The sequence below is a fragment of the Polypterus senegalus genome, chromosome 14 (genome assembly GCF_016835505.1).
Source record: "Polypterus senegalus isolate Bchr_013 chromosome 14, ASM1683550v1, whole genome shotgun sequence".
NCBI classification, from domain to species: domain Eukaryota; kingdom Metazoa; phylum Chordata; class Cladistia; order Polypteriformes; family Polypteridae; genus Polypterus; species Polypterus senegalus.
The window spans coordinates 28,229,512-28,373,690 of NC_053167.1; the positions used below are offsets into that span (position 1 = coordinate 28,229,512).

Consider the following 144,179-nt stretch of genomic DNA (forward strand, 5'->3'; position numbering starts at 1 on the left):
AGGCAAATCAGTGGATTGCATAACACCAAAGAATTACTCTGAAACAAAGGGTCCTTACGGAGTTTAAAAAATATTATATAAATACTGTATATCTCATAACAAGAAGGGCAAGTATCAACTTCAGTTAATAACTGTGCAACACAATACCCTGCTCTGTAAATTCTGTCATTTTTAGTATACAGTAGTCCCTTTTAATGATTAATTAATTTTTAAGATGTGTCTGTTTTAAGTAAACAGCTTCCAGGTGCATAATATTCAGTAAAAAATTTGGAAAAGGAAAAGAATCAGCTAGAAAACAATGGCATTTGCTGTCTAAAAATCACTTGGATATTCCTGTGAAGTACTCAGATTATAGTGGTATTATAATGAGCAGACTATATGCACATAAAATAATGAACTAGATTTATTTAGTTTATATTCGGTTTTCTTCATTCAAATTGTATCTGGTATGTTGCTTAATTTTTAGATTTTGAAGAGAAATTAGCAGGCTCCAGTTTTATAATATTATGATCCCCAATGCACATTTCATAACTTATTTTCTGTGAGCAGTTCTGATACACTTTTGAAAATTGATGTAAACAATATTATTTTGTATCTTTTATTACAAAATCTGCATGTCAGAATTTTAAATTGAATCTAATAACAAAGTGAAGCAAGGTGTTTGTATTAATTTCCTTCAAGTCAGAGAATACAATTTTTGAACTGCAAATATCCTTTTCCCAATGCCGGTCTCCTGGTTTTTATTCTGTTTCACTTGTTAGTTCAAAGTAAAACAAGCGAACTACTGGAATGCTTTTTAAAGTGTCTCATGTACAAAACTGAGAATATTTGCTGTACTTTTAAATAATAAAAATGGACTTTTGTTTTGTGACTTGTGTAAATGATGTTTTTATTCATCACTTTATAGGGTGCACAATTTATAGAAAGGGTTATGCCATTTTTTAATAGCAGAGTACGGTAAAATAAATTTTGCAATGAGTCTTTAGTACTGCACACTAACGGTCATCATTATTGGATTGGTTAGCATCGCTGTTTCATTGGACTACGGGTCTGCTTTAGCTCCATAGTATGTTCTCACTTTCTGTGTGGACATCCATTCAGGTTTCTGCCAGCATCTCAAAGACATTTACCTGTTTAGGTATGTGTAATCATTCCTGTATATGCCCAGAAATGAACTGGTGACACATTAAGTATGGATTCAGTCCTATCTTGTGTAAGAGACTGCTGGGATATGCTCTGGCTAACTGTGGCCCTGCCGTGGAAAAAAAATAGCAGAGTGGACAGGTCAAAATTTCTTAAAGCTAGCTGTAAGTATGATAAATGTATTTAAATCATATACTATTTATTGCTTTCTGATAACATATGTTAATTTTAATATTTAAACTCTGATTATGGTTTCTGTATTAAAAAGTTAGAAACTACAGCTCCTGGGTATTAGCACAACATTAAAACTTTAAAATCTGTACAGGTATACAGTTAGGTCCATACATTTTTGGACAGAGACAACTTTTTTCTACTTTTGGTTCTGTACATTACCACAATGAATTTTAAATGAAACAACTCAGATGCAGTTGAAGTGCAGACTTTCAGCTTTAATTCAGTGGGTTGAACAAAACGATTGCATAAAAATGTGAGGCAACTAAAGCATTTTTTAACACAATCCCTTTATTTCAGGGGCTCAAAAGTAATTGGACAAATTAAATAACTGGAAATAAAATGTTCATTTCTAATACTTGGTTGAAAACCCTTTGCTGGCAATGACAGCCTGAAGTCTTGAACTCATGGACATCACCAGATGCTGGGTTTCCTCCTTTTTAATGCTCTGCCAGGCCTTTACTGCAGCGGCTTTCAGTTGCTGTTTATTTGTGGGCCTTTTTGTCTGAAGTTTAGTCTTCAACAAGTGAAATGCATGCTCAATTGGGTTAAGATCAGGTGACTGACTTGGCCATTCAAGAATTTTCCACTTCTTTGCTTTAATAAACTCCTGGGTTGCTTTGGCTGTATGTTTTGGGTCATCGTCCATCTGTATTATGAAACGCTGCCCAATCAGTTTGACTGCATTTAGCTGGATTTGAGCAGACAGTATGTCTCTGAACACCTCAGAATTCATTCGGCTGCTTCTGTCCTGTGTCACATCATCAATAAACACTAGTGTCCCAGTGCCACTGGCAGCCATGCACGCCCAAGCCATCACACTGCCTCCACCGTGTTTTACAGATGATGTGGTATGCTTTGGATAATGAGCTATTCCACATCTTCTCCATACTTTTTTCTTGCCATCATTCTAGTAGAGGTTGATCTTGGTTTCAGCTGTCCAAAGAATGTTTTTCCAGAACTGTGCTGGCTTTTTTAGATGTTCTTTAGCAAAGTGCAATCTAGCCTTTCTGTTCTTGAGTCTTATGAGTGGCTTACACCTTGCAGTGCACCTTCTGTATTTACTTTCATGCAGTCTTCTCTTTATGGTAGACTTGAATATCGATAACGACCCCTGGAGAGTGTTGTTCACTTGGTTGGCTGTTGTGAAGGGTTTCTCTTCACCATGGAAATGATTCTGCGATCATCCACCACTGTTGTCTTCCGTGGACGCCCAGGTCTTTTGCGTTGCTGAGTTCACCAGTGCTTGCTTTCTTTCTCAGGATGTACCAAACTGTAGATTTTGCCACTTGTAATATTGTAGCAATTTCTCGGATGGGTTTTTCTGTTTTTGCAGCTTAAGGATGGCTTCTTTCACCTGCATGGAGAGCTCCTTTGACCGCATGTTGTCTGTTCACAGCAAAATCTTCCACATACAAGCACCACACCTCAAATCAACTCCAGGGGCCTCATGTATAAACGGTGCGTACGCACAGAAATGTTGCGTAAGAACTTTTCCACGTTCAAATCGCGATGTATAAAACCTACACTTGGCGTAAAGCCATGCACTTTTCCACGGTACCTCATGCCTTGTCGATGCGCAAGTTCTCCGCTCGGTTTTGCAGACTGGCGGCACCCAGCGTCAAAGCAATGGTACTGTTCTTGTGTGATTACTCATTATTTTCATTACGCGGCTTTATAAATACACAGAAACTAACCGCATATTGTTTATTAGTGTAATGCATCTGATTGTAATTAACTCGTAACAATATAATGGTCCAGGGAACAGCCATAGTATTCCAAATACCATAACTGCTTTAGCGTTGTTACTCTCACTTCTATTTCTTCTTCTTCTTTCAGCTCCTCCCGTTAGGAGTTGCCACAGCGGATCATCTTTTTCCATATTTCTCTCACTGCACGACTCGGAGTATTTATATCACTGTATCTGAGTGTGAATCACAGCAGCAGCTGATCGGAAAGAGAATTATCGGTATACAGCATTAAGCACACGCTGTCTCAGCCACTGCAAAATGTTTTAAAGCCTTTCCTGTACGGACCTCGGTTCAGAAACAGTTTAATCCCAAGAACTTTAAATGCACTCAATCAATTGCTCCTTGTAGAACGGTTTGTACTTATAAGTACAATCACCCCACTGTAAACTTGCACTACAGTTATAATATCTCACAACCTGGGCCACTTTATAAAGCATATTTACATATGATGACGATATCATTTTTAAGGTGAAATGCAGCAAAATATGTTTGTTAAATTATACACATAAAACTTTAACTTCATTTAAATAATCTATATTCTTCACTGGGAGTGTCGTGAAGGATAGAATAATTAAACATGTACTACGAAGATATTTCAATGTTCTTTAAACGTTTTGAAGAATCGGCGCTAAGCTTACAGATGGCTTAACGTCTATTACAGAGCTGATTGTATGGCGATCGGTTACTTGGGGAAAGAAAAGCAAGGACTCTTGGGACGGCTACACCAATATATATTGAATATAAAACAGAAAGAGAAAATAACAACACAGCTAAAAACGCAGCGACAAATTTCGACAAAAGATAATGCTTGTCATGAGCACAGGCTCATGAAACACATGTTTAATAATGTGCTTTAGCTCCTATCATCATGAAAATGACATCACGTATACATCTCAGTATTTTAGTTATTCAGAGAGCTGTAATATCACAAATGTAATGGACTCTGTGTCCAGTTGGAGGAAGAGAGCCAGTTTAAGAAGCAAGTAGTGATTCACACACATAGATCACATACGAGTAGAAGATCAAATACAAAACAAAGCATTTAACGTGCTACTTTAATTACGATGTGATTTTGAGAAACTGGTTAATTAAACGATTTTAAGATGAAGTTTATAATGTTCTACTAAATGACAAAATAAACTACGTGATTAAAGTGGAAAATTCGAGATTAAAGTTGACATTTCGTGCTTTTTCCCCACCGTGTGCCTTTTTTCTCTGTACCCTAATAAACTTTCATATAACACTCAGACAGTGGGCTTACAACTCTTCTTTTCACGGCAACTTTGATATGTGACTTCTTTTTTATTTCTGGCACTGTGCGATTTTGTGAATGTGAGCTTTCAAGTTTCTCCAACACGCTATGTCACTCGATCAACTTCATTTTGTTGATTATACCACGGTTTATTTGAACAAATAGTATGTTTTTCCTTTGCCTCCACTTGGTATTCGCTGAAATTCTTATATTTTCGCCGTGCTTTTCCCATTGTCTTTTCACAGAAGGCTGCGCTTAAGGGCGATTTATATTGATTTGCATATTCAAATAGGCGTAATTCTGGGAGGATTTGGGGCGTTACAAAATGCGCGTGCACGAGCGTTAGTTTTCACGCTGATCGGGATTTATGTAACGAAAGAACGTGGAAGTTGGAGTACGCACAGATTCCTGCATCTGATTTTTCTGTGCGTAAGCACATTTCGGCTTTTGTGCTTACGCCATGTTATAGTGCGAGTTCTACGCACGGCGTTATACATGAGGCCCCAGGTCTTTTTGCGTTGCTGAGTCCACCAGTGCTTGCTTTCTTTCTTTCTCAGGATGTACCAAACTGTAGATTTTGCCACTCGTAATATTGTAGTAATTTCTTGGGATGGGTTTTTTCTGTTTTCGCAGCCTAAGGATGGCTTCTTTCACCTGCATTGGGAAGCGCCTTTGACCACATGTTGTCTGTTCACAGCAAAATCTTCCACATGCAAGCACCACACCTCAAATCAACTCCAGGCCTTTTATCTGCTGAATTGATAAGACATAACGACGGACTTGCCAACACCTGCCCATGAAATAGCCTTTGAGTCAATTGTCCAATTACTTTTGAGCCCCTGAAATGAAGGGATTGTGTTAAAAAAATACTTTAGTTGCCTCACATTTTTATGCAATCGTTTTGTTCAACCCACTGAATTAAAGCTGAAAATCTGCACTTTAACTGCATTTGAGTTGTTTCATTTAAAATTCATTGTGGTGATGTACAGAACCAAAATTAGAAAAAAGTTGTCTCTGTCCAAATATTTATGGACCTAACTGTATGTTTTCTTTCCATTTCAGTTGCTGCTGTATTTGCCATTAATTCTGCATTGAGTAAATCATTGATTTAGCCCCTCTCTGTGATAACACATTCAACTATAAATTTGCTGTACTTATTGATTAGTCTCTCACAACACAATGTCGAAATGCTGGCCCACTAGTTTTTCAGAAGAGCTTCGGCTCAAAGAAAATGGTGGGTTTATGAACATGAGCTCTTCACCTCATGTATTGACGACAACAGCTCAGTGAGTTTTAAGCCTTACCTAGACCTTTCTGAAAAAGATATTTTATTTATTTTCTTCAACCATTTTGCTTTACTTTGATTTGTGTTCTTTGGATCTTTGTGCTGTGGTTGAGTAACCCGCCACGATTTACCTCGAACTCACCAATGGATGTGACATGCTTCAGTAGAATCCTCTAAACAAAAACAAAACAAAAAAGAATTCATGATTACCAAGTTTTTTCTGGTGGATGAATCATGGCCATGGTCATTGCAAGTTGTGAAGGAGATCTGTGAGTCATGAAATATTCTTTGTGATGCCATTCAAATTTATATTGCCTACTCAACGAATTGATACTTCTTGGAAGACTACCTTCTATTCTTTTTTTTAAGTTTCTATAAATAGTCTTTTTATTTTACATGGTATGGTGCAAAAATGTGCATTCTCGTGGTTTAAATTACTCATAATTGTATTGGGCATGACTGGCCTAAATGCCAAAACACTATTTTAATTTCTGAATTCATACAAAAAAAATCTGGAAACAGTCTGCTTAATTAATGTAGGAGTCCAATAGAAAGGGGAAAGAACTTCAAAACAAATGCTAACCCACAAAATGATGTCACTATATCCATCCATCCATCCATTGTCCAACCCGCTATAACCTAACTACAGGGTCACAGGGGTCTGCTGGAGCCAATCCCAGCCAACACAGAGTGCAAGGCAGGAAACAAACCCTTGGCCAGGGTGCCAGCCCACTGCAGGTGACACTATATTCACTGTTAAAAATATCCAGCAGCATATTAAATTACACTAAAGCAGTATTATCCAGGTCACTGTGTGTGTACGAGTGTATATTCAGTACTGTATATCACATGCAAAGACAATTTCCCCTCAGGGTTTAATGCAGTATACCAAACACCAAAAAAAATAATAATGAGTATATGAAACTGAATGTGTACAGTGAAATGATTAACACTTTTCAACATTTTTCTATTCTGCTGCCTAGTATATACAATTGGAATATGTTAATGACAGACTATATTTCACTCATTGCATATACCTTTGAAATCTTTGACACATCCAGCAAAAATGACTTCACATACCACAAATGGCCTTAGTAATGCAAATAATGAGGTAATCTTTATCTAGAATTATGAATACACCAAAGTGAAGAATCCAGCTATTTTTATTGTGAATCTAAAGCTGTTGAAAGAATGATCAGATAATAAAGGGAAGGCTATAAGTAAACATTGGAATCTTTACATGTGTCTTGGTCCACTAGCAGGTCCATTATGATGAAGGTTAAATGAGATGGTATGTTTCAAGAAAATGAATAAAGAAAACCATTCACAATCTCAGATTGTTGAGAAAGATAATTCTAATTTAAGCATAGTTTTGAAGTAAGACTTCACTTCATAATATTACAACTAAATGTTGTGGGCAATACTTATTGACTTAACTTTTAAACTAAAGGCATGATATGTCCCCTTGAGTAGGCTTTATGAATGTTTTAGTCTGGATGCAAAAAATAGCAATCAATGAGCCAAATAAAAATCGCCACTATGCTGAAGGGTAATGGTGCCAGCATTACGCATTTTTAGAAGCCTTTGAGCCCAGAGGATGGAGAAAATATAGCAAGACTACAGTCCACAGACATCCAACATATGCATACGCACACATACCCCATGCAGGAGAACATACAACTGCCTCACTGAGCAACCCTCAAGCAGGTCTTGACTGACTGAAGAGCATGAAGCCAGTTTTTGATGGTAGTACAGCTGGAAGAGGTGTTGATGGAAGATATGGAAACCTCAAGAAGGGTTAAATTTTGAAGTCAGATTTCCAGACTGCAGGAGATGCAAGGCCAAGAGATTTCCAGCTGAAATCTACAGTAAAAGCATCTTAGTTGCAACAGTAGTAGTCATTAAAAACCTCCGCTGTGAGAAAGAAAGTGAAAATGAGGAAAGAGAGGAAAAGTCCTGGAGAGGGGAATTAGAGAAGGAACAGAGGAACAGCGAAAGAAAGAATCTCAGAGAGGGATTCAGCCACATAGCAACAGAAAGCCGCAGCTGGAGGACATTTGCAGGAAGGTTCCTGTAACGTTAAGGTGGCAAAGATGACACAGGGGATCTTTTTGTAATCCCATGAGATATTCAGTTTGGGGGTGTAGGGTAGAATCCATGGACAAGTTTAAATTGTGTGTGGCGATGATTTGGATGTTTTTAGCAATGTGTGATATTTTGACAGATAGTTTGCCAGCACAACACAGAGGATGGGTAAAGGTCCATCAGCCAATGTGATATGATCAGGAGAGTTTTGAAGAAAGCTTTATGGAGGAGGGAGTACAGACCAGACACAGGTTTGGACTTAGGAAAGAGAGTTGAAACAAATGAGTCTGGGGATGAATTAGAAGAGCGTAAGAGAGCGGAACACTACATTAAAACAGAAAAAGTAGGAAGTGAAAGGGACAGAATGCCTAGACCTCACTGAGAAGAATGTTTTGAGCCATGTTTTATTAAATATACACCTCAGTACAGATACCAGACTGTCACCAAGGAGGAAACTGGACCGCCAGGTGCCAACACATCCCTACATCTTAAGGGAATAAGACACAATGGATTCAACAATAGGAAAAAGGGGCTTTAATTTATGAGAAAGAACAGGGAATGCAGCTGAGCAAGGAGATAAAAAATATTGTGTCTATGAGAAACCAGGAAAGGGGGTGCTGAAGAAGACTGACCTTGGAGTAAAGGTAAGGCGGTAGAAGTCAAAAACAGAGGAGAAGAAATCAACCCCATTCAAATTGTTGCAGCTCAGCATGAAGTGTTTAATAGGTGGCTTCTTCAAGACACCACAGACTTGACAGAGCATCAGTACTTATGATAGGGAGAATGAAAGAGCATACATCTAATAAAGTTAATTCTAGTGGTCATATTCATTTTAATAATTACCAGACTGAAACAGAATGAGACAGGAAGGTTGGACTGTGAGGAAATGATGTCTCTGACACCTTTCAAATTGTGATAAAAGCTGGCAACGGTAAACTCCAGAACTGTGGCACAAATGTCTGATTCTAGGTATCTGAAGGTACCTGCCTGAAGAATGAATGAGGGGAATTAAGAAAGATGACAAAAAGAGAAAACTTAGCCCAGTTAATCTTTCAGTCATATAGGGCTTTATAAAAGATAAACAAACTGAGAACATTGTGGGGATCAGCAGGAGCATTACCAAGGTACAGCAGAACATCGACATACAGTACAAGGAATCTTTTTGGGGTATATCATTAATAAATATCGGACTGATATTGTCTGAGTTGTGGAGAGCTACTGCCAGAGGCTCTAATGAGAGAATAAAGAGAAGTGAAGAAAGAGGATAACCCTGTCTGGCTCCTTGACATACATGGAACGTGGAAGAAAAGTTAGTAATAGTATTAGTGTGTAGCAATGCTACTTATAGTTAGAACTGCATCTCCCAGCAGTCCTTGCAGGGGCTGTTGGGGTCAAAGGTGGCCAGAGGGGTTTAAAAGGAGGGCAGGTGTCAAAGAGAAAAAAGTTTTTTGTTTTGTTTTGTTTGTTTGGTGCGTTATGTATATCTGCTGGACTGCTTGCCGTTAATTCTGCCATTTAGCATCATTTATCATCATTGTGTCCTGGATTGTATTGGTTGTTGGGGTCTGGAACGTCTATCTACCTGTCTACTGTCTACTGAGGAGTGTGTGGATTCATTGGCCTTCCCAGAAGAAAGAGCGCTCCTGAACCATCCATCCGTCGTCATACTTACGGCAACTACCGGTAGGACTGTGTTTTCCATTCCCTTTCATCATACAGGTCACTGGACTTAACTTCACCACTTCTCATTTGAACCGGTTTGGGTTTCCATGGACTTTGCTGTGTGTTTATTGTGTTTATATGTTAAGTGTAAAATTGCTGAAGGGATCAGGGGTGGTATTATTGTTTTCATTTACATAATTTAATTTCATTATACTTTTTATCGTTTAAACCCCCAGCGTGTTCTTTTTTTTTTTGTCTCTGTAGTGTGTGTGTGTGTCATTCCAAGGCTGGGGTTGTCCCTGGTAATCCTCCAGTAAAATAAATAAATCACTGACTCATCGACGGTGTGAATCTTAGCGGCTCTCGACCGCTACGGATTTTGGCTCACTTGACCGCTACAAGTGAGAAGGATTGAAAATGGAGAGAAATAAAAGGTAGGAACCATGTTAATAAAGGCAGTGCCAAAGCCAGCAAGGACCTTCCACAAAAAGGAACAATTCATCCTGACAAATGACTTTTCTGCATCTAGGGAAAAGATAGCAGCTGGCAGGGAAAGGGTAGTAGCAATATGCAGGACATTGTTAGCTACATGATGGAACTTGATAAAAAGCCAGTTTAGTCTGAATAAACCATGTGCATCTGAAAAGCAAGCACCATTCCCAGCAGCTTGACATCAGAATTCATCAGTAATAGTGGATGATAACTAGAGCAGTCAGTTGGGTCCTTATCTTAGTTAAGTAATAGGCTAATCAGAGCCAAACTCAATGATAGGTTGAGCTGGGAGGCAAAACGATAGAATTAAGCATCTAAGCAGTGCTGCTAAAAGCTACTTCCAAAAGTTAGGTAAGACTTTGGGGGGCAAACCATCAGGCCCTGGAGATTTCCCAGAAATCATAGAGTCCAGCACCTCTTTTAGTTGATTATGTGAAAGGGGACCATACAGAGCAGAGGCCTTTGACTCTAACAGTTCCAGAAAAAACAGGCAGTTTAGAAACAAGTCCACATCCACAGGATCAGAGTGGGAGGATGAAGAGAACAGATCAAACTAGAGTTAAGCTCAACTGCATTTTGAATGTGTCAGTAATTTTCCTTTTATGTTGGAATCAGTGTTTGTCTTGTAGATCACATGAAACGATCATTTGATACATAGTTGATATGATTTTAAGAGAACATCACATTATGGGCCTCACGAGTGGGCCACAGCAACAAAAATGATAAGCCAGCAAACCCTAAAGTGTATACAAGCTTTGCCTCGACCAGCGGACTCCCTGCCTTAAACAAGTCTGGAACTGATCTCTGCCGACCTTCAATGGTGCCATACATCCGGGTCTTTGGCTCTGAAGCCTGTTGTCTGTAGAATACAGGTAAAGTTTAAACACACGTTATCGGCAATACACTAATAACCCAATTGTGCTCCACTCACTTAGAATCTGGAACCAATGTAGAAAGCATTTTAAGACGGAGAAGCTTCTTTCTGTGGCACCCCTGCAAGAGAACCACCTCTTTCAACCTTCACAAACATATGCAGTTTTTAATATCTGGAAAAAATTTGGAATTAACTTGCTTAGAGATCTTTATATAGACAACGTCTTTGCATCCTATGAACAATTACATTCCAAATTTAACATTCCAGCTACAAATTTCTTTCACTATCTTCAAATCAGGAACTTTGTTAAACAGAACCTTCCAGATTTTCCTCATCTTGCACCCTCATCCACGCTGGAAAAAATATTGCTCAATTTTGAGGAATTAGACTCCATCTCTACAATATATAAAATCATTTTACAATCCCTTCCTTTCAAAGATCCAAGAGGACACTGGGAAAATGACCTCTCAATTAATATATCAGAAAAGGAGTGGAAAGTAGCAATGCAGAGAATTCACTCGTGCTCCATATGCGCAAAGCATACAATTATACAACTCAAAATTATATATCGAGCACATCTGTCTCGACTAAAACTCTCCAAAATGCGTCCAGGGCGTGATCCAAACTGCGAACGTTGCAACCAAGTCCCAGCCTCACTGGGTCACATGTTCTGGGCCTGCACCAAATTAACATTATTCTGGACAAAAATTTTTAATTACCTCTCAGACAGCCTTGGACTCACAATCCCTCCTAACCCATTAACAGCTGTGTTTGGGGTTCTTCCAGAGGGTCTTAAAGTGGAGAAGGACAAACAAATTGTGATTGCATTCACTACACTGTTGGCACAGACTTATTCTGATAAACTGGAAGAACCCAAACTCTCCTCTTTTAAGTCAGTGGGAAACCGATGTGTTATATTATTTGAAATTGGAAAAAATCAAATACTCAGTTAGAGGATCCGTACAGACTTTTTTCAAAACATGGTAGGATCTAATCAGTAATATTTTAAAATAAGTTTATAAAGCACAGAGAATTTATTAATTTAAGTATTTTTACAAGCCTTAAATTTTACACCGTTTGGCTTGCTCTCTCTCTCAGGGGTGGGGATCGATCTGTTCTTAACATAATTCTTTTTGTAAAAACTTGATTGCTATGTATTGATTGTAATAAAATTAATAAATAAAAAAAAAAAAAGAATACAGGTAAAGTTGAGCAGCAATGAAGCTTTCAGTCCGTCGTCCAAGTTGCATCTTTTTATTTACATTCAATAAAGTCATTATAACACTGCATATATTTCAGTTTTTCCCCACTTTTGATTTAACAGCATGAATATATATTAGAATTACATTTCCTATCCTATGTTCACATTCTCAGGTTTGTCCTCAATAACATTTCACCAAGAGCTACAACAGACAGGATCACATAAATATAACCATGTACCAAAGTAATCCCTAGCCGCTTGGGTGATATAAGAAACGTTTACAGAATACTGTACTTAAAGCAAGCTGTGTTTAGCTGTCTGACAAAACTCTGGTCTGAGACACAACTAGTTTCTTCATTGTAGAACTCTCTTTTTTCCCAAATAACATTCCTGTAGATATGAAACAACAGTATTAACCATCAACCAAAATCCCTCAATGTTGCTCCATCACGTTTCATATACTTTAATAAACTAACCATTTCATATTCATACATGTATAAAATAATACAGCAGTAATCGCTAATCACAAATATCTTAGTCACTCTATAACTTGTTAACACTTAATACAGTTTACAAAATACCTGTTTAATAAATATACCAAGTGTTTAGGAGCTGTGCGAATATTTACAAACTTGCAATCTTGCCTGGGGAGAATTAGTCACTTTACAGTTGCCTATATGACGCGAAACGGCGGTCCTTGTAACTGGACTGCTTGCCGCCCGCATTTAGCGAATTTTAAACTTCGCGTTTCCATAGCAATACTCGTCGTCATACGACACTATCTTTCCGAAATTCACACTGGAGTATAACTTAAGTTAAAATCTTTCAGTTTATCGCATACTAAACTTGAGCGGTAATAAACCCAGCCTGCTCTGAGTGAGCTCGTCGTCCAAATTTCGTCTGAGCCTGGGGCGAGCGAAAGTCTGCCCCGACAGCGCAACTCCGACTGAACCGATTACTGCGCCATTCTACAGTCCGTTTTCAAGGTCCACTGCACAAACAGGAACCGATTGTTTCTCATATGAAAACGTTTTTTTTATTGTGACCACATATTTTCTCAACGTTTGAGTGCAAGAATGGACAGTGATGTTTTATGGCATGAAAACTGTGGTTGGGCCACACCAAGATGTTTCTGTACCTGTGCAGAATGTAAACGTGAACTTACTCGAGTAATAATGACTGTCACTCTTTTGATAGTGACTAGTGAAACTTGCAAGTCTACGCACTTTTCACCCCACTAAACATCAAACAATAAGGTGCTGATGCTTGGTCTGTCTCAGCAGGCACCGGCCCAGTGGCGTAGGTAGGGCGGGCGGAGGGGGCGGTCCCCGGGGCTGCATTATTGGCCGAAAGGATCAGTACAATTCGTGTGTAAACAGCAGGATTCGGAAAAATATCACTCATGAATAAAAAAAGTAAAATTCTCTGATTTTTATCCACAAATGCTTCAAAAATATTTTTCTGACTGTCCTTCTGTGACGGCATCAGATACAGCAGTTGAAATGTATGAGGCAATAACAAAAATGAACATAACACCGATCATTTCTAGGAAGATAAACAACAATTATAAACAATTTATAATTTCGTTTTGGTATTAATCCGAATGCATTCTTGCTCTGCGCACAAAACATCTTTACCCATTACTTGTACACTACACTGGTTCTGGTTTACCCAGCGTCGTCTTTTTCTTTCGGCTGCTCCCGTTAGGGGTTACCACAGCGGATCATCCTCTTAGATATCTTTCTGTCCTCTGCATCTTGTTCTGTTACACCCATCACCTGCATGTCCTCTCTCACCACATCCATAAACCTTCGCTTAGTCTTTCCTCATTTCCTCTTCCCTGGCTGCTCTATGCTTTGCATCCTTCTCCCAATATACCCAGCATCTCTCCTCTGCACATGTCCAAAACCAACGCAATCTCGCCTCTCTGACTTTGTCTCCCAACCGTTCAACTTGAGCTGACCCTCTAAAGTATTCATTTCTAATTCTGTCCATCCTCATCACACCCAGTGCAAATCTTAGCATCTTTAACTCTGCTACCTCCAGCTCTGTCTCCTGCTTTCTGGTCAGTGCCACCGTCTCTAACCCATATAACATAGCTGGTCCCACTACCATCCTGTAGACCTTCCCTTTCACTCTTGCTGATACCCATCTGTCACAAATTACTCCTGACACTCTTCTCCACCCAGTCCACCCTGCCTACACTCTCTTTTTCACCTCTCTTCCACAATACCCATTACACTGTACTGTACTACTCCTTGCATCCTCACCATTGCACTGACCTCCCTCTCATTTACACACATGTATTCTGTCTTGTTCCTATTGACCTTCATTCCTCTCCTTTCTAGAGCATATCTCCACCTCTCCAGGGTCTCCTCAACCTGCTCCCTACTATCACTACAGATCACAATGTCATTAGCAAACATCATAGTCCATGGGGACTCCTGTCTAATCCAGTCTGTCAATCTGTCCATCACCAGTGCAAATAAGAAAGGGTTCAAAGCTGATCCCTGATGTAATCTCACCTTCACGTTGAATGCATCAGTCACTCCAAGGCAGACCTCACCACTGTCACACTTCCCTCGTACATATCCTGTATCACTTTTATGTACTTCTCTGCCACGCTCGACTTCCTCATACAATACCACAGCTCCTCTTGAGGTACCCTGTCATATGCTTTCTCCAGGTCGACAAAGACACAATGCAACTCTTTCTGGCCTTCTCTAAACTTCTCCATCAACATCTTCAGAGCAAACATTGCATCAGTGGTGCGCTTTCTTGGCATGAAACCATACTGCTGCTCACTAATCATCACCTCACTTCTTAACCTAGCTTCCACTACTCTTTCCCATAACTTCATGCTGTGGCTCATCAATTTTATTCCCCTGTAGTTACTACAGTCCTGCACATCCCCCTTATTCTTAAATATCAGCACCAGTATACTTCTTCTCCGCTCCTCAGGCATCCTCTCACTTTCCAAGATTCCATTAAACAATCTGGTTAAAACTCCACTGCCATCTCTCTTAAACACCTCGATGCTTCCATAGGTATGTCATCTGGACCAACGGCCTTTCCATTTTCATCCTCTTCATAGCTGTCCTTACTTCCTCCTTGCTAATCCATTGTACTTCCTGATTCAGTATCTCCACATCATCCAACCTCTTCTCTCTCTCTTTCTCTTCATTCATTGGCCTCTCAAAGTACTTTTTCCATTTTCTCAACACACTCTCCTCTCTTTTGAGTATGTTTCCACCTTTATCCGTTATCACCCTAACCTGCTGCACATCTTTCCCAGCTCGGTCCCTCTGTCCAGCCAATCAGTACAGTTCCTTTTCTCCCTCCTTAGTGTCCAACCTCTCATACAACTCATCATACGCCTTTTCTTTAGCCTTTGCCACCTCTCTCTTCACCTTGCCTTATCTCCTTGTACTCTTGTCTACTTTCTGCATCTCTCTGACTATCCCACTTCTTCTTTGCCATCCTCTTCCTCTGTATACTCTCCTGTATTTCCTCATTCCACCACCAGGTTTCCTTTTCCTCCTTCCTCTGTCCAGATGTCACACCAAGCACCCTTCTTGCTGTCACCCTTACTACATCTGCTGTAGTTTCCCAGCTGTCTGGTAACTCTTCACTGCCACCCAGTGCCTGTCTCACCTCCTCCCTAAACTCAACCTTGCAGTCTTCCTTTTTCAACTTCCACCATTTGATCCTTGGCTCTGCCCTCACTCTCTTCCTCTTCTTGATCTCCCACGTCATCCTACAGATCACCATCCTATGCTGCTTAACTACACTTTCCCTGCCACCAGTTTGCAGTCTTCAATCTCCTTCAGATCAACTCTTCTGCATAGGATATAATCTACCTGTGTTCATCTTCCTCCACTCTTGTACATCACCCTATGTTCCTCCCTCTTCTTAAAGTACGTATTTACCACAGCCATGTCCATCCTTTTGGCAAAATCCACTATCCTCTGACCTTCTTCATTCCTCTCCTTGACACCATACCTACCCATCACCTCCTCGTCTCCACTGTTCTCTTCACCAACATGCCCATTGAAATCCGTTCCAATCACCACTTTCTGTCCCTTGGGTACACTGTTCATCACTTCATCCAACTCTCTCCAAAATCTTCTTTCTCACCCATTGCACACCCAACTTGTGGTGCATATGCACTAACAACATTCATCATCACACCTCCAATTTCCAGCTTCATAATCATTACTCTGCCTGACACTCTTTTCACCTCCAAAACACTCTTGACATCCTGTTCCTTCAGAATAACCCCTACTCCATTTGTCCTCCTATCCACACCATGATAGAACAATTTGAATCCACCTCCAATCCACCTGGCATTACTCCCCTTCCATTTAGTCTCTTGCATGCACAATATATCAACCTTCCTTCTCTCTATCATATCTGTTAACTCTCTCCCCTTACCAGTCATACTGCCAACATTCAAAGTTCCTACCCTCATTTCCACTCTCTTTACTTTTCTCCTCTCCTCCTGCCTCCGGACACATCATCTCCCCCCCTCTTCTTCTCCTTTTTCTTCTTCGGCCAACAGTAGCCCAATTTCCGCCAGCACCCTGTTGGCTAACAGTACTGGTTGGCGGTCATTGTTAACCTGGGGCTCGACCGATCCGATATGAAAATTTGTATTGTTGTCTGCATATTGATTTGGCAAACTTTTACACCAGATGCCATTCCTGACGTAACCCTCCCCATTTATCTGGGCTTGGGATCAACACAAAGAAACAAACTGGTTTGTGAATCCCCTGTGGCTGGGTTTCCCAGCATAATTATATTAAAATAATAATTAGAACATGGCTTATCAGTGCATCTACTGTATAGTACATTCTTGTCTAGCTTATGCTTATAAAAATTATATGTGAAATATTATTGCTGTTTCTCGATATATATATACTGTATATATATATATGAATAAATCTGGGCAAAATCTATCTTAATTTTTCTTTATACATCATTTTAATTTTCTATTTAAATAGGTTAACATATTCAGATATGTTGGAGGGAGGCAAATTGAAGCACCATTCCACCCCAAGCGGCACCAACTCCAGCTACGCCATTGGCACCAAATCATTGAGATGCCCTCTGAAATCATCATCATGATCTGAAAACTGTGGCCATATAGATTTAATAGCAAAATAAAAGAGATCACAGCCACTTTGCTGCATAGAAAAACCTATGTACTATGAACTGCCTACTTTGAAACACCAACATTTTAAGTTTGGAACTGAATGGCTTAAAGATGAAAAAGACAAGTTGCAATAATATGAAAATAATGTGCAGACTACATACAGTGCTTGAATAGAATTACACACTGCATATCTGACAGCAGTACCAACGCCCTGAAGGTCCGGTGTTTGCTGGTCAGAACAAGGCCAGTAAACAACTGAAAAACACATCTGTTCTTTCTGCACAGAATCCTGGTGCTGCTGGTTTCTTTTCCACAAAGTGTAAGGATCAGATGTTGGCTTCTTTTGTGGTGTCTTCAGAATGTAGTGCAGTCCTCATCAGTGCTGAGTTAAGAACAAATTACAGCACAATGTCTTCAGAAAGATCCATTACTGATATTCATCTCCTTCCTTTTTTTAAATTACTGTGGATACCTTTAAGGCAGCAAGTGGTAGTGAAGTTATTGTACTTTTTGTATTGAAAAATTATATTTGTGGACTAATGTGCTTTCAGTAATTAGCTTTGGAATTATTAAAATGTAGGCTTAAATTTTCAAGTAGCTTAAAAGCCATCATTTATTTTAGCATAAGGCTGCTGGATTTATGCTTGCAAGTGGCCCGTCTTTCTTTTTTGCTGCTAAGTTTAAAACTTTGTAAGATAATGACAAGTCAGGGACACTTTGTACTTTGAGAAATGCAGCTACTGAAATTTCAACCTTGAGAGAGTGTTAAATAGGCCACTAGTTATATATATATATATATATATATATATATATATATATATATATATATATATATACAGTTTATATATATGTGTGTGTGTGTGTATGTGTAAGCCCATGCTGTAAAAAAGCCTGGGATCCTAGAAACTATTGAATTCATCAGAAAAAAAAATTGAAATGTAGAGATGGATGAGGATGAGACTTGTCTGACCGAATCCATGCTGCCTTTCGTAATACTTGCTTGTTAAACAGGTCAGTGGGATTACACTTTTGAAACCTTATTATTTTTCACTCCATTTTACAATTTGATTCATTCTATTTTTGTTTCTAAAATTTCTGAGGGAAACTCATTACTTTTCTTTTTGCACATCCGTTTAAGCCATGGATGTCGAACTTCAGGCCTGGAGGTCTGCAGTGGCTGCAGGTTTTCATTCTGACCCTCTTCGTAATCAGTGACCTGTTTTCACTGATAATTAACTTATTTTCCCTAAATTTGCCTGGCTTTTAAGGATTTTGTCCTCTGAATTGATTCTTTTCATCATTAAATGGTAGCCAAATAGAAATGAGACATGGTGAGCTGACAAATGACCAGCTAAATTGGGGCTTCAGACTCCAACCAATCTCCTAATGAGAAGCCGATTCTTGCTGTTAATTAAATTCATTATTTAATTCCATGGCATGTTGCTGCTCTCATTCTGCCACAGCATACAATTCCAAATCTGTTGATTTTTCTGTTTATTCTAAGCGCAAAATGTTTTGGTGACCCGAGAGATCAGCCTTACTGAGACCTCCACCCTTCTTTATTTCCACATATTGTGTGATGGGCACAGGTGAACTGGTCATGTTTTGTGTCTCATTATTGTTTTTCTGCTAATTAAGGAAAAAGAAACAACTAAGGGGCCAGAGTCAAGTTAATTAAAACTAAGGCAAAGAAGTTAATTAGCTGCCAAAACTGGTCACTAATGAAGAAGACGGTTAAGAATGAAAACCCGCAGCCACTGTTCGACACCCTTGGTTTAAGCAGTCAGAAACGCCAATGAGAATGACCTTAAAAATCACAATGGGGTCGAGGTTCATCTTCTATTTGAGTTCTTTTATCGTCCCAGTAGATGGCAGCATTACATCTTTTCTGGTGACGCTAAAGACGATCGGTTGTTTTTGGCCGAGTAACGAAGATCGGTCTTCGGAACAGAAAGCAGTCGGGTGTGTGTTACCACACGGAGCCAGAACGCCACTACAGTCATGGTGGACCAACAAACGGTGTTGCAGTTTTTAGCTGAAGTGGAGGAAGTGGCGGAAGAAGTATTGGCTGATAAACAGCAGGTATATCTACTGTAGATATCATAATGGTAGCGATAATAATAATTCTAATTTAAGGAGTTTTTTTTTTAAATTCGCCGTAGATGATCGATTTGGATAAAAAGAGGAATCGCAACAGAGAGGCACTAAGAGTCCTGCAGAATGACGGAGAATCCAGTAAGTCCAAGATTAGCTCCTCTCATGTTTTACGACAAGCGGCATCGCTTAGGATATGTCTAATGTAGAAGGCGTAGCACTGTGTATAGAGACTGCCAGCAGTTCAGTTTCCGAAAAGCCGCTAAATAGCAGTCAAGATGCTAAAATACAAACTTCAGGGACATTCAGATATTTAGTGGGGTGTTCCAGTTGTCGCATATCGGTTTTTGTCAGGTCAATTTATTTTATTTTTTTCCCCTGAATGTTTATCCAAGTTTAGAATTTGTCTCAATTAAAAAATGGATTGGTTTAATGTAGCTCGAGGTTCACCAAGTGCTCGTGTCAGTGGGAGTGCACCTTAAGCACAAGCAGGCAGACACAGACAGTGCCTATTTGATTTTACGTTATTTTTTTTCCCCCAATACAAATAAATGGCAAATTCATATGAAATAAATATTCGTAAAAATCCACTATTTGTGCTTCTCTGAATACCGTATTCAGATTCTGCTCCACCCCTAAATTACAGGGTAAGGAAAAACGTTTAATCAGGACCTAAACCAGATCCAGAATGTCACATAAAACTGAAATAGCTCACGTTCAAGTTCTTCACTTGCAAATACAGGTATGTTACCTTAAGTTCACTGCTCTTAGAAAAATGAGCTTGTTAAATGAACGCGCTCTTTTGAGTTCATTCATATACAACACTGGTATTATTACTTAACAGTTCATTTATTACTGCACTTTCCCCAATTTACATACAGTGCTGGAATCTCACTGACAGATTTGATCACATGCTTTCATTAAAATATTTTACACATTTATATTCTTTGTATTTTTTTGTACATTTTTGGCTGTCTCCTTTAAAGGCACCTTACAACATTTGTGATACAGTTGGTTACATTTTTTTGGTTTTCCTTTTGGAGCACAGCATAGTCAAGTGACTTGCTCAGGTGTCAGTAGTGGGATTTCAACCCACAACCAGGGTCTGATGTCCAATGCCTTAACCACTAAGCTACACTGTCATTCTTGACATATGGTGTACGCCTGAAAATATATATTAACATTTTTTCTATACATAATGTAGTAGTAGTAGTAGTAGTGCTACTATCCTTGCATATGCAGAGCATGGTGAAATTCACAGTTGCATGTCTAATCAACGACAACACATCACCAATATAGTGCCAAATAGTCACAGGTACAATTAGTTGGTCAGTTATGTATTGTAACTTTCACTTATTTCACTCTAATTTTGTTTATTTGTGAAACCTAAAAGTAGCAGCAATTACTTTTATATTTTGGGAATATCTCTCAATTCTGTAAAAAAAATCCTGCGACAAGATGAGACTTTTTTGGAGAGAATTTTTTCAAGTCCCACGAGACTTTGGCCATGAGATTTTTTTTTCCAAGTCACACCCTCCTTTCAACCATATTCAGCCATGCACATGGTACTCTCATTCGTGTGAATTCTTTTGTGAGACACAGTTCTCGCTCTCTCAGCTCCTAAATTTTAATGTTTTCCTTACTTTTAAGTTCCCAATTAAAGACACATGTCCAAATCTTATTGAAAAATTTCATGAAAAGTTATCAACAGTAAAAATGAGTACACAGGCAATCCTAGCAATGAGAAACAATGAAGTCAAACAAATTAATGCCAAAAATGTTGATTGGTTACATGGCAAATTGGTTAAATGCGTATCAATAGACTATGCTGAAACAGTTGGCAGTGATGGTGTGGAAGATGAAAACATCAACTTACAATATCCAGAAGAATACAGTCGACCCTTGACATACGACCGTCCTGACGTGCGAACAACTTGATTTACGACCAAAATTTGTTTTGATTTATGACCAACATCTTGCGTTATGACCTGAATGCGGTCACGTGTATCTGCTTGTGCGATAATAAACAAACCACAGAGAGCGTTCATAAGCGTCAGTCGGAGCCCAGATGTGTTTGTGGACATAATTTCGGTAAGTGCAGTGATTTTTTTATATATATAATTCACTAAGACCATGGCAAGCAAGACGCATAATTGCTAAGGAAGGAAGAGAAGGTAACGAAGGTAAAGAAAGCGATTGTTAAGGGATGTTAGCTAGCGGGCTGGCGCGGCACATAATGATGTCATCAGGCTGAGTCAGCACCGGCTTGCTTTGGAGTGTATTATTACAGCAGTTCACAACACGACCAGCTTTGAACTGAGTGCTTGACTACTGTCATTATTAACTTGAGAAACCGCGATCACAATCGAAACGAAGAAGGAAATTGTGTGGAAATATGAGAGTGCTGTTCGTGTGACCGATCTCATAATATGTACAGCATGTCGAAATCCACCATCTCGACAATTTTACAAGGAAAAGATTTGCATAAGGAGGCTCCTTCTAAACAATAACCACCTTCCGTTTCATTCTCCTCCTCCTCCCTTCCTGCAGCCCAAAGATGTCAAATTAAATGGCGAGTACAGTATGAAATTGTTGTTTCTGGAAGGCTAGGCACTTTTTATAACTTTTTGGTTAGTACATTAGAAAAATTTATTGGTGTTTTGGTAAATTATGCGCAATATACAACCCTTTTTAATTATGAAAAGGTTAAGCAAGTGTTGCTGTGGGAGGTTTGGAGCGCATTATGGGTATTTCCATTATTATGGGAAAAATAGTCTTGACTTACAACCAACTTGAGTTACAACGTGCCCTCACGAACGAATTGAGATCGTAAGTCAAGGGTCCACTGTATCTACAACCGTAAACACCATCCGGTCTTCCACCGCATGAATTACTGTAGAAAGAAGGATGTATCCAAGAAAGGTAGTGTAGTAAAGCTTCTGCGGATAAAATGAGACCACAATGGAGATCTTGATATGCCATTCGTATTAAAACATTAACGGTTTCCCGTTTAGAATACTTTGCTAACAAATCTGAGCAAAATATTCAAAAAAGTTGTTTTATTTAATCAAGAGAGAGAAACAAAATTCAATCTTGAGCAGTTACAGTGGTGCTTGAAAGTTTGTGAACCCTTTAGAATTTTCTATATTTCTGCATAAATATGACCTAAAATATCATCAGATTTTCACTCAAGTCCTAAAAGTAGATAAAGAGAAACCAGTTAAACAAATAGACAAAAATATTATACTTGGTCATTTATTAAGGAAAATGATTGAGTATTACATATTTGTGAGTGGCAAAAGTATGTGAACCTTTGCTTTCAGTATCTGGTGTGACCCCCCCTTTGCAGCAATAACTGCAACTAAACATTTCCGCTAAATTTTGATCATTCCTGCACATCGGCTTGGAGGAATTTTAGCCCATTCTCTGTACAGAACAACTTCAACTCTGGGATGTTGGTGGGTTTCCTCACATTAACTGCTCGCTTCAGGTCCTTCCACAACATTTCAATTGGATTAAGGTCAGGACTTTGACTTGGCCATTCCAAAACATTAACTTTATTCTTCTTTAACCATTTTTTGGTAGAATGACTTGTTTGCTTAGGGTCGTTGACTTGCTGCGTGACCCACCTTCTCTTTAGATTCAGTTCATGGACAGATGTTCTGACATTTTCCTTTAGAATTCTCTGATATAATTCAGAATTCATTGTTCCATCAATGAAGGCAAACCGTCCTGGCCCAGATGAAGCAAAACAGGCGCAAAACAGGCCCAAACCATGATACCACCACCACCATGTTTCACAGATGGAATAAGGTTCTTATGCTGGAATGCAGTGTTCTCCTTTTTCCAAATATAACATTTAAACCAAAAAGTTCTCTTTTGGTCTCATCCGTCCACAAAACATTCCAATAGCCTTCTGGGTTGTCCACGTGATCTTTAGCAAACTGCAGACGAGCAGCAATGTTGTGTGTTGTGTTTTTTTTTTGGGGAGAGCAGTGGCTTTCTCCTTGCAACCCTGCCATGCACACCATTGTTGTTCAGTGTTCTCCAAATGGTGGACTCATGAACATGAACATTAGCCAATGTGAGAGAGGCCTTCAGTTGCTTAGAAGTTACCCTGGGGTCCTTGTGACCTCGCCGACTATTACACGCCTTGCTCTTGGAGTGATCTTTGTTGGTCGACAACTCCTGGGGAGGGTAACAATGGTCATGAATTTCCTACATTTGTACACAATCTGTCTGACTGTGGATTGGTGAAGTCTAACATCTTTAGAGATGTTTTTGTAACCTTTTCCAGCCTGATGAGTATCTACAACTCTTTTTCTGAGTCCTCAGAAATCTCCTTTGTTCGTGCCATGATACACTTCCACAAACCTGTGTTGTGAAGAGCAGACTTTGATAGATCCCTGTTCTTTAAATAACACAGGGTGCCCACTCACACCTGATTGTGATCCCATTGATTGAAAACACCTGACTCGAATTTCACCTTCAAACTAACTGCTAATCCTAGAGGTTCTCATACTTTTGCCACTCACAAATATGTAATATTTGATCATTTTCCTTAATAAATGACCAAGTATATTTTTGTCTCATTTGTTTAACTGGTTTCTCTTCATCTACTTTTATGACTTGAGTGAAAATCTGATGTTTCTATTTATGCAGAAATATAGAAAATTTTAAAGAGTTTACAAACTTTCAAGCACCACTTTATATGTTGCATTGTCACGATGAAAGTCCAAACACCGAATCAAAATTCAGTGTGATATTGACAAATTTAATTAATTAAATAAATTGTTTTTACTGAAGTTTTACAGTAAAAAGTGTCAATTTAAAAATATTTGCGTTTATAATTTCAAAGCCAAACAGAGCAAAATCATATTACTCAACAAATAACTAATGAAACAATTTACTTTCAAATTATTACATTTTACTATTTTTTAATTGCTCTCTGTAATTTATAATAGTTCTATTATGCATATGTAACAATTCACATGAAAATAGAAATATGTTTAAATTGTACATCTGCATCGCCATACATGATGGGCAGAACCGCAAAGGGGCTAGTGTGTGGCACAGGCACGGGGGTAGGCAAGCGAAGCAAGCAGGGACCAGAGCCCCCTAGTTTAAGAACAGAATAATTGAATGATATAGACTAGACAGAAAGCCATGCCTCTTGTAAGTGCAAATGACCAGTATCCATATAACCGCAGTGCTTATAACATTTTAACACCTTTCAAAAAAGTGGTGAGGACATACTATAATGTAAATTTATATCTTCCCTACATGAAACATTTAGAATATTTTCAAAAAGTGATGAGGACATATTATAATATAACTTGTATCTATCCCACATGACAGTTTTCATTTGAGAGTGGCACTAGCTGGCTAACTATTTACATGCTACAGGATGTAAAATTGTATAGAATAAAAGCCCACCACCTTGTTTGGTTATAGACTTAACACATAGTATTATGTCAAAGGCTAGGACCATTTACTCTCATTGTGGATGTTGCCATGTCTCCTATTATAATTTTTTCACTTTGTACAGTAGCGGACCCATATGTTCCATCTCACTCACTTTTGTTTTTCCAAATCTGTGCTGTTAACCATCCCATTGTGCAGATTGTGTGCTTTGGGAATAGAGCTTTTAGTGTATTGGGTTCAATGTTATGGTTTGCCCCGCTTTTGGAGCATTGAACTTGTACTTGAGTTTTAACCTTAGGTTTAAAATCCATAACTTTTTAATATTGCTTTTTCCAATTTTGCTAACAAATGTATGTATGTTGTTTATTGATGTGTTTTTAATATTTTGCACTGATGCACAGTGTCCTTTGGTATCGTGAAATGTGTTTTTAAATAAAACATATATGTTGCCAGTGACATTTTCAGAAAATGTTTAAACCAAAATTATTCTTGTCATTTTGTTAATTTTTTGAAAGGAAAAAATTCTAAATTTGCGAGAGAAAATTTTTAATTTGAAATGTGTATATATTCAAAGGTTTTTTTGTATTGGAAGTCGCCAGTCTTTTATTCAAAGAAGTGCTGTGCTTAAGTTGTATCTGAATGTTTGCTGGAATCATAGACTACTAAAATGTTTTGTGTTCTAATAATTTTTTTTAACCATTTTTTCACACTAAATCTAGGCATGTGAATGTTTGATTAGTTAAGTCCTTAATTGGTTGATGTGGTAATCATGACTACAAATTGTTATGCATCCAGACTGCTAACAAAAGCAGACTGAATTCTTTGACATGTTTGGCAGCACAAACCACCTTGCTGCCTCTGCCATTTGTTTATGTGTATTGGTGACATCAGTGACCACTGCATTAATAACAAAATCACCTACTATAATGTGCTGTACATTTTATTTTATTTTTTTTACATTTTGGAAGGCCACACAAATAACTGTTTCTGAAAACAGACCTGTGATCATGTCTCTGTTGTGAAAATTGATGAAACTAGATGGAATGGGAGCATTTACGGTAACAAAACATTAAAAAAAATGTGAAATACTGCTATGTCATTTGCTTGGATATAAAGATAACAGATCAAGAAGAAAGAGGGTTGTCTTTACACATTTTATAAAAGAGAAAAGCAGAATTAAAAGTAAACTTTATATTGCAGGAACACTGCATTAAACATCATTTTACAACTTAACATTTCCCACTTAATTTTGTGTTTTGCAATGAAATACAGTATTATTGGATGATTTATAGACTGTTATCGATGGATGTACAGTCCTATTAAAAGTTTGTGAACCTACAGTACAGGCCAAAAGTTTGGACACACCTCCTCATTCAATGTGTTTTCTTCATTTTCATGACAATTTACATTGGTAGATTCTCAGTGAAGGCATCAAAACTATGAATGAACACATGTGAAGTTATGTACTTAACAAAAAAAGGTGAAATAACTGAAAACATGTTTTATATTCTAGTTTCTTCAAAATAGCCACCCTTTGCTCTGATTACTGCTTTGCACACTCTTGGCATTCTCTCGATGAGCTTCAGCAGGTAGTCACCTGAAATAAAACCATTTCAACTTTGTGACTGATGCTTCTAAATGTTAGTTATTCAACATTCCAGACATGCACTTTGGATAAAGTATTGTTAAATAAGCCACCTTTGGAAAACCCATTCTCATGCACAAAAGAGAAGCATTGAAAAGGTGAATTGACCTTCTGCTTATTGAAGTACTTCAGATATTATGCATACCTTCCATGTGATAATGTTTTTACTTGTTTTTCTTTAACTTTTAATTTCTGAATGTAGTCTCACCTGCCGTGCTGTGCGATGTTGGCATGATGCAACATGCCATGATAGGCAAAAAGTAAGCATTACTGGGCAGGGCTCCTGACCAAGGAATAAGATCGACGAGGTGGATGTTCAGTTTTTGGTCACAAGGGAATTTTCCAGAAGTAATTTAACAATATTTTAGCAAAAATACATGTGTTTATGGTGTTTTGAGCATGCAGATTGGTATCTGACATTTGGATTATGAGACATGAGTAATTAGATTTTTTTTTTTTTTATGGACATTGATATTTTTTTGTCATTGTTTGGCTTAGTTCCCATTGAAGTCTATTGTAACAGATGACAAAAAATAATTTTTGGGTGGAGTGTTCCTTTAAGGAAGGTAATATGAGCATCATTTTGCAAAAAATAAACTTTCTTCCCACAAACATCAGACCAAATATTTGCTAACTTAGGGTAATTCATTGGTATAAGTACCATATTAATATCACTTCAGTTTGTAGCCTGGAGGAAGACATGTTTTTTGGTCAGAAGTTTGAACTTCTGTTTGCAACAAGTTAGGCTGTTTGAGGAAGTCCTTGGAATGTAAGTATTAAAGAGCAGAGAACATTATTTCTTTAATATTAGTAAAGTGGTCTATATTATGGTAGAATTTTTGTGTTTCAATTTTTTAGTAGCCCATTTTTTCTTTTTTGCCATTTTGCTGATGGCATAGTGCCTCAAGTTAGTGTGTAAGCAGTATTTACTAAGTAGCTGAAAACATTTAATAGTAGATTCAGCATTACCAACAATTATTTTAAAATCGCACCTAAGCTCAATTTTCAGGTCTATAGGTATATGTCCAAAGTATACTGGTTTTCAAAAAAAACAATTGCCACCAAATAATGAAGCAATTTAAAAAAAAAACAAAAAAAAAAAAAAAACACACACACACAGTTGCATCATCTTTATTCTTTTTATAGAATATTTACAATTTTTTTTAATTTCCACAAATGCATAATGATGTTCAATATTATTAAAGCCAAAACATTAATAAGACATGCATCACATGTTTGAAAATTTTCATGCAAAAAAAATCAGTAATGCCAGTAAAGTATAATATTAATAGATTTGATAAAAGCAATGCCTGGAAGAGAGAGTCTGGGAACCCTGGCTGAGTTATTCATGCATTTGTATACTGAATAAGGCAGATGAGGCACCACTCCAGTTGTTGTTCTGTAATGGTGTTGTGAATTACCAGCATAGTCCATGTGTCCTTCGAGTCTGTTGGACATAGCCTAAATACGCTTGTTTTCCTGAGTTTCCTAAATGAACTTGATCACCTAATTATAGATCTATCCTGTATTAATGTCTAGGTAGTTTTTAAAATGTAATGTCTTTCACAATATTTAAATAGGAAGAGACATCATAGGGTTATACATCGAGGTTAATTTATAAGTATTAGAAAATGGTGGCATTAGTTTTTATTCGTTTGTCTTGATTTTACACTTGTGTGCTCTAGTAACACATTTTAACATGTGATATACTTTTTAAGTAACACTGTTAGAACTTAAGTGTTTAATAAAACAGATACTGTGTTTGAATTTGTTAAACAGATTTAATAACCAATAAAAATATTACTACATTGCAAAAGAAATAGAAAATCAGGCTAATTTAATTTTTAGCATTAGTTCATTTTTTTTTTTTTTGGAAATATAATTTGGAAATTATAGTTGAGGTGCCGAGGAGTTGTGGGTTGTTTGTCAGCAGCTTTGCAGTGAAGAACTATGATACTACAAATATTGCTCATTCCACAAGTAAACAAATAATAGATTGAGTTTGTTTTGTCTTTTTTTCCACCCTAAATTTCACTCTCCTTATATGGGGAGAAAAAAAATTACTTTAAGCTGGGGGTTTATGCAGTTTGCTTGTTGTCGTCTAATGTGTAAAACTTGTCTTTTTATAGGTAAGGTAAAGATGTGCTTTGGCAATATGTTTATAAAATTACCAAAAGAAAAGGCAATTGAAATGATAAAGAAAGGTTGGTATGTGTTACTTTTTAAACATGTGTTTATCTGTGTGTGTGTGTGATTTTTATAAGAATGGGGATAAAGCTGTGTTAGAGGCTTGGAAAATGTCCATAGTTCGGTTTCTACTACACTTTCTTGTTTACTGTTGTGTTTTTTGAATGTTTAATTCATACGTGCAGTATATTTAACCTGCTTAATTATCATTATTTTGCATAGTGCTAATTTGAATAATTAATAAAAAATGGTTATTTTCTTGTGTTTTTTTTTTATGTCCTGTCATTAATAATAATTAAATATGACCCTCATAGATAAATGCAATACGCAGTACCTGAACATATTCCTACTTTGAGGTGCTTGGAAATCAAACCAAAAATTGCCGAGGCATGCTACTTGACTACCTTAATTTTATGTGCCATGATGTTCCAAAACTGAGTAATAGAGAGAAAAAAATGCAGCAGCTTATTCAGAATACACTTATTCTTTTGCAGAAGAGCAGGTTTACAAACCCACATTTTACTTTTTAAACTATTTTAATGAAGCTTATACTTGGTATCTGTATAATATGGGTTACAGTGTTGAGTATCTGGTAACAGTACAGCACATTGAAAAGCTTAGGTTGCCAGTGCAGTAAAATACAGTAGTAAGAAGTCAGAGTCCATCCCACCCCGTTTTTTAAAACCTGTGCAAAATATATGTTCCCAGTGGTTTAATGGCCATCTTGGGAGAAATGTCAAGACAATACAATGAAATAAAGTTGCAGTGGCATTCTGTTTACAAAAAAACACAAACATGAAATACACTGAAAAGTTGAAATATGCCCTCTACACGTTAAAATTGTACAATCACAATTTTGGACCAGCGTTGTGAAACTGCATGCCGCAACAAAGTGACAGTTGTGTCACTATCTGAACTTGAGGGTATGATGTAAAATGTAATACCTGGAACAAGTCCTATAAAGTAATAAAAATGTTGACAGGCCTTACTGAAAGTATGTACTTAATTAGATATCAATTTTTATTGCATGAAATTCACAAAGCATTACGTGTGGTGTGGAAAATGGTTATGGATTTTCATTATTTATATATTTTTGTTCAGAGGTGGTGGAAAACATTATAGCAAGAAAGTAATGTTGTCATAATGTAATCTTCAGTGCATTAATCTTAACAATGGTAAAGAATCAAGATTAATGATTTATCTGTTCCTCCTTTCCAGATCAGCAGCAGCTTGATCAAGAGATAAATACTTTGCAAAATCAATTGAAATCAAAAGTAAACCACCTAAATGATTTACAAGGTACGCAAAAAAGTTGAAGGTTGATTGGTGTAGAGGATTACTTCAGAATTGGAGTGGTAAAGTCCAGTCATTGTAAGTGACTGTTTCAGCTGGCATTCAATAAAACAAGGCAAAGTATTCCCACCATTTTTTCTATAAACAGTGGGACAAGTTTATTATCATAGGCTAAGTAAGTGACACCATCTCCTGTTTTGGGTGCAAGCAAGTCCTGTGCTGGCTCCTTGGAGATCTTAACTGTAGTAACTTTTTGTTAAAGTACATCCGGTGGTTCTTTTAAAGCTAGACTGAGACGAGCGATTAAGAGGGATGTGATGACTGGTTACCACTTGTCAGCAAAATGATTTAACATTTCACTTTGTTTTCTATTTCAAGGAAAACCAGAACTTAAAGGATTTAATCTCGTTCCACTAACAAAAGATGAGATGCAGGCTGTAGCAAAGGTGTTCCAAAGAAGTTCTTAATTTTTTTAAGAACAGATCTGCTTGAAGAAGAACATTTGGGGTTAGGCTATTTTTATTGTAACAGTATTTGTCAAATTGCTAAAATTATTTAAAAACGAGACATGAACGTCTGTTTATTTTAGATGGGTTTGTTCAGAACACTGTAAAATGTTTTTGATGTACATATGGAAAGTTTCATTTGTAATATACAAAAGGAGAGAAATGGTATAAAGATAAAAGTACATATTTTAATAAATCGGATATAAGTTGCATACAAGATCATAAAAATGGTAATCTAATCATTCTTTCAGAATGCTATTTTTTAATGTACTACAAACTTCAATAAAGTAAGGATTTTGTTTTCTGTACCAATTGTTTTTCCAAATTTTTACATCTAACATTTTAGAACAGTTTTAATTGTCTTAGATTCTGTGTGTTAAGCTTTCCTTGGTACATACAATTAAGTCAATGCCTTGTTCTTGATTGTACTTCTTTCCCAAAATTAGGTGCCTTTTAAAAATGCTCCTCAAATTTATATTAATACGGCACAATCAGAACTTTTTGTTCCATTTGCTTAATAATGTAACTGTTTAGACCTCTAATCTGTATCCATACTGAACAAATAAAAATTGGAGATACATTTAAAATTGCCCCCCATTTGTAAAAATGAATAATCAACTCTTATAAAACAGCACATATAAAAGTCCAGACCTGGCAAACTACCTCTAATGTAGTTGCTCAAAACAAGTCCTTTTTTATGTAATTCTAAGATCGAGCATATGTCTAAGTGATGATAGAGATGATTTTGATTTAGATGTAAGAGGAGCAGCCCATTTAAGTTTTAGCATTTTAGTTCAAGTTCCTGTTTTTATAAAGTAATTTTACAGTATGTAATACAATGCATCGCGTTGCCATTTTGAAAAGTGAAATGTCTTCTGTTGAGCAAGTTAAGAAGGCAAGTTTACAATATAATAAAAAAAATTGCAATACTAACTTGCCTAATGAGCAAGGGTGTTCTTTCCAATAGAACTGTTTTATGCACGAATACGCCTGATTTTATGCTGAAGGTTAGAATGAACTTGAGTTTGAAAGGTTCAGCCAAAGTTCAAAAATACTACCTCACTAGTGACACTTTTTTTTTGCACCTTCTAAAGGGTAACAAAATATACATTTTGTTATTGATTAACAAGCTTGTTTTTTCTTTATTTAAAATATATATTTGTGCCATTTACATGTTAGGCCCTTATCTTAATAATTTCAATAATTCTTTAGAAATGAAAGAATTCTCATAAAAACAGCCCTCCTTATGGCACCTTTTTTTTTCTTTCCATTGGGCAGTGTGTTGCTCTACCTGAATCTGCAAAAAATAAGCAAAATTTCATGTCGGGACCCAGAAGAAATCCATGGTCTGATGAAACTCTGCTAATCATCTTGCCATTTTTTTACATCTAACAAACATACTGTATGTCTCTGTAAAAGTGTAATCAATGGCAGCAGTACGCGTGTGCATGTTTATAGAAATTGAATCCTGATTGTCTGCCATTTAAACCCTGGGTCTTCCTGCAGTCACTGTCAATTATGTACTTAGTGTAATCACAATGTGTATTGTTTATTCTGCTATTACAATGCAAGTTTTATAAATGCTTTAAATTATTACCATTGAATAATAAAACAAATGACAGTGCATGAACTTGGATTCATAAATATGCATAGGCATGTATACTATATTTTTCAGATTTCTTCTGGCTAGAGACTTTTTGTTTTACTTTCTTTTAGTCATGTACTCTTCCATCCTTGGATAAACTGAATAGCTGTTTCAGCTGCTTCTTCCTATCATTCACACAACCTGCAGCATTTAGAGAAAAATAAAATATATCAGACGTTTAATAACAAAATAAAATAAAGATTGCCTTTAATTAAGAACCTAAGAATTAAAACATCACTATAGTCCTTTGCAAGCCTGCTTAATCTGATATAGTCTGTAGAGGACTGGAGCCTGTTCCAGATGCATAGGGTACATATTAGGAATCAGCCCAGTCACACAGACCCACTCATGTAATGGGGGACAATTTGGAATAGCAAATGAACTTAACCTGCATGTGTTTTGGGGATGTAGGAGAAAAGCCACCAGGAGGCTTCATCTGTAAAAGTGTCAGGACTAGCCAACGTGCTACCATCCCACCCGGTTTCAGAATAGAGAAAATATAATAATGTCCCTTATTTGGTACAATGATTCAGAATGTAAAATCATAAGCAAAGTGTTCTTTGTCACTTAGGAAATTAAAATTTTCAATAAAATAGACATCAGCACTCTTGTTTAGAAAGACATTGAACTGCACCTATTGTGATTTTTGTGACTGTATTGCTTTACAATTTTTTTTCCCTCCTCACACTTGATTTTGGCAGGAAGCTGTCGTTATCTCCACTACTTACCTAAGTGTGTGTTTGCCAAAAAACTTGAATATCCCAAAGGCACCAAGCTAGAAATATCTTTGTAGACTGGTCCATTATTCCAGATCAGGTCAAACCCACCAACCTGCTTCTCTTTTCCGGTCAGCCTAAGAACTCATAATGATACACATAATGGAAATAAAAACACTGAGACAGATGTTTTAACAGAATATTTTAAAGCAGTTAACAAGATGTCTCAATGTTGCCTTTATTACTGCTCCTGGGATACTAACTAATGACCTTTGGGTTACAAAGACTTGCTCAGAAGCTTCACACCATGCAGACCAATAGAAGAACTTATGTGGATATTTAGAGCTTCTAAGCAGCAGATGGTGAGTTTGTGTGTGTGTGTGTGTGTGTGTAATATCAGGCTGTGCTCTCTGCGGTTACATAAAGGTTGGTTTAAACATTGGAAACTGTTATTCTTGCTTAAATACAAACTGCTTTCAAGTGGTGGGAAGTTAACTGAACCAGACTTCTGGAGGCATAGCTAGGCAAATTCATGTTCTGCATCACGTGCCAACTTATTATTGTACTTTGTAGTATTCATTAAAAAGAAAAAACATACAGAATTGAACAGCAGTTTACTGACCTTCTTTCCATGTCCACAATGTGCAAGATATCCTCTAGGAGACGAAACTTCAACCCATAGTCTTCTATGTTCGTGGCATTGAGTGAAGGGGAAGAGTTTACCTCAATCAGCCATCTGGAATAGATGTTTTATTAACAATTCTCAGAGTAATCTACAAGCATCACCATTCTTCCAATGATCCATCCATTTTCAGAACCATTTTATTACAGACTCATTAGGTGCAATAGCAAGGCAAGATCCAACCCAGTCTGGGAAACGCACACTTTTAACTCGCCAAGTAAGAGTCTTCGGTCATCCAAAATGTGTGGTTGGATTAGGGTGAGTATTGACAGGAATAGCGTTCAAAAAACACTGTGCAAGTACTCTGCTCCCCAAATTTGAATACAGTTTATAGTGGAATGTCTGTCTGTATATTCCCTATGCAATCCTAACCCCTTTGACAAATTTGGGCCAAATGTGTGGGGCCAAGACCGACTACTTTGGAACCCAAAATTTTGAACCTGGTGGGTCCCAATGTGTATTTTTCCTGTGTACTACTTTATTCACTCTGAAACATCTGAACAAATGGAAGCGAGACTGGCACACAAAATGACAAGAGCTCAACAGTACTTACCTGCTCCACATGCTGCTTCTACCAACCGTAATATAAATAGGTGTGTTGTACGTTTATGTCGAGGGTGGAGTGCTGTTCCACTCAAAGAATTAAAGTGGTGTTGTTTAACTCCTGTTTTGTTATCTTCATTATTTAAGCACTATCACCTGTTCACCTTGAACTAATAGGACAAGTATGACATGACATCTTTTATGGTTACAACCAAGCAAGGAGTTAAAGCACTTCTGGAATCCAGTCTGACCCAAAAAGAACAAAATTCTTAACTCATGAGTGCAGAGACATTGATAAGAGAGGCAGTGGGGATGACGTATGTGACAGCTAGCAATAACAACAGTGTCGCATTTAGAAAACACATAAATGTTTGTTTTCTCCCCTTCACATATTCTACTGTTAAACCCAGGCAACGCTGAGTACTTTAGAGGAGCTTTTTTTTTTTTTGTTTGTTAAGAGTATTGGAAGTAATAGAATAAAAGTTCTCCAATAAAAATTCTACAACTTATAAAATTTAAACTGAATTTATATTCATCACAGATCAAACTGCTATTTATTAATGTGCTTTTATTTGTTGAAGGTAGGGCATGCAAAGAATGAAAATGTGAGAGAAAGTAGAAATAGTCCATGAATTCTCCATTTCTCTTAATCGGTGTCCATACAGAAAAGGTATTTTACATTCCACTTTTAAATATGTTCTGCTATGGTACTGCAATATCAGACATAGTAGACTAACTTCGAAAACATTTTAGTACTTTTCAGTTATAATACAAACTTATAATTGGCCCCAAGTACTCAAGTGAAATGCACAAATAGGAATTTACATAAAATACTGTAGTGTAAAGTATTTAGAGAATTCCGTAGTAAGAAATCAAACACTTCATGGTTATACAGCTTTGTGTACAAACCTTATTTTGTGAGATGCACGTTGCATCTGGGGAGTGATTTGCTTGCCTAGTGTGTGTGCAAATGTCATTCATAAAGTGACTTCTCTGTTACATTAGATAATTTAGTGCAGACACAATGAAAAATATTACAGGAAATCAATTAACTTTCCTGTATTTTACTAAGAAAAAATGTTCTGGGCAGCATTGTGGAGCAGCACTTTTATCCCACCCATTGATTCAAAATTCTGGGTCCAGATCCTGGCCTGAGCAGTAGGCCCATTCTTCCAATGTCTGCATGAGTTGTTGCTGAACATCTGTTTAGGTTAACTGGCAACTCTAAAGTGGCCCTACATATGTATGTAGTAGGAATGACCCCAAAGGTGGACCAATGTCCCATCTTGCACCCATTGTTGCTGGGATAGGCCGTGGCCCCCAACTATGCTGAACTAGTCCGAGTAGGTTTTGATGATGGATATCTGGGTGGATGGACAAATATTCTGCTTTGTTGCAAAGGCAACTTTTGTAAGGAGCACTGTCTGCTTCTGCAATAAAATGGAGTCCGCTAACTTGTTCTCCAATATTAATAAGAAGAAAACGGTAAAGGGGTAGATGTCAGCTGTTTCCCAACAAGACAGATTACATGACCTTACAATTAAGACTTTTCAGATATTAAGAAGATACCGCTGGAAATAGTTTCATAATAGACTAAAAGCTACCATTATGGTATGAACATTTAAGCTTATTGCTCAACTGAGATGTCTCCTAATGAGGAATGCCATACCAAGGAGAGCCAGGTATACCTTGATACTGCTGACCTTTGCATATCTTGGAGATGGTGAGGCAATTACTAAGACCATTAAGTACCATTTTGGAAAGTGCTAGAAGACATCCTGAGGGAGATTTTATGCAAAGATGCCTACACATTTTTTTTAAAACTGTGTTGTCTTTGTCTGTAGTGATATAGGCTTTATATTATACATAATCACACATTGTGCTGGTGTGATGTACCCGACGTGGTATCTTACGGTTTCAGGTTCTCGTCTAGCAGGATGTCGTATCCATAAAGCTCAAAGCAGTGTTTGTCATTGATGATGACCTTTTGCACACTCTGCAGGCTCCTTACAATGATGGCATCCATATCCTTGAAGACTGTCTCTACAGCTTCCATACCATGCTTTGCACCAAGGTAACGCCGAAGTTGTTGTATCTGCCATTTGCAACCCTGAAAAATGGGCAGAGATCATCATGGTTGAGTCACATAATTGACTGAGTCTACTAGAGGATTGTGCCAGCTTTGGGAATGCTCAAGTTTATTGAAAACATGCCGAGTGACTGCAAACAAAACCTTAACAAATGCAGCTGGTCTTCTTCTACGATTATATTGGCTTAAGTGTTTTGAATATGGTTGGCAAAAAGGTTAACCCTACTGACAATTAGATTGAGCATCCTTGGCTTGAACCACACATCCGTGTTTGGATTTTGTGGGTTCTCCCTGATGTCCACATCCGCAATGATTTGCTTGTTAATTACTTGGAGATTCCAAATTTAACCTGTATTAAGTGTGCAGGTGAATATGCCCAGAGACTGTTACTGTTACTGCATCCCAGGTGAGACAGATAGGAAGCACTTTGGCTTTTTGCAGCTCAGTGAAATAAATCAACAAAATTATGACAAACAGAAACCTCCTTATATTATGATAGACAACAGCCCCCTCTCAGTTACACACCAGAATGACTAACAAGGAAGAAAATAACAAAAAAGAAAACTGACTTGGCAGTCCCAGTCCCAGTGTGGCAGTATGCAAGAGTGTTGTAATTACATGCTGTGTACTTCATCTTTCAATTTGTTTTTTGAACTCCCTTAATCCAAGAACAATGGTGTGGGGGAGCAACAGCCATTCCAAGCAGCCTCTGATACATGCATAATATCAAGGCATAACAAGTTACAGTCACACTTATTTACTCTAGACCACTGGAGAGACCCAGATAATGTGAAAACCTTCAGCATACAGAAGAAAACAAGAAGCTATTTAAAAAAAAAAAGTCAGACAGTGACCAGTCCAAAAATGTATCCAAGGGTTCTGGGGCTGTATGGCAGTAGTGCCAACTGTACCACCCACATATGAATAATGCCTACATGAAACGGAATAATCATATGAAAAAGTTTAGGAACTCCTCTTAATTCTTTGTTTTTGTTTATCATTGGCTGAGCTTTCAAGGTAGCAACTTCCTTTTAATATATGACATGATCATAGAAACAGTAGTATTTCAGCAGTGACATTAAGTTTATTGGAGTAACAGAAAACATGCATCCTAACAAAATTAGGCAGGTGCATAAATTCGGGCATCCCAACAGAGATATTACATCAATACTTAGTTTAGCTCCTTTTCCAAATATAACAGCCTCTAGACGCCTCCTACAGCCTTTGATGAGTGTCTGGATTCTGGATGGAGGTATTTTTGACCATTCTTCCAAATAAATCTCTCCAGTTCAGTTAAATTTGATGGCTGCTGAGCATGGACAGCCTGCTTCAAATCATCCCATAGATTTTTAATGATATTCAAGTCAGGGGACTGTGATGGCCATTCCAGAACATTGTACTTCTCCCTCTGCATGAATGCCTTTGTAGATTTCCAACTGTGTTTTGGCTCATTGTCTTGTTGGAATATCCAACCCATGTGTAACTTCAACTTTGTGACTGATGCTTGAACGTTATCCTAAAGAATTTGTTGATATTGGGTTGAATTCATCTGACCCTCAACTTTAACAAGGGCCCCAGTCCCTGAACTAGCCACACAGCCCCACAGAATGATGGAACCTCCACCAAATTTGACAGTAGGTAGCAGGTGTTTTTCTTGGAATGCGTGTCCTTCTTCCTCCATGCAAAGCGCTTTTTGTTATGACCAAATAACTCAATGTTTGTCTCATCAGTCCAAAGCACTTTGTTCCAAAATGAATCTGGCTCGTCTAAATGAGCATTTGCATACAACTAGCGACTCTGTTTGTGGCGTGAGTGCAGAAAGTGCTTCTTTCTCATCACCCTGCCATACAAATGCTCAGATACACCATCTGCAGCAAGATGTTCTTGCAGGTCTTTGGAGGTGATCTGTGGGTTAGCTGTAACCAATCTCACAATCCTGTGCATTTGCCACTCCTGTATTTTTCTTGGCCTGCCAGACCTACTGGGTTTAACAGCAACTGTGCCTGTGGCCTTCCATTTCCTGATTACACTCCTTACAGTTGAAACTGACAGTTTAAACCTCTGAGACAGCTTTTTGTAGCCTTCCCCTAAACCATGAGACTGAACAATCGTCGTTTTCAGATCTTTTGAGAGTTGCTTTGTGGATCCCATGCTGTCACTCCTCAGAGGAGAGTCAAAGGGAAGCACAACTTGCAATTGACCACCTGAAATACCTTTTCTCATCATTGGACACACCTGTCTATGAAGTTCAAGGCTTAATGAGCTAATCCAACCAATTTGGTGTTGCAAGTAATCAGTATTGAGCAGTCACATGCATTCAAATCAGCAAAATTACAAGGGGACCCACATGTTTGCATAGCCAGTTTTTCACATTTGATTTAATTTCTTAGAACTAAGTACTGCTTCACTAAAAATGTTTGTTTGGAAAACACCCCAGTACTCAGATGTTCCTAGGAAATGAGACATACCCCTGTTATCTTTTTTGTTGAAAGCAGAGTAAATTATTATGCAGGCTGAGAGGGGTTCCCAAACTTTTTCACATGAATGTAAATAAAAATAGACAACCTTTTTTACCCAAAGCAAATCTCAAACTAACAGTGAGAACCCAATGCCCCCATACATTAATTGTGACCGTCTTATTTTCTAGTTCCTTTACCTTTTCAGGGTCGTAGTCTTGGGCAGTTTTCTGAATTGCCACATTTGTCAGATGGGCATCTGCAGAGGGTTAATGATTAAGGATTATAATAAATCACTGTAGATTACTGCTTCAGCAAGTCATCAACAAAAATAAATGCCTGTTGCCATGTTTTGTTTTGTTTTTTTTTTTGTTTTTTTGTTAAAGTACATTGTTTATAATGCCTTCATATAATGAGCATTCTCCTCAAGCAATTTATAAATATGGAAACAAAGACAATTATAAAGTGCATGTGGATAAAGTGAGTCAGCACAACAGACCTGTGGTGAAAAGTGCAGTGCCTCAGTGAGGAGGTCACAATGTCTGCCTAGCACAGATTATCCACAAAGCTCAAGACCAGTACACTGTAAATTCTCATTGTTTTCCAATTAACTTGGGTTGAACAATTATTCCTCTTGTAGTATACACATTTTCAACCAATACATGTTGTCTTTATTGAGACAAATTAATTGGAAGGACTTTTTGATAACATGAGATTAATCCTTTCTCAGCCACCAGAATAAAGTACCTGTTTTAAATTGCGGTGGGCAGCCAGAACACCCAAAGAGGAGAAAGATGGGGGAAAAGCAGCTATGGAGGGACACTTCTGATCGCCCCCAAGCCAAGATGCCAGGTGGCAATGTCCTTGCAGCATAGCGGTACCCCAGATTCCTGCAGGGCACCATGGGATTTGGATTTTGGCTTCTTAGCCCTGCTGGATGCCGTGGGTGCCACCAGGAGATGCTGCGGGGGGACTTGCAGACTCATATCTTTTCCATAGCCCGGAAGTACTATCGAGTCACGAGGACAGAAGTTCTAAAGTACTTCCAGGCTGCCAGAAAACTCAACTTCTCCAGCTGACCCGGAAGTGCGGGAATGACACATGGACAGAAGAACTAAAGCACTTCCAGGTCAGACACTACATAAAGGACTGTTGGGGACCCAGCAAGCGAGCCGAAGTTGGGAGGTAGAGGACAGAGCTTGCTGGGAGGTGAAGAGGAGAAATTTGTGGCGATTCATTGTATTATTATTATTGGTATTGCCTGTTTATGGTGGCGGAGGTGCTTCTGGGCGTTGTAACAAGAAGAAAAAGAATTAAATACCTTCTCGGTCATTTTACCCTGTCTGTCTGTTGGGTCGGATTGGGCAACAGCAACCCCTAGTGTCTTATAAAATATATAAATCATCTTTGGGTGGAGCATTCCCTTAAAGTTTGAAAGGACAACCATTTGTTTTGAGCATACATACAGTGGTGCACACTTCATGCCTGCTGTGTTATATGTTAGCCCCCAGTAGGAAAAATGAGAAGACTACGTGAATCATTATATATGAACAGGGACAAGTATGGAGGGACACCTGAAATAAATGTCACAAGAGAGAAAAAATTAATAAAGCCCCAGATTTATATGGTATCCTTATACTGTATATAATTTGATACTTTCCATATGTATGGTGTTTGTAGCAATACCTCGAGCAGGCACAAGAGCAGTGGCTGCTGGAAGGACGCGTAGGAAATGAAGTCACATGACTGACGCGGAACGTAGACTTGCTAATGCGACCACACGTACACAACGAGCACAACAAATGGATGAGCGGCATACAGCTACAAATGCTACTAATGCTGAAAGAAATTGTGCAAATCGGACACAAAGGACAGATGAAGAACATGCGCTACAGAATGCTACTAACGCTGACTGATATCGTGCCAGCCGTTCACAAGCGTCTGAAGAAGTTCGAGCAGCCGCAAATGCAGCACGGGTTGAAAGAAATCGATCAGCCCGTGCCTTGCGGCGGCCGACAAGGTCTATTTTAACAACAAATCAGTGCCATGATAGCAGAATCATTTCAAGGACTTAACAAAACAAATAATTATTTGCAGAGAAAGTATGGATTTCACAAATGTTGAATTTGTAGCCCGATTTGATCGGGCTCCCAGTCGCTAGTAATTGAACCTAAAAAAGAATCTAGGAAAAGGCTGGTGGCAAGCACAAATTAAGACCATTGCAGTGAAAATGATGTTTTATAAAATTGGCAACTTTGAAAAATCAACAAATACAGTTAAAAATTAAAAGCATGGATAGCTCATACTATAAACATAAATAACATAAGAGATACAGTGATCATCAATGCTGCTGAGGGAGAAGCGAGCGTTGGAAAAGCGAGCAAATCCATCTCGGTATAGATAGACCTTGAGTGGAATGAACTGCAATAAAAAACAAACATTACTGTCAGTTTAACTTTGTTTCAAAATACATCACAGTATCAGGTAATTACAGAACCTCAAAACGTGTTATTCCATGAATCTCTCGTTAATGAATGTTATGCTAATATTAGCAAAGGATCCTGTCAAAGCTTTTATCATATTAAACTTAGCAAAGGATCCTGTCAAAGCTTTTATCATATTAAACTATCTACTAACTAACTACACACAATACAGTAAACAACGCGATGAACACTGCTGGAGGATGCACACTCCTGAATGCCAGCATCCATATGGAGTTTGCACATTCTGTGTGTGCATTTCCTTCTGCATCCCAAATATCCATCCATCCATTTTCCAACCCGCTGAATCCGAACACAGGGTCACAGGGGGTCTGCTGGAGCCAATCCCAGCCAACACAGGGCAGGAACCAATCCTGGGCAGGGTGCCAACACACCCAAATGCCAAGCACACACTAGGGCCAATTTAGAATCGCCAAGCCACCTAACCTGCAGGTCTTTGGATTGTGGGAGGAAACCCATGCAGACACGGGGAGAACATGCAAACTCCACACAGGGAGGACCCGGGAAGCGAACCCGGTCTCCTAACTGTGAGGCAGCAGCACTACCACTGCGCCACTGTGCCGCCCATCCCAAATATGGATGTGTTAATATGAGTCAATATGAATCTCCAAGCTGACCTGGAGTGACTGAGTGAGGTGGGCTCTTGAGTGTGCCCAGTGGATTAATGGCTGGCCCAGCCACTGTTCTGACTTACTTGAGACACTTTGAAACTTTATTAACCTGTTAACTGGAATTGGATTTAAAAATGGTAGAAACGGGTGGTCTACATTTTCTTGCAATGTGAAAGAGTTATAAAAAGTGAGTCACACTGATAAAAAATGACAATGTCTGTATCCTACATCAATTTTAAATATACTGAATTGCCACAGTATTAGGTACTCATGCTCTTGTCACACAAACGACCGTCAAATCAATGGCAGAATCAAATTTGTGGACAATGCAGCTGGAACACACCAATGGATGAAGTGTGTGTATCCAGCCAGGGGGTGTGGGGGTAATGAGTAAGACGGCAGATTCAGGTGTCACTGAACAAGGCATGGCAGTGGCACAAGTGCATTTGGCATAGCTGGCCTGTGGTGATTATCGGACCTCACAGTACGACACACTAATTGTGCACCAGCAGCCCACCAAACAGCATTCCTACAGTAGGAGTGAAGTGATCAGATCTGTAGGACACAAAGGATTTGGCAAACACCAATATAGCAGTGCCACACAGTGGACTTCTTTATCTAGGCTCCTCAATTCATACGCTGAGTCATGTTTTGAGTGCACCCCATTTTAGCTCATAAAAGCTCTTTCTGGAAATTGCTTATTTAACAATAACTTATTAAAATACACGCATTTTGGAAAATTTGAGATTACAACTGAATGTCTAATATATGGATTATGTGAAAGGATTAATGGTTTTATTTTCATGGACATATTAATATTGTTCTTTGTTCTGCATGAAAAGATGAGAATAAAAAAATGTTATCTGCCATCACTACAAACTACATGGGGTGAGTAACATTAAAAAATATATATATATATATTATTGGTTGGAAGCGAGTAAAAGAATGTGATGGCAGGAATTATACATTATGTCATGACAGTAAAATTTTGTATTTGTGGACTGTGTGCCTCAAGAACGATACAAAGGAGGGTGAACTCAAAGAAAATAGTTTTTTTAAACCTCCACAGCACTAGACAGAACCAACCCATCAGATGACAGGGGTGCCTGACCGAATTGATAGAAAGTGTGTGAAAGAGCTGGCCATTAGAGCGTAGCACACAGTCCAAGGCTGTAGACCAGACTACCATTTTAAAAACCATCAGGAAAATAGGGGGCTGTTTTGGCTGTAGGCCACAAGGTAACTGGAGCTGTCGAAGGCAACTCTAGCTGATTTTCCCTATTGCAAAAGTATGGTTATCGTAACCTAGAACTGATTCGGTGGCCAAAAGTGACCCTCAAAAAGGGTTAGAGCTGTCTCACAGCATGAGTAAAATTGAGTATAGAGTTGGAAGGTGAATCGACACAAAGGCTTAGCTGGTAGGAATGAAAGTTGGAAGGTACAACGAAACAGACAATTTGTGGTGGTCTGAAAACAGACAAGTGGGCCAAAGTACCTAGTGGACAGGATTCACAACCTGTGTAGATAGGATACAAATCTGTAGGTGTATCGTTTTACTTTGCTACTCTTGTGTTCCTTCTTTAGCAAATCCTTGAACTTATTTCTTAAAACCAAGCTATTGTTTATATATCTTGTTCTACTTGATGCCTGGAAGACCTCATCATCGTCCTTTCAAATATGTTCTACAATTTGTTATGTAAAGCTATTAAGAGTAAGCAAGGGCAGTGTCTGACAGATAGAAAGAGAAGCTCAAAATTCATTTCAGCTCTCAATCCATTCCTTCATCCCTACATGCAATACACTATTCAACTTTCCAATCTGATTATTGGAATCAGAGTGTCAAGGAACTCTAATCTGCCCCAGGATAACGCACAGAGCAGCTGCCCATCACAGATGATCTGCCTTTAAAGCTTTGTATTTGTAATATTTGACTATCACTAAGCTGGAAAAAAGATATCAAGCCCTTCACCACTATCCATCCATCCATTATCCAACCCGCTATATCCTAACTACAGGGTCACGGGGGTTTGCTGGAGCCAATCCCAGCCAACACAGGGCGCAAGACAGGAAGCAAACCCTGGGCAGGGCGCCAGCCCACCTCAGGGCACACACACACACACACACACACACACACACACACCAAGCACACACTAGGGACAATTTAGGATCACCAATGCACCTAACCTGCATGTCTTTGGACAGTGGGAGGAAACCAGAGTACCCGGAGGAAACCCACGCCGACATGGGGAGAACATGCAAACTCCTAACTGCGAGGCATAAGTGCTACCACTGCGCCACCGTGCCGCCCCCTTCACCACTAACTGATTTTTAAAATTAGTATTCCTATTAAAGGATTTCTAAATGCTTATCAAAAACTATTCAAGATTTAAATGAAACCTACTTACAGAGGTTACCAGCACATAAATTCGCAGGTCAAATTTCCTTCCTGTCGATAAAGCACAGAATGGTCAGAAACAGTTGACAACAACAACATTTATTCTATAGCACATTTTCACAGAGAGACTGTAGCTCACTGTAGCTTTATGAGATTGTCAAAAACATACTGCATTTGCAAGGAAGGAAAAACAAATTAACAATTTACGTAAGCAAGAATAATAATGAATAAGTAATAAAAATACATAAATACAAGCTTAAATAACAGATATATAATTAGTAATGTTGCCACTCATTTGCCCAATTAATGCCCCCACTTTTCTTGTCTGTGTCTGCCAAGAGCCATGCAACACAGTGCCCACTTCTACACATACCCACACTTCCTTGTCATAAGAATCTGTAGAATTGGTAGTACTGGCACTTGTGCAGATATATTTGCATGCCCAGCCAACATAGTAGTTAATCAACAAAAATATATTAAAATACACAACCTCAGTTTGTAGCAGTGCTACTAGTAGTTAAAACTGCATCTCCCAGCAGTCCCTGCAAAGGCTGTTGGAGTCAAAGGTGGTCGGAGGGGTTAAAGAGGAGGGCAGGTGTCCGGAAGAGGGAGAAGTGTTTTTTGTTGTTGTATTTTGTGTTTTTTGTTTACCTGTCGGACTACCTTCTGTTAATTAAGCCATATTTAGTCGCTGTGTCCTGGACTGTATTCGTTGTTGGGGTCTGGATTGTCTTCTGTCTATCTGTGTGCTGAGGACTGATTGTGGATTCACGGCTTTCCCACAAGTGTAGAAGCACTCCTGAACCATCCATCCATCTTCAGCCTTACAGTGTCTACCGGTAGGACTGTTTTTTCATTCCCTTTCAGCGTGCAGATCTCTGGACTTACTCTTGTCATCTCCTATTAAATCCGGTGTGGTTTTCCATGGACTTTCCTGTGTGGAGTTGTGTTTTTGTGTTTAATATCGCCGTAGGGGTACTGGGGTGGTATTATTGTTTTCATTTATATTATTGAATTTCATTATATTCTTTAATTGTGGTTAGTTCCCGGTGTGCTTTATTTTGTCTCGGTTTGTGTGTGTGTGCGGGTCGGCCAAGGCTGGGAGCGTCCCTGGGATCCTCTATAAAAATAAATAAATCACCGTCATCTTGACGGTGTGAATCTTAGCAGCACCGGACCGCTACAAGTTTAATTAACAAAAAATTTAAAACAGCTTATTGGATGTACTCCTTACTTGTGTTGTTCCCCTTCCATGAAGTTGAACCTGGACAAATCCCAGATTTAAAGGGTGGAACCAGTGAAGTAATTTCAAAATATGCATTCATATGTGCTGAAATAGGGTTGCCAGTAAATTCAAGAGCTTGTACTTGAACTATAGAAATAAGCAGGAGTCATCACAACTCCAAACAGAAAGACTCCCATGGAATGTGCAAATGAAAATTGATTTGTAATAAAAAATATACTAATTTATCCATTCAGTTATTTAAAAACACATATACAGTATCATGTATCCATTTTTTTTAATCAGCTTTGTGCATTGCAGGGTTGCCATAATCTGTTCTGTCAGCATCACAGGCCAGGTAGAAACAACAATAAAAAGCCAATTGTCCACATTCAACTCTTAGCTTCATGAAGAAACACATAACTTTAAGATGTATTAGTCAATGGACGTGGATCCATAACCAGTGTGAACTAATTTTTCATTAAATGCCCGAACAACTAACTTTGGGATGTAGTAGATAATCCAGATTATCCTGAATAAACCCTAACAGACAGCAATAAGACCTGGAATAAAACCTATCCCCTGTGATCTGTGCAGAAATGACACCAACCACTGCACCACTATCCAGACCAATTGGCCTATAATTTCATGTGAAACAGAGAAGACTCTCATAAACCTGTTAGCTTCACCTCCAATGAGATATGGGTTCTCTATATAGCGCTGAGCCACATATCTTTCCACCTGTGTCTCATCTTTCTGTTCATCAAATCGGCTTCCTTCCTGAAAAAAGGCAGAAAACCAACCATAAGACATTTCCTCTTGTATGGTTTAAGTGTGTATGGAAACTCTGATGTCTGCTGGTTTAACTATTTCATAAGCAGGTAAGACTACTGGTCAGATCTTAGATCTTGCTGCGGAATATTGTCATCTGCTGCACAATATGAGAGGCTACTGAGAACATGAGGACGCTTCATACCTCCACTCCTTATGTCAATAACACTAGTGTGGACTATTTTTTGATTAAATAAAAGTTACCATACCTCTCAAACACTTTATATTGAAAAAAAAAAAAGATTTGTAAAATGAATACAAGAATAAATGAATGAATGCCGTGATTCTCAATCTAAACTCAGAGTCACGGGGGGCTGGTGCCTAAAATGGCACCACTGCATGCAAGGGAGAAACTAATACTGTGCCAATTTATATTGTATTCTTCTGAAACTACTTATTTGTCCAGTGATGGAATCATGCAAATTTGTGTACTAACAACCGTTCTTCAACTGCAGTCCCACAAGGCAAGTATGATCACAGAGGTATATTCACTATAGCACCATGCCCACTCATTGATAGGAACACAGAGCTGCTACGTGACCCCGACAGTGTGCTTCACTGTGTTAAGAATACCTTTTTCCAATCCATTATATCCTTCAGCTTCCGAAAAAGAAAGATGCCTTCTCCTTGAGACCGGCCCACCTACATAAGTAGGAAAGAATTGAGCATATTAGATAAAGAGGGCATCCAGAACGGTGTTCTCTCTCGTAAGATTTAAACAAACAGTCCAACATTCTGTATTATCTCATTATAAAAATGGCAAAATTAATTTTTTCTTTCATGGTACTTGGCATAGCAGCAAGACCTTCAGTACTGCCTGGAATGTTTGAGCCATCTTAACTCATCAATATTAAATGTTATGACTAAGGTGCAATACAATATCTTGATTGAGTGAAAAGGTGCACTATATGAAGATGGAGGGGAAGAGACCAAAAGGTAGGCAGAAGATGACATAGTTTGGTGGGTCAGATGATCTGAAAGGAATGTGTCTCAACCTAAATGATGCTCAGTACCATTGTGAATGGAGGAAAAGAGATTTGGGGGCAACCGTCTAACCTGGGTAAACCTGGTAACTGGCCATTAAACCACTGTTGATGATGACGACAAGGACAGTATCTTGAACAAACATGAAAGAAATACAAAAATAACTACAATGTCTCTCATCAGCTGTCTCCAAATTGGCCATAGAAATACAGCAGAATCCTATTCCAGACAAGAATAGATTAAACATATTCAGTAACACTCAAGTTTCAATACTCAGAAGATGCTTCTTAAACTCCCAGTTACTAGGAGTTCTACCATGGCAAACAGGTACAGAAAATGGATAGAAAAACTGAGGTATCCTGCACGTCATTTAATTTCCAAAGTAATTACCATTAAAGTGATTCAGTGTTGTCTGTTTCTGTGATTCATTACTCACTCATAAATGTAAAAAGTTATTCATGTATTTGAATAATCAGTGATGACTCTATTCTGAGGAAGACTAACCACGTAGCAGCTCAGTTACATAGTGACTGCAAGCTGAGAATGAGCAACCAAACCTTACCAACCAAGCCCATCTTTTAAGTGAATTATGTGCAGTTTAAATTGATAAAAATGAAGGTCAAGGTTACCTCACCTTTTCAAAAACAATAGAGAAGACTATTCATTTCAATTGAAAATATCACACAGAGGTGCAAATATTTGGGACAATGAATCATAGTGTACATTTCCCATACAGAAATGGAAGAAACCTGGGCTATGTGTACTGTCATTAAAGACAAGGATTGGCTGGCATCCCGGTCGGAATGGATGGTCCCCTACCCACCTGGGGCATCTTGTAAATGGAAATGTGGAAGGAGACTTCCTCCCGGGGCCATGTGCTCCCCCAGCCTGACATTTGGCAGCAGCTCTCTGGTGGGTCTCTAATATACACACCTGGAGGGCTTCATGGAAATTGCTGTTCCAATAGGTAAAGCTGCTGTGTTTTGTAAGAGCCATGAGAGGGAGCTGTGGGGAGATGGCTTCCTTCCCTTTAGGGAAGTACCACCTGACCGGCAAGTGCTTCCCGGATGCAGTATGGTAGTACCGCAATTACTCCTGGGCCTGGTATACAGGAAGCTACAGTTCTGCACTTGGCAAGTCAGAGCCAGGGAATAGAGGACAGAGCTCACTTAGGAGGAGTGGAGAGAGGTAAGGAAAGAGGAGAGAAAAAGAAGAGGTTATTGTATTTAACAAAGAAACCTATATAACAGAGGTGTTTGAACAATAAATCATTTAATTGTACCTGGGACTTGAGTTTGTATTGTTGTTTGCGGGGTTTGGAGTGCTGCAACACCTTCTACTGCTCACAATACATATTGCAAATTCCTGGCACCATCTGTCATGGCAGCAGGCAGCAGTGAAATGTTGTGAAGTTTTAGCATTTTTTGACAAAATAAATAGTAAGACAATTTGAAAATTCTGTGGTAAGCACAACAGATAGAAGCTGACACAATACAATACGTTTGTGATGGCTTATGTGTCTAGTAGAAGCCAAGATCAAATGAACATGGACCTTTCATTGTGGGATTGCACAACTGATGAACGAAACCTACTGAAATTCACTGAAGGATGTTGGCTTGCACAGTTCAGTAAACTGTTTTGAATACAGATCTTGCTTAAACTTTACAGTAGTTCGAGTTATCATGCACTATGCCATGTGCAGATACATAGCTGATATCCAGATGTACAGCAACAGCAGACAATGTAATCCATCAAGTCTTCTTTAATGAAGGCATTTGCCATTTCACTGTGGGCTTGTATGTGTGATGTAGATGGACAACCGGATTGAGCTGTGTCAGTTACACTTGTTGTTCCCACTTTAAATCTTTCTAGTCATTTTTAAATCTCATTGGGTTATGTTGTTTTCACTTTCATGGCTTCAATTAGACTAACATCAAAGTGATGAACTGTGTATGTTCAACCTACCCATAAGCCATCACAAAGTATTATATTGTGTCAGGTTCTATCTATTGCAGTTACCGTGTAATCTTCAAATTGCCTCTACTTTTTGATTTATCCTTATCCAGGTATAAGATTAGCTGACTTGCATTCAGTGCATTCTGCCCCTCCATGCCTTGCTTTCCAGCTCTCACCGGCTTCATAATCCATGTTCTTCCAGGATTCTTCTTGAATTCCTCTACAAACAGGTGGTATTCAAATGGGAGCTCAAAGGTGCAAGGGAAAAAGTCACACTTTTCTGCTTCCAACCTCCCTGTCTCCCGCTCCAGCAACTTCCGGTATCTCTTCAAATTTTTCACCATCAAGTTTTTTCGGGTGAGCTGTTCTTATAAAAAAATAAATAAAATGTATTAAAATTGTTTAAAGGAAACAACAGAATTATGGAATTCAACACCTTCCACCCACAACATCCAAAATTATTTTGCAGTTATGGATTTCAATTTATCTTTTATTGACTGGCTACTGCCTGGCCTACAACATTAGAATTACCAAAAATGGACCCAGTGCTAGACCTATTGTGTGTCATATTCCATGAATATCATGGACAATGGTTGGCTCTGTAACAAACTGCAGAATGCCCAAAGCAGGGCTGTGTGGGAGATTTTGCTTATTTAGAGATTTTAATGTTCACTCCAGAAGTTTACTTTCTCTAGGAGTGTTTTCCTAGTCTGTTGCTATTTCCTTAATATGCATTACAATCCAATCCAATCCAGTGTGAGTTGGGTGGTGGCCGAAGGCGGGGACCTTGGCTGTCCAATCCTCGGCTACAGAAGCTGACTCTTGGGACGTGGAATGTCACCTCTTTGAAGGGGAAGGAGCTAGTGCGCAAGGTCAAGAGGTTCTGGTTAGATATAGTCAGGCTCACCTCGATGCACAGCTTGGACTCTGGAACCAATCTCCTTGAGAGGGTCTAGACTCTCTACCACTCTGGAGTTACCCCCCGGTGAGAGGCTTGAAGCCTGTTCATTGGGCTTCATCCCGGTAGATGAGAGGGTAGCCTTCCTCTACCTTCGGGTGGGGGGACGGGTCCTAACTGTTGTTTGCACGTATGCGCCGTATGGAGTCCCTGGAGGGGGTGCTAGAGGGCATACCTTCTGAGGACTCCCTCGTTCTGTTGGGAGACTTCAAGGATCATGTGGGCAATGACAGTGAGACCTGGAAGGGCGTGATTGGGAGTAATGCCCCCGCCCCGATCTGAACCCGAGCAGTGTTTTATTATTGGACTTCTGTGCTCATCACGGATTGTCCATAACGAACACCATGTTCAAGCATAGGGGTATTCATATATGCACTTGGCACCAGGACACCCTAGGCCTCAGTTCAATGATCGACTTCATGTTTGTGTCATTGGACTTGCGGCCACATATCTTGGACACTCGGGTGAAGAGAGGGGCTGAGCTGTTAACTGATCACCACCTGGTGGTGAGTTGGCTTCAATGGTGGGGGAGGATGCCGGTCAGGCCTGGTAGGCCCAAACGAGGAAGGTGAGGGACATTGAGTCCAAATGGGCCATGTTCTGTGCCTCTATTGTTGAGGTGGCTGACCAGAGCTGTGGTCGTAAGGTGGTCGGTCCCTGTCATGGCGGCAATCCCCGAACCTGTTGGTGGACACCGGCGGTGAGGAATTCCGTCAAGCTGAAGAAGGAGTCCTAAAGGACCCTTTTGTCCTGTGGGACTCCGGAGGCTGTTAATTGGTACCGGCAGGCCAAGCGGAATGCGACTTCGGTGGTTGTTGAGGCAAAAACTCGGTCTTGGGTGTGGTGTTATGGGTTCACAGCTCGCTCTGCAAAGGCCATTTATTTAAATAAATAATCACTGCACTCGCGGTGGCTTAGTGAGGGGGTGTAGTGGCCGTAGCAAGCTGCGGGGCGATCTGCGGTGTGGGTGTTTCTCACCTAGTACACAGGTGAAGGACTGCCCACATCCGTGATTGTTCCTGTGGCTAATGTGCTGCAGCTGCTATGGCCTCTCTCAATATAAAAAACGCGAGTCTGTTAGGAGAGGGATCAGAAAAACCGAAAAAGAGAAGGAAACGGAGGAAGCAGTAAGCAGTAAGGAGAGAGAGTAAGGCGGTGCAAGAGAGAGAGAGACACGGAGCGTGTGGGCAAGCGAGCAAACGGAAGCTCGTGGGCAGCTGCGAGGAAGCCTGGGTGTTAGGTGAGTTGAAGTAGCAGTTGCTCCCGCTGAGCGATCAGGTAGCGGGAGTGACCAGGGAAAGGTGACTGGCCGCAGAAGACCGGAAAGGCAGCGGGAGTCGCGAGGCTTGGAGTTGCAGTTCTTGGTGTGAGCGTCCTGGAAACTAAGGAGTCCAAGTCTCAGGCCTGGGATGAGTGCCAGACCGAAGCCAGGATCGGGAGGTCTCCAGACCTGTGTTTGCGAATGGAAAAGGGCAGCTGCAGAGAGCGTCTTGCCTGTTGCAGGGCCCGTATGGGAGAAGCAGGTGAGACGCCAATGCTAATAGAAAAGAAGCACCGGGCTTATTGGTTTTAAGAATGCTTCCTATAGAACGTTTAAACTTCGTTTTTAAAGGATTGTTTTTGTTCTACTTATTGTTTTTTTTATCTCCACGTTTTTATTGGATTATTTATTTGAACAACTTTGGATCAATGCACTTTATGGACACTTTGTTTTGATTTTAAATAAAAGCACTTTTGCACCTTTTTATACCATCCCTTGCTCAATTGTTATTGTCTCACTGTCTAGCTCATCTCGGTGACATTATCGACGGTGTAGGGTTCAAGGGCTCCCTAACAGCGGATGGGAGCATGGAGCAGAACCCACATCGTCACAGTGGGAGTAGTTTAGGGAGGCCATGGAGAACGACTTCCGGATGGCTTCAAGGAGATTCTGGTCCACCATCCGGCATCTCAGGAGGGGGAAGCAGTGCAGTGTCAACACTGTATATGGTGGGGATGGTGCGCTACTGACCTCGACTCGGGACGTTGTGGGTTGGTGGGGGGAGTACTTCGAAAACCTCCTTGATCCCACTAACATGCCTTCCAGCGAGAAAGCAGAGCCTGGGGACTCGGAGGTGGGCTCTCCCATTTCTAGAACTGAGGTCACCGAGGTGGTCAAAAACTCCTTTGTGGCTGAGCCCCGGGTGTGTATGAGATACGCCCAGAGTTCCTCAAGGCTCTGGATGTTGTAGGACTGTCTTGGTTGACACGCCTCTGCAACATCACATGGACATCAGGGACATTGCCTCTGGATTGGCAGACTGGGGTGGTTGTCCCCCTCTTTAAGAAAGGGAACCGGAGGGTGTGTTCCAAATACAGAGGGAATCACACTCCGCAGCCTCCCTGGAAAAGTCTATTAGGGGATCCTGGAGAGGAGGGTCCATCAGATAGTCAAACCTTGGATTCAGGAGGAACAGTGTGGTTTTTGTCCTGTTCGCGGAACAGTGCACCAGCTCTACACCCTTGGCAGGGTCCTGGAGGGTGCATGGGAGTTTGCCCAACCAGTCTACATGTGTTTTGTGGACTTGGAAAAGGCATTTGACCGTGTCCCTTGGGGAATCCTGTAGGGGGTGCTCCGAGAGTATGTAGTACCGGACCCCTTGATAAGGGCTGTTTGGTCCCTGTACAACTAGTGTCAGAGCTTGGTCTGCATTGCCGGCAGTAAGTCGAACCCATTTCTGGTGAGAGTTGGACTCCGCCAGGGCCGCTCTTTGACACCGATTCTGTTCATAACTTTTATGGACAGAATTTCTAGGCACAGCCAGAGCGTTAAGGGGGTCCGGCTTGGTTGGCTCAGGATTGGGTCACTGCTTTTTGCAGATGATGTTGTCCTGTCTGCTTCATCAGCCTGGGATCTTCAGCTCTCTCTGGACTGGTTCGCAGCCAAGTGTAAAGCGGATGGGAGGGGAGTCAGCACCTCCAAATCCGAGACCATGGTCCTCAGCCAGAAAAGGGTGGAGTGCCCTCTCAGTGTTGGGAGCGAGATCCTGTCCCAAGTGGAGGAGTTCAAGTATCTTGGGGTCTTGTTCACGAGTGAGGGAAGAATGGAGCGTGAGATCGACAGGCGGATCGGTGCAGCGCCCGCTGTGATGCGGGATCTGCATCGGTCTGTCATGGCGAAAAATTATTTCAATTTACTAGTCGATCTATGTTCCTACCCTCACCTATGGTCATGAGCTGTGGGTAGTGACCGAAACAACGAGATCGTGAATACAAGCGGCTGAAATCAGTTCCTCCGCAGGGTGTCTGGGCTTTCCCTTAAAGATAGGGTGAGAAGCTCAGTCATCAGGGAGGGGCTCAGAGTAGAGCCGCTGGTCCTCCGCATCGAGAGAAGTCAGATGAGGTGGTTCGGGCATCTGATCAGGATGCCTCCTGGACACCTCCCTAGTAACATGTTTCAGGCACATCTAACCAGGAAGAGGCCCCGGGGAAGCCCCAGGACACGCTGGAGGGACTATGTCTTCTGGCTGGCCTGGGAATGCCTCGGGATTCCCCCGGAAGAGCTAGAAGAAGTGGCCGGGGAGAGGGAAGTCTGGGTATCTCTGCTCAAGCTGTTGCCCCCGTGACATGACCTCAGATAAGCCGAATAGGATGGATATATAGATGGACAATCCAATTATAGTATCACAATTAGAAGACCTAAGAACATAATTAAAAAAAGCAATCTATAGTAGTACATACTGAATGACTAGTATACCGTATGAGGTACATTTCCTTGTTTTTCTTTCCCACAGCCAGAACACCAGAAAATTTCACCTCCCTGAAGCCCTCAGTATTACGTTCTGCCACATTCATCAGGACCCTTCACTCGGCAGACCAAGATTACTGATTTTCCTTTCCCAATGGCAATCTAAATAATCTCCTCCAGCTCTGCCCTCTCCACATTGATGCAACAACACCCCAGATTTGCTCAATCTCAGGTTCCTCCTTCCCGTGTCAACTCTCCACCAATCTCCTCTGCTTTCTGAAAGCAAATCAGCAGACTTGAACATCGTCGATTTATGTACCTCACCAGCAGCCATTGGTCCTGCTCCCTGGACACAAAATCAGCAAAGCTGACGCTATTTGTCCTGCTCTTTGGTAAGGTTCACACATACAAACTGATATTTCCACCCATAATGATTGACAAATCTTCTCTTTGAATGTACTCTTCCAATATATAACCGTTTAACCTCATCTGACACCCGTTAACTTCACGTATTAACGTGAGAGCCACTAATCATTGACTGTGAAGTGCACGAAAAACTATAAATAATTTAATCCTTCAAACCCACATGATGAGTCATGGAGCGATAACTGAGAGAGGATACTGGTATGCAAGCAAATAAGATTGAAGAATATTGGGAGCTATGCAAATATAAAAGAAAATACAAAAAATGTTGTATTATGTATAGACTGTATACATTTAAGTTCTGATAAATTAACCAGTGTGTGTATGGTTAAAAGAAAGAAACAATTGTACTAGGAACCTTGCCATGAACGTGTTTTCATTTTTAGTTAAAAGTAGCTTCACTAACAAGTAAAAAGTCCACTGGAAATGATCACTTTTCTGATTTTGGTCAATGAAATTAAATCTTGCACGATCAGCCACCAAATCACTTTAAGATATGAAAAGCATTTTCAGAGACAGCACAACTGGCAACGAGATAGCCAGTGACTTCATTTGAAGAGAGTAGAGAGCAAGCATCATGTCTGCACTAAAATACAGACTGTACCAACTAGAATCCAAAAAACAACCTGGCATAAAGCTTGCTATATCACTCTGACTTGAATCATTCAGGTTGGATGTTTTCATCTGTTATTTTATCCAGCATTTGGGCCCATGCCTGCTTTCAGATAAACACACATTTAGAAATTAAGTTTTGGTACAATCTCGCTGAAATGGCCTTGTTGTTGAGTGACCTTACCAATCTAGCCCAGACTATAAAAATTACGAGGTTCACTAATGTAACAAGCTTTGCTCTTTCCGGTTAAATCCTTTTAGAAGTATGGGACTGGGAGCAGGAGCTATTCAATGATCCTGACATGAGCAGGCTCCTGGACTTTTTACATTATTTAGAGGTTAAGCCTTTGCAGTGGTGGAAAATGAGAACAAGCCATTAATGTAATTGAGGTTTAGTGTTAAATCCTTTACAAAGGTAGCCAGATACTATTAAGCATGCCAGTGGCAGGTATTACAGGGTGTACATGTAAAATAAAGTTAATAATTTGGACATTTCTAGGATTAAATTTGTCCACCAATGAAAAGAGGCTAAGGTGCCTCTCATGGACATTTTTTTTTTCTAACATTTTATTAATTTTATAAAATCAAATAACATTCCATACATACAAGTCAAGTTTAACAAAACTAGGTTTGAAACAAATCAACCCCACCCGGAAGAAAGAGAGCTAGGTCAGCAGTGTAAAACTTTAATAATAGTAAAAATATGTAAGTAAATAAAAGAATAAAAATAGAGGGAAGAGAATCCACTTCCTCAATTTAAATGCTTATTCTAAAATGTTATTGATCAGGTTCTGACAAGTTTTGAAAAAGTTGTGTACAGATCTGAGAACTTCATTTTTTCCAATTTTAGATAATATATAACATTAATTACCCACTGACTTAAAAGCGGTGAATTAGGATTCTTCCAGTTAAGCAAGATAAGTCTGCGTGCCAATAGTGTAGTAAAGGCAATCAGAGTTTATTTGTCCTTCTCCACTTTAAGCCCATCTGGAAGAACACTAAACACAGCTGTTAATGGGTTAGGAAGGATTGTGACACCAAGGCTGTCTGAAAGGCAATTAAAATATTTTGCCCAAAATGATTAATTTGGTGCACATCCAAAACATGTGACTCAATGAGGCTAGAGCTTGATTGCAACATTCGCAGGTTGGATATTGCCCTGTAAACATTTTGGACAAATTTAAATGAGATAGATGCGCTCGATATACAGTAGAATTTTAAGTTAAATAATTGTATGCTTTGTGCATATGCAGCTTGAGTGAATTCTGTGCATTGCTACCTTCAACTCCTTATCTGATATGTTGAGTGAGAGATCCTTTTCCCACTGTACTCTGGGATCTTTGAAAGGAAGGGACTTGAAAATGTTTTTATATATTACAGAAATACTGTCTGAGTCCTCAAGACTGATCAATATTTCTTTTGGAATAGAGGTAGGAGAGAAGTGAGGAAAATTGGGCAGGTTTTGTTTAACAAAGTTTCTAATTTGAAGGTAGTGAAAGAAATGTGTTGCTGGAAAGTTAAATTTAGAGTGTAATTGTTCATAGGATGTCTATGTACAGATCTCTAAGTGATGTAATCCTGAATGTTTTCCAGATATTAAAAACTCTGTACATTTGAGAGGGTCAAAAAAGCTGTTTCTCGTGCAGAGGTGCCAGAGATAAAAGCTTCTCTATCTAAAATACTTCCTAAATTGGTTCCATATTCTGAGTAAGTGAAGCACTATTGGGTTGTTAGTATATTGGCGAGGACTTGAACTTATTATTGGCTCTAAAGCAAGGAATATAAAGAAGAGCTGTAGGATTTTATTTCTATTGGGGACCATGCCTGTGTCTGTTCATCTATTTATGTCAATGTCCAGGTTTTTATACTGTATCTTGTATATTCGCCGCCCAATAATTAAATTGAAAGTTAGGTAAAGTCATGCTACATTCTTCTTTAGGTCTTTGTAGGGTTGCCCTTTGGATACCTGGGGAGTATTTTTCGTACGTGGATTACTCATTTAGCCGGATGTAATTGTTGACAATTTGGCATGATCCTGGATCTATCGGTTTTTCAAAACTCTTGGATGTGTTGTCATAGCAGCAGATCCAAATCTGTTCTATGTAAACAAGGATTAGCTCAAACACTTAATCAGTTTCTGTGCATGGAATTCATTCAGTCATGGCTTTGCCGTTCATGAATGAGCTACTAATTGATATCAGTGAGCAAATTATAAGAAGAGAATTTCATATAGAGAGGGCTCTGCGCGATCGGCAAGATCCTTTATTGCTCCCGGAGGAAATTCTTTTCGAAAGATACCGCTTTAGCCGAGGGGGAATATTGTACCTAAAAGAGTTATTAGCACCTTATATTCGAAGTCAAACTAGGCGAAGTCGGGCTCTCACAACCACACAGACAGTATGCATTGCTTTGAGTTTTTTGGCAAGCAGCATTTTTTTATATACTGCAGGCGATACGGAAAATCTATCTAAAAGTGCAGTTTGGCAGTCAATTCGTAAAGTCTGTTTGGCTCTGAAATATTTCCTTTGGGTTTTCATTGTGTTTCCAGGACACCTGCGTGTGCAGACGATAAAAGAAGCGTTTCATGCCATTGCAGATACACAGGCAAAAACACCCACAGTTCCATAAAGAATCTCACAATCAGCCTAACATTCTCATTACCCAGGATTTCCAAATGTGATTGGGGCAAAAGGGACTGATCAGAGTGGAGTTTGATCAAATATTACTTGGAAAATATACCTCTCCTCCTGATGAATAATCAGACACAGTGTCTTCATCAAATATTTGACCTTCGTCAATATCTCGTTGGTCAGACACAAGTTCTAGGGATATGACATTCCCTGCAACTGACCCAACAAAAAAAATGCCCTCAGAAACAGGGCGATGGGCATTTTGCTGGAAAGCAGGGGTTAGGTCTGGACCATGTGGACCTCCACCTGTTTTTTGGTTCTTTGCCTTCTTATTAGCTTTAAAATTAATGTTTTTTATATTATATATGATTCTTTAAGTCAACAATTCTTCAAATAGTTATATACCAATATTTACCAGTTTGAAGTATATTCTTGTACTTCACTTTAACCTGTTCCCATGTTCTCCTTATGCTCACGTTTGATCTGGAATTATGACATATTAAATAATAATTAATCTAACACATAGGAAATGAAATGCTGCATTCATTAAGTACAATGCACACTACTTAGCATTTAATTTGTTGGCCACTTTTTGCAAGCCGTCTTTTCTGGTTTGTGATGCTTTTGAAGTGTTACCCCTTGTGCATATTAAATCTTGAAATTCTTCATATCCTTCAAATAAAAGGTCCTGCTCTGCTTGTGTAAAAAAAATGCACCCGTTCTTTTGTCATTTTGTTACAGCCTATCAAAGACTTGCTGATCATGTTTTCTAGACTCAATATATATGGGCTTTTCAATCAGAGCAGGCGCGCGCATTCATCTCGGATGATTAAATCCAGCTGAACATATCTACTACACGACTGCGTTTGAAAAACTGACTTAAACCTGGATGAGCTTAACCGGAATTAACTCATTCAAGATGAGGTATCTGATCTCGGATGATTTAAGCGACGTACGGAAAATAACCCCCTGGATGTTTTGAATTCCAAATAAATGAGGTTATGATTGAAACTAATTTCTTAAAGAAATTATTTATTTATGTATATTGGAGGGGCGGCATGGTGGAGCAGTGGTAGCGCTGCTGCCTCGCAGTTAGGAGACTTGGGTTCACTTCCTGGGTCCTCCCTGCGTGGAGTTTGCATGTTCTCCCCGTGTCTGCGTGGGTTTCCTCCGGGCACTCCATTTTCCTCCCACAGTCCAAAGACATGCAGGTTAGGTAGATTGGCGATTCTAAATTGGCCCTAGTGTGTGCTTGGTGTGTGGGTGTGTTTGTGTGTGTCCTGCAGCTGGTTGGCACCCTGCCCAGGATTGGTTCCTGCCTTGTGCCCTGTGTTGGCAGGGATTGGCTCCAGCAGACCCCCATGACCCTGTAGTTATGATTCAGCAGGTTGGAAAATGGATGGATGGATGTATATTGGAATGTTTTTAAATAAAAAGAGAAGCTTAGGAAGGATATTCATCCTGACAATGTTAATTCTTCCAGCTAAAGTGAGATGAAGGATAGACCATCTATGCAAATCTTGCTTAATTTTTTCCATGCAGACAGCAAAATTTTGCTGATATAAGAGCTTTATGTTTATTTGTGATGTTTACTCCTAGGTATTTAAACTGATCTATGGTGATTAAAGGGAAGGTGTCCAATCTAATATTGTGTGCTTAGAGTTCACTGGAAAGAACATGTGTTTATTCAAATTAATTCTGAGACCAGAAATCTTTTGAAATTCTGTAAGTGCTATTAGGATTGCAGGCACAGTATTTTGTGGATACATGCAGTACCATACCATCTGCATATGAACAGAAATGTTCAGGTGAAACCCAAATTTCTCTAATATGGTGAAAAGGTAATTCCATTTAACCATATCAAATGCTTTTTCTGCATCCAATAATATTTCCGGGGTGTTTGACTTTGTGGGTGAATATATCACATTAAACAGACGTCGAAGTTAAGTGTCTGCCTTTAATAAATCCAGTTTGGTCTCGTGATAAACAGAAGGAAGCACTTTCTCAATCCTTCTAACTAGGACTTTGGAGAATATCTTTATATCATTATTCAAAAGTGAGATTGGTCTGTATGATGCATATTGTAATAAGTCCTTATTTTGCTTAGGAAAGACGGTAACTAAAGCTTGACAAAAAGTTTGAGGTAGAATTTTATTGTCTCCAGCTTCTGTAAATGTTGATAATAAAAGGTGAGCTAGCTTATTTGAGAATATTTTATAAAACTCAGCAGGCTAGCCATCAGGGCCTGCTACTTTCCCATGAAGTGAGTTTATAGCATCTAGGAATTCTAAAAGTGCCAGAGGTTTATTCAATTCCTCTGTGCTGAGAGTATTTAGTTGTGGTATCTGTAATGCTTCTAGAAATGCATTAGATTGTATTTTGTCTTCTTTAAACTCAGTAGAATATAACGACTTATAGTAGTCTATAAATGTGTGCATTATGTTTTTTATGATCAATGATTTTGTCTCCGTTTGTGTTGTTAAATGCTGGGATTGCATTGCAGGCTTCCTGCTTGTGGATTTGTTGAGCTAAAATCTTATTAGCTTTCTCTCTGTGTTCATAGTAACGGTGTCTTGATTTAAAAATTAGTTGTTCAGTTTCTTTAGTTGTCGAGAGGTTGAGTTCTGAAAGCAAAACCTGTCTTTTCCTATGAAGTGCTTCATTTGGACACCTGGCATGTTCTTGATTTATTCTGGAAATATCACTGATTAGCTCTGATACCTACAAAAATAAACTGGAAATCAAGAAGGTAAGATATGTGATAATCTTTCCTCTTAAGAAAGCCTTCAGAGTTTCTCAGAGTATTGCTGCAGAAATCTTCAAGGATGTATTTGTCTCTAAAAAAAAAAAAAAAAAAAAAATCTGTAAATTCTTGTCTGCTAATAAAAGTGGATTCAGACACCATTTGTGAGATAAGTATGTGGGGCATAGTGATTTTATCTCCATGATCAGAGGAGTGTGGTCAGAGATAACAATAACATCATACTTATAAGATTTAATTGTAAGCAAGAAATTATTATGTATAAAAAAATAATCAGTTCTTGAGTAGCAGTGATGCACTGGTGAGTAGAATGAATATGCTCATCAGTTTGGGTTTAGAAATCTCCGGGGGTCTGATAAGTTGTCTTTGCCGTGTTAAACGTCATCGCCCCTCTGGCAGGAGACTTATCTAGGTCTCTGTTTAAAACACAATTAAAGTCCCAGCCATTATAATTTTATGAGTGTTCATATTGGAAATGGATGCAAATACGTTTTGGATGAAGTTCCTATCATCTACATTGAGTGCATAGATATTTATCAAAATCAATTTACAGTTAAATAAATTACCTATGACAATCACATATCGCCCTTCAGGATTAGATACTGATCAGATACTACATCTGTTACTACAAATGTTATTGTCCTATGTATAAGAATTTCCACACCTCTAGTTTTCTTTGTATAACTAGAATGGAATATTTGGCCAGTCCAGTCTCTGTGCAGCTGAAACTGAGCATGGACAATTTCATGATAAAATAAGTGAAACGAGTGAATGAAATTTTGTAGGGTTATTATTCAGTGATCAAAATTGCTAAAATAAATAAAAAATTCCCTTAAAATACATAATTTAACTAATAAAATGTGTTTAGGTAAAATGTATCTATAATACATAAAAAAAAATAAAATGCTTCTCAGACACAAAGTGTCATACTGTTTAATTTCTTCTGTAATGTACTTAACTGAAACAAGACATAAATTAAAACCTAACTGGTTTTCACCATTTGTATAACAAAATGTGTACATCTATATCTATAATAATAATAATAATAATACATTTTATTTATAAAGTGCCTTTCCCATGCTCAAGGCACTTACAGAATATAAAAAAGAACGGCAGGGTATAAAGTATATAGCATTGTACAAACCAAATAAATAAATAAAAAAAATTACGACAGTGACTTCAGAGAAAAAAAGCCTAACAGACAACAGAATTGATGGTCTAGCACACACACACAGGTTACATAAGCATCTTGACAGAGAGGTAAACTGAGAGAAGGGTAATAAAGTCAGGCAGAGCTAAAAGCCTTCCTGAACAGATGAGTTTTGAGTTGTTTTTATAAAGAATTCATGGAGTCAGCTGATCTAATTAATTTCGGTAGGTCATTCCAGAGTCTGGACGCTATACAGCTGAAGGCCCTGTCACCCATGGACTGTAGATTAGTGTGGGGCACAACAAGATTGCCAGAATCAGAGGACCTTAGTGGGCGGGCAGACACATAGTGATGGAGAAGGTCACTGATGTAGTTTGGTGCGAGGTTATTTAAGGCTTTGTAGGTTATTAGTAGGATTTTATATTCAATTCTGTAAGACACAGTCACAAACATGTGCATGGGAGGCAGCTAAAAGGAGTAAAAGGTAATTCTAAGCCAGGCCAGGGGGTGGCAGGGTGCAGTAACCCTTTCTCTGTTATCCCTGCACAACAAACATGGGTAATTCTGCCTATGTCCAATAATGGCACTTCGGTTCCAGCCCTGGAGACATCACTTCCAACCTCCATCAGTGCTCAGTTCTGTTTTCAACTCATTCTGTACAATACTGTACCACTGATTCTTCAACTTTGCAGCCTGATTCAAGTATACAGGTGGCTGTCCCAAACCTTTTTTGTGTCAAGGTTGTTTATTTATATATATATATATATCACTCTATTGTATTAAAATGTTTTCTGTTATGTCCACATTATTCAGCCTTGACCACTCCCCTCAACACCACTCACCGAATCATTAATCTTACTGCATGCATCCTCTCCATACCACCCCTTTACACTCTCAGTCATCCGACCATCTCTCCTGTTGTCACTCTGCAGACCAGCAGAACCAACACCCAAACAGTGATGTCACCATCAACTCTCCCTCTGATGATGTCACTTCTGTCCATACATGAGGACCACTTCCCACACAGATCCCATCCCGAAGACATTACTTCCTCCTTCTGGCCTCATTGGACCACCCGCTTCCCATCTCCACCATATAAAAGGCTCTGTTTACCCTCTGTAACCAGTTCCTATTTGAACTCTTTTGTAACCATTTGTTTTCTTTTTGCTGTGACTTCCGTATACGGGGTGGCCATCTCCAAACCTTTGAGTTTTCTGCTCTCCTTTTAACAGATGTAATTAAAAATGTGGATTACCATTTTATTTATGCAGTACTTGTTTCTTAACAAAATGTATACTTACAACACACAAACAAATAATAAACACAGTATAAACCTTTAACAAAAGCCACATTATCTATCAAATGTCCATAAGATGTTTATCAAGAAGAGGCTAACATGCTTAACAAGTTTACAAGTAAAATAAATTTTGCTGTTAAGCTCATAAGCCTGTTGTTTGCAGAGCAACAATTTCAAATTCTTCTGTATCTCTTTTAATTTAAAATGTAAGCTGCTGAACTTAACATGTTAAATTTAAATTAAAGTAGTGTCAAATTTAATTTAAGGACAAAATAAATTAGGCTGGATTCATTAAAGTAGCTTTTTTTAGTTTTTGTCTAACTGCACAGGACGACTCATCTGGTTCCTTTTTCTCAGTTTATTACTCCACTTTCTTTAATGTAAATGCTAATATTACTCTCTTTTCTTCTCTCTCTCTCTGGTAAAATCTGCCTTAGTGCTCTCTCTATACAGAAAGTTCACAGCAAAATGACGTGCACTTGCTCAACTACTGTAATAATACGCATAATGAAGCATTGCAACCAAAACATCATAAAGCTCAGAAAAGCAGATGCTGGGAGGGGAAAAAAATCACTCATCAAGTCTTTTGCAGTGAAAATCGGCTGATTTAGATTGGTGGTCAATCAATCAGTGCATTAATAAAAGATTTAATTGATTTCTGGTCATGAACGTGCTCCAAATATCGTTACATCAGGTCCATTTCAATTTCTTCTTCTTCTTTTGGCTGCTTCCGTTAGGGGTTGCCACAGCGGATCATTTTCTTCCATATCTTTCTGTCCTCTGCATCTTGTTCTGTTAGTTAGCAGTAGTTAGTTCTTTGCATTTATATAATGCTTTTCTCACTACTCAAAGTGCTCAGCAATTGCATGCTAAGGGCCTTGCTCAAGGGCCCAACACAGCAGAGTCTCTTTTGGCATTTACGGGATTCAAACTAGCAACCTTCCGATTGCCAGTGCAGATCCCTAGCCTCAGAGCCACCACTCCTGTTATACCCATCACCAGCATGTCCTCTCTCAATATAAACTGCCCTTTTTCCACCACAGGCAAATAATTAAGGATTCAGCATAGACAGTCTCACTATATAATACAGAAGGTTTTCATTGGAGTATTGAAAATTATATTACTGTAAAAGTTATATAAATGACACCTGCTCCTACCTGATAATGGTTACGGAAATGGCTAATTCGAACATGCTCTTCCAGATACATGTGATCAAAATTATCCCGGAGCCAGCCAACATCACACCAGTAGAAATCCCATTCGCTGTCACTGAAACCAGAAACACCTTAGAAGTTTTGAAACATTCAGGCTAACCTCCTATTTCTAAACAATACATCTTGAGACAGAGCTTGTTTGAAAACAAATGTTCACCATTCGAGCAGTTATATTTATACAAAATTCTAATCATGCAAAATTGAAATGGCTTTTTTATATAATATAATTATGGCACATATTTCTTAGCCAGGGCTGGATTAAGAACTTTAGAGCCCCTAAGCACTTTAAAGGTTTTGGTGCCCCCATATATATGAGCTGCACTCACTCGGGACAGCTGACATGACCAAGGCAAGAACGATCACATGAGCCTTGATGAACCGTGTGGCATTTATCATATTCTAATTTTGTTGTATTCCCAAGTTTAATATATCATTAACCTCTACAACTATTTTATTATTTTACTAGTGACTGGGAGCCCGATTGAATCAGGCTACAAATTCTACGTTTGTGAAATCCATACTTTCTCTGCAAATAATTATTTGTTTTTTAAGTCCTTGAAATGATTTTGTTATCATGGCACTGATTTGTGCTTAAAATAGACCTTTTCGGCAGATGTAATGAAAAGTTTCCTGTTTAAACGGGGCTGCGAGACGTGAACTCAGCTCTTTGGCGCACCTCATTTGATTTTTTCCGTCAAACAAATTTTCAAAACAAACCATATTTTACGACTGTTGGCGTGGTCAGTTTAGATCTGAGATTTTCTAAAATTTAAACAATGGCTGTTGTTAATACCCAGCTGTCATTACTCAGTTTGCCAATAGATGTCAGAAGGATGGATGCCAAAACCAAACTGCCCAAAGATAGATTTCGACGTACCAAGCAAATGGCGATACGTTCTAAATTACTTACGGTTCTGGAGCTGTCAAAGGGTTTAAGTCAGTCGACAATGTTAGTCCTGGAAAGTATGCCCCACCAAAGCAATGTTCCAAAAACCAACCGAACTTACTGTTATCTGCTCAAACTAACACCGACTTACTATGCTCAGCCGTCCAGCGGCGTCACTGAAGCATTCGAACATTCTTAGCCAATCATGCAATACTGCGTCCGCGTTTGCCACGTTATGTTCTAACTACAGAGGCAGAGTCCCATTGCATGGTTCTAACTTGTATTGAGTCAAGGTATTGAGGCGAACACCATACATACGGGGTATTGGCGCGAACAACATGCATACAGATAGTATCAAATTATATATAATTGTTGATACAAAGAGGAGAGGACGCTGGCGTTGAATGTTCACCGCTTCTCCCTCTGACTCTGACTTTGTTTGGAGTCTGGGTTTAAGTTTAAGTTGTTGTTGTTTATTCGCCTGACGCCCGTATACACTGTTTTGCCGTCTGCTGTGGATTTTATGGATTTTATCAAGTTTTTTTATTGTTTACTCACCTGGTACCTGGATATACGGTGTTGTCATCTGTTTTGGAGTTTACGGCGCTGTCTGGATGGCATTCCTTCCTTTTTGGTCAGAATGGTGTTCAGGTATTCCAGCTTACAACTTCACCGATTTAATCCTGGAACCACTCCTGAAGTTGCTATACCTACTGTTGAAGAACTTGGACTTCTTTGCCGTCCTTGTTACATTCATAGAGGCTCTGGTCAAAAGTTTGTCAAACATACCGGCATTCCATCTTTCTGGTCACTCGTTGCATGTTTGACGCATCATCAGAGCACAGTTGCCCCAACTGCTATTAACATTGGAAGTACCGTGAGATCTCTGCGCTCTAGCATGGGAAATACCCGAGCCATTGTAAAAAACGCTGTGATATCCCTACATCCTCGGTTGGAATTGTGTTATGGAGTGGATTTTAAGCAGTGTGGAGTGGATTTTAATGTCTTACGACCTGTAGAGAGATTTACTCCGTAGTTATTGGTCAAATTTGAATTGTTTCATTCTCAATCCATTGGTAATAAATCCACATTGATTGAAGAACATATTAGAGAGAAAGGACTTCATGTGTCTAACAGAAACCTGGCACCAGTCAGAGGCTTACTCTGCTCTAAATGAAGCCTGTCCTTCTGGCTACAGCTACTTGGAGGCAGCATGCAGTACTGGGTGTGGCGGTGGCTTAGCTATCCACCATCAGGATCTGGGGTTGCCCCCTATCTTGCTACCCGCAATATCTTCCTGCAAGTGCCGTGCATTTAAATGTACAGTAAGCCCACTACTCTCATGACTGTTCTCCTTATTTATCGACCTCCAAAACCCAATTCTGCCTTTATCCCGGAAATGACTGATCTTTTCACAACACTTTGAGCTACTTCTGCTAACATCATAATCCTTGGAGATATATTCAAGTTGACAATCCCACAAGTTATCTCACTGCTGATTTCCTTGAGCTGTTAGATCCTCTTAATTTAAAACAATATGTTAATGTCCCTACACATTCTAGGGGTCATACACTTGATTTGGTCATTTCAAATGTTGTCTCAATTAATAATCTACAAGTATATTATCTTGGTATTTCTGATCATAAAGTAGTGTCAATGGAGCTGCCTTTTTTCTCTTCTTGTACCAAACAAAAACAACAGGTTCATTTCAGAAATCTGAAGAACATTAATGTAGATGCCTTGCCTTGGACCTTAAATGTCTCTCCTCTGATTTTACCAGCTCCTGCACTTTTGATGACCTTGGGGATTTCTACAACCAGTCCCTAAGCAATCTCCTGGACCTTCACGGTCCCTTAACATCTAGGTCCGTCTCATTTTCATGCTCAGCTCCCTGGTATACCTGTGAACTGCGAAAAATGAAGGCGGCTGGGCGTGTCCTTGAGCGGCGACTTAAGGCTTCTGGATTGACTGTTCATAAACTGGATTATAGGAACATAAGAGGGAGTATGCAGAAGATTTGAAGGTTGCACGGTCCAGGTTCTATTCCACTATTATTAGTAATAGTGCCAGGAATCCCAAATAACTTTTCTCAACTATAAATCACCTTCTAAAACCTCCTTCATGTGTTTACTCTGAGATTACCGATGAGAGGTGCAACTCTGCTGAAGGCCAACATCTCTGCTGTCTCTCCACTTATCACTAGGATTATAAATCATTCTCTTTTGACTGGTCATATTCCTTCTGTATTAAAAACTGCTGTCATCAGACCTCTATTGAAAAAATCCACCCTTGATCCTGAAGTTCTCTCTATCTATAGGCCCATCTCCAATCTTCCATTTCTTTCTAAAGTTCTGGAGAAAATAGTTGCAGCTCAACTTCATTATCACCTCAAACTGAACAACTTGTTTGAGAATTTTCAGTCTGGTGTTCACCCTGGCCATAGTACTGAAACAACCCTGGTCAGGGTTACTAATGAACTTCTAATGACAGCAGATACTGGCTCTCCTTCTCTACTTATCCTTCTTGATCTGACAGCTGCTTTTGACATGATAGACCATAACATTTTCCTTCATCGCCTGCAATACACTATTGGACTTTCTGGAAATGTTCTTAACTGGTTTACATCGTACCTGACTGGTAGAACTGAGTATGTTGCCTTGGGTAGTGCAAAATCCTATACCCACAATGTTACCTGTGGTGTCCCACAGGGCTCTGTTTTGGACCCTATTCTCTTCAGCATCTATATGCTTCCCCTTGGAACTGTCATTGACAGACATGGTTTATCCTTCCATTGTTATGCTGATGACACTCAGCTTTACCTCAGGACTACTCCCACCTCCTCTAATGCTCCTCTGCCAACATCTACTTTGACTATCTGCTTGGAGGAGATAGAGGCATGGATGAGGCTTAACTTTCTTCAGTTGAACAGATCCAAAACAGAAGCCATCTTAGTTGACACACCACATCATCTTCGTTCTTCTATCATTACTGGTATTACATTCTCTGGTCAAAACATTCCTCTTTCTATATCTGTCACTAATGTGTGTGTTAAAATGGAATCTCGACTCACTTTTGACACCCATAATAAATGTCTTTTTAAATCTTCTTTTTATCATCTCAACAACATTGCTAAACTCCAACCTATACTTACTCTGGCGGATGCAGAGAGGCTTGTTCATGCCTTTGTCTCCTCCAGGTTGGACTATTGCAATGCGCTTTTTAACGGGATTCCTGGTAAAAGTATCCAGAGACTCCAGTATATTCAGAACTGTGCTGCCAGAATTCTAATGAGGTTGCGAAAGTATGACCACATCACTCCTATTTTGAAAACCCTTCATTGGCTCCCTGTTTCACTTAGAATAGAGTATAAGGTTCCCCTCCTTACTCATCAGTGTATTTATGGGCATGCCCCCCATTATTTACAGGAACTCCTTACCCATCATACTTCATGTACACTCCGCTCTGTACACATTAACACTCTTCAAGTTCCCAGAACTAAGCTCAGCAGCATGGGTGCTGTGGTGCCGAGACTGTGGAACGCCCTCCCGGATTACCTGAGAGCCCCACAGTCGATTGATGTTTTTAAACGAGATTTAAAAACTTATCTTTTTAGACAGAAATTTTATTATTGAAGTATTTTTTTTAGGTCTTTTTGTTTTACTTTATTTTACTCTGTAGCACTTTGAGATTGTTTATATAAAATGCTATATAAGTAAAATTTATTATTATTATTATTATTATTATATATAAGGATAATAAGGATATATTTCTGTGTTGCCCCTTCCCTTGAAGCCCTAAGCATGTGCGTATTTTGCTTAATAATTAAACCAGCCTTGTTCTTAGCACATTTTCTCAGGTAAATTAATACAGGATAATTCTTTTTTTTTTTTTATTTATTAATTTTATTACAATCAATACATAGCAATCAAGTTTTTACAAAAAAAAAAGAATTATGCTAAGAACAGATCGATCCCCACCCTTGAGAGAGAGAGCAAGCCAAACGGTGTAAAATTTAAGGCTTGTAAAAATACCTAAATCAACAAATTCTCTGTGCTTTATAAAATCATTTCAAAATATTACTGATTAGATCCTGCCATGTTTTGAAAAAGTCTGCACAGATCCTCTAACTGAGTATTTGATTTTTCCAATTTTAAATAATATAACACATCAGTTTCCCACTGACTTAAAAGAGGAGAGTTTGGGCTCTTCCAGTTTATCAGAATAAGTCTGCGTGCCAACAGTGTAGTGAATGCAATCACAATTTGTTTGTCTTTCTCCACTTTAAGACCCTCTGGAAGAACCCCAAACACAGCTGTTAATGGGTTAGGAGGGATTGTGAGTCCAAGACTGTCTGAGAGGTAATTAAAAATTTTTGTCCAGAATAATGTTAATTTGGTGCAGGCCCAGAACATGTGACCTAGTGAGGCTGGGGCTTGGTTGCAACGCTCGCAGGTTGGATCATGCCCTGGAAACATTTTGGAGAGTTTTAGTCGAGACAGATGTGCTCGATATATAATTTTGAGTTGTATAATTGTATGCTTTGCGCATATGGAGCTTGAGTGAATTCTCTGCATTGCTACTTTCCACTCCTTTTCTGATATATTAATTGAGAGGTCATTTTCCCAGTGTCCTCTTGGATCTTTGAAAGGAAGGGATTGTAAAAGGATTTTATATATTGTAGAGATGGAGTCTAACTCCTTGAAATTGAGCAATAATTTTTCCAGCGTGGATGAGGGTGCAAGATGAGGAAAATCTGGAAGGTTCTGTTTAACAAAGTTCCTGATTTGAAGATAGTGAAAGAAATTTGTAGCTGGAATGTTAAATTTGGAATGTAATTGTTCATAGGATGCAAAGACGTTGTCTATATAAAGATCTCTAAGCAAGTTAATTCCAAATTTTTCCAGATATTAAAACTGCATATGTTTGTGAGGGTTGAAAGAGGTGGTTCTTTTGCAGGTGCCACAGAAAGAAGCTTCTCCGTCTTAAAATGCTTTCTACATTGGTTCCAGATTCTAAGTGAGTGGAGCACAATTGGGTTATTAGTGTATTGCCGATAACGTGTGTTTATTGGAGCACAAAGCAAGGAATACAAAGAAGTACTGCAGGATTTTACTTCTATTGCGGTCCATGCCTGTGTATGTTCTTCTATTTGTGTCCAGGTTCTTATCGACTGTATATTTGCCCAGTAATAAAACTGGAAGTTAGGTAGAGCCATGCCGCCTTCTGCCTTTTGTCTTTGTAGGGTCGCTCTTTTGATGCGTGGATGTTTAGAATTCCAAATAAATGAGGTTATTGTTGAATCTAATTGCTTAAAGAACGATTTATTAATGTATATTGGTATGTTTTGAAATAAAAAGGAGCTTAGGAAGAATATTCATCTTAACAGTGTTAATTCTTCCAGCTAGTGTGAGATGAAGGGTTGACCATCTATGCAAGTCTTGTTTAATTTTTTCCATGCAGAGACGAAATTTTGTTGATAAAGAGCTTTATGTTTACTTGTGATGTTTACCCCGAGGTATTTAAACTGTTCTGCAATGATAAAAGGAAGGGTGTCTAATCTAATATTATATGCTTGAATTCACCGGAAAGAGTACACTTTTATTCAGATTAATTCTGAGACCAGAGAGCTTTTGAAATTCTGTGAGTGCTGCTAAGACTGCAGGCACAGAATTTTCTGGGTCCGATATATACAGTACCATGTCATCTGCATATAATGAGATTTTCTGTTCCAGTCCTTCTCTGCTAATCCCCTTTATCTGATCAGTATTTCGACAATGTATTGCCAGTGGTTCAATGGCAATTGCAAACAGCAGTGGTGACAAAGGGCATCCTTGTCTTGTGCCACGCTCTAGTTTAAAGTAGTCTGAGCAAATGTTATTGATGCAAACTGAAGCTTCTGGGTTAGTATACAGTAATTTAATCCATGCACAAATGTTCGGCCAAACCCAAACTTCTCCAAAATAGTAAAAGGTATTTCCATTCAATCATGTCGAATGCTTTTTCTGCATCCAATGATAATAATATTTCTGGGGTGTTTGATTTAGTTGGTGAGTATATTACATTAAACAGGCGTCAAGATTTGAAGATAAGTGTCGGCCCCTAATAAATCCAGTTTGGTCTTGTGATATTACTGAGGGGAGCACTTTCTCCATCCTTCTAGCTATGATTTTAGAGAGTATTTTAACGTCGTTATTCAGAAGTGAAATTGGTCTGTATGATGCACATTGTAATAAGTCCTTATTTTGTTTTGGGAAGACAGTGATTAGTGCTTGGCGAAAGGTTTGTGGAAGAGATTGGTTATCTCTGGCTTCTGTAAATGTTGCTAATAGGAGGGAGCTAGCTGAGCGAGAATTTCTTGTAAAACTCTGCAGGGTAGCCGTCAGGGCCTGCTGCTTTTCCACCTTGGAGTGACTTTATAGCATCCAGTAATTCTGATAATGACAGAGGTTTATCGAGCTCCTCCACACTAATAGCGTCAATTTGTGGTATCTGTAATTTATCCAGAAATGCATTAGATTGTATATTGTCTTCTTTAAACTCAGTAGTATATAGGGATTTATAGTAGTCTCTAAAAGTGTACATTATATTTTTGTGTTCGATGATTTTATCTCCGTTCGTGTTAGTAATTACCGAGATTGCGCTATGCATCTTGCTTGTGAATTTGTTGCGCTAAAAGCTTATTAGCTTTCTCCATGTTCATAATGATGATGTCTGGATTTGTAAATTAGTTGTTCGGTTTCTTTAGTTGTCAGGAGGCTGAGTTCTGAATGCAGAGCCTGCCTTTTTCTATGAAGAGCCTCGCTTGGACACCTGGCATGTTACACAGGATAATTCTAACACTGAATATCAGCATTACATAGAGTCTATAACAAAGTGCAATACTTAAAAGTTTGAATTCATTTTAAGAAAACGTTAATTAAGTATTATTTTATTTTATTACACTGTATAAAGACTTAAAGATACCAAAAACAAGATCTCATCTGATCAAATGTACAAGAAAGACTGAAATAGAGCCACCCTTCTGAAACAGCCAGGTCAAAGCAATGGTTTTATAATGCCGAGACATGTTTCAGTATGAAATATCAAGATGTCAACTTAAAAAAGATCTTTGGTGTGTAGAATACATATACAAATGCAGCCTGATTCCAGCCTGCTCACTTCATTTAAAGGTTTATAGGGTCAACATTTTCATATCTTTAATTTAAAACTCAGTCTTCCTTGACATTAGACTTAGGCCACTTTAATCACAAAGTGTACTGAAAAGATGACAGTCTGTTCTTATTCTGCCAATTGACTTACTCTTTGGCTTCTATCCAGCCTGGTCGCTGTCGCAGTACATCCAGGATAGTGTTGGTTAGGGAGCACCGAAATCGGATGCAGCCTCGTGGCTCACTAAATTAACAAATGGTAGAAGCCAACACAAAATGCACAAAATGAATAACAAGGACCATAATCATTATAGTAATTGTAGCAAAAGGAGGCACCCACTGATAAAAATCTGAGTGATTTCCAAAACTGTAAAAATATGTATATTTCAGGTCAGAAAATGCAACTCTCCATTTTAGTGGACCGTCATTTTATTTCTTGTATCTATAACCTACACTGGGTGATCAATTTATTAGGTACTTCTGGCCTTCATATAGTACTGTTTGGTTAATCACTGACTGTATCTTATATGCAGAAAATGCTATTTAAAACAGGAAGGCATAGACATTACTAACAATTTATGTTGCTTGGTGGTGAGTACCAGATGTGGATGAACAGTATAATTGAATCAGTAACCATCACCCAACTCTACTGACATTTTCAAGCATGATACTGTCACAGATATATTAGGAATTAGATCATAAGTTAAAAACTATTCTGCAAACACCAGCACTGTAATTAGAGACAGGACTTTAATGAAGGGAGTTGACAGTGGATGATACATTATGCCTTTAGCTAGTACTAAAATAGCACTGAAGGGGACATATCAGGATGCACACCTCACTGTCCCCTGTCATAGGCTGGATAAAACAGATGAGTAGCTAACTGAATCCCATGCTTGTTACCAAAAGACAAGAAGGTGCAATTGCACAGGGAAAAGGGAACATATGCATTGGCACTTTATGATTCTAAGAAAATTGCCTGGTCCCATGAATTTAATTTATGGTGATTCATGTTCATGAGAAAGACTAAGGTATACTGAAATCCCCAAGAGTCCATGGACCACACTGTTGGGTGTCAAAAATGTAGGTTGGTGTTGGCAAGGTAGTAATAGTGTGTTTCCATGGCACATATAGGTCTTGTGATACAAGCATGGCAATGTCTGAACATAATTTGTTGGTCAGGGGTATCCCTTCAAAGAAGCAGAGCAAGAAAACTCAAATGGGCTTTTTCAGCACTGAGATTAATACTCAATGCCAAAAGGCTAAAAAAGTCCTAGGAGTAGTACAACTAAAACTGCCTTAATGAAGTGGTGGTCTTCTCACTTTAGCTCAGGATCAGTGAGATGAGATTAATTTAGCCATTATGGACAACTACTCTGTAACAACTATAGGAAACCTTGGAGTTGTCATGAGACAGCATCTCTGGGCTACACTTTAGATACCCGTTAGCTTTATGTGGAAATTACTCACTGTCAGGCTCTTATGTATAATAAGGTGACAAGTGAGGGTATACTGTGCTTTCCTGTTGTATAACATACATCTATCGTATACAGAGTTTCATTACATAATACATTTGAAGGGTTAATGTATTATTTTATTATTATTAAATAATGTTAATTAAGAATACTACTGACCATTTTAAAGCTCGAGATAAAAATGCACGCCACAGGCAGGGATGCAAAGATCTGTGCACCAGAACATATTCATAAAAACAGACCTCGGCCTGTCCGTTGTGTAAACTGCTGTGCTGACTTAGGAGTACTTCTTTCCTGATGATCCAAAATGTCTGTGTCAGCCTCTGAGGCACAGATAGAAGAGTTTCTTTGTTTTTGTGTATTGTTCATGTAATCAGTAATACATCAGTCTTACAAAAAAGGTTCTTCAATGGCACTTTACTAGGTTTATTTCTAGGAATGGTCCAATGCATATAAAATGGGTTTTTTGGGCTTTGAAAGGGTTCCTAATATGCGGACAAACCAGAAATCTGTAATGTTTTGTTGGCTACCTAGCAGGACACAACAGATCAAGAAAACCCGACTGTGTTACTGTATGCAGTGAGAGTCCTTTAAAAACCAAGAACCCACTGGTATTTCACAAAACCGTTATCTATTTATTGTTATTTATGGAACCTGTTCTGGATTTAAATTTCACGATGATGCTTCTTTCGGGAACCAAAAATGGTTCCTCTATGGCCGAGTTCTCGATCTCCAAAACTGGGGGAAGCATAGCAGCAACAGATTTTCATTTTAACCCTTTTCTTAATTAGTGACCAGTTTTTGCTGCTGATTAACATTTTGCCTTAATTCTAATTGACTTGCTGTTTCAGATTCAGACCCCCTACTTGTTTATTTTTTCCTTAATTACAGCCAAACAATAATGAGATGCTGCCTAGGGTCCTCCCTGCGTGGAGTTTCCATGTTCTAACGTGTCTGCGTGGGCTTTCTCCGGGTCCTCCAGTTTCCTTCCACAGTCCAAAGACATGCAGGTTAGGTGCATTGGAGATCCTAAATTGTCCCTAGTGTGTGTGTGTGCCCTGCGGTCGGCTGGCACCCTGCCCGGAGTTTGTTCTTGCCTTGCACCCTGTGTTGGCTTGGATTGGCTCCAGCAGACCCCCGTGACCCTGTAGTTAGGATATAGCAGGTTATATAATGACTGACTGACAATAATGAGATACAAAATGAGCCAACACATGACCTGGTAAACCTGTGTTCATGATACAATATCTGAAAATAAAGAAAGGTGAAGGTCTCAGTAATGCTGATCTGATGATACTCTTAGAAAAAAGAAAATCTATGTCTGAATGACAGCAGCAAGAATGAAATAATGGCTTGAACAACAAGAATGTTTTTCTAATTATGAAAATTTTAGTGAAATAGTTTGGAGTTTGAGGCTCTGTCTTAGCTGGTCATCTCTTGGTTCACTTCACATTTCATTTCTATTTGACACTCATTTAAGGAAAAAAGAAGCAATTCAGAAGACTGAATCTTAAAAAAACAAGGCAATAAAAATGAAGGGAGAAGAAGTCAAATAACAGCAGAAATTTATCACAGATTTAAGAAGGTGGCAGGAAGCAAAGGCTGCGGCCAATGCAAGGCCTCGACAATCAGATTTGGACACTTCTTCTCTAAGGCATCGCTCTGAAGAACTACAATGGCACCTTTACTTTTAAGAGTGTACCTACTCACCAATTGATGAATTGCGAGTTTTGCAGAAGTATCAGATATTATTCAGTAAATCACAAATTCCTACTTATAGCAAGCTGTATAAGCATACACCTCCATGACCGAAATACTGCTCCAATGAGTACAGCATGCCTATTCTCCATCAAACGCAGACGTTGCAATAGAACTAACAAAACTAACATCTGTGATTATCAAAAACACATATTTTAATCAATTTTACAACTTTTATGAGTTAGACTGAGTCAGTAAGAGTCTAATTGACATAGCATGAGCATAACGTGGGAGGCATGGTGGCACAGTGGTAGCACTGCTGCCTCACAATAAGGAGACTGGAGTTCAAGTCCTGGGTGCTCTCTTGTATGGAGCTTGCACGTTCTACCCATGTCCACACAGGTTTCCACCCATAATCCATTTAGATGGACTGGGGATGCTAAATTGGCCCTTGGTGCTTATGTGTGTGTGTTTGTGTGTGTGTGTGTTTTCACCCTGCTATGCAGTGGTGCTCTGACCAGGAATTTTTCCTGTCTTGTTGGGATAGGATCCAGTGTCCTTACAACCCTGCTCCGAATAAGCAGATTTAGTAAATGGGTGGATGGGTGTAAAGTCTAATCCAATTTGCGATCACTGTCATTATTTAAAGTAAATATTTTGTTGTAATATGCAAAACACATAAAGAATAAAACTGAAATGTTTCATATGAATCTACATTAAACTTTATTATATGAAATACCATAATGATGATAAACTTACCTATCCCTCTTCTTTTGAATAGTATTTTGTATTTTAAACCCAATGTTCTGAAGAAGACAGAAACGTGTTTGAAATGCGTTAAATATCTTTGTACATTAGTGATATTTACATTGAGCAAAACTGAACTCTTATTTTGGCCTTCAAGCAGACAGGGTTTTTAAAATAACCACGGCCTTCAGTACGATACAAAATATTTGTATGCACTCTAAAAGAATATTAAAAATATAGGATACACATTAAGGAATAAAGCATAGATCATTTCACTTTTTAAAAAGCTAAAGGTTTTTTCACTTCTCTTCCTGACCCTGACCCTGTCCTGTGTCCCCTTCTGCTTGGCAACCCATCACATGTCTTATATTCTCAAAATGTTTTTATGGCACCAATTCCCGAAGAGAATACAATATTCTGCAATCGAAATACGAGTGAAAACAAATACTAGTGCAAACACATTGGTGCTAAACTATGTGTAGTATCTACAAATACTAAGAAAAAAAACAAGGCATTAAAATGGTGATGAAAATAAGAAGTAAAGACCATAAAATGACATTTTGACAAAAACCAGAGAAAAGAATATGGCATTCAACTTCACATTGTAGAAAAAAAATATTTCATTATTAACCCATAGGGTGTTTGCCTTGTTTGCCCCATTTAGGTTGTGCCAATTCAGAATTAGACAATAAAATGTATTATTACTATTATTAGGATTGGTATTTGAAATGGAATGGGTAAATTTAAATATCATATAACAACTTAACAAAACATCCAATCTGTTTTGTAATTCTCTGCATACCTTATATTTTGCCATATGTGTAGTCACTTGTTGCCACTGCTGATACGATGCTCATTTCCATTCTAATATTAAAGAGTAGGGCTGGAAACAGTTGCTCCGTATTCACTAGATGATCTTATTCTTGCAGAACTGTTAATAATATTTACACAAACAGGGTATTAGTTTTTGCCAGTTAACAGTGCTTCCATACATATATTATGGCTGGGAGTCCCAAAGCGTGCAAGTCTCAGGAGCACTTCCAAAAATTTCCACTAGAGGGGGAACTCTGGTTACAAATCCTAGCTAAATACAAAAAGGGCGACTTAGAATCCTTATAAAAGCTTTATTAACACAAAAATGCCTTCTAAGTATACAAACTTTTTAGAGCACTCAAGGCACAAAGGAGATGCCAGCAAATGCAACCCACATTGAACAAGCCCTAATACACAATATAAAGGCAAAGTAAAACAAAAAAAAGTACAAAATTATCAAAAATCCAATGAATCAAAATAGCACATCACAGCAAAAACACAAGGGTCATTCCATATCAAATGAACCAATTTTCCAGAACTTCCACGAACTTCAGTCTCAAACAATTCTGAAAAAATAATTAAGTGTACCCATGTTATCCAGGAGACACCCTGTAAAATTATTTTGATGCAATATAGATACTTCCCAAGATAAAGCCAATTTTGTGAGGGAGAGGGGTGTCAAATTTAACACAGTTTTATGTTAAATAAAAAAAAAACACATGTTTTGAGAAAGAAAGCACAATGTAGAATAATTGAAAAATATTTCAAAAAGAAATATATCTGCACATTCTCACATGCCATTAGGGTGCTCTGAAAATGAAGTCCAAACTGTTTTTTGGATTTGTGAGGTCTGCTGTTCAAACCCTGATAGTTACTGTTTATTGCTTTTTTTCAAAAAGCTTGTATAATTATTAAAAGTCAAAAGTCTATGTTTTACAAAGGCCTAAACACAGCTAAGCCAAAACTCAACTCAAATTGTGGTCAATTTCTTTAAACAAAGTCTAAGACATATATCTGGACCTTCATCATCTTGCTTTGACCGTGCAGGGTCATCTGCACCAAATGTTTTCATTTTGTCACATACTATACCAAATAATGTACCAGCATGCAAAGTGTGGGCCTGCTCGGTTGTTTAGTTCTTGAGTTTGTGAAATTTGGTGAAAAAAATGAGACAGGATAAAATGAACAACCAAAAAAAAACCTATCTTGGAAAGTATTCATCTTGCATTAAAATAAATTTACAAGGTGTCTCCTGACTAACATGGGTACACTTGGTAGTTTTTCCAGGAATGTTGTGAGTCCAAAGTGCATGGGCTATTGGTTGTATTGATATGGAATAACCCACAAGTAACACTCATCAACTTCATAATGCATTTGAAATGAACTGCAGGAACTGAGGAAGGCTCTCAGGATTTATGGGACCACCACAAAACAAATGGAACATAACACAGGCATAAGAAACTGCAAAATAGAGAACAGAAATAAGCAGGTTTACAATCAAGGGCTTATTACACATATTATGAGATAATATCTGATGGTGGGGACATGGGGTTCACATTTCTGAACTGTATGGCCTTTGTGATGGGAGTGTTGGACAGGTTGCAGGCAGAGCTGGTCAACTCATTAGGCGAAACAGGCAGCCACTCAGGACACTATCATCTGAGGGGCACCACAGATGAAAGTTAAGGGGAAGCACTCTGGACACCAAGGTAACCCTGAGTCGTCATGAAATTGTTTATGAAATTAAAAGTGTGCTCGCTCTGTCTATGGTATATACAGAGAATATAGACAATGAGGAGCGATGCCCTGCTAGCTCGCCTAGACCGTTGAATTGGTTCCAGCTAGCACTGGTTTCAAGACAGCATTTTTGCAGCTATAGGATAGCAGATGTTTTGAAGTTAGGTAGGGCATACATGTATGGCCCTGAAGAATTAGTCAAGGGGCAAAAGATCAAACATGTAGTGTCCTGAGTTTAACAGGTCTCTAACAGAACTGCCTAAGAAAGACACCAGTTGCAGTTAGTACAGAATGCAGCAGGCAGAATCTTAACTAGAAACAAACATCTGAGCACAGTTTTAGTGTCATTACATTATTAATTACATGTGTTATTCAGAACTGACTTTAAAATACCCACTAATGGTTTACAACACCATAAATAATCTCGCTCTTGCTCCGTCCTATATTCTAGAATGCCTGTTTCCATACACTGAAAGTCATAACGTTAGGTCTTCAAATGAAGGTCTGCTTATAATTTCAAGAGCTAAACTTAAGTGGTGAGGTGGCATTTTGCTGTTATGCACCTAAAATCTGGATTACTTTACCAATAGAAATTCATCTGGCTAATGCTGTAGAACACTTTATAAAAACTGCTGAAAACCCTTTATTTTAAATTATTTTTTTAGTAGCTACATTTTAGTTGTATTCCTAATAGACTATATGGGCATAGGGTTATCTAATTCATCATAGATCTGCAATCTTTACTAATCTGTTCTATTCTCTGCCGCCTTTTCCGGTTCTTCTATTCTGGCAATCTGCACCGCTGCCACCACCTGATCTAGGCATCATGAAGCCATCTGTAATGATGGCGGGTGTCTGAGGTCCACAAGACCAACTCATCAAATCCTATCATGTGAATTTAAGAACATTTATGTTGGGTAGAATGCCAAGTTGGTGCTGGTGGTCTTTTGGCTTTGGAACCCCCACAGATTTTTTTTTCTCCTGCCAAACTGGAGTATTTATTTTTCTTTTGACTGTCCTCCCGGCCATCTGACCACACGTTTTTCTTTGGGTACTCATTCTTTTAATATTAATGTCTAATCTTTTTTATTATTATTATTAATGCCTAATCTTAATTGTTTTTATTTTCTTGTAACTTTCTCGTGGATGTCTTGTAAAGGATGTTGAGCTACATTGTTTGTAAGAAAATGTGCTATACAAATAAATAAATGTTGTTGTTATTGATATGACAATGATATCCAGGGCCTTCTTGTAGCATCGAATGTCACACACCACACCTCCAAATCTGGGAGTATGGCACCAATGATGATGTGTTGCCTGCCTTTACCACTCTTTGCAGATCTTTTCAATTAACTGCAGTGCAGCCTGCCAACTATATTATACTGCAGCAAGTTAGTATGCTCTCTGGAGTACTACCATAAATTCTGGACATAACCTGCTGAGGTAGGTTGGCATTTTTCAGTCTCCTGAATCCAAGTATGGGACTCAACACACATCCCTGTGAATGCCGCTTACATCCTATAGTCTGTTAGAAAATTTCTTGATCTAGCTGCAGATTGACATGCTTGGATACTGGTTGAGGAGTTTAGAGACCAGTTTGTCAGGGATCACCATATTAAAAGCATTTATTTATATTATAGGTTTGTGATGGAAAACTTGTCATATCTATATATAAATAGCATCTTCTGGTATACATCATATAGTGCCTTTCATTACCTATATATTATTAGTTGAAACTTACATACTCAGATTTGTTTATGCTCTTGAAATAAAGGTTGCAACCCTGACTGTTTCAGAGTATTTGGATTTTATTATGCATTTTCTAATTTATTAATTTTATATAAGTTAACATACTTTTATACTATTAGTTAAAAACCTGTTAAGTCTTCGATGCACTCTATAATGTAGTTTGTTTCTAGTCATGTTTAGGAGTGATAACTAATGAATGAACAGTTATAACCAAATAAGCAACTACAAAGAGGTTCATTTTCACAGCAGGGTCAGCAGACAGACCCAAGTGGTTGTCTGGTGTGCTGGAAAGTTGGACAGGAGGGACACTGGAAATGAGAAACAGCCCTACAATCAACCTGGACATTTACACCCAGTATTTATCCAAATCAAAATGGATGCTGGAACCCACAAAAGAAAGTACTGCACTTGTATTTTGCAGTGGGCAAACTCTCCCTACAAAGTAAGATTCTTCTATTTTGTGGCCTAATGCGAACCCTGAGACCACCAACACGCACCATAAGTGGCAGAGGCAAAACACGTCACAATTCCAGAGAAAAATAGCACTCAGCTTGCTAGTTTAATTCTTAATATACAAACAGCCACTAGTGAAATAGTCTCTGGTGCAACAGGAACCCGGGCAAGCTTATCTGTGGCTGAGAAATCGTCAAAAGGCTGCATGGCTTGATAATCAGGGATAAAAAAAGTACTCAGAGGTAAAAACACGGGGACAAACAGCAGGAGTGGGATGTGCTAACTACCCTCTTAATCAAATAATAGAAAATGTGACATAAATACAATGGTACAATTTCATATACACTACATCTTCTTGCTATTTCACTCTATGTCTGCATCTGGAAATTAGCTCTAATCTCATTTATTAATCTGTATGTTTTATAAGCTCATATAGTGTATTTATTATACTCCGAGTTCAAACTGAAACATGTGTTAATGTGTGTAAATATAGCAAAAATGTTTAAAAAATCTCTGTATCACTATTTACCATCTAAAATTTTCTCTTTTATTGATGGCCACTGGCATCCACTGATACTAAACCATAAATAACAAGCCCATACTAATTATTAGATATATTTGCTATGTATTGCAACGCTGTTATTGAATGGTGTGACACCAGGTAGAAGTCCAATAGTTGACTTTATTTTTATGCCACAGTGCACAAAGCACCCTCTCCTCCACTATATTCATATAACAATCACAAATCATTAACAGTAATACACAATCCTCCAGCTCCCAGACACGTTGCCATCCATCCACCCAGCTCAGCTCGCCGTCTGAGAGCTCCCACAGTCCTTTTATACTCCCTGACCTGGAAGTGTTCCCAATCCCCAGGCCATGTGATTCTTTATCACTTCCAGGTCAGGTGCAAGTCCTTTTCTTCACCCCGGAAGTACGTCACTTCTGTCGTCGCTCTTCCTATGACGCACTTACAGGTTATAGGGCACATACGACTCTTTGCTACCCCCTGCAGCCCCCTCTTGTGGCCCCTGTGGTATCCAGCAAGGCTGTGGATGAAAACTACATTGTCCATGATGCCCTGCTGGTCTTCGGGGCACCTCCATACTGCAGGGAGGGCTCCATCTGGCGGCCTGGGGGTATTGGTCGGGATGACAAGCCGGCCAAAGACCACAATGGTTATGCTAAAGGACGATTTTTTTTTTGTGATTTTTGCATCCATGTACAATTTCTTGAATTAGGAGTTTGTAATTTTTTGCATACTCCAACTTTCTCTTCAGAGACAGTTTTCTGAGGTGAGAGCACAGCGCCCACTATTTTGTACAGCACACCCTGGAGCAATTGGGGGTTAAGGGTCTTGCTTAAGGGACCAATGGAGTAGCATTCTTTCTCTTGCTGCCAGGATTTGAACTGGCAACCTTCGAGTTCCCAGCCCAGATCCTTTAGTCTTTAAGTATGTATTCTCCCCTAGTGAACATAAAGGCATGAACTACAGAATCATGTCTTGGCAGGAATGGTTCTCAAACATAATAATAATACTATATTTTTTTGTTTAAAAAGTGTCACCATGAACCAAATGGTGCAGCTGGAAACAGCTGGCACCGTAGGGATTAACTCCAAGTCAGTTAATCCATTCTTCATAAATAAGTAACATGTGAAGGGTGTGTGAATGTTGGGTACCCAGAATGTCAACTCCTGAAATGAAGCATCATCACATCTAGTGCTAAAAAGGAAGAATCCCAAATTATTGAATTTGTGCTAGGAAAAAAAAATTCAGAACTGGGGATGATGCTTGGATTCATGTCTGTAAGTAAGACTTTAAACAACAGTCAAAACAATAGTGATATAGTGATTCTTTAACACCGAGGAAATTTAAGGTCCAAGCCAGTGCCAAGGTGATCATAGGAGTATTTTTATGACATTGAAGGTGTAGTCCAGGTATATTACATGTCTCAGAATTTCCCCAAGACTGGTCAGTATTACTGTAATTTGTTTTGGCATCTGTGGCACTAAAAGCGGCACGGGGAGTTGTCTGCTTCACAAATAACTCTGGCACACACTCGTGGAGTTGCAAACGCTGCTCTTCAAAATGAAAGTATAAGGGCTCAATGAGTTGGGGTGGAAGATAAAATACATGGTTTGGGTGGTGCTTGGCATAATAGATGAGGCTTAAAACGTTTTTTTCACCCATATTGTTGCATAATATGAAAAGCCGACTTGCGCGAGAATCAGCTGCAGCGCACATCAGGACGGAGGTACGGACTGACGCACGCACGCAGCTTCTCATCGTATACCGGTACTACGGCCTGTTCTAAAAGTAACATTTTGTACCATATTCGAAAAACTCTAAAGCATTTACCACAATACTTGTATGCCTGGCTACAGCCAGTTAAATTATTTGTTTAAAAACAAAGTAAGATAAATAGTGAGACTTAAACATGCTCTCAATTCCACCAGCTGCCCCATACATGACTTTCATATATAAATTTCCGAAAGTAACATTTGCAAAATAAGACAGCCTTGAACGAACATGAAACGCTATACTACTAAAAGGTTACCTACCATAGCCGAGGTGACCTTTCCAAAGCCGTCAGAGTATTCCTTCAAAGAAATATTCTCGCAAAATGAGATCCATACCATTATATCGATAACTTTATAAAACAAAACAGTAAACTCCAGCAGCAGGAAGAGGTCGTCATAAATTACACAACCCACAGATGTTTGGAAAGTATTCGATGTAAATGTCTTGTTTTTAATAAGTAGGATTAAACTAAGATACAGTTAGTCCTGAGTTATGGGGGGAGTTAAACCAAACCAAACCAAAACATTATGTGATTCCACTTAATCCACGGAGGGGGCAGACGACGGGATCTAACGGGGCAACACCAACAGCAAGTTAGGAACCAAAGATGGGGCGCCAAAGGTGCGCGATGTTTATTGGCTCGGCCTGCCCCGGTGACGTCATCGTTAGCGCTTAAATTGACCCGTGTGCATAATGCAGTTAATGCAGAGTTCCTTGTTCTACGTCGCTTTTCTCGAACTGACAAATAAATTAGTAAGTAAATAAGTTAACCTCAATTAAGAGTAACAAATGACAATGTACATCTCAGTTCCTAATACATTTAGAAAGACTTTGTATGTTTGTTCATATGTTGTAGGTTATTGACATCCTCTTAAATACCCTAACACATTTTAAAATGGCTATAAGGTTACCTTAAGTATGATGTTTCTCAGAATTCTATGCCAAAAAAAAGGTTGTTATATGGTTGATAAATTACACAAGCTGCTATCAACTCAGTACTGGCAGAAACCATTGCAAGTCCAGAGAAATGTTCTCAGAAATGTTCTTAAGGGAAGAGTTGCGACCAAAAAGCAATTCCACAAAGTTGATTTGATTGAAATTGATACCCTCATATCAGTGTGAAAGATAAATTTCTTTGTGACATGTGCAGTGTAATTGTCATTCATGTCATGAGCAATTGTAATCTATGGCTGACCTACATTTTTGGGGTTTTGAACTTGAAATGTTATGGGGGCCCTTTCGCAACCAGCAACAAGGTCTGGGTAAACACTGTTTATCTTCTTCATTGAAGTTATTCCACGACAGATCATCAGACATTTTTTTTTAAAATGTAAACACAATGTCTCAAAAAAACTGTATTGAATTATCTCACATGTCAAAGTCAGTGATGTGAAAAAAAACCAACTTCCTATGCCATTTAGATTTCAAGTTATGACAGACTGAAAATTAAAGTTGCTTCTGCAGGGTCCCACTGGGATTAGGGGCCCTAAAGCCTAGGCTTCAATAGTTTCACAATAAACCCTCCCGATTACAATTGTCTGGTTTTAGGGTATAATGAAATCATCTGCTGCATTCTCGATAATATTTAATTTGTTATTTATTATGATTCTTCTTTGTGATAAATTGCATGGTTCTGAGAGTTTTAATCCTCCATCCAGCCATTCACTTCCCAAACCCCCAAAAATGTGTTTTACGGCTGCAAAAAGCAGAAGCACATACAGCTGCAGCACTGAGAGAAAATGAAAGCAAGGAGCCAATTCACAAACAGGGTGCAAATCTCTAAAGAATATCAATTATAGCTTTGGCCAGTAAAACATATGTAGCAGTGAGTTCAGAAACAGGAACAGACAGACTACTTTTCATACTAAATTAGATGAGCTGTGCTATAGTCAAGCCTGTATAGTTTATGTAGTGAAAATGTCTGATACTGACTTCACAAATTTAATCTTCTGGATTGATTGATTATTGCATAACAGTTGTAAATAAGTGTTTAAGCCTTCTGTAATTTAGTGGTGCTTTTGCACTTGCCGCTGAATCATTTTTATGGACCAGTGGTTATCAACCCATGAAGAAGACAGTGTGAAAGTACTCAAAAAAATAAAGATATAAAATATATACATATAGAGAGATAGGGGGGTTGCAGCAACCTAGCTACACTTCAAAAAGCATAAAAGTCCTGGAACATTTTCAAGGCAGAATGCTTTTATTATTAACACTGCTAATGAAACTCAACCAATTATTAAAAAAAAAAAAAGTAACTCTTGCATGTTTTATGAGTGTGATGATGTGACCAATCAACTTTTAGGAAGTTACTGTAAACAAATACATTTATTATAATAGGCAATGTGGTCCCCTAGTGGTCAACCTACCAACATGTAAACCTCAATGTTGTCAGTTCAATACACAAAGGTTTAACATAAGTGTGTTAGTTCACCTGCAGTGCTTCCATGTGAATACATATGGAGGCAATCGTCCTTATTTATTCACACTTGTTATTAGGATGTTCCTTTAGAAGTGGTGGATAAATAAATAAAAGCCAAATTCTGATCGGTTTTGTGAGGATGGCAATAGAGCAAAGGCTATTTCACAAGAACTCTGAAATAATAATGATAAAAAAAACAGCAACAACAACAACAATAATAAATAATCTTAAATTGACAAATACGCTTTAATAACAACACCATTTTATTCACAAAGGCAGCCTTAAAGCTGATAACATTTAAAAAGAAGGGAAAGATTTGTAAAAATTACAGTGTCAGGAATTTCACATATTTCACTGAAAATACAGAACTGCACATACAGATCAGATGTTGCCTTCTTGACTACTGCAAAATGAAAGAAATAATCAGATACCGCCCACCCTTCAATTACTGATTTTTTTTTCTGAAATCAATGCCAGTTTAAGTATTTGGGCACAAATACTTGAGAGGGAAACAACCAACACATCAATTACAGAATGGCTATTTTTTTATTAATATGAAAATGCAGATTGGTTATATTTGCCTGATATTCTTGCTAGCATTGTTTGCAATGGTATACCACTACAGTCTTGAGTCTTAAAATTAGTCAAATATTTTAGTTTGGAACTTTTAAAAATGTATTGGTTCGATATTCTGTTGTTTTTCAAAATACTCAGAACATCTCTTCTTTCTGAGATAACTAGCAAAAGATGAACAACAGATGAATAATTCAATAATTCTTAAAGTTTTATTTATGTTGGATGTATGGATGCAGCTTATTACATTGACAATGGACTTATTAAGCTGTAAAAAGGTACCAATTTAAAATTAGAAGTTTTAAATAAGCACTTAGACTTTAAAAATATATCACTAAATAACAGGTGGATTTTTAAATGTATTGGTGTTGATTAACTAGAAGTGTTATATATAAATTAACACTTATTTTCAACACATTAAGAAAAGTGTCATACAAGACTAAAAAAGGAATCATTTATTACAGAATATTAAGTGAACAGTAAATGTTCATACGTACAATATTACAGAAATGTACATGCTGTATATGTAAAAACTCCACCCTTTCAGTATGTACGTTAATTCATTAAGAATTACTCTACTTTTTTGGACTTAGTTTAAACCCACTTGGCCTTAAGAAAGCTGTTTCCATCAGAGGCAGTGAAGGAGCTCCAGTTCACTGCAGCATACATGGGCACCTTCATGAAACACCTGGGTTTATACAGCAACACCTTCAGCTGTCATCCACAAAGTGTTTACTATATTATGTATTGAAACAGAGACTGAATGTGAAATAATTCTGAGGCTGGTCATAGCTTCTTCTGCCCTGGGGAGCACTTGAAAAGCTGCTTAAGTTGCTTGTTTCTGTCATTCATGCAACCTACAGATATGTCCAAAAATAAAAGGGGAATAAGTGCATGGTCTAAAATAAAATGAAAGCCAAATATTTATACAAACAACATTTTAAGACATCGAACTTATAAATGCACTGTAGTTGTTTTAAGATATTTTTTGTTTAACTTTCTGTTATCTGCTTTAAAGCAATTTATGTTGTGTAATTACAACAGAACATTACAATAAAATAACACTATTTTTCTGTAACTTTGTGGAAGTATAATTCTAATTTGTGCAGTACTTATTTAGTATTTTTCAGTATTGGAGAAAGGACTTAACTTCTGACTCTCACCCAAATGTGTGTTTGTCCTATAGTCTGAGTCATCTGTATACACTGGCCCATCATTCCACATCAGGTCGAAACCGCCAACCTGCTTCTCTTTTCCAGTTAACCTAAAAGACCAAGTGAGTAGTTAAAAGAATAAATCAATGCACAATTAAGATCAAGCTGTTTAAAGGAACTTTGTTTTTTTGTTATCCTGATGTAACAGCTTTAAATACATTCTATAATAGTTTGTATCCTTTCCATTAGCCATTTTGAAACATATAAAGTGGATGCCGAAAGTGTTCAGAATCTTTCACTTTTTCACATTTTGCCATGTTGCAGCCTTTTGCTAAAATCATTTATGTTAATTTTTTTGCAGAATAGGACAATAGGATTATAGAATTTTTTTGCAAAAAAAAGTCAGTCTAGTAATTTTAACAGGAAGTTGCAACATTGAAAAATGTTGAAAAAATTGAAGAGGTCTGAGTACTTTCCAAATCTGCTGTATATCAGACAAAATAAGTACAATGCAGTCACTGCTTATTTATTTATTCATTCAAAAAATTTTTTTTTGTTCTGTGACATTTCCACTTATCACAATCATTTCAATAACAAAATTATGGGATTTGTTAATTAATATTCTGGCAATTTGTTCATTAATATTCTGAGAATAATATCACAAACTAAAATTTTAGCTAAGCATCAAATTAAGTTTTAGGTATATGAACATATGCTGTGATATTTAATTTAAGGATATTCTGCAGCAACTTTGAGGAATAGTGAAGAGTATCTTTGTCATCTTCAAAGTGATCAAATTTACATTATTTTGGAATAGTGGTAATTTTTCCTAGATTAATTTTTAATAGTAGCAACTACTTGTTCCTTTGTATGGGAGGTTAATACCATCACGTTCAAATATAAAAGATTAAATGAGTTCAGGTGTGTGCATGAGTGTGCCCAACAGGGGATTAACATCTTGTCCATTTTTGGGTCCCACCTTGCACCCAACTTGCCAGGATAGTCACCTGCTCCCTGCATTCCTAAGCTGGAAACCTGGTTCAAAAATTAGTGCATTGATATATTCTTATTTATCCATCCATCCATTCATCCATTCTCTTCCACTTATCCGAGGTTGGGTCACGGGGGCAGCAGCTTGAGCAGAGATGCCTAGACTTCCCTCTCCCCGGCCACTTCTTCTAGCTCTTCCAGGGGAATCCCGAGGCATTCCCAGGCCAGCCAGGAGACAGAGTCCCTCCAGCTTATCCTGGGTCTTCCTCGGGGCCTCCTCCTGGTTAGATGTGCCCAGAACACCTCGCCAAAGGAAGCGTCCAGGAGGCATCCTGATCAGATGCCCGAGCCACCTCATCTGACTCCTCTCGATGCGGAAGAGCAGCGGCTCTATTCTGAGCCCCTCCCGGATGACTGAGCTTCTCACCCTATCTTTAAGGGAAACTCCAGACACCCTGTGGAGGAAACTCATTTCAGCGAGATACTTGAACTCCTCTACTTGGGGCAGGATCTCGCCTCCAACCCAGAGTGAGCACTCCATCCTTTTCTGGCTGAGGACCATGGTCTCGGATTTGGAGGTGCTGATGCTCATGATGCTCCAACAATGATGGATGGATTAAAAGGCAGAAGTCTACGTGACCATCATCATCAAGTCCTTCCGTGAGAACCCTAAATCCAAAGAGGACTGTTTCATTTATGTTAGGTAGAATGCCCAGAGGGGACTGGGCGGTCTCATGGTCTGGAATCCCAACAGATTTTATTTTTTTCTCCAGCCGTCTGGAGTTTTTTTGTTTTTTCTGTCCCCCCTGGCCATTGGACCTTCCTTATTCTATGTTAATTAATGTTGACTTAGTTTGTTTTCTTATTGTGTCTTTTATTTTTCTATTCTTTATTATGTAAAGCACTTTGAGCTACTGTGTGTATGAAAATGTGCTATATAAATAAATGTTGTTGTTGATTCCCATCCCAGCCGCTTCACACTCAGCTGCGAACCGATTCAGAGAGAGCTGAAGATCAAGGCCTGATGAAGCAAATAGGACAACATCATCTGCAAAAAGCAGAGACCCAATCCTGAATCCACCAAACCCCTCAACACCCTGGCTGCACCAAGAAATTCTGTCCATAAAAGTTATGAACAGAATTGGTGACAAAGGGCAGCCCTGGTGGAGTCCAGTTCTCTCTGGTAACGGGTTCGACTTACTGCTGGCAATGCAGACCAAGCTCTGACACTGGTTGTACAGGGACCGAGCAGCCCTTATCAGGGGGTCCAGTACCCCATACTCCCAGAGCTCCTCCCTCAGGATTCCCCGAGTGACACGGTCGAACGCCTTTTCCAAGTCCACAAAACACATGTAGACTGGTTGGGCAAACTCCCATGCACCCTCCAGGACCCTGCTAAGGGTGCAGAGCTGGTCCACTGTTACGCGACCAGGACGAAAACCACACTGTACCTCCTGAATCCGAGGTTTGACTATCTGACAGACCCTCCTCTCCAGGACCCCCGAATAGACTTTTCCAGGAAGGCTGTATTCATATTTAGTATTATGTATTAATTATTAATTAATTATTATGTATTAATATTATTTAGTATTATGTTATTTGTCTTACAATAGACAATTGATATAAGATAAATAGTTTTAAAACTGCAAAGCTAAAAGTATAAGGTTTCACATGTACATTGTTTTTAAATAATAATTATAGAAGAAATACATTATGTTGCCAAATAAATTTAAATTAACCTGTTACATGGTATACTATATCTTTGGATATTCTCATCTCAATTTGTATTTCATTATACACAACCTAGAAGAACATTGTAACAATAATTTTTTAAATGATTAACCTTAAGCTATATTTATGTATGAATATTTTCCTTAAATTTTACACTGTACTGTCTAAAGTACTGTTGAATTCTGCATAGTCTCAGAATTTTTATTAGTTTCTGAGTTATTGCTACCACAGGCATACACAAAGCCTTCCACTATTATTTATATGATTCTTTTGTAATGTTTTTGATGTGGTAAAGAGGCATAGTGGTTAGTCCTGTCATAACTCAGTTCTGTGTTCAAGTCCTGACCCATGTTTTGTCGGTTGGCACTTCTGCCTGTGTTTGTATGAGCAGTTGTCCAGGTACTCCAGGTTTGCTTTCACATGAATGTTAGGTTGACTACCAGCTCAATATTGTCCCAGCATTACTGAGTATGCTCTGTGATGGACTGCTATCCCATTCATTGTTGATTTCTTCTTTGCACTCAGTGCCACAAGGACTGGCTGACTCTCCTGCACCCACCAAATTGGTTTAAGAGGATTCATTACATGAACAGTTGTATGGATGAATTTTAAACTGTAAAGCGATTTGTCATTTGTTTCATTGAGATCACCGTGGAATTGCATATTCATGGTCCCAGTAAATGTTTCTAAATGTTACAACCCTGTAAATCATATTGATAAAATTGATTTATATATAAAGTTAATTTTAACAGTCTGAACAAACTGTACACAATGTGTGCTATTCACTAAATTGAATGTCACTGTGGTATGCTGAAATGAGTTTAGGAACACCTGTACTCCAAAAGTTTGTTACCCAGAAAAGGCAACTGTAATGTTGCTCATTTGAGCTGTTAAAAAATGCTTCAACAGTATAATTGTTCAAAAGAGTTTGTAGAACTCTTATATCTTTAAAATTAATAAACTAAGTCTTAAACATTTTAATGTCTTTGATCCTACTAAAATATATTATCAACATTAAAACCTCTCCTGTCATTTTACAAAAACTTCTTATTCTTTTTGTTCTCTTACATTTGATAATTTTCTTAAATCCCATTTATTTTCACATCTTTCAGTAAATGAATACAAACTAATATGTGTCTGTTTCTGGTTAGTCCAGCCATTCTAAATGACTACAATGTAATGTTATAATTTATATTGATGGTGTTAGAGTGTACCCACCTTCCTTCCATATCCACAACATGTAAAGTGTCTTCTAGCAAACGACACTTTAAGTCGTAATCTTCTAGGCTGCTGGCAGTTAGTGATGGTGAAGCATTTACTTCAATGAGCCATCTGCAATTTAGATTTATAATGTTCATTTGAGTTATAAAATTGATTAACAATGAACGTATTACAGCAATTTAAATAGTTTGACACTGAGTATATTTTATACACTATACAAGAATAGCATTGTACAACACAAATTAAAGAAGTCTTAAAACTGGTGAGTATGACAGTTAAGTGACCTTGCTAGGATCACATTACAAGAGAAATAAAAACTGATCCTGCCTGTCTGATCAATTTCAGAACACTACCTTTGGCTTCTTGCCAGTATTAAATTAGACCCAAGTTACTAGTAAAGGAGCTATAAAAGATTTACATGGCAGTGCATCTGCAATAAGAAAAGAATGTGTATGTTATTTCCATGCTGAGCTATTAAAAAATAATAATAAAATAAAAATTAGAAAAACAATATTTTGGCTGTTGAGTCTTTCAGAATAAATAATTACATGTGTTTAATGGTCATTCAGCATGAAATTAGCTTTTATTTTTTGTAAATTGATAACTGATAATGGATAACCTCACAATACATGCAGAAAAGCATTACATTTTAGGTAGGTGATGTAATTTCCAAAAACATATATTTCCTTTTAAATTAAACCATAAAAATAATTGCTTTATTTATCTGCTACATTAAGCAGAGTGTTTGATTTCTTAGCTTGTTATGAGATGTGAAGCAGCTGATCTAACCTGGCTAAACTTCACACTCTGTGATTAAGTTCACAGAGTACCTGATGCTAAAGGAGAGGTTTGCTATAACAAAAGCCAAATCGTTCAGTGATATGCTTTATAATGTAAATGGTATACACTCTACATATTCAGATTGAGGTTTCATAGTAACATTTTCAGGAGATATGAAAACATGTAGATGAGGGCAATGCATATTGCAGGTGGATAGCTAACCCAGAAAAAATCATTGAGTTAATAGTTTGCAAATGTCTTTTCAGGAGACTACTATGTGTTTAACCGTAAAATTAGATAATAGGCTATCATGGCAATCCCTTAATACAATCTGGATATCAGGCCGTTAGACTTCCTTTCCTCCATAAACTTTGTACTGTATCTCAATGTGTTAGACTTCCTGACAAAGAGATTAAAATGGAAATGCACATGGATTACTTTATATGGGTACAGCCTTGTTAATACATATACAGTATTATAACTGCAGAATTTGTGGGAATGTTGGATTGGCCAAAACCTGAACCCAGTATATATATGTGGCAAATATACTTGTGTCTAGGAGCTAAGGTTAAAAACCTTGGGCTTTTGGTTTTACAGTTAAGCAAACTGCCGGATGTTTTCCATATTCATGATTACATAAACAGCTTGAAATGCAGAACTGAAAAAAAACTCAAATAAGACTGACCTGTGCTCTTGGAACAAAGAAATCAGCAATAACAAAGGACTAAACTACTACATTGGAATATACTGTATGTCTTACGGTTTTAGCTGTTCGTCCAGTAGGATGTCATATCCATAGAGCTCAAAGCAGTGCTTGTCATTAATAATAACCTTTTGAACACTCTGAAGACTCCTCACAAAGATAGCATCCATGTCCCTAAAGAGCATTTCTATAATGTCTACACCATGTTTTGCAATGAGATAACGGCGCAATTGTTGCATTTGCCACTTGCAGCCCTACAATAAAAAAGAGAAGTGCCTTCAATTTTTTTAAATAAATAATCAAAACATTGGTTAGGTTATGAAGGACGCTGCAGAAAGTATTACAATGTTATTTGTCTTATGAGCTCTATGGAAACTTACCTTTTCAGGATCATAGTCTGGGGCAGTTTTCTGTATTGCTACATTAGTCAGGTGGACATCTGCGTTTGGAGAAATGGTTAAGGCCCATATAATAAAATAAGATTTCAGCTGAGGATGTGCATTATGGATCAGAACATTTTTCAAAATATAGTACATTAAAGAAAATTCTTATTAAAGATTATTTTTCATTATAAGATAGATAAATGAAAAAATGCAGAATACATTGTTGACAGTCCAAACTAAATGGGTTATTCGTGCTGTCATTCACATATTTTGGGTCCCTCAATTTTCTTTTTTTGGAAAAGAATAAAAAATGTACATTTTATTACAGTAATCCTCAATGATAATGATGTTACATTTATAAAAGACTGACAAGCTGCAATTAACTAACCATGATCAAATATATGCAAGCACATAATCTTGAAGCTAATTTGTGCAACAAAATGTGCCATATATTATGAAGGTTTATTCCCTTTCCTATTGCATTGCACCAAAATACTACCAATTTGTATTTTGCTTTCTTTCGAAATTCAACAAAATACTGTACAAAGTATTCAGTTATGAAATTATTTTGCTCTCTTGGATGAAAACAATGGTCTAAAATGTTTAGATGGTGATTGACAGAACTTTAAAAGAAGAAGAGCTCTAAAGAAAATGGTTGGAATAGTAATCAAAAGCTTTAAACATGATCCAAAGACCTGAGTTAAGAATTACTGATAAAAATTAAAAACTCTAGAAAATAATCATGTGTGCCTCTTTTAAATGTAGTAGTTTATTTATTAGCATTTTTATTCTGATTATTTTATATATGGCCTTTACAGATAAGCACTAGCCCATAGATAGTTAAAACCTAGGATGCAGTTTTTACTCAGTCTCATAATTGATTTTTACTGTTGATTTCCAATTTCATGTTCACTTCATTAACCACAAACCCACATTACCTACTTAAGATTAAAATTAATTTGTAATGAGCCAATGCAACAATAAATTCAAGAATACAGTTATCATCAATACTACTGAGGGAGAAGCGAGTATTTGAGAAGCGTGCAAATCCATCTCGGTATAGCCAAGCCTTGAGTGGAGTATACTGAAACAAAAGAACATTAAAAAAAATTACTATGTTGAAAAAATATTCCATTTTATTTACTTGTTTGATTGCCAAATAATAGTATCATCCAATATACATCTGATTGTTGCTTACAAGAAGACACAATTACTGCTTCAGTATAATTAAGTATATTCTTTATTTTATATATATATATAACTGTACATGGAACTGTCCCTGAATCTACTTGGCATGTTGATTTTTATCAATGGTAAACACTGCTTCAATTTTTGGAAAAACATTCTATTGTAATCACTTCATACCAGAACCAAAGCAAGGTTTTACTTACTGAAGTTACTAACACATACACCCTCAGGTCAAACTTCCTGCCTGCAAGATAAAACCAAAAGAGATAAATCAGTGCAATACTCTGAAAGCTCACAATAAAAAGTCTGTTTCAGAAAGGTTTTGATTCTCACCTCCAATTAGGTAAGGGTTTTCAATATACCTCTGAGCCACATAGCTTTCCACTTGGATCTCATCTTTTTGGTCTTCAAATCTATTTCCATCCTTAAAAATAGAAGAATCAGCAACCAGACTTTATATTTAGCAGTTAAAACATAATGGATGAAAAAGAAGCCAATTTTGTTCCACAGATTTAGTTGTCACTCAAACAGATAAGACACTATTGCTAGAAATACTTATGTTTTTGAGAACCATGTAAACAATTGTTCTAACAAAGGATGCATAAAGAGATCAATCAGCACAATACACAATTTCACAAGACTACCTGGATACACTTTTGCTTGCATTCTCTACCCACTGGAGGTAGTGGTAGAGGAGAGAATTAAGACATAACTGAGAGTCATTATGAATAATGCTGCACATCATCTATATGGCACAACATAACTGTGCACTTTTAGTCAACATATTAGTCAGCAGAAATGTGTCAAGAAATGCTATTGGTGCTCCTTAGCAGCTGCAGCAATAGGCCATAATGCCTCACTGTGACTGTACTCTTACCAATAGCTAACAAATACACTTTTTCTTCTGTTTTGCAATTCTTGTGTGCGTCTGAGGAGGATTCTTGTTGTTTGTTGTAATATTTCTAGAACTTCCTTAAAAGTTAAATCTACCCTTGGAACCCTACATATTTATTTACCCGTTATATTTCTCATTAACCACAAATTTACAGTATTTTGCTTTGCTTTATCTCATTCAGATAATTTCCTGATTAGAAACTATACAAAATGTAAATATTCAGATTCATAAGCTGAAACAAAAAAAGGCAATTAATACTGAATGAATGGACAGACTACTCTTGTAGGAGAATAACATTGGCATTATAGATGCAGATACTAGATTTACTGCATCTTGAATTAAATATGCAGTAAGACTGCTGAGTGAAACAGAAGGTACAGTATTTGCCAATGAGTACTTACCTTTTTCCAGTCCATGATATCTTTTAGTTTTCGAAAAAGGAAGATACCTTTACCTTGTGATCTAGCCACCTACAAGAGAAATTAGGCTGTAATAATTCATATTTTGGAAAACATGTAGAAAACATTACTTAACAGTTTATGCTAACATACTGTGTATGTTTCACAGACTATTCACGTTATCATGCTGTTTTCAAACAATGAAAACAAAATAATAAAATGTTAATATTCTTACCCCTATTTAGTTTTGGTGAATTTCAGGAAACTTTAACAATATGTAAACACATAACAATAAAAACCAAAGACCAACAGGCAGGACTTTAAGAGTTATTTTCAAAATATAATTTTTGGCCCATATTTTCTAGGTTCAAAAGAACATTGACCATGATTGCAGAGTTTTTTTTGTTCTTTATTTCGCCTTATACAATTTCTTGTATTTGGAATTTGTTAGTTTTCACATACCCCTTGGGATTAGAGCGCAGGGTCAGCCATTGTACAGCGCCCCTGGAGCAATTGCAGGTTAAGGGCCTTGCTCAAGGGCCCAGCAGAGTAGTATCTCTTTTGGCAGTGACGGGGATTCGAACCAAAAGACATTAGCTTAAAACATTATGGACAATGCCTTTACCAATAATTCAGGATGGGTAATAAAGCTTGAATAGACAGTGTAACTGAATGCTTTTTCTAATAATAAACAGATCTTGCCCTTAGAATATATAGATATATACTTCCATAGAATACATTTTGTTCGAATTAAAGGAAATATGACATTACCCAGTACAAACATATTTTTTTAATAAAAGGGTAGGTAACAATCAGATTTTGTGGGGGCAGTATTTTGCATTTATGATTTAATAATTTCTTAAATATAAATAAGGTAAATAAATAATGACCTCTGCATTTTTCCCAGTTGATTCTGGGGTTCGACAGGGCTGTGTTGCTCCTACTCTGTTCAATGCTTGTATGGACTGGGTGTTGGGCAAGGTCGTGGGGTCCAGTGGCTGTGGGGAATCTGTTGGTGAAGAAAGATTCACAGATCTTGACTTTGCTGACAATGCTGTGATCTTTGTGGAGTCAATTGAGGCTCTGATCAGGACACTCGAGAGACTGAGCGAGGAGTCTGAGTGTCTGGGCTTGCGAGTGTCATGGATAAAAACCAAGATCCAGGCCTTTAATGGCCTCTTGGGCACAGCCATCAGCAGTGTGTCTGTTTGTGGAGAGAGTGTTGACCTTGTTGAGTGGTTTACTTATGTTGGCAGTGACATTCATGTCTCTGGTGACTCTTCCTGTGAAGTCAGTAGACGGACTGGGAGAGCATGGGGGGTCATGAGGTCACAAAGGGTGTGTGGCGCTCCCGATATCTATGTAAAAGGACGAAGGTCCAAGTCTTTAGAGTCCTGGTGCTTTCTGTCTTGCTATATGGTTGCGAGACATGGACGCTCTCCAGTGACCTGGGACAGAGACTGGACTCCTTTGGTACTGTGTCTCTCTGGAAAATCCTTGGGTACCGTTGGTTTGACTTTGTGTCGAATGAGCAGTTGCTCATGGAATCCCGAATGAGGCACATTATCCAGGGAGCGTCAGTTATGGCACTATGGCCATGTGGCGCATTTCCCCAAGGGTGATCCAACTTGTAAGATCCTCATTGTTGGGGACCCGAGTGGCTGGACCAGGCCAAGGGGTCACCCACGTAACACCTGGCTGCAGCAGATAAAGGGTCATTTCTGGAGGGCGGGACTGGACCGCGTGTCTGCCTGGGTGGTTGCCTACCGGGATCCCATGTTGTTTTGCCGTGTAGTGGGTGCAGCAACCCACTGTACCAGTGCATGCTCCCCAACTCGACTTGACTTGAAATACTGTAATTACAACAGTTGTTTTCTACACAGATTTTTCAGTTATGCAACATCCAAACCAGTATCCAGCATACTGGTTTCTTACAACATGTTCAAATTATGTCTGCTTACCGGTTTCATTATCCATGTACTCCCAGGGTTTCTTTTAAATTCCTCAACGAACAGGTGGTACTCAAAGGGAAGCTCAAAAGTGCTGGGGTAGAAGTCAAACTTAGCTGCCTCCATCCTGCCTGCCTCACGCTCCAGCAGCTTGCGATATCTTTTCAAATTTTTTACCATCAGGTTTTTTCGGGTTAACTTTCCTCAAAAAAGTTACAGTAAAATAATAAATAAAATAATAGTTTATGTTAAAAATGGTGTCAAGCAGCAATCAAGGATTATTTTCTTAAATAACAATAAACATAAAAATGCATTGCTTAAGTCACTATGTTTGGATTACCCTTTGGAGTTCACGTATATGATGCTGGACTACTGACTTTCAATGGGAGGAAATCATCATTAGGCTTTACATGGTTCAGTAATATAGATTTTTAAAGAATACCTAAAAATCATATATATCATATATATAAATAACAAAGTCAGAAAGTTTGTAACACTACAAAACTAGATTTTCCATTAAAGTCAAAGTTATACCCTTTGTTTACCCACTTTTTTTGTTAAAAATAAAAACTCAAAACAAAAGTCACATACCAAATGTGTTAACACACAGCAAACAAGATTTTAAAGAAGTCAATACAAGACTACTTAGTTTTCAAACCATATTATTAATATAGTACATGTGTAACCTGACCACCAAGAGTGTATATATTAAGATAAAAAAATAGCAGAAATTACGATCACCCCTGTTTTATTTGTAAATATTCAAATGCAGTTACAATTAACACATATACAGTCACTTTAAACAAATTACTTCAGACTGTCTCTTCTCCTTCGTTTAAAATTATCTTTTTCCCCAGTGTACTTGTCAGTTAATATATTAAATGCCTGTATTTTGTTTCCATTTTCTTACTATACTTATGCACATGTATTCTACACTGGTTCAGTATATTAATCACATGATCACTATTTTCTATGCAATATGAGTTCCTCTGGTGTGTTACAATATTAGTTTTTGTCAGAAATATAACAAAGAAAAAATTAAGAGGAAGCATGAGGTCTAAAATTGCTCCATCACAAATATTAAACATTTGGTGCTTTTTGTTTTATGGAGTAGTAGCAGTACAAAATGTTTGTAGGATTGTCATTCCATAAGATTTAAAAAAAATCTTTTTTCAAGTTTTGTACTTTAAAATATCATACAAGCATTGTTAATTATTTAGTCGGAGATGGGCAGGGATGAGGAAGTAATCAGTAATTAAAAAAAAAAAACATTTTACTTTTGAGCCCTTACCTATTTTGAATTGTATGCGTGCAAAGCTAATTTCTTACTCTTATAAAGTAGCTAATTTCTTTTTTTTTTTTTTTAAAGTGAACTAGATTACTTGTTTACTGCTTTATTTTGGTAATGTGCAGTACTGGGCATGTAGAGCACATAGCCCCAAACGTTTTGAAACATGTTGGTTTATTATATCTGCTTCATTCCTGTAATAATATTCTGTTAATATGAGCAAATTAAATATTAAATAAGATTATTAAAATAAGAAACTTAAAAAAAGTGGTGAAGCGGCCTTCTGCTGTTATGCACCTAAAATCTGGAATAGCCTGCCAATAGAAATTCGCCAGGCAAATACAGTAGAGCACTTTAAAACACTGATGAAAACACATTACTTTAACATGGCCTTCTCATAACTTCACTTTAATTTAATCCTGAAACTCTGTGTATTCAATTCATTATAATAACTATTCATGGTGGCTCTAAAATCTGTACTAACCTCTACTCTCTCTTCTGTTTCTTTTTCCGGTTTCTTTGTGGTGGTGGCCTATGCCACCACCATCTACTCAAAGCATCATGATACTCCAACATTGATGGACTAAAAGCCAGAAGTCTACGTGATCATCATCATCAAGTCCTTCTGTGAGAACCCTAACTACAAAGAGGACTGTTTCATTTCTGTTAGGTAGAATGCCCAGCCGTCTGGAGCTTTTTTTTGTTTTTTCTGTCCTTCCTGGCCATCGGACCTTACTCTTATTCTATGTTAATTAATGTTGACTTATTTTTATTTTCTTACTGTGTCTTTTATTTTTCTATTCTTTATTATGTAAAGCACTTTGAGCTACATTTTTGTATGAAAATGTGCTATATAAATAAATGTTGTTGTTGTTGATTATATTTAATCAATAACTAATAAAAACAAAGATTAGTAAATGAGAAATCCTGATTATATATGTATTTGGTTAGAGAAAGATGACAGGTCTGTACTTGGGATCTTATAGCCCCTTATCAAAAAGGGATAACAGCTGCTTCCTCTTACCTCATAATGGTTGCGGAAATGGCAGATACGGACATGCTCATCCATGTAAGTGTGGTCAAAATTCTCCCGAAGCCAAGCAACATCACACCAGTAAAAGTCCCATTCACCATCCCTGGTTGAAATATGTGTTTTTGCTCATTTGAAATTAAAATCAATGATAAACTTATGCTACAGAATGTATCTAATAATATCCGTAGATAAACTGTATACATCTAATGATGGGTTAAGTCATAATGAAAGAGTTTATCAGCTTAATCTAAGAAAGATATAGTCCAGTTTTCAATTTGCCTTGACATTTCACTGCTTCCAATGAAAATATGGGTATTATGCTGATATATACCAAAATAACTCATTAAAGCTCTCAGATACTCATCTATATATACATGGTAAATAGACACACAACATATTTGTGTTGTTTTATACAACTTTGTAAAATTGTTATGAAATATGAAGGATGATTCATTCATTGTAATTGTAATTAGTGATGTTTACTGTATTTTCCAGTAATAAAGTTCAACATGCAAGTGTGTACAGTTTTTATCGTATTTTTAAATACATTTTAATTTCTTCTTCCCTGTGTTATGAACTTACTCTTTTGCTTCTACCCAGCTGGGTCTTTGTCTCAGGACATCAAGAATAGTGTTGGTCAAGGAGCAGCGGAATCGAATACAGCTCCGGGGTTCTCTAAAGTAAAGTAAAATGAAAGGGTGAAAAAAGTGATGTAATATTAGTTACAGAATGGAAGCACATACTATTTCAAGCATTTTATAAAGCACACACGAATGCAGTTTTAATAATTAAAGACAATAAGATGTAACAGAAGATAATTTGGATACTTGATGTGTCACTGTCGTACCAGAAAGTTGAAGTTCAGAGTGAACTTTTGTGCTACTGTTATCAGAACATCAACATGCATTAATTAAAAATTAGTGTTTTGTATTTTCTTACTCAGCTGAATTTGCATTTTGAAAATATTTCAGTTTAATATAGTTGCAATATAAAGTATATGCTATCATTCATTTTACATACACAACACAATTTCATAGTTCAAAAAAGCAGGCTTTTTAACATCACTAATATTTAAAAGCATGTCATATTCACAAATATGGCAGTAATTAAGTTAGGTCACCTGATGTTTCTGTCTATTTCTTTAAGTGCCATCTGAAATTCAGAACATGTAATCCACCTGAAGCTAAGCATATTTTAGCCCATCCTGTTCTTAGATGAGAGACCATCAGCAGCAAAACCAAGGAACTGGCTATTGAATTCTGCCGTACCAAAGAGCCTCTACACCTAGTCACTGTTTAGGGAGCGGATGCAGAGGTGATGAATTGCTACTAATTACTTGAGTGTCCACATTAATGATAGGCTGGACTGGTCTCATAACTCAGAGGAATTACATAAGAAAAGGCAGAGCAGATTTTTTTTCTTAGAGGACTGCGCTTCTTTAATGTGAGTAATGACATCCTTTACATCTTCCTTAACTCTGTAATGGCCACTGTGATTTTCTATTCTGTGGTGTGCTGGGCAGTAAAATCACTTCAAGAGAGAACAACCAAATTAACAAGCTGATTAAAAAGGCAGGCTCAGTTATAGGATGCACTCTCGACCCCCTGGAGGTAGTAGCAAAGGAGACAATTAAAGAAAAAATGAGTGTTATTATGAAAAATGCTGCATATCCGACACCGAGTACTTTCATCTAACAAATTATTCAGAATAAGTTTGTCAAGAACACTTTTGGGGTTCCTGTAACTGTGAACAAGTCAGAAATATATTTTCTTTTTAGTCAGGTGTGTGGTATGACCATAGTGTGTGTGTGTTTGTGTGCATATGTATTTATTTGTCTGTTTAATGAGCTTCTATCTATCTAGGAACAGCTTGGGTTGCTGCTATAGAGGTGCTGGTGAGGCCAGCAGGTTGTGCTTATTTCGTGGTCTGGGTGTGGATTCTAATGCCTCATCGCAGTGATGGGAACAATGTACTATAAAAATTACTACTGTCCTTCAGTGAGATGTAAAACTTAAGTCCTGACTCTCTGTGGTCATAAAATATCCCTAGGCATCTTTTGAAAAAAGCGGGTTGTTTCCCAAGCTAAATTGCCCACCATGGAAAACACTCCCCAACCCTCCCAAATGCAGTATTGATGCCAATCACAAACAAACTGATTGAGTCAAACCAATTAAACTAACACAATTAATATTACAGGACTATGTACAGTATGGTGCATTCATGTATATATATGTGTGTGTGTGTGTGTGCTTGTGAAAGCATCTTCTGCACATAGATTTAGAGTATATGACCTATCATCAATTTTCCCAATTTACCAAATCATCAATATATATAAAGTAGGTTTATAGAATAATTATCGTCAAGTGTACAGACCTGTATATGTACACATTGCAGATAGAGATTTACAATATATGAATTATCATTAAATTTCCCAGTTTTCTCTGTGCCTTAAAGAACAAGTAAAATCTATTACTGTAATAAGTATCAAAATTATGTTAAAATTCTTACATATCTTTCTTCTTTTGATATCCATATTGCCCCTTAAATCCAGAAGACTGTGAAAAAAGTATACATATATATAAATACGCAATAAGATTAAACTAGGTTTTCATTCATCCATCCATCCATTTTCCAATCCTTCATAAATGGTTTAATTTTGTTTTAGACATGTTTATTATACAGTATACATGCAGAAAGAATAATATAATTTAGATACAAGTGCAATGTTTCAGTATTTAATATTAGAATTATATGTCTGACTATGGAAAAGCAGCATGAGAACCCAATTATGGATTAAGGCATGGGTGGGCAAAGTCGTTCCTGGAGGGCCGCAGTGGCTGCCGGTCTTTGTTCCAACCCAGTTGCTTAATAAGAAGCACTTATTGCTCAAGTAACACTTCTGCTTCACTTTAGTTGTCTCGCTCGTTAACATTTTGAACCTGTATTGCTTATTTTAGTCTTAAACAGCTGTATTTTGGTTTTGAATTGCTCCTTATTAGCAATAAAATGCAAATGACAAAAGTAACCAGCATTTCTCCATTTAGTTTTTTTTTTTTCATTTACACCTGTTTGATTTAATGAAACACTTGGAAAGAAAGTGAAGAGAAAAAAAAAGTAAAGGACTGAGAATTACTCATCCATTTTACACTTCAAATCATTTGAGTGATATCCTTAGAAAGGAAAAAAAATCTAGAATATGAGAATGACCTGCCATGGCAGATTTAAAGCACTAACAAGCCATGAAATTAAATTCAATTATTGGCAAGGACTGTTTTCTAATTAGGCAAATAGGTTGGAACACAAACCAATGGCCACTGCGGCCCTCCAGGAATGACTTTGCCCACCCCTGGATTAAGGGGTGATAAACTGCATGCAAACGGTTACAATCAAAAATCATATACCTTATTCTTTGCCATATCTTCTTATATGTGGTTAATCTCTGTTAGTCCAGCAACAGAAACGATTTTCATTCTAAAAACTCCGAAGCGAGCTCATATCTGCAACTTTTTATGGTTATTATTAAGTTTCATTAAGACTAAGTGTCGCTCCTTTTAAAATACGAGTCGCTTTAGCAGCCGTCTAATCTCCATGCTGTAAACACTCCGTAGCCTCAGTAACAGTCGCCCCCTCCTAGTATAGAATCGTGGCCGCGAGCCAATCAGATCTTTGCCACACGCGGTAGAACGAGGTAATTGTCCCCATTCGGATTCCGTAGAAGGAGCGCGGGCTCTCTAAATGTAGTTCGAGATTAGTGCTGCAGGAAAACGTTTATGTTCATGATAAAGAGGTGGACATTCTATGGTTACACCTACACTTGTTCAAAAGCAGGAAACGCTTTAACCATTATGGAATTCGCTATTTACTTTTCCAGTTAAGTCAATTGCTGTAGCATTATAAATAATCTAAATAATGTTATATGCAAAGCTGCTGACAGGAAATTGCATGTCATGATTTTCTGATAATATAAGTGCCCTAAATTGAGAGGACATTTGTAATGTTATACCTGTTGTGTGTATATTCCCCCAATTAAAAAGATAAAGGAGTAAAGAAAAGTTAAACTCGTGCATTTTTACATCTACTATGAATACAATTAAACATGTAATTCTAAACCGTACCACACGTAGCAAAACTTAATTAAACTATATTAACTCAATAAATGAGATACAGTAAGTAATGTTCGCGTCCTGTACAAAGAAAATGCACTAGGGCGAAAAGTATTTAAAGTTATTAAAGCAGCATGGCTGTGTAAAATAATATAACAAGATTAACATAATTTTAAAACAGCCTTTTAATACTGTTTAAGATGTTAGTTACTCCAAAGCTTTAAAATATCAAATCCCTTTGTATAATGCACTGCACATGTAAGTTGTCATTTGTGGTATTTTCATTATGCATTCCTAGACTGCAATAAAACAAACATACTGGAGTAATTATCTATAAAATATACAGTGTTTGTGAATAGAGGACCTCCTCAGTTTGGACACAAAATCGCCTGAAATTTCTTCTATTGTTCTAAAGAAATTTATTGCAAGGTTGTCCCACATCATTAAGCTTAAATTTAACATTTCTTTATGTTGTACTCTTAATTTCTTTTTTCAGTTACTACACAAAGTTCATGATTGTAACTGTGGATGGGAATGTAGATTAGTAAAAAGCTTATTAATGGACTTTAATTAAATTTTACCATCACAGTCCAATAAAACGTTTAGCATAGTGTAGGTGCGGCACCAATTCACTGGTCAATCTCATGTTCACCACTAATCTCAGTATTGAGCAAGACACCGCAGTACTTCATCTTCTTCATTTGGATCAGCTGCATCCATCATAACCTGCAGAGAGCCAGCTAGGTTTTACCAGGACAGAACCAGAACTTAAAATTTAAATGTGTTGATTCTCATCCTGATCACATCACACTCAGGAGAACACGGTTTCACTGAGTGCCATAGATCACTGTCTATATAGGCCAGAAAGAAGTACATAACCTACAGTTCTCAAACTGGATAGTTTCCAAACCTCAGCTGCTCCTGTATGTCCTGTCCATGAAAATCAGGAACAAAGGTGGAGAAAACAGGGACAGATCTACAATCAGTGCATTCCAGGTGCATGTCCAGGGGCCTGTGATGGCATGGGGCCTTTTCACCAATCCCCTACAACCACCTCAATGAAGTAATTGAGTCTCATGCTGAAATCAAAAGTGAAAAATTCTGCACTGCATGTAACAACCCAGTATCTGGATTGTTAAAAATATGATCTACTCTCTGTTAAGGAACACAGTCACCCAGGGATATGTGGGTATCTTAGTCCAACCTTGGGAGAAAATAAGCACACTGGGTGTAATCTTGCTTTATATGTACTCCAATTATACAAACACAGTTCTCACATAGCAATGGCCCTGAATCACCAAATCCTTGAAGCAACTTCCACAAGATAGCAATGGTATATATGGTTATAAGTTTTTCAAATCTCTAATAATCTGTACTTAAACAAAGCGTCAATCTGCCAGTCCTCAGTCTGGGTGGAACATACAAGTGAAGTTCAAGTCTCCCACCATGACATAGACGCCAAGAGGGTTAAAGAATGTGTTTCCTTGATAATTTGCATAAATGCCCATTACCCTTTTCAATAGTGAAGACCACCACCAAAGTCAATGATATACTGTACTGTACAATCCACACAAGTTTGGTGACTTATGCACCAGTACACAGAAGGAGTCTCTATTCTCAATTGCTTTTATTGTTTTAACTTTTGAGTGCACACTTATGGTTATTTTTTTTTTTTTGGAAACATTCATGCATGATTTCCGCAGGCTGTGCAACTAGATGCTGCATATTGAACAAATAACTGTTAAGAATGTTTGTTTTAAGAGGGCAATAAGGCTAGCATTCATTCTTCTGAGATGCCAATTTAAGGAGAAGCAGATTAACAGTGCAGAGTGACATTAAAAGAGTGCTCATTATGCATGTTCATGTTCTTGTCTTTTGCTTTTAACTGTTAAACAGACAGCTAACATTTCATGCTGACAAAAGTCTGCTTACCCATACTAGGGGTAGAAAATCCTACAAAAGATTACATTAGATAGATTACATCAGATGCAACTTTATCAATCCCATAAGGAAATTTAAATGCATATAGTAGCAGAAACATAAAAAACATGAATATAGACTCACTGGACAGGTAATACATGCAATCTATCAATCAAATGATAAATAAATAAATAAATCCATCCATCCATCCATTATCCAACCCTTTATACTACAGGGTCATTGGGTTCTGCTGGAGCAAATCCCAGCCATCACAGGGCGTAAGGCAGGAAACAAACCCTTGGCAGGGCACCAGCCCACCGCATAAATAAATAAATGAATGAATAAACAAATATATAAATAAACTTAATGAATACATCGGGTAGAAGCATTGAATTGTCTAATAACAGAGGACAGAAAAGACCCCCAGTGGCACTTACATAACATTCCATACAATAAAGTCAAACTTAAGAAAACTAAATTCAAATCAACCCCCACCCCCACTGGCCAACAGCCAGAGTAAAACTATTGAGAGTAGTAAAGAGAGAAAGGAGTCTATTCCCCCCATTATAAATGATTATTCTAAAATATTATTGATTAGGTCCTGCCAGGCAAGGTTATTATAGTTAATGAAAACTAAAATCAAAACTGAAACTATTATTAAAAAACATTTTCATAAACTGAAATAAAATAATTAACAAAACCGAAATGAACAACTAAAACTAAATGAAACTATTAAATTAGCTTTAAAGGCTAAATGAAATATAATAATAATTTACTAAAATAATTTTAGCTTTTGTTTTTGAATGAATGTTCCTGCTGTTAGTCTTTAATCCTTGTAACTTTTAATTTTAAAACAGAAAGTAATCCACCTGTACAGTATATATTCATCCAGTAAACGGTGGCTGGTGAAGGATGGTGGGTGTTCACACAGCTTTTGCAGTGACAGAGCAAGCTGAATATGAGCACATAAAGTGTGTGAACAGGCATTGGGCTTCTTTTGTGTTCAGGTTACTTCCCCAGGATATTGCAGCATAGAACACCACACTGGCGACTATGGACTAATAGAACATTTCCAGCAGGTTGTTGCACACATCAAAAGACCAGAATTTCCTTAGCAAGTGCATTCTGCTCTGGTCCTCCTTGTACAGCACTGCTGTGTTGTCAGACTTGTCCAGTTTGTTGTTTATGCGAACCCCCAGATACTTGTAACTCTGCACATCTCCCACGTCCTCTCCTTGAATGGTAACTGGTTTCAGAGGCTTCTTGGCAAGTCCACCACCAGTTCTTTTGTCTTGCTAATGTTGAGTTGGAGGTGGTCCTTCCTGCACTGCAAGACAAAGTCCTCCACAACCTTTTCTGTGCTCTGACTCATCTGCATTATTAAATAGCAAATGATGGAGGAGTCATCTGAAAATTTCTGTAGATGGCAAAAACAAACGTTTTATTGTATTAAATGAAAAGGAGGCATGGTAATCTGTCAATGCAAGGCTAACATGAATCTAGAATGCACAGAACTCAGCATTTTTCACAAACATAATTTCTTGGGTTTCCAATAATTTTTATTATATTTAAAAATATTTTTTTTCTTTGAAGTTTAACATAACAACTGTGTCAGAATGTATTGAATACTTATAAAAATGCTTTTTACTTGAGTACTTTCTCGTGGTGCTGTACACACACCATGTTTTCATGCATATTAATCGGTCAAATACAGTGAATAGAATGCAAATCAACATTACTGATGTATGTGTAAAAAAAACTAGCAAGCAAATTATAAAAAATAATAAGTGGTCATCTTGATAGAAATATCTAATAATCATCATCCAAATGGGAATGAAATTGACTAATTTGAAGAACAAATCTACAATAGAAGAGTAACTGTAGAATATGTACAAAAGAATGCTGCCTGTATGCTGTAGCCTTTGACCCATGTGACCTGAATGAAATTAAGTAAGTTTGTGAATTCTACATTATGCAAAGATTACAACAGACAAGTTATATATTACATAATGTATATAAATTGATACCTTGGCAAATCATGATTTGTCAAATATCATTATTGTTTCACTATAATAATAAAAATCTAATCCCCCTTGAAACAATGTATGCTAATACAAACATTTTCTCTGTTTTATCACTAAATTTCGTGACACTGCCAAATACAGAATACTTTCCAGAAATGTACAGATTATTGACTCATTTGTTTTCAGAGGTGTTGATTGTACTATATAAATTAAAGCTGAAAATAGTTAATATTAATTAATTCTTTCCAGAATAACTACTGAAGCTGTTCTTGCAATCTTTTGTGACTTCCTGCAATTTTTTTTTCTTCATTTTTCTCCCAATTTCATTAAAGGCTAACCTTTGTTTATACTGCTGTTAACAATGGAGGACTCACTTGTATTGTTCCCATACCCAGAATGATAGCCATAAAGACACTAGTTACAAAACACAAGATATCAATGAAGTGAGATTTGGGCAGCTGGATGGTGGTGGGATGATGCACTTGGGTAAATCGTGCTTCATCTTTGGGTTTTCCCATATGGCTCTGCAGCCATATCAACATCAAAGCTCCTCCTTTTCACTTTTCAACTCTTACCCTTCTATCTCTATATCTCTATGCCTCCATCTCTCTGACCCTCTTGATTTCACACTGAATAAACCCCTAGTAGGCAAAGGCATATAAACCCCATTTACCGTTTATTTTTAGGGCAATCCTTGGAACTCATCCCATCCTCTCAGTTGCTTCCTCTAACAGTGACAAGTTTGTTTGCACTCCTGAGCTCCAATTTTTGATTCAAATGGCTAGGCTATCCTGGTTGCACTGTCATCCACAATATACAAGAGGAGTTCCAATACACACTTCCAACTACTTTGCCCCTTCTTATAGACTTTTGCATTCAGAAATTAGCAGAATGTAAAAATCTCATATAGATGAAAGATTCCTCTACTGAACTTCATATGACCTACAGTAGAACAAACATATTAAATAATATCTATCTATACACTGTCTTTCAAATCTATCTATCTATATTATAGAATTTCTCATGTCTGTCTGTGTGCCTGACCTCCTAGCTAGACCAGAATGTTTCTGAGGATTAAAATTCCAACATCAATTTGCATTCGGTACAAGTTGCTTTTCTCCCTATGGCTACATATATATTCTTTTGGAAGTCTAGTTAACTTAACTTGTGTCCCTGAGTTGGCTATGTTAAATTCAGTGTAGCTATGAGTATGAGTGTGCTTAGCAGTGGAATGGTAACTATCTTGATCATAATGCCAACAAGCAGATTTAGAAGTTGGGTGAATGTGTGGGTTGTTGTTTTGACTGTGTGACACTTGACAAGCAATGATCAATATGTGCTTGATGCTAAAGCAAAACAGAATTTTAAATTTCCACATGAATCAAAATCACAATTTATTGCTTTTTGAACAGACTTGAATATCACCATGCATTTTTTCTTATGTCCACAAGGTGGTAGCACTACATTATTAATATTGAATACACCATGTGTGAGCGTGTGTATGTGTGCATGTGTGCATATATATACATACATACATACATACATACATACATACATACATACATACATACATACACAAAATAGAAATTTTACCATGGAAGCAACATGCACTTTTACTACTTGAAGACTTCAGTTGAGTGGTCAGCTTTCCTGTAACAACTGAAGGAGGTTCTTTTTTGTCTCAAAAGGTGGGGAGTAACCTTATCTGGTTTAAACAATGCCTTAAGGAATGTTAGTGTAGGACTTGCTTCTCTGACCTTTTCACATAGTCTCAAATTATAAGCAGCAACATATTTTGAATCATTGTCATGTTTTTGTTTCCAATATTTATGTCTGACTTTTTGTAAGCAAATCCCTCTGCGTCCAGGCCTCTTCCTTAGCTAGCTGTCATCTTTACTAACAGGGATAAGATTAAACATCCGTTCCCAGAAAAGCTGCTCTCTTTCACTCATTTTGTTGGTGGTCCACACATGAGGGCCTGGGTCATATCACTTAAATAGCTATCGTTTGCAGACTGAACATAGTACACTCTCAATTGCCACAATTAGGTAGCTTTCCTGTTTGCTTACTGGTTATTTCTGACGTTATTAGCCTTTTTGATCAGTCACAAAACAATACTTGATTACCTGTCACCTCTTGATTTCTTATGTGTTCTTCCACTGGTCCTATTAATTTCCTTTGACACCTATATTCATTTGGTTCAGTCTAGTTTGGTTTCTGCTGTCTTCCCAACATCTTTTTTAGAGTTTCAAGTAATTGTCAGAACCTGGTACATCTGGGCACCCTTGTACCAAAATGCTTGCCTCCATTGTCCTCTCAGTTGCCTTCAGGTGTCCTTCAAGAGTTTGTTCTTGAAATATGTTTTTACTTTGATCATCTGATTCACCAACATGACTTCATGTCAAGTATGCTGATGTTGTCCAGTACAATTTAATGACTGCTGTTAGGCACTCATCAGCCATGGATAAGAACATATTATGCATGCCTCATTGATATCAGTTTGTATATTATTTGTTTTCTGAATCAATGCTGATTGGACAGTCCCATCATGCAAGGGTTTGGTTTGAAATAATGGTGGATGGTTGACAGGATTACCTCCTAATGGGATGATTGGAGTGTTCTCTTCAAAAGATGTCTTGTAATAAATATTAGCAGGCACTATCTTGCTATTGGGATTAATAAAGTATCTATCTATCTATCTATCTATCTATCTAAAGTGCTGGGATGTGTACAAAATACTCTGAGCACATAATCTCTCAGATGGCAGGGCCATATTGTCATCTTGTATATATCAAGTACAGTCTTCAAGAGCCAGTTAGTGGCTAATAAAGTCCTGAAGCTAAACCAGTGGTTCTCATACTGTGGCCTCCCAGGGGGGAGCAAAATAACAAAAAGGGGGGGCGCGAAGATGTGAAAAAAGAAAAGAAGGATTAAATATATGAAAAATACATCTATTGAAACCAAAACAAATTAACTTAAACTAAATTCTGATATAAATAAATATAGAGTTAGATAAATGGCGATAAATGTTAAGTAGTGTAATGGATGGCCGGCCATTTATCCCGGCCAATACCCCCAAGCCGCCAGGTGGAGCCCTCCTTGCAGCCTGGAGGTCCCCAGAAGACCAGCAGGGCATCATGGACATTGGAGTTTTTATGCAAAGCCCTGCTGGATGCCGTGGGGGCCACAGGAGGGAGCTGCAGGGAGGACCGAGGGCTTCTTCGTGCCCTGTGACCCGGAGGTTTGTCACAGGAAGAGCGACGGACTTCCGGGTTGAAGAAAGGGACTATTTACCCTGACCCGGAAGGAAAAAGGACTTGTGGACTATTGGGCGAAACACTTCCGGGTCAGGAGATATAAAAGGACTATGGGAACTCACAGACAATGAGCTGAGCTGGGTGGAAGGGTGGCAACGCGTCTGGGAGCTGGAGGATTGTATTATTGTGGTTTATTAGTGATTTATATTAGTATTGTGGAGGAGAGTGTGCTTTGTACACTGTGGAAGAAAAATAATGTCGATTTGAGGACTTTTACCTGGTGTCTGGAGTCGTGGACAGGGGTTCAAGGGAGCGAGGACGCCCCTTATCGTTCACAGTAGGTATAATAAAATATGCATCTATGATATATCATTAATTAAAAAAGAACACATTGGCATTAGTGGGCTCCTTTCAAAAAATTGTTAGGGGGCGTGATTAAAACTGTTATGAAAACTTGGGTTGCAAATACTTAAAGGTTGAGAAACGCTGAGCTAAACAATGCATAGTAGCTGATAATGCTACTTACCCTTTACAGATGGCAGACAACCAAATTCCTTTAAACCCAACCTTTTCATAATGTCAACTTAATCCAATTCAGAGATGTTTTTTGTAATCAATAATGACATCAAAGTACATTTACACATTTGACTTAACTACAGGTGAATTTTCAAGTATCCGATATTTAACATTAATTAATTTCTCAGTAGTTAAGGTTGGGATATAAGGTATTAGGCAGCAAGTAAACAATTATTTCTTGAAGGTGATGTATTGGAAGAAGAAATATGAGCAAGTGTAAGGATCTGAGCACCTTTGACAAGGTTCAAACAACGGCTAGATGACTGGGTTTGAGTAGCTCCAAAACAGCAGGTCTTGTGAGGTGTTGGTAGTATGCAGTGGTTAGCATCTACCAAAAGTGGTCCAAGGAGTGAACTGGTGACACGGTCATGCCCGATTCTACAGAAGATCTACTGTTGCACAGACTGCTGAAAAACTTAATGCTGGCCATGAGAGAAAGGTGTCAGAACACATACTGCATTTCAACTTGCTGCATATGTTGGTTTGTAGCTGCAGACTGGTCAGTGAGTGCATGCAGGCCCCTGTCCACCACTAAAAGCACTTACAATGGACATGTGAGCATCAGAACTGGACCTTGGAGAAAATGAAGAAGGTGGCCTGGTCTGATGAATCACATGTGCATGGTTTACCTGAGGAAGAGATGGCAGCATGATGCACTATAGGAAGAAGACAGAAGTACTGTGATTGAGTTTATTAAAAATTAAGGCAAAAGAATTTAATTAACAGCAAAAACTGGTCAATAATGAAGAAGATGGTTAGAATGAAAACCTGCAGCCATTGAAGCTCTCCAGGGCTGGAGTTTGAGTCCCCTGCTGTAGGCGATGTTCTGCTGGGAAACCTTGGGTTCTGGCATTCATGTGGATGTTTATTTTACACATACATATTACCTATTTTGTTGCAGACCACATGCACCCCTTCGTGGAAACAGTATTCCCTAAAGACATTTCAACAGTATAATGCACCCTGCCACACTACACGAATTATTCAGGAATAGTTTGAGGGAAATAACTAGGGCCCACGATTTACCGCGGCCCACGGAATTTAACGCCACGCCACGGAATTTTGGGTTTTGCAGTGGTAAAACGCCACGCCGCGGAATTAACCTAACTGCCGCGGAAAATACCAAATCCGAATGAAATCTCACCATTTGAGGCATATTGATATTAGTATGATTAGGTTTGATTACTTCTTTAAGTTCTTTCTTTAGCCTATTGCATCATCTCATTAATATCTCGTTCGTTGCTAGTGAAATCGAACACAGTGGAGCTACAGTGCAGTTAAAGAAGCTGTCGGCGTTGCTGCAAAGTACTAATAAACTTAACGAACTGCGAGCTAAACTTGAATTTGTATCTGTGCGCTGCCAGCCAATTATGAACACTCTGACTTCTTTTGAGGCACAGTCATTCATGGCTGTCGATGTCTACAACAGAGTGTCTGACTTACTGTCTTGCCTGAAATCGTCCGGATTTCCAATTGCAACCAGCAGCTGTGAGAATGCAAAGCATAATGCTGCTGCTAAACTGCCGGCAATAGACAAATTCAGATCTGTGAGAATATTTGATCCACGACAGCTACCACTCTTATCGAAGAATTTTGCTGATCATGCACAATCAGTGCCAACAATGATGGCTGCAGCAGATGGATGGCAAGTTTATCTGGACACAGCATCTCGTGAAGTAATTCCAGCTGATATCACTGCTTTTTGGCGTGTCTTAGAAGACATACTGCTTCGCTTAGCAGCTCTTGCTAAAGTTTACATTGCGTTGCCGATCTCTTCTGTTGACGTGGATCATTCGTTTTCAAACTATGGATCGGTGTTGTCACCACTTCGATATTCTCTGTCACAAAAAAACCTACGAGCTTACAGTGCCGTTTTCTTCGACAATAAATAAACAATAACTTTAGAAACATTATTCGATAGTTTGTTGAGAATAGCCTAATATTATGCCTACATATGTTTCAGCATCGTTTGCCTAAAGCAAATCTGTGGATTAAAATGTGCGGATGTGAACGCTTTGATATACCTATTTGCTTAGTATTACGAATTATGATTGATTATTATTAAGGATTAAGACTAAGAAAAATTGCATTTATTTTGCTTGGGTTACGAATTAGTTTTATGGAGTTCTGGCACTGCATTTGCCGCGCCGCGGTACGCCACGGAATTTAACGATTTCTTGCCGCGGTAAATCGTGGGCCCTAGAAGTGACAAACAGTTCAAGGTGTTGGCTTTGTCTCCTAATTCCCCTATTCAATCAAACATCTGTGAAATGTGCTGAAAAAACAACCATGGAGCCCCCACCTTGGAACTTACAGGACGTAGAGGTTCTGCTGCTAATTTCTTGGTGCCAGATTTCACAACTTCAGAGGTCTTGTGGAATCCATGCCTCGATGGGTCAGAGCTGTTTTGGCTGCACAAGATGGATTTACACAATATTAGTCAGGTGGCTTTAATGTTGTGGCAAAGCTTCAGTTAAATAAGACTCAGCTACAGTATCTATGAAAGCTATTATGGCATTACATGTCTATTTGGGCTTGGTTTTCTAACTATGTGATATTGTAAAGTACTGTTAAAGGGCATGCATTAAATGTATTCTAGGAATGCAAATAATTGCATTATATTATAGCTGTTTGTTTTGACTATGACTCATTGTCACAAAAATATTTAATAAAGTAAAATGTGACAACTGACTATGTGATGAAGTAACTGCAATAATTAAAAATATTCTCATTTTCAAATCAGTTAACTAAATTCATGAACATACCCTATTGTTATTCCATTTTCTAACTTGTTTGTTTCTACTCAGTTTTTGTTAACTGGGTCTCCATTAGCCTAACTTTAGTTCATTTTTAATTGTTTATAGATCTGTCATTATTTATTGAACTACAAAAAGTGCTTTTGTTTTAACATCTCTCACAGTTATGAGCTTATCTGTTGTGTTATATTATGAAGTTGTCCTCAGTGAAGGACAATATATATGAATAATCAAAATAAATATAATTGGTATTTGCTTTGGCATCTTTTGATTTCTCCTTCAACAGAATTAGTATTTTAAAAAATATTTTAATTTCACATCATGTTTCTTTAATTTTGTGTGCTTGGAAATGATTTGTGAGAATTGCTTTCAGTCTAACTTGAATGGTTTTGTGTTAATTTAGTCTAGTCCTAAGTGTTTTGATTTGATTATTTCTGATTTGGTATGTGCTTATGTTAGTTGATTAAGGGAACTCAGATGAATGGACTTAAATCTAATTTCAATGCTTGAGTAGAAATAATTCAATGAAAACATATTTATTTTATTAGGAGTTTTAACTTAAAATTACATATTTGACACAAGTACGATCCAGTTGGATTCATTTAATGAAACTGTGTTTTTTATGATGATTTAACTTTTTTGATTTAGATTTTTCATTTGCTTCAGTTTATGATGTTGGATATCATTATCATTTGTATGTTCTTTTTAATTTATTTCAGCTGGAGTTTCTTTTATTGGGATCTGTTTGACTTTTCCATCTGCTCTTAACAATCACTCCTCACTCTCAAGGTAAGAAAACTGTAAGAGAAAAAGATTTATGTGACATCTGACATAGGTTCTAAGCAGAAGCTGTACTATCAAAGGTTCAAATCTATGTTCCAAAGCAGTCCTATCAGGCAAGATTTAACAGAATTAATTTTATTTAATTTTCATATAGTGGTTTGTTTGATTTTGAGACATTTGTCTCCTATTTAAAACTGGGTTTATGTTTGTGATTTACCATGTGGCTGGATTTATGATACAACAGATAAAGCTGTGTTTTTACAGTGAATGGCACATCTTGTTTATGGGTAAGACAATGACTCTTTGTATCCTCCAACCAGTTTAAAAACATTTTTTCAAAATATGTGTATTTGCTGTACTGTTTCACTTTAAATAGGACTCCCTTGGTTTCTGCTCAGTTCTGTGTAATTAGAGCATGATAAGTCAACCTGAGTCCATCTGATTACATTTGCAACATCGTCTTTGCTTTAGTATAGCTTAAATTAATTCACTTTAGTGTACAGTTTGAATAAATGGAGCTTTTTTTCCTTAATGCAGTTAGACATTATTTAATTATACAATGACATGTTAATTTAAATTTATTCAAACTAATTGAGTTAATCTTAATTAGTATGAACTGATTAATAAACTTGGTATTCTTTTATTAAAGATAGTTCTTTTTGATGTGATTTACATCACTTCAGTGTAAGGTGATTAAACTGGACTTGATTTGAATCTCCCACATATATACTTGGATTTGTTTTATGTTATAAATGCTAAACCCAGAGCTGTTATTACACAACCAGTTGAGAATGGTTTTCAGGGAAGTGCTGTTATGTTTTAAATGCAGGTTTTTGTTCCAAATACGTTTCTTTTAATGAGAGGTCAATTATTGTTGAGGAAGCACCTGTTGCTTAAATACCTACATTTACTGTTTTTAATTGTGTCTTATTAACCAATCAGTTCTCCTCCTAACTTGTTTCCATTTACACCTGTGTGCATTCATCATGAACTGTCTGGTTTAATTATTTAATTGATATCATTTTTATGTTTCTGCTATTGTATTCCTGTAATCTTCCTCTTGCGATTAATAAAGATTATGTAATCTGATCTAATTTAATAAAAGTAGTGATGAATGGATGAAGCCCTGATAACCTTTTAAAGCTTCTTCTGATTGGATCGGATCTGAAGCTTCGAAAACATTGACATCTGGTGGGTTACAGAAATCATAGCAGCTATGAACTAAGCACAGCCCAAGTACTCCTCTCTCTTGTTGATCGTATATCTGCTATCTGACAGGTGCACCGACAACTAAAGACCTAAGAGTACTCTGTGTGTTCATTTTGACCTTATGATAATTATGTTATTATTGTTTTTAATGATGTAATTTGCTGCCGTTAAGAATATTGTATCTGTAGCACTGCTCCAGTGCTCACCTGTGCCAATGGCTTCTTCCTCTACCTCTTCACATGGCATTTTTAGGTAGCTCACTATCCTTAGAAGGACTATTTGCTGTTGCTGTGCTAGTTAGAAGTATTTTGAGATATTGGCAAGCTTGCCATTGTTATCAGCTCCCCTGGAACTGGGACCAAACTACTCATTTGTATGATGGAATGGCAATTAACACTGCTGGCAACTCATGCCCAGGCTAATGCAGCTTGACCACACCATTACTACAGCGATGTAAATAACACATATGCTTTGGTGCTTTAGAGCACACAAGCACCAACAAGGCACTACCATAAGCCAGCACTGATTAATAATTATGTGTTAACCTTTTTTTTTTTTTGCTGTGAGACAATGTGAAAGATTAATATTTTTCCATTACTACTTGAAGAATAATTGCCTTAAGAGACAAAAAGAATCATAAATCGATTTAGGGAATGTGTTTGTGGAACTTGGCACACAGAAAGTTTAAATAATGTGCCTGCAGTAGGCTAGAGTATTAATCACACGTTAAAAGTTACAGTAGAGAAAGAATACTGTAGCATGGTATTTAGTTTATTGTCACATAGTACGTCCCACACCTCAGGACTCCTAATTTGATTCAGTTTCTTCTGTGTATAAGATACGAGTGATATAATAACATGTGGGACAGCATAACACTTCAAAGCAGTCAGAGTGCTGCGGGTGTTCTGATGATTTGTGCTGCCTTGTCAGCATAAGCTGCCGTAGAGTGAACCAATTGCTACGTCTAGCAATCAACGATACCCTATTGAAAAATGCTTCCTTTGGTTACATTCACTTCATAAGCATTGAGCTTTGCACCTAGCTCAGCGTTAGTGCTCTGTTCCTGTACACGAGCGTTGTTGTTGAGAAATGAAGTTGAAGGATGTGCTGAGACATCATCATAATATACTCGCCTCTGGTGACATTTGCATTCAATTGTTTATTTATAATTATTATTATTATTATACATCATGAATATTTACATTTTAATAAACATGAATCAAACAGTCAGTCTCAGTCTTTAAACAACTGCCCAACATTTATATAATTAATTACATTATTCAGCAAACACCTAAAAGAAGCACAATTTGATTGACAAGAATGCCTTATCAAAACATACTCCCAGTGCATACATACTTCAGATTGGGCCACTTCTTACTCCCAGATTGCTTTAAAGAGCTAGATTAACTTAAAAAAGCATGTATGAAGGACGTATAAAAGGAGTATGCTTTTAAAAAAACTCTCTCCATGAGCAGTGGAACAGCAGACCAGCTTTGGAGACAAGAAAGGAAATGAAAACAGCCTTAAATGAGCCTGCCATAATAGTGTAAAAATGAATTTGTTTGTACACTTTCTACAATTCTAAATGTAGGTCTTTTGTTTGCTGTACTGAGCACAATCGATTTGTCATTATCTGCTGCAGTATTAACAACACACCCACTAAAATGATTTAAAAGCACAGTTGCATGAAAGTACAGTATTTGGTAGTTGAGTCACCGGACTTCTTTCTTGTTAAGTAGATATATTTCACTGCTCATCCAAGCAGCTTCGTCATACTATATTAATAGTACACTTTACTATTTCAACCATGCTTTTCTCAGCATCGTTTTTCAGTGTACAAGCTGTTTCAAGTTGTACATTGGTAGCGGCTTCTGGAGATGTCTGGACTGCACTGATGTTTCCCCTCATAAGGTAATTCTTGGCAAACTGCAAAGTAACATTTTAGCTAGGCAGCAGAAAAGCTAGATAAATTCTTCTGCATTGAACATTAAGAGCCACATTCATTAAAGAGCTGTCTTGCCAACCAAAACGCTACAATTGATTGTACTTCAGATACTCACCCTTTAGTGTGAGTTTGGAGGCATACCTTCTAAATTTTAATTTCTGGGACTTATCTTACCCTGATGGGTATGCTCCCACAGACAGAAAGTTGAATAGTTCTTTCTGCTTTTTTCCATACCTATAGATGTTTCACACCATTATCAGCTAACTTTTTTGTTATGCAACAAAACTAGTTTTCACATGTCAAGCATGCCATTTCAGCTGACTTCTGAATTCTGCAGCAAACCAGCATGTACATGCAAATATTCACATATTTTGATGGGAAAAAGTTGCGATGAACGTAAGATTTTACAATATTTTTCTCACTTTTCCCTCCGTATTTATAGATAATGCACACTGTTATTGGATAGCTAGTTTTGCTGCATAATACAAATTTTCACATACAAAGCGTGCCATTTCAGATAACTTCTGTATTCTGTAGCAAAACAAGTGTGCACATGCAAATACTTATATGTTTAAAAGTCAAAACGTTGAAATGAGCGTAAGATTTTTATCGTATTAGCCAACTTTATTTTGTGAGGTTGCACAATGGGTATGGTGAGGTATGAGGTGAAATGTATACAGTACATGTGCAGAACATCTTTGGTGCACATGTCGATAGGTTGTCTGGTTCAGTAGAACACCTGTGCTTCAATGACGTTTGAAGCTTCAGCTGTCACCATCACATGGTTGCAAAACTATGCTACAGTGCTTTGAAGCAGTGAGCTTCATTAAACCAATGCAAGCTTCGAAGTCTTGGAGTCAAATGTCCCATACCTAAATCAAGTATTTAGAAATAAACTGAAGAGAAAAAAGTGAGATAGTGAGAATTTATTCATCTGCTTTAGGCCTCTAGTCATTTAGATGATACACTTGAGATGGAAAAAATGTATGATATATGAATGACTGACATGGCAAAATGATATGATGATAAATAAGATCTGTTATTAGCAAGTATTGGTTTCTAATTAAACAACTGGGTTATAACATAAACCTGCAGCCACTGCAGTACACTAGGACCGACATTGCTCACCCACATTTTAAATTAACTGATAATTCTGCATTGGGTAATGTGTATTTTTTTATCATTTGGATATTTTCACTTATAACTGCTACCAATCTCCAATAAAAGATTCAGTTAATATCTTATCTTTATATATAATATGCTACTGTGGTTGTTGTTTGTCTGTCCATTACTTTAAATCACCTGTAGCTCACAAATCGTTTGAACTATTGACCTGAAATTTGGTACACATATACTACATGATGTCTACTGTCCGCTTTCAGGATGATGATTGACCACCAAGGTTATTCCTCCTTTTATTTTATTTTATTGTAAAATCAACTCTCAGCAGCACACAGCATGTATATGGGCGCCATTCTCATCCCTACCACCTTCGCTGTCACTTCCCCTACCTCTTCATATCTTAAATCATTCTTGAGGCAGATTGAAGACTTAAGTTCCAGTTTAAATGAAAAATTAAAGAGAATGTACTAAGTAATTGCAACACAATCACTGACTTAATCATTTTTAATGCAAAAAGATGCTGACGAAACAAGAGAAGAAGCGGGCTGCTAGAGGGGTGAACAGAGCTGCTCAGGAAACAGCAAGTGCATCAACCTCTGTGCAAACGAACGCAAAATGTACAGAGAAAGAGTATGAAAATTATAAATGCTCAAGTCAAGTGTATTCACTGCGCCGTTACTGGTTAGTAATAAAAACCAACATACATTATTTTTACCAGTGCAATTAATTTAAAGTAATGCAACCGAGTGCATGGCATTCCAAGATTCTGAGTTCAGTACTGATGTAGCACGCCATTTTTGTGGAGCTTTCACTTACTTTAATGTTAGTGGCTATGTTCATGTACTGTTCTGGAATATTCCTACTGTTCAAGTGCATTTTTGATGAGTTAACTGCTTAGCTGTACAGTGCATATGAGATGGACTGGAAGGGTGTCCAGCATTATTACCAGTGTTGTGCATGAACTAGTTCAAAAGAGCACAGCGCGTTCATTGAACAAGCTCATTTTTCTAACAGTGAACTTAACGTAACGTATTTGCAAGTGAAGAACTTGAATGTGAGCTAGTTCAGTTTTATGTGAAATTCTGGATCTGGTTTAGGTCCAGATTAAACGTTTTTCCTTCGCGAGGCCATTTTATAGTTTTCCTCACTGGACATGCAATATGTGACACGAATTTTGACTGGCAGCATAATAGATTAGTTCACCTGCATGCTGATTCAACAATCACCATTTGTGTCACATGGTTGGAAATAGAGCGGTAATTTATATGTATACTTACATCTATTTAATTTGCTTTTTGACTGGGAGGATATTAGCATATATGGTTATATGTATATGTTGTTGGGTATAACTCAATAAAGTGTATTTAAATAAAAAAGTCTTCATAATTATTATATTTTATTCGAGAATACTATAATAGCCTAATATAAGACATGCAAAATTGAAAAACGTAAACTCATGGGTCATTTATTCTCACTCCTTAAAAAATACAAAATTAATTCTTTTTGATTATTTCTTTATAGATAATAATTTCTTGCCTACGATTACATCTTGCAAGTACAACGCCATTGTAATTTCCGACCATGCATCTCTGATCTTGGAGTTAAAGTCATTATGCCCAACACTCTCACCTTACAGATGGCGTCTTATCCCGCTTCTATTAGCAGACGAGAACTGTACAGAATTCATATCCAAACAAATCAGTTTCTTCCTAGAGACAAAAAGATCCTCAGAGGTGTCTGCAGGAATATTCTGGGAACCTCTCAAGGCCTTCGTAAAAGGACAGATATTTTCATATCTTTCCCACAGGAATAAGTTAGAAATCAAGAAAGTATCAGACCTAACAGGCGAAATTACTAAAATAGGTGAAGAACATGCCAGGTGTCCAAGCGAGGCTTTTCATAGAAAAAGGCAGGCTCTGCATTCAGAACTCAGCCTCCTGACAACTAAAGAAACTGAACTACTAATTTATAAATCAAGACATCACTACTATAAATACGGAGAGAAAGCTAATAAGCTTTTAGCTCAACAAATCCATAAGGAAGAAGTTTGCAATGCAATCCCAGCAATCACCAACATGAACAGAGATGAAATCATTGACCATAAAAATATAATGTGCACATTTAGAGACTACTATAAATCCTTATATTCTACTGAATTTAAAGAAGACAACACACAATCTAATGCATTTTTGGATACATTACAGATACCATAAATAGACACTTTTAGTGCGGAGGAACTCGATAAACCTTTGGCGCTATCAGAAATACTAGACGCTATAAAGTCACTTCAAGGCGGGAAAGCAGCAGGCCCTGATGGCTACCCTGTAGAATTTTATAAGAAATTCTCCACTCAGCTAGCTCCCCTTTTATTAGCAACATTTACAGAAGCTAGAGACAATCAAATTTTACCTCAAACTTTTTGCCAAGCATTAATCACCGTCTTTCCTAAACAAAATAAGGACTTATTACAATGTGCATCATACAGACCAATTTCACTTTTGAATAATGATGTTAAAATACTCTCAAAAATCATAGCTAGAAGGATGGAGAAAGTGCTGCCTTCGACAATATCACAAGATCAAACTGGATTTATCAAGGGTCGACATTTATCTTCAAATCTTCAATGCCTGTTTAATGTAATATACTCACCAGTAAAGTCAAACACCCCAGAAATATTATTATCATTGGATGCACAAAAAGCATTTGACATGATTGAATGGAAATACCTTTTCACTACATTAGAGAAATTTGGGTTTGGCCCGAACATTTGTGCATGGATCAAACTACTGTATACCAATCCAGAAGCTTCAGTCTGTATTAACAACATTTGCTCAGACTACTTTAAACTAGAACGTGGTACCAGACAAGGATGCCCCTTGTCACCACTGCTATTTGCAATTGCAATTGGGCCACTGGCGGTTCACTGTCGTAATACAGATCAGATAAAGGGGATTATCAGAGAGGGATTGGAACAGAAAAGTTCTCTATATGCAGATGATATGGTACTGTATATATCAGACCCACAAAATTCTGTGCCTGCAGTCTTAACAGCACTCACAGAATTTCAAAAGATCTCTGGTCTCAGAATTAATTTGAATAAAAGTGTACTCTTTCCAGTGAATTCTCAAGCATATAATATTAGATTAGACACCCTACCTTTTATCATTGCAGATCAGTTTAAATACCTAGGGGTTAACATCACAAGAAAACAAAAAGCTCTTTATTGCCAAAATTTTGCCATCTGTTTGGAAAAAATTAAGCAAGACTTGCATAGATGGTCAACCCTTCATCTCACTCTAGCTGGAAGAATTCACGTTGTTAAGATGAGTATTCTTCCTAAGCTTCTTTTTTTATTTCAAAACATTCCAGTATACAGTACATTAATAAATCATTTTTTAGGCAATTAGATTCAACGATAACCACATTTATTTGGAACTCAAAACATCCACGTATCCAAAGAGCGAACCTACAAAGACCTAAGGCAGAAAGTGGCATGGCTCTACCCAACTTTCAGTTTTATTACTGGGCAGCAAACATACAAGCTATAAAAACCTGGACACAAATAGATGAACATACACAGGCTTGGTCCGCAATAGAAGTCAAATCCTGCAGTACTTCTTTATATTCCCTGCTCTGTGCCCCAACAAATTTAAATTATCACCATTTTACTAATAATCCATTGTGCTTCACTCACTCAGAATATGGAACCAATGTAGAAAGCATTTTAAGATGGAGAATCTTTTATCTGTGGCACCTCTGCAAGAGAACCACCTCTTTCAACCCTCGCAAACATATGCAGTTTTTAATATCTGGAAAAGATTTGGGATTAGATTGCTTAGAGATCTTTATATAGACAACATCTTTGCATCCTATGAACAATTACAATCCAAATTTAACTTTCCAGCTACACATTTCTTTCACTATCTTCAAATTAGGAACTTTGTTAAACAGAACCTGCCCGATTTTCCTCATCTTGCACCCTCCTCCAGGCTGGAAAAATATTGCTCAATTTCAAGGACTTAGACACCATCTCTGCAATATATAAAATTATTTTACATCCCTCCCTTTCAAAGATCCAAGAGGACACTGGGAAAAAGATCTCTTAATCAATATATCAGAAAAGGATTGGAAGGTAGCAATGCAGAGAATTCACTGGAGCTCCACATGTGTAAAGCATACAATCATTCAACTCAAAATTATATATCGAGCATATCTGTCTCGCTTAAAACTGTCCAAAATGTTCCCAGGTCAAGATCCAACCTGCGAACGCTGCAATCAAGTCCCAGCTTCACTGGGTCACATGTTTTGGGCCTGCAGCAAATTAACATCATTTTGGACCAAAATTTTTAATTACCTTTCAGACAGCCTTGGTGTCACAATCCCTCCTAACCCATTAACAGCTGTGTTTGGAGTTCTTCCAAATGGGCTTAAAGTGGAGAAGGACAAACAAACTGTGATTGCTTTCATTACACTATTGGCATGCAGACTTATTTTGCTAAACTGGAAGAATCCTAACTCTCCTCTTTTAAGTCAGTGGGAAACCGATGTTTTATACTATTTAAAGTTGGAAAAAATCTAATTCTCAGTTAGAGGATCGGTACAGAATTTTTTCAAAACCTGGCAGGATCTAATCAAAAATATTTTAGAATAAGCTCATAAAGCACAGAGGAAGCAATTCTTTCTGCATTTCTTTTTCTTCTCCATTCATCTCTATTGCCCTTTTAAACTAATCAATTTAGGTATGTTTACAAGCTTTAAGTTTTACTCTGTTGGCCATGCTCTCTTTCTTAGGGATGGGGTTTAAGTTGTTTTCATCCTATTTTTTTTTTTTTGTAAAAATTGATATATTTGTATGGAATGATTACAATAAAATAAATAAAATTAAAAAAAAATACAAAATTAACTGAACATGAACTAGTTCAAAATTGAAATGGTGAACTATGAACGTGAATTTATTCATTTTAATCTGTGTTATCTGAACTTTGAGCTAGTTCTTGTGAGGTGTGAACTTGCACAAGACTGATTATTACACACCGCCAGCACCTTGCTACTTGCCACACCTTCTACGTGATGTTTGTCAAGAGGGGCATGCCTCCCTTTTTGAGTTGCCTGTCAACAGTAAGTACATGGCAGTTACCTGAGGTAGTTCTTTCTAATTCCTATAGGTTTTGAACAGGCCCCATAATACAGCAGCAGTGAACTAACTCCTGGTAATTCATTTTTTTTAAATATATTTATGTATTTCTGCTATATTCTGTCCACACCAGCAAAAAAAGAAATATAACAAAATAAAATATGCAACTTATTTATTTTAAAGATAAATGGTGAATACTAAGTATTCTGTTTCTATTTAGCTATTCTATTTGGCTTTGTCAACTAGCAAGCTTTACAAAACATTCTTCAGAATTTTTCTGTTTTGTAGACTTTAGACACCTTGTAGAGACATATTCTTAAAATATCCAATTTCTCTTCTCTATCATGTAAAAAACATTTACATTAACTGATGAGAACTCCATGTTTTTTGTATGTCATGGTTTAAACAATATGTAACTTCCTTTTAATATGCCTCAATATAATACCAATATGAGTTCTGTTTTATATATAAAAATAAATTAACAAAAAAAAAAGATGTTTACAGACTATAGTGATGGGCAGCATGGTGGTGCAATGGGTAGCGTTGCTGCCTCGAAGTTGAAGACCTGGGTTCGCTTTCTGGGTCCTCCCTGCATGGAGTTTGCATGTTTTCCCCGTGTTTGTGTGTGTTTTGTCCGGGTACTCCAGTTTCCTCCCATAGTCCAAAGACATGCAGGTTAGGTGCATTGGCGATCCTAAATTGTCCCTAGTGTGTGCTTGGTGTGTGGGTGTGTGTGCGTGTGTGTGTGCTCCCTGTGGTGGGCTGGTGCCCTGCCTAGGGCTTGTTTCCTGCCTTGCACCCTGTGCTGGCTGGGATTGGCTCCAGCAGGCAGCTGTGACCCTGTAGTTAGGATATAGCGGGTTGGATAATGGATGGATGGATGGAGACTATAGTGATATTTACTGTACATTAGCAGCCCCCTGATGGATACAAAGTATTTCAGTATAGCTCATATATATTATTTTGTTGCTGTTAACCTTTTCCTTTCTTATACTCTTGAGCCTGTTTTGATGTTGTGCTTGCCCTCTTATTTGTACCTATTTAGCTCATTTGACTCTCTTACCATTGCACATGCTTGATAATCTCGCTTCATTCTACAGCCACCATTCATCCTCCAGTCTCATTCAAACTAATCCATGCGTTATGAATGTATGTCTCACATACTTTGCTGAGACCTACATTCACATGAATGATCTCTGTGGTTAGATATGATTTGGGGTGATTATCAATCATGAGCTGGGCTGACTGAGCAATGATGTGACTGTCCAAATATATAATAGCTATACTAGGGATTTAGTACTGCTACAGAAATAATTGCCAGACATCAAAGATGTTGTTGTTTTATCAGCTTCTGTAGCGAGTAACTCTTGATGGGCCTTAAAGAATGTAGATAGCTTTAATATTTCCATGCTGCCTGGCTGTAATCCACCTGGTGTTATTCACCTAATAAATGAAAAATGTCTCTTGGCAAAGACAGTATAATAGCTCTCAGACATCTCATAATTGTTTTCATGTGAAGTACGGCACTTTTTTTAGATCAACAAGCAATTATTATACAAGCAGAGTCATGCTGATCTCCTGCTTCTTATACTGATCCTGAAAAATTAGACAGCTGCTTCTAATGCAGTGAAATCTGACAATTAATGAATTAGTTCATGTCATGGGCAGTAGGTCATGGGGCCGTCTATTGATGTTGTAGCTAACTTTCAAAGTAGCTTCAGTGAAGCACCAAAGTCTACATTTTTGTTTTGCACTTGATATAACTGAGACTTTTTCTAAACTCTTGGTTTATGGTTTTTGATTACTGGAAGTTCACAGGTTATGGTTTCAACATTATTGGATTTATTAGTGATGTGACTTAATAATAATAATGTCTATCCATCCATTATCCAACCTGCTATATCCTAATTAGAGGGTCACGGGGACCTGCTGGAGCCAATCCCAGCCAACACAGGAAACAAACACCAGGCAGGGTGCGCGCACACACACACTAGGGAAAATTTAGAATCGCCAATGTACCTAACCTGCATGTCTTTGGACTGTGGGAGGAAACCGGAGTACCCGGAGGAAACCCACGCAGACATGGGGAGAACATGGAAACTCCACGCAGGGAGGACCTGGGAAGCAAACCCGGGTCTCCTAACTGCGAGGCTGTAGCACTACCCACTTTGCCACCATGCTGCCCACTTAGTGATGTGATGACTTAAAATTTTTTGTGTATGTGATTAGAGTGAATTTATGTTTTGAAACTTTACAGACACTCTTTTTTCACATTGATTTTGGTTAGAGTTTAGGCTTTAGTAACCCTAATTTAATTCTCCAGTTTTCAACCAATTTTGTCTGCATCTCTTCCCTTCCTGGCTTCAATCAGATCTGCACTGAGAAATGCACAGTTTTGTTTAACGAAGCACAAGCTGTACGCAGAAAACAACTAAATTTATTTCACTCCTTGGAAATGTGGGTGGATCAAGGACAATTGTAAAAGTGGTGACCCACTTCATGACCCACTACTATTACAAACAATAGCAACTCCCAACCCACTTTTGAGAACCACAGATCTAATGGGATTAGAACTAGATCCACAATGCCTTTTATGTCACTTACTGTATCTCTGTTTCAAATGTTCTGGCACTGTGTTATCCTTTTGGACATCTGTCTGTCTTCCAGTCTTTGTCCTTCTCCTTCCTTTATGTAACTATTCCACTTTCACCACAAATGTTTGTTTTCTTAGATTTCTCCACTTTAAGTTGCAGCTTTCTTCAAAAAGACTTAGATTCTTTACTGCTAAACTACTTCTGACATTCCACTGGAAAACTCCAGAGCAGGGGCCTCATGCATAACGCCGTGCGTAGAATTCACACTATAACATAACACTAAAGCAGAAATGTATGTATGCACAAAAAAATTCAGAGGCATTAATCTGTGCATTTGCCAACTTCCACGTTCTACCGCTACATAAATTCCGGTCAGCGTGAAAAGTAGCGCACATGCACACGCCTGCTGCCACTCCCCAAACTCCTCCCAGAATTATGCCTTTTTGAATATGCAAATCAATATAAATAGCCCTAAAGCTCAATGTGCTTTGGAAAGCCAATGGCAAAAGCACTGGGGAAAATAGAAGAATTTCAGCGAATACCAAGTGGAGACAAGGGAAAACATAGTATTTGTTGGTTTAAGCAGTGGAATAAACAACAAAAGGAAGGTGATCGAGTGACATAGAGTGTCGGAGAAATCGAAAGTTCAAGGTCACATAGTCGCACAGTGCTCGAAATAAAAAATAAGTTGTCAGATATCAAAGTCGCTGTGAAAAGGCAAGTTGTAGTCCACCGTTTGAGTGTCATATGAAAGCTTATGGTATAGAGAATAGAAAAAAAATAGGGACACAGTGGGGAAAAAAGCTTGAAATATCAACTTTAATCTCGAAATTTCCACTTTAATTGACATTATTTATTTTGTCATTAAAGTAGAACATCATAAACTTCATCTTAAAATCATTTAATTTACTAGTTTATCAAATTTCCATCGTAACTAAAGTAGCATGTTAAATGCTTTGTTTAGTATTTGTTCTTCTATGTGCTCTATGTGTGTGAATCACTACGTGCTTCTTAAACGGGCTTTGTCTTCCTCCGACAGGACACAGAATCAATTACATTCATGATATTACAGCTCTCTGAATAATTAAAATACTGAGATGTATACTTGATATCATTTTCATGATGATGGGAATTAAAGCATGTATTAAACATGGGAACACGGTGGCACAGTGATAGTGACAAGCCGGTGCCCTGTCCAGAGAATGTTCCCGCCATCAAGCAGCAAGATGTTTGCTGCGCCACGCGAGACCTTAAGTGAAATAATTTATTGCAGCAGTTCTGTCTCTTTCAAACATACTAATCCCCAATTCCTGTCCTTCCTTTTCTTTCTCCAAATACCCAATAGCCACACAATCAGCTCTGTAATAGATGTTAAGCCATCTGTAATCTAAAAACGCTGATTCTTCAAAACTTTTAAGGAACATTGAAAAGTCTTCATAGTACATGTTTAATTATTCTCTCCATCTGTCCTTCCAGTTTCGTGCCAGCCCCAGCAAGAATACAGTGCGAGGCAGGAACAATCCCTGAACTAGCTAGCGCTGCGCCACTGTGTCCTTACATGTTTAATTATTAACAATATAGATTGTTTAAATGAAGTTAAAGTTTTATATGTATAATATAATAAACATATTTTGCTGCATTTCATCTTAAAAATGATATCGTCATCATATGTAAATACATGCTTTATAAAGTGGCTCAGATTGTGCAATATTGCAAGTTTACAGTGAGGTAATTGTACTTATAGTACAAACAGTTCTACAAGGAGCAGTTGATGGACAGATTGATTGCGTTTATAGTTGTTTCTGAACCGCGAGGTCCGTACTGGAAAGGCTCTGAAACGTTTGTCGTAGGAGAGAAGCTCAATAGACAGTGCACATGGTTCAGGTAGTGTGTGCTTAATGCTATATACCGATAATTCTCTTTCAGATCAGCTGCTGTATAGCTGTGATTCCACACTCAGATACAGTGATATAAATATTTCGAGTAGTGCAGTGAGAGTAATATGGAAAAAGATGATCCGCTGTGGCAATCCCTAACGGGAGCAGCTGAAAGAAGAGGAAGAAGGTGCAGTGAGAGTAACAACACTAAAGCAGTTATGGTATTTGGAATAGTTTAGCTATTTCGTGGACCATTATATTGTTACAGGTTAATTACAATCAGATGCCTTAAACTAATAAACAATATGCGGTTAATTTCAATGTATATGATAAAGCCACATCAGGGATGTGGATCTAAAAATGAAAGGGAAACCACACTGGAACAAAAGCACAGCTTTGATGCTGGGTGCCGCCTGTTTGCAAAGCAAGGGTTAGTTTTTATACATCGCTATCAGAGTGTGGAAACGGGTGTATGCAACAATTTTGTGCGTAAGCACCATTTATGCATGAGGCCCCAGGTCACCGGCATTCTTCATTTTATAAGCTGTTACACTTTTTAGCTTTCTGCATTGCAGATTAGTGGGGAGTTGGTAAATCATTGGACTGCATTTTAAATCTTAGATATCCACCAGCCATTAATATAAGTTTTCTTTAAACTTGCTTGACTGTTTAAAGCCCTCTTCATTAATGTTATGTCCATTTATCTTCCCTTATTTATTTGGTTATTTTATCAGTTTTATATTGCTCTTTTCTGGGTTCGTGATAGGTGAGTGGGGATGTTAGTGCATTGTAAAGGTAATGTTGTCCTGTGTTTCTACCTTGTTTTTACTTGTGTTTTTTTTTGTACTTCTTTTATTTAATCTCATTCATTTAGTTTGCTAATTTAAATTTGTCCAAATATCTCACCTAGATATACATATTTAAAAAGTTGACTGGTTGTCCACTTTAGATACGTTATTTTTTAACTTTAAACAGTTTCCTTGACTTGCATTCTAGGTTTTCTTCCACAGTGTCTTTAAACTATAGCTCCACAAATTAAACAGTCATTTTCAGGCAATGCATTTTTATTTATCCCCATTTATCTGTATTTTATTTATTGATAGCAAAATACCCGCGCTTCGCAGCGGAGAAGTAGTGTGTTAAAGAAGCAATGAAAAAGAAAAGGAAACATTTTGAAAATAATGTAACATGATTGTCAATGTAATTGTTTTGTCACTGTTGTGAGTGATGAGTGTTGCTCATGTCAAAATTATACAAATTCAAATATGAAGATGCAGCATAACAAAACCTAGAAATATAAATAAAATGTGTTCCTTTCAGCAATAACAAATCAAATCATTCAGTTGTCTTTGCTCATATGTCATTTTAGAGCTGGACGCCTGGCATCTTTTTGGCAACAAGTTCGTTTCTGTTTGCTGTGAGGTTCTGTGTTGTGGAGATTCTCAGGATGGATTGCAGGTGCTCATCAGTGAGGCGACTCCTGTGTGCTGTTTTGTTAGTCTTTATCACTGAGAAGAGCTTCTCACACAGATATGTGCTACCAAACATGCACAAGGTTCGAGCCGCATGTAGACGGACTTTTTTTGTTCTTCAAAGTCACCAAAGCGCCGTGCAAACTCAGTGCGCTCAGTTTATCAGCAAAGTGCGTATTTGGGAACACCGTAGTGACGACTTGGTTTAACATTACTTGGCAACAGGGAAAGTGGGGCAAATTGCACTGGTGCATTTGTGTCTCCCATAAAAGCAGCTTCACTTGAAATCACTTTGTGATTGTGCACGGTAAAAGCGTCCGCTGAAGTGTCAGATTCTTATTTAATTCTTCTGCTTTCTGTATCTTCTGCATTGCATTCAGGTTACCCTGATGTTTTGTCTCATAGTGCCGTTTTAGATTAAATTCTGTAATTACAGCCACATTAGCTCCACAAATGAGACACACGGGTTCAGTAAACATATACTCAGAATCAGAATATCAGAATCAACTTTTCTCTTCAGCATCGTGTGAGCTAGCTTCGCAATAACTTGCAGCATCATAAGCTAGACTTGATTAACGCGTAAGTGTTGGCAAGGCAGCTGAAGCGCTACATTGCATTATGGGATCTGTAGTTTATTGTGTTACCAGCGCTTCATATACCGGGCCATTAATAACAATAATACAGTATATAAAATGATCTCGGGGCGGATATAATTACGCCGGGCGGATGTGGCCTCGGCCCTTGAGTTTGACACATATGGACTAAATAGAACTTGAAAAGATATATTTTTTCAAATGTGATCGTGCAATTCAGATAGAGTTGACGCGCACTACAGCCTGCATGCCTCAATAAGTCATCCTCCCCTCCCTCTTACTTTTTTACCGTTCATCTAATGAATACACTGAGTATGACTTTACCAAAACAATCATTGATGGCGAATAAAGTATCCATTATTCGAGTATGTAGATCGGGATATATATATATACATATATATATACCCGTATCATAGGAGAAGTAGTGTGTTAAAAAGCTAGAAAAGAAAAGGGAACATTTTAAAAATAACGTAACATGACTGTCAATATACAGTATTTGTTTTGTGAGTGTTACTGAGTGTTGCTGTCATCAAGGATTTGATTATCATTATTTCTTTCAATCAGGTTCGTATTTGTAGGATGTGTTGTGTTCAAGTTACATTCCGTGTTTGTCAATCGTTGTAAAGATGACAGGTTTCATTCATCGATTCGTTTCTTACTGCATCAATAAACAGCTCGTCTTCTTCTTTATCTGAGACCTGACACACTGCATGCACGGGTTTTTTACACTGTCTTCCTTTAGCGGGACATTGACTTTTTCCACCGTGTGCTTTGTTTCCGCAGTAGTTGGATTTATGAATATGCTTGTATGTATCAGGCGCTTCATATTTTTGCTGCCTTTTCAATTGTGTAATTCGGTTTTGTTCAGCTCTTTGGAACTGTTGCTTTTATCTGTGCACTGCGTCAGTTCCGTGAGCCTGTCGGTGTACATGCATCGAAGGTTCCCAGCTGTGCTGGTGCCATCTCGTGCTATGTCCATGGCTGTATTTAATGTTACCTTAGTCCTGGCACTTAAAACTTTCTCTCGCAGTTTCGCTGAGTTTGTGTCAAACACCACCCTGACCATCTCATCTTCCTCTCCATAAGCACAGTCCTTCACCCGTGAATATTTAGTGGGAGTTTGCTATTGGATTGCCGCTGACGGACGGCCTTATATGGGCAGGCACTAAATTACAAGCGCCAGCGCAGCCTGTCTATGAACTTAATTTAAAGTGTAGGTTTACATCGTGCTTTGTTTCTGAAGTAGCAGAACTCATGAATATGGTTGTATATGTCACTTGGTCGCTTCGCTTCTTATTGTTTAGCTGCCTTCTCAATTATATAATGCATGTTTTCTTCAGCGCTTTTTTGAGGTCTTCCTGGTTTTCTATGTACTGCGTGATTACGCGGGAGGCGTGATGATGTCACACGAAACTCCGCCCCACGGCATTGAAGCTCATCTCCATTACAGTAAATGGAGAAAAACTGCTTCCAGTTATGACCATTACGCGTAGAATTTCGATATAAAACCTGCCCAACTTTTGTAAGGAAGCTGTAAGGAATGAACCTGCCAAATTTCAGCCTTCCACCCACACGGGAAGTTGGAGAATTAGTGATGAGTCAGTGAGTGAGTGAGTGAGGGCTTTGCCTTTTATTAGTATAGATTTAACTGGAGAAAAATGTCAAATGTCATTCTCCTTCTGTTTAAATTATTCATCAATCATTGAAAAACTATAAGATATATTTTTATTTCTTCAGTCACAAATATACTCACCTTAAGTTCAGAGGACCTGAGTGATGGCACATCTCCATCCACTTTGTATTGTATTTCTAAAAGACACCAATAATTCTGCCAAGGCAGAGCATGTGGATTTTACCAACTATGGCAGCTATCCTTGCTTTATGACCAAGTAATCATAAAGTGGGATAATAGAAAGAGTACATTCAGGGTGCGGATTGGGTTGATTTGTTTTCAATCCTATTTTTTGTAAAAATTGATCTATCTGTATGGAATGATTACAATACAATCAATAAAATTAAAAAAAAAGAAAGAGTACACAATTTTTTTTCCATACTCTCAAGAAGTATGAAAGTGCTCTATTCCAAAATATCATTATCTTAATATTTCTGCATGACAGGGGAAAAGTGTATTTTACTTATACTGGATTACTAGAACATTTTCCAATTTCCATATCAATATTTTCCCAGCAGTCATAAAGTCTTATGAGGTAAACTGAAACATGTAAAGGCTGAAATAGGCACATTTTTTAGTAATTCAATTTAATATTTTTAATTGTCACATAGGTCCTGGACCCTGGGCTCATTTTCTTTGCCGAAACAATGTCGGAATGGAGTTAACATTTTTTGGACCTGTATGAACAGTTTTCAGCAAATGTACAGATCGCCAAGATATTCAAGATAGAGATCTGGTTTGGTATGAGTCGAGTGTGAGTGCATGGGTTTTGTAGACTGGAATTCCATCCAGGGTTGGTTTCTGCTTTGCATCCAAAGCTGCCAGGTGACCGTTCTTAAACTTTGTAAAGCATGAACTGGTTTATAAAATGGATAGATCTATCAATAAGATGTATGGAATGGTGATCAGGTATTTAAGGCAAAAATCACGTTGTTTCAAATATTCTTTAAAGTGATATTCTTTAATGATTTACGTGTTTACCTCATCTGAACAACATGTATTGGTTATGAGTTACATGAAGAACTAATTTATAAATAAATACACAAAAAGAGCAGATCTGTTTTATTTTGGGCAGGGAGTGTATTTCTTTGGTATCTCAATTAATGTCTTAGGAGCTCCATGGTGAGGTGAGTACTTAGATTTATACTGATAGTACAATACAATACAATACAATACAATACAGTTTATTTTTGTATAGCCCAAAATCACACAGGAAGTGCCGCAATGGGCTTTAACAGGCCCTGCCTCTTGACAGCCCCCCAGCCTTGACTCTCTGAGAAGACAAGGAAAAACTCCCAAAAAACCTTGTAGGGAAAAATGGAAGAAACCTTAAGAAAGGCAGTTCAAAGAGAGACCCCTTTCCAGGTAGGTTGGGCGTGCAGTGGGTGTCAAAAGTAGGGGGTCAATACAATACAATATACACAACAGAACAATTCCTTAAGACAGCATAATAATAAAAATTTTAGAAGTACGGTTTAACAGTAGATGATATGACATAATTAGGTTTGGATATTTTTAGAGTCCTGGAGACCTCATCCATCTAGCTGCCTCCCCATTTGGCCATGCCACGGCTGAAACGTTGCTCCGATGAAAGGACCCCTCTTTCCCATGATTCCTGTGATCCTCCATCAGGGATGACTTTACCATAGGCAGGCAAACAACTTGGCAGGTGGGCCGTGGCACCAATGGCCACATTTGGGTACCGAGAAAACAGAATAGGTGAGGGTTAGTATTCAAATATAATTATCATGTTACTTATGTTATAGTGCTAATGACTAACAACAGAGATGCAGTATGTACAGTTAATCAGTTGATAGTAGATTAGGACTGATTTGTTTTAGTTGCCCCTAACTAACAATAACAAATAGAATTTGTTAAAATTGAGATCCACAGCTAGACGCTAGAATCTTATATATGGGGAGCATGATAACAGGTTTTGTCATGTGACTGGCAACAGGCATTCATAACAAAGGACAAAAACAAAACTCAGTCAAAAATATCTGAAAAAAACAAACTAGTACTAGCATTGCTTTGTTTCTGTGGCACTGAATAAAGTTTGGATTCAGATCAGTGAGGTAAAACTGAAGAGAAGACAAGCTGAACAAAATAAGAGGACATCAAGCATCAATTCTTTCTCCCAATGCAGAACTGCAATATGATAATAGGCACACAGCATGAAACTTTAGACTACTGACATTTAAACATTTATATTTATTGTAATCAAGGCATTTGTTCTGCTGCACAGTATGCTGTATATAGCTGTTGTTGCAGTTTCTATTAGCATTTAGCCACTATCAGACAAATAGTTTTGCATAATTTTACTCTTTACTCTTAATCATAGACTGAATTAAAAAAAACAATTATGACACAAACTACTAGCTGATACTTTAAAGTGAGATCTTCAAATAAAACACAGGGTGAACACAAAGAAAGCCAGCGTAGTTCAGTTTAAATGCACAGATTTCTCTAATACCTGATATTTTATTAGTACAGCTTATAAAAAAACTGCACCATGAATGCAAAGAAAGAGTAAATGTACACCTGTTATTTATATTATATGATAATACTGGGGAGATTTAAGGTAATTTCAAAAGTGTTACAAATTTCACAAAGCACAGAAAGATTTATTATAAAGAGATGGGAGTAAATATAATGAAACTCTAAGTCAAAACAGGATGTCCTCTTCTGCCTTAAAAGTAAGCGTTATGCCTGGTACACCACTGCATACTATCCTCACAATACCATTTCCATTGTGAAGCAGCTAAATATTGAGCTATGGGAATGAGCTTTTTTATTATTTGTGTACCAGTCAAAGTCTACAGGTATACATTAGCTTAATTCTGGAATATGTGGAAGACGTTAAAAGCTACCTGTCCACCAATAATCAACATTCAATTTCTCTTTCTTGGCTTGAATTTAGGTACAAAAGTTTGTGAGATAGATCCTACAGACCTGTGGCTACAAGCTATGTTATAGATTTTTGCACAGCTGTTAATTTTTTACTTTTTAAGTATAATGTATTTAAAATTATCTTCAGGAGTTTTTCAGCATGGAGTTTCAGAGTTTTGTCAGTTTTGATTAGTATTGCTGCTTCACATCTTCAGAAGCTCTGATTTTCCTTGCCTGGCTCCTGTCTTTATTTAGTTTATAAATTCTGTTTTTGTCCATATAGGTTCTCAAAGAGTACTCCAATTTCCTTCCACTTTTAAGCGCCACACTTGAAAAATTAACTGGTGAGTTTGAAATGGAGTGATATTAGTGAAGCTGAGTGTGTGCATCTTTGTATGCTAAGACAGAATGATGTTCTATCCAAGTTTGGTTATTTCCTTGCTCTTCCATGCGAAGGAGACCAAAGTGTACAAAATGATTATCGTTATGTATGGAGCTTTCATATAGTCCCAGCGTTGCACAGGGGAGAGCGTGACAGACTTCTTTAATACTGTATAACAGTGGTCCAGTGTGTTTCTGTCTCTGATAAGGCACTTCATGTGCTGTATAAATTAAGGTTGTTCTTTGGTAAGATTTTCTCTGGCAAAATCACTGAGAATAGTCAGAAGGGAGTTCAGGTAATTTTGGACTGCGCTCATTTACTGCTCAGCTAATGGTTGCAGCACCAAACTTACACAGACTTGGGGTGGAATGTTAACACTAATCACAATAACTGTGGAATATTCCCACAGTGAATGAAAAGGCTTACAATTAACAAAACATGTTTCTGAATCAGGACGACACATGTCACTTAACAATGTGACATCATTACACCAACCTTCATTGATATAAAAACAGATTCTGCCTCCCCTTCTTTTACCTCATGACTCCATTATGTGGTCCGCTCTGTAAAGCTGAATGTCTGGCAGGTGTATTGAAGTGTCTGAAATAGGTTCAGTTAGTCAGGTTTCACAGAGTGATAGTAAAAAGTCCTTGCTATATGTGTTGAGTTGTAAGAGTTTATACATTTTATTGCCAAGATAGCGAAGGTTCAATAAATATAAGCTTAGGAATACGAGTGGAAATCCTCACTGTCTGAGCATTCTTACCTCTCCTATGATAAAATGTGTGTGCACTTTATAACTGCTGTTTCTCCATCTAAGATAAAAGGTTCTTAAAGTTCTTAATTGTGAAAAATCTGGTGCCAAATTACACAAAGTGAAATGACGAACATTTAACATTTCTTCTTTCTTCACTTTATTATGCTGCCTATTTAATTTGAAATTAATACATTTGCTATCTTTCACCCATTAATCAATATATTTACAACACCATAATGACAAAGTGAAAGCAGGCTTTCAAAAAGTTTAGCAAATGTATTAAAAATAAAAAACTGAAATCTCTCATGTATATAAGTATTCAGACCCTTTGCTGGGGCACATTGTGGTCAGGTGGACATCCTGTTTGTCTTAATTATCCTTTAGATTTGTCTAGAAGTTGATTACTTTCTAAATCCGCTGCACATATTTTATACATTTAAAAAGAAAGATAAATCTACAAATATGGAATGCTCCTACAAAGTTACAGCCACAAATTTAATACTAAGGTAGGCATTCAATTGTAATTCTATGAATGAATGAGCCTTAGGTGATAATGATGCTCATATCACTTTCAAGCAGTATTACACTAAGTGACAGAATGTTTGCTCGCCTACAACAGAGTAACAAAGCCCTGAGTTTGACATGGAAGACCAGACTTGAATTTCTTTCCTTTCTTCATCTATATTGGAAAGTCTTGATTATTATTATTTCAGATGTTATGCTGCATATGTCAAACCCAGTCTGTGATTCTATATCTTTTACACTTTCTCCGTCCCTTTTCTATACCTCTTGCATACTTCTTGGAATATGCCTGTCTATATCTCATTTAAAGGTGAACTCAAGTATACTAATTTTTGAGAGATACGGTATGTCTAGTAAATCAGTGAGTTGTGGGTAGGACATCTTCCATAAATTTGGTCCTAACTGACATCTCAAGGTCTTTCAGTAAAGCTGTTTTCTATGTGATCTCTTTCAAGCAAATCAAGCTTGGTTCTGAAACCAGACTTTTAGTTAGGGCATTAGGAAACTAAAACATCTCTGAATATTACTTCTAATCCTTACCGCTTTCGTTTCCAAGTTTCTAATGGGCAGTTCTGTTGGTTTAGGCCAGGCAAATCATTGTGATATTTACAAGAACATGCTGCAATGAAAAGCAATAATATATTGAAGACAAGTAGAATTACCTTCTTTGGTGGACAATAACACATACTAAAAGATAATATGATAAATAAAGCCTCCATTATTTAAAGGAGAATGATTTCAACACTTGCATTCTTTACTATTGATGTCTTCATGAGTGAATGTTATAAAGTCTGAAATTGTCTGTCATTCCCACAGTAATTAAGTAATGAGATATTATGTTTGCCAGTTATAACCTTATGGCAATTGTTATATTTTGAATGAAATGAAATTGGAAGAATATCAGGTGGCAGCCTTTTTCCTGTATTTTAATTTAGTTGTCAAAGGTATGATATTGACAGTAAATATTCTATGTCTTTTAAAGTACATTTTTCACAACAGCAAAAACCAACAAACCTCGCTTTAAATACACACACACAATGGTTATTCTTTAATTATTTAAGTTTTCATCCCATCTCTGTTGACATTATGGTTTATAATACTTTGATTTAACTTCACTAAGTAAGACTTTAAAAGACACATCAAAGTGCCCACAGATTGTAGTGAGTACTGAAAATTTGTAGATAACAAGAAAAAAAAAAAGATCAGCCAAAGCAAAGATCAGAGCCATGCAATCAAAACTAAATGGTGCTACCAAGATCAAAAGGACAAGATGAAAACTTGAGAGTCAAAGATAACGAAAGATAACCAAGATGATAATGAACAGTCAGTCAGTCAGTCATTGTCCGACCCGCTATATCCTAACACAGGGTCATGGGGGTCTGCTGGAGCCAATCCCAGCCAACACGGGGCGCAAGGCAGGAACAAACCATGGGCAGGGCACCAGCCCACTGCAGGATAATGAACATCCACTTTTAAAATTAAACTAATGGAAGAAATGGATTCCTCACATTTTAAACTCCCAAAATATATGTAAAATATGTATAAAAAGTTCTCTAATACTGTTAGTCTTAATCTTATATCTTTCCACTCACACTATACGTGAACAATGTGTCAAACACATGTAACCAGACTACACCTTTAGAGCCAGTTGCCCTACATAATGAACCCTCTCACAGCTTTCAAGGCAAAGAAGCTGAGCTGTGAAGGTGAAAAGCATGATGAAACCCTGATCTGCTGTATTACTTTGGTGGACACAGTCCGCTATGCTTGATGGTGCAAAATGTCACACAGCTGCACACACTTCCACCCTTGTTCCTGCAGAAATTCAGAATGCACCTGACAAGCATCCTACTGTAGATGACAAAGATGCCCATCTTTATAAAAAGAATTACAAATACAAACCTTACAAGGTTTTTGCTATCACTGTTGTCATTAAATAGTTAAATAAGGCACCAAATTAATCAGCTAGTTGTGTTACAAATTGTGAACGAATTACTCTAAAGCAGAAGGCTGAAATACTCTGCAGTAACTACCTTGTCCTTAAAAAGAAAACAGAAGCTGATATGGCCTTCATGAAGTGCAGTTTGACACTCTTGGTTTAGTGAAGTATGGGCTTAACTGAAGCCCAACTTACTACAACTTCCACTATGGTTAAGTAAGGAAAAATATTTCTTTCTAGCCGATGCCCGCCGTAGCATACGGCAGTGTAAGAATAGGAACCGAAAACGGTGAGAAATGAATTCAGAAATCAAGAAGAAAGAAATACTTCTTGAAAGACGCAGTTGTGAATAGGTGTTTTGCAGGAGACGACAGATAGTGAGTTGAAAGATCTAACCATAGAAAAAGCCACATACAACTGACCGTGGCTGAAGACTGGTTGTTGTAGATTAATGCAAATCTTTGCAAACATTTGTCCTTGGGACTTGTTAATAGTCATGGAAAAGGCGAGTCTGAGTGGGAATTGTGTGCGTTTAAATTTAAAAGGGAGAATGTTTGTGAGAGAGATTCTGGGAATGAAGACTCTTTCAGAATTTTGGATAGCGATCAGTTTGCACTCAATAATCTATTATATATATAATCTCTTATATATATTTCTCTTCTGGTTCATCCTGCTTCCTCTTCAAACCCGGTCCCCCCACACGCAGCCCACATGGCATTTCTCAATTCCTATTCCTCCTCTTCTAAACCCTTCCCCACGCTGGCTGCGGCCTCCCATACACCCCCGTGCTGCTTTTCTCGATTCCTATTCCTCCTTTGGACTACTGCATTCCCCGCTTCTCTCTCATGACCCCATTGGTGTCACGTCACCGCCGAAGTGAAAGGTCACGCGGTCAGGCTAGGTATAAGGCGGTGACGAGACGTGACCAGGTTTGAAGAGGAAGCAGGACGAACCGGAAGAGAAATATATATAAGAGATATAAATGTTGTTAGGCCTCAAAAAGTCATTTCTGCCAGTACATTTGGTGCATGAGTCTTCTGCTTGCTCCAATAAGCTGGATCCAATAAGTTAATTGATATTTGGAAGATCCAAAATCATGGCCAAGGCAACATGAGGTGACTTTGCAAATCACAGTGCAAAAGAAATGTGCATATCTTGAATATACCGGGCAAATGATGGATGAAAATTCTAGACTGTTTATACACCAGCAGCTTAGATAGATTGATTGAATTTGATGGGACAAGGCCAATCAGTCCAACAAAGTTTGTCAGCCCTATCCACCGAATTTTTTTAAAATAACAACATTGAGTTTTGAATGTCCTGAATGTCTCATTCTCCACCATGCTACTTGTAACTTGTGCCATATATCAATGGTTCTCTGTGTGAAGAAAAACATTTGTGCAAAATATAACTTTAACAAGTTTTAGCTATAACCCTGTACTCTTGTTGAACTCACTTTAAGCAACAGCCTAGATCCACTGTACTATTTCCTCTCAAAATTTTAAAAACTTAATGCCATCTCTTAATCTCTGTTTGCTTAAACTGAACCTCCCTTGATATATATATAGCCCTCTTTTCCTTTTTTCCACAGGCCCGAAGCCCGACGAAGCGCTGAGGACGACGCCGCAGGGGACCTGCCCTCCTGGAACGGGCAGCTCCGGGAGGGCTCCACGCCGAGAGGCCAATAGTGTCCCAACTGCGGGGAACAGCGGGGCGAGCGCGCCAGACCACAGGGGCGTTTGCGCCGGCGGGGTGCCGAAGACGGATGTCCCAGGGTGCGTGTTGGACCCTGGGGGCATAGTAGGACCCTCGCCGGGGCGTGCTGCCCTTTCGGTTGTGCCGTTGGACCCACGTGTCTCGCGAAGCGGTGGGGCACTGTGGCCCCGGCCGGGCTGGAGCCCGCCGGGGCCCAGGAGGACATGAGGAGGGCTTGTGCCTCCTCCAGACCGCGAGGGGCGCCCGTCCTGGTTCTATTGGGAGCCACGGGTCGAGGGCATGGAAGCCCTACCCTGTAGGGGCCCGTTGCCGCCAGGCGGCGCCCGATGCCGTTGATCCCATGCAGTCGCCGGCGGAGCTGGAGCCCGGCGGGGACGCATTGGAGGACGAGAGGAGGGCTTGTGCCTCCTCCACACCGCGAGGGGGCGTCCGCCCTGGTTATGTTGGGGCCACGGGTCGAGGGCATGGAAGCCCTTCCCTGTAGGGGCCGTGGTCACCGCCAGGCGCGCTCCGATGCCGGTTTATCCCGCACGGTCAGCGGCTGGGGCTGGAGCCCGGCGGGACGCCTTGGAGGACAAGAGGAGGGCGAGTGCCTCCTCCAGGCGAATACCCCAGGAATTTGCCCAGCCGGCCTGGGGAGAATTCCATTCTGGACGAGCTGCTACAGCTCTTGCAACCCAGAGGCCGGCTGTGAAACCGGGAGGGCAGACCAGCGCTCTGTGGACTACCGGGAGTTATGTCCTACAAAGCAGTCCCTTCCACGCAATCCAGAGCCTGTTCGAAGTCGCCGGGCCGCCTGGCTTGACCTGTCGAGGAACAAGGCGGACCGTAGGGGACAATGGCGGGGGTGTTTGTGTGCCCTTAGCAATCCCCTGGCGGATAAACATACGGGAGAGCTTATTATTAATGGACATATGGTAACAGCGCAGTAACGTGTCTGTCGTTGCTCGCCGTTTTGTTCTACCGCAACAATGGATTAAAAAAAAGACCAGTCTAAAATGTATACACGGAGATATCCGCTCGCATAATACCGCCCGGTGTTACGTATGTCTCGGAGGAACCCGGCTTACGCTACCGGTCACACCGGATCCTCCGCTTTCCGTAATCCTCGGGCGGGACTGGTCTGACAGTAACGGTAGTTTAGAAAGCATTCCCAAAAGCTTTTGGCCTCGTTATAGATGATAAAGACTCATCTCAAGCTGCTTCCACACCGTGTAATCAGCCGACAGGGAGTGGGGCGGTAGGCCAAGAGAGTGACGAAGATACTCCCGGACCGTCGCGGGCTACTACGCCATCCACTAGCGCCCGCAGCGAGGAGGATTCTCCGCCCCTTGAGGTCAGACCGGACCCGCTCTCTGAGTTGCACTTTCAGTTTAGAGCGACTCCGGCTTCTTTCAAGAGAGAACAGTGGAATGGCGACTCTCTGAAGCACATAAAGAATGCAGTGGTTCTCGTTAACGCCAACGACGCATTTGCCCATGCCACAGGGACCTCACTTTGTCATGGATAATGAATTATTGTATCGGGTTGCTGAACATGAGGGGAAGGTCCGGAAGTTGTTGCTAGTCCCGCTGACCTACCGGCGGCAGGTTTGCGAGTTAGCCCACTCTCACCTTCTTGGAGGCCATCTCGGCTCCGATAAAACATTAGAGCGCATTAAGCTCCGTTTTTTTTGGCCGGGGATTAATGAGGAGGTTCGCCGCTTTTGCATTTCCTGCCGGAGTGTCAACTGCGGCAAATTCCTAGGAAGGACCGTGCTCCTCTGATTCCCCTTCCCCTTATTGGACGTTCCTTTGACAGGATTGGGGTGGATATAGTAGGACCCCTGGAGCCCTCAGCCCCAGGATATAAATATATACTCGTCCTCGTGGATTATGCAACCCGATTCCCTGAAGCCGTTCCATTGCGCCGGCTACCACTAAAAATATTGCACGGAACTAGTAGGAGTCTTTTCACGCGTGGGCATTCCTAGAGAAGTCCTGACGGACCAAGGAACGCCTTTCACCTCGGAAAGCGCTCAAGGAGACTGCCAAGTTACTGAAAATAAAGCATTTAAAAACCTCGGTGTATCATCCTCAAACCGATGGGCTAGTGGAGAGATTCAATCAAACTCTCAAGCAAATGCTACGTAAGGTAGTCAGCAAGGATGGGAGGAATTGGGACCAACTCCTCCCCTTGTCCTCTTTGCCTACGGAAGTCCCTCAAGCCTCTACAGGGTTCTCTCCCTTTGAATTACTATACGGAAGACAGCCCCGGGGCTTATTAGATATTTTAAAAGAGGGCTGGGAAGGGGAGGCACAGCCCTCCACTAACATTTTGGAGTATATCGCCCAATTGCGCGATAGATTTGATGTAATAAGACCTATACTAAAAAGTCATATCGAGGAGGCACAATCAGCACAGGCCCGCCTGTATGACCGTGGCACGACTCTCCGGGAGTTCCAACCGGGGGATCGCGTCATGGTATTGGTTCCTACTTCACACTCTAAACTGCTCGCACATTGGCTAAGGCCCCACGAAATTAAGGAGAGGAAGGGATTGGTCGACTATTTGGTGAAACAGCCCAATCACCAGCTGAGCGAATATATCATGTAAACCTGCTGAAACCGTGGAAGGAGAGGGATCCCGATCCCTCCTCCGGACAGCCCTGCTCTCTCTCGCGGAAGTAAGTGCCCTTAATTTCGGCGAACAGCTATCTCCCAGACAGAGACAGGAGCTCGAAGCAGCTATCCGCTCGGTCCCAGAGGTGGTAAGTGAACAACCAGGTCGGACCTCTCTGATTGCGCACGACATATTGACTGACCCGGGGGTGATCGTCCGTGAGCGACCCTACAGACTCCCGGAGGCAAAGAAAGTAGAAGTGGAACTGGAAATCAAGCGAATGCTGGCACTAGGAGTGATCGAGGAAAGTAGTAGTCCCTGGTCCAGCCCCATGCGCCTTGATTGCTAAGCCCTGACGGCAGTTGGAGGTTTTGCAATGACTTCCGTCGGCTCAACCAAGTTTCCGATTTGATGCTTATCCCATGCCCGCGTGGGACGACCTCCTCGAGACTGGGACCAGCCAAATTCTTGACTACACTTGACATGACAAAGGGGTACTGGCAGGGTCCTTTAACGGAGTCCGAAGGAAAAACGCGCTTAGCACTCCTAGCGGACACTGGCAGTATCGTGTCCTTCCATTCGGGTTACACGGGGCGCCTGCGACTTTTCAGCGTCTGGTGGACAAAGTGCTCCGGCCCCATAACTTCGTTCTGTGCTGCCTATCTGGATGACGCTGTCATCTATTCCAGCACCTGGAAGGAGCACATAAAGCAGGTCACAGCATTATTACGGACATTGGGAGGCGGGCTCGCATCAACCCCAAGAAATGTTACTTCGGGTTGAGAGAAGCCAAATATTTGGGCTACCTAGTGGGCCGGGGTACTGTGAGGCCACAGTGTTCCAAGTTGCAAGCCATAATGGCCTGGCCCCGTCCGCAAACCAAGCGGCAAGTCCAATCCTTTCTCGGTTTGGCCGGGTACTACCGCCGGTTTGTGCC

The 144,179-nt window shown here is 38.3% G+C and overlaps 3 protein-coding genes and 1 long non-coding RNA gene across 6 annotated transcripts; 2 read left to right on the plus strand and 2 right to left on the minus strand.

The window, feature by feature from the left end:
• Positions 1 to 18,926: 18,926 nt before the first annotated feature.
• Positions 18,927 to 33,086, plus strand: pdrg1 (p53 and DNA-damage regulated 1). 3 transcript variants are annotated; one of them, XM_039734977.1, is made up of 6 exons: positions 18,936 to 19,213; positions 19,294 to 19,366; positions 28,424 to 28,498; positions 29,700 to 29,780; positions 30,153 to 30,281; positions 31,559 to 33,086. In XM_039734977.1, exons 1-5 carry the CDS (start codon positions 19,133 to 19,135, stop codon positions 30,239 to 30,241), a joined length of 399 nt encoding a protein of 132 aa, XP_039590911.1. In that variant the 5' UTR covers positions 18,936 to 19,132; the 3' UTR covers positions 30,242 to 30,281; positions 31,559 to 33,086. The 3 variants fall into 3 exon arrangements, with proteins under 3 accessions (XP_039590912.1, XP_039590911.1, XP_039590910.1); XM_039734976.1 differs by lacking the exon at positions 31,559 to 33,086 and having other exon boundaries at positions 18,937 to 19,213; positions 30,153 to 31,209; XM_039734978.1 differs by lacking the exons at positions 28,424 to 28,498; positions 31,559 to 33,086 and having other exon boundaries at positions 18,927 to 19,213; positions 30,153 to 31,209.
• Positions 33,086 to 83,089, minus strand: LOC120514542 (probable tubulin polyglutamylase TTLL9). The gene is made up of 13 exons (XM_039734975.1): positions 82,952 to 83,089; positions 76,440 to 76,568; positions 75,650 to 75,696; positions 71,869 to 71,961; positions 63,627 to 63,738; positions 49,088 to 49,273; positions 46,545 to 46,613; positions 45,830 to 45,920; positions 43,929 to 43,969; positions 40,745 to 40,832; positions 38,612 to 38,670; positions 35,780 to 35,976; positions 33,086 to 33,377 (listed from the first exon to the last, which is right to left on the minus strand). Exons 2-13 carry the CDS (start codon positions 76,452 to 76,454, stop codon positions 33,221 to 33,223), a joined length of 1,155 nt encoding a protein of 384 aa, XP_039590909.1. The 5' UTR covers positions 76,455 to 76,568; positions 82,952 to 83,089; the 3' UTR covers positions 33,086 to 33,220.
• A 2,476-nt stretch (positions 83,090 to 85,565) lies between these two features.
• LOC120515045 (probable tubulin polyglutamylase TTLL9) lies at positions 85,566 to 102,982 on the minus strand. Its single transcript, XM_039735747.1, has 14 exons — positions 102,801 to 102,982; positions 101,908 to 101,954; positions 99,982 to 100,074; positions 99,391 to 99,502; positions 97,091 to 97,276; positions 95,133 to 95,201; positions 94,170 to 94,260; positions 94,040 to 94,080; positions 93,645 to 93,732; positions 92,646 to 92,704; positions 92,323 to 92,519; positions 90,780 to 90,893; positions 86,850 to 86,950; positions 85,566 to 86,543 (listed from the first exon to the last, which is right to left on the minus strand). The coding sequence occupies exons 1-14, from the start codon at positions 102,813 to 102,815 to the stop codon at positions 86,473 to 86,475; spliced, it is 1,284 nt and encodes a 427-aa protein (XP_039591681.1). The 5' UTR covers positions 102,816 to 102,982; the 3' UTR covers positions 85,566 to 86,472.
• Positions 102,983 to 113,322: 10,340 nt separating this feature from the next.
• Positions 113,323 to 135,658, plus strand: LOC120515278. The gene is made up of 3 exons (XR_005630625.1): positions 113,323 to 113,723; positions 114,755 to 114,824; positions 135,609 to 135,658. It is a non-coding gene; the product is annotated as an uncharacterized LOC120515278 (long non-coding RNA).
• Positions 135,659 to 144,179: the final 8,521 nt, after the last annotated feature.

Coding starts and splice junctions, on each gene's coding strand:
- pdrg1 (XM_039734977.1), top strand. CDS start 19,133: ATGGTGGACCAACAAACGGTGTTGCAGTTTTTAGCTGAAGTGGAGGAA. Junction 19,214..19,293: donor TATTGGCTGATAAACAGCAG/GTATATCTACTG, acceptor AATTCGCCGTAG/ATGATCGATTTGGATAAAAA. Junction 29,781..30,152: donor CCACCTAAATGATTTACAAG/GTACGCAAAAAA, acceptor TTCTATTTCAAG/GAAAACCAGAACTTAAAGGA.
- LOC120514542 (XM_039734975.1), bottom strand. Junction 71,962..75,649: donor ATTCAAAAGAAGAGGGATAG/GTAAGTTTATCA, acceptor TTGTTAATTTAG/TGAGCCACGAGGCTGCATCC. Junction 45,921..46,544: donor ATATAATGGATTGGAAAAAG/GTATTCTTAACA, acceptor GCCTTTTTTCAG/GAAGGAAGCCGATTTGATGA.
- LOC120515045 (XM_039735747.1), bottom strand. Junction 99,503..99,981: donor AGCTGGGTAGAAGCAAAAGA/GTAAGTTCATAA, acceptor TATTTCAACCAG/GGATGGTGAATGGGACTTTT. Junction 97,277..99,390: donor ATTTCCGCAACCATTATGAG/GTAAGAGGAAGC, acceptor TTTTGAGGAAAG/TTAACCCGAAAAAACCTGAT.